A 144,179-nucleotide genomic window follows, 5' to 3' on the forward strand; every position below is an offset into this window, starting at 1 on the left:
CACCCTCCACTATCCCTCCCCTTCCCCGCTAGGCTCAACCCCTTCCACTCTATCTCCTCTCTTAGTTTGACCACTCTCTCTTCTGCCCCTCCCACAGGCTCCCTTCTTTCTCGTGCACTTACACACCCCCTCATACAGTCTCGCTCTCAAACACACACACCCCCTAACAAAGGCTCCCTTTCTCATGCACAGATTACCGATATCTCTCACATACCGCTGCATGGTTGCTCCCTTTCTCTCACACACACCCTTATATACAGGCTCCCTCTCTCACAAATAAGCAACCTCACTCTTTCATGTATACAAGCTCCCAATCTCACACACACACATTCCTTCACAATCTCCTCACAAAAGACTCCCTCTCTGGCATGCACACGCACACACACCCTCAACTCATGTTCTCTCTCAAACACCCACCCCCCATACACAAACTTGTCAAAACCTTTTTTAAATGCAGCTACACTAATAGTTTACACCATATTTTTTTTTTGTTCACTGTAAACCGATGCGATGTGCGAACGGTCATCGGTATAAAAGAAACGTTAAATAAATAAATAAATACATATTCTCTCAAATGAATTCCAGAGCTTGTGTTAAGAAAATATTTTTTTTACTCATTAGTTTTAAATGTTATCACCTAGTAACTTCATTGTGTGTCCTCCAGCCTTTACTATTTTGAAAGTGTAAAAAACTGATTAATATTTACTTGTTCCACTCCACTCATTTTATGGACCTCTACCATATCTCCACATCTTTTCAGTGCAATATATCTAGGATTGATGATAAAAACTTTGTATGACTGAAAAGGGATAATCAAGCTCATGCCTAGTCTAATGAGGCTGCTAATGTATTTGCAGTTTGGAGGTAGGTGGCCCCCAAAAGTTGCATTATATGCTTAAGTCTGGATTTTAAAAGACCTGTGTGCATAAAACCCAGGGTTTATGCATGTAGCTGGGCCTTGCGTGCGCTGTGTCAATTTTCAGAGGCCCAGGCACGAGTGTAAACCCTGATATGCACACAAGGGCCAGGCCTCTTCAAAGGGGTGGGACAGTGCCATTGTATGCTCTCCCACTGGCTGGCATGCGCAACTTTCTTCAGGGCAAGAGCAGAAGTAACAAACAAAAAAAAACAACCCCAAACTATAGCATTTAGGGGTTGGGGAGGAGGGAAGAGGAGAAGAGGGAGGGAGTTTAGGTAGGGGACGCAGGCATGTTCCCTCCCAGTCCGCTCAATTGGAGCAGACTAGGAGGGAACTGGGGAAGGCCCAAATGCATCGCTGCTCATAAACTGCAAAGGTTGACACCCCCCCCTTTTGTGCACGATTGTTATAAAAGCAGCGCATTCTTGCGCGCACGCCGGGAACTGCACGTGTATTTGAAAATCTACCCCTTATTGTCCAGTTCACTTTGATGGGAGAATACACTGTAAGATCAAGTGTCATGGACATCAGAAGGCAACAGCAGAACAATGCATTATCTTGTCATGCCAGATAATAAATTGCAAGATGATTAAAAAAAAAAAGTTACAGCAGTTTCCCCAATTCACTGCTGTTCAGGTCTCACAAAGCCTCTATGCCAGTTTTGAAAAGCAATTTTAATGCACTAGCCTTTCTGAATAGCTATTTGCCGCAGCCACCTTTCCAGCTTCAAATTTGGTGAATCAATCCTTGAATTAGTATTGGAGGTATGAGGATTTATAATAAAAACCTACATCACTAAGCAGAGAGAGAGTCAAACAAATTTCTGAACAGTTTATTTCTGGAACTTCTATAAGTTTGGCACAGTATTAGCAGATGTAGCCACATACAGGTTGTATAAAGATTTATTACACCAATCCTTACATTAACAGTTGAGTCAGTTTATATTTTATTAGCTGGTGGGTATCATTTAAAAAAAATGATTACATCTACACAGTGGGGAAAACACTTCCAGCTGTTTAAAGGAACGTTAAATCAATTGTCCTAGATCGTAAGCTGGGAGGTTTTATAACAGTCAGGAGAAGCAGTTCATCTAACATAGTGGTCTATGAACTATTGGGGTTTTCCCATTTTGCATTAGTACATCTGGACCTAAGATTGTAAGCTCCCATCAATTCTGCACCTCCTGAACATAAACACGTGGGTAAGGTGGTGGGGCAAGCACAGCTGTTGAGGAAATAAGAGGAAGAGGAAAACAGAATATTCAAAATGTCTGTAAATTGTACCTACAAATCATTTATTAAGAAATTGTGTGGCACGATCAAGCCATGGACTGTAAAAGCAAAATAGCTGTTGAGATAAGGAAGCACTGTAATTAAAAAGCATTACAATTTACATTGTACAAAAACACTTTCAAAAAGTGCTTATGAAATACAAATCTGGAACCAGCGTTACTGAATCTGTGGAACTAAATGAAGTGCTTTCTGCTAATGAGCCACATTCCAATATATTTCAAAGTTAAGATATTAGCTCCATTTGATTGTTAATATTTTAAAACTCATGGAAATAGAAAGTCATACTGGTGGTGGGGGTATGCTAGGCAGATCTGAGCAGAGGAGGAAACAGACAAGCATGAATGTCAAGCGGGAGATTCAATTGTGAATAGGAGAGCAATGAATGCTCTTTAATGGGTGGATACCATATTAAAATTGACTTGTAACATTCTTGTTTTCACATTTTGAAAAAGCAGCATCTTGTAAGAATTCTGGGCTTGGTTACCCTATCAGGCATGAACCTTAAGCCCTCTGCTGTGTGCTTCCAGCAAATATGGCTGATGTTAAACTGAAACAGACAACATTAAAAAAATAATAATAAAAACAAAACCTAACATTAAGACCTCGGGTACAGAACAATCTAAAACATACTAAAGACCTTTCAAAACACATTGAAATGTTTTCAGTGAACAATGCACTACCATGCTATCAGTCGATATAAATTAAATCCAACAGAACATGAAAATAAAAAAATAAAAAAAAATTAGATATGATGGCTTCCCTCACTTTCAATTAAAATGTTTAAATACATTGGGGTCCTGCTTTCTGTAAAGCCTTTACTTCAATTCAACTGTCTCCAAACATGCAAATTCTACTATAATTAATCCTCTTACAAAGAACCACAAATGTATTTAGTGTCAGGATTTGTTAATGCCCAATTCAACTTGGTAACCTTAATTTTATTATCAACTTAAAAAAAAAAATGGCACACTTTTCTGATTATGTGAAGAGCAAATTTAAAGTAGAGCATGCATTTTCCTGCTTTTAAAGTAAAGCAGGTTTTTACATTTTATTTGTATCATAATATTTAGTTTAAAGAATTTCCTTTTCAGATGCTGTTTATATTAGTCTATACTATTTTCCTCAATGCAAACAACTGACACTTGTTCTCAATGCAAATGTGACATTTCTATATCTCTCTGCTATGCACTATGCATGCAGTCATTCACCAACAGAGGGGGTTCAACTCATTTTGCTTTTCAGGCCTGGCTTTTGAGAGGATGTAAGCGTAAAACTCCCGGTTTCTGCACATAAATAGCCATTTGAAAATCCTTTCAGGGTCTGTTCCGCTCACGCTTTTTTGTGCGCACAATGTCGCAAGTGCTTTTACTCGCTTTGTAAGTAGGCATTTCTGTGGGGGTGGGGGAAAGGACAAAACACACATGCTTTCAATTTTCAGAAGTCTGCATATAATCTACATGCACACAGTCAGAGCCCGCTCCTGAGCAGGCCTGATGTGCGTGCGTGCAGCATGCCACACCCAGGATTTCTCAAAGTGGACTTGTGCACAGAAATCGGCTCTGAAAATTCAGGCTCAAGGTGGTGGGTAAAAAGTGCTAATGGTTGTAGAGGGGATACGGAGATTTAATTTGAACTAAAGATGCTAAATAAAAAAAAAAATACTGTTTACAGTTGAATAATGAAATAAAAAGTTTTGCTTTTTCAATGTACAAGTAAACGTTTCAGTGTTAGAACGTATGACTATAGCACAACAGAAAAAAAACCCAAGACGCAGAATCAAAAGAAAGGAACTCCAGTAGTAAAGAACCTCTCTGCATGCTTCTTTTGAGCAAAAGCAGAACACCAACCCCAACCTAAAGAGACTGCCAAATGGGTTGGGAGTCCAGACTGAAATGTACAGGCCATGTAGTCTCATCATTTGTTCACATTGCAAAATGTTTTCGGTAACAGGAAGGTTTCACCACAAAGGGCAAGTTATAAGTTGTGCTGATCATCAGCAGTGTTAGGGGTATGGAGGTCAGTCACAGGGAGTGCTGAGGAAGTCAGTCCCCGAGAGGTCTGCAGTGGGTGATGGTAGAGAGGACTCAAAGATGGGGGGGGGGGGGGGGGAGGCAGTTTAGAGAAAAGAGTGCTGCAGGTAGAGGTCTCACTAGGAGGCAGATCACAGGGAGTGCTCGATAGAACTAAGTGGGGTTCAGATTCTGTTTTTCCTCAGGGACTTGCCATAAAATGTTGAGCCTTGCAATTTCCTCCCTTTTGAAGCTATCATCTCTCATATTATTGGAGTTCAAATATATTTTAATAAGTGTTTCTTTACTTCCATGTATAAATATTTACAAAGTATAAAAATATATACTGTTACCAGAAATGTTAAACAATTACATTTTTACATGTACTCTGATTATAACTGGCCTGCAAAAATCTTATCTTGCTGCTCACAGACCCATCAATTATTTTTTGACTTTTCGGGGTAATGGACGTTAGTCAAATGATTCCATCCAAAAGCAAAAGGAATGCACCTCCAAAACCACAGCCATTACACTGAAAGTAGTTATGCTCTTTTATTAATTCCTCCAGTTTTCAGTTGGCTGTGTCATACAGTAAGTTTTATTAGGAGATAATTTGATATGAATTATTTCAAACAGAGTGAATTTAATGCTTTTGCATGCTAAAAATGGCAAAACCTGAAGTGGCACCAAATGTACCAAGAACAGTCTCTTACAGGTTTTATATTTGGACAAAAGTCAATAAAATAAGTGAAGCAAAACAACTCAACCTTACTATACAGATAGTACAGACTCGTCAGTAGCAGCACTTGGAAATAATTAGCACCTCTGGGAAAGACAGAAGAATGTGGCCATAGGTGGTGAGCAACAACCTTAAGCCATTTGCCTCAGTCAAATTGTTTCTCTCCCCAATGTTATTTCTTAGTGGCCAACTGCTGTCATTCCCAACATGCACTCAAAGATGCCTGAGTGTCGGATAAGACAGAAGTGCAAAACAGACCCCCAGCAAACAGACATAAGCCCATTGGAAATTAAGCAATACCAAAAGGGAAAATAAGTCACTCTCTGAAATGATCCTGTATTTCCACGTTAGGGTTCTGATGTACCTCAAACCCAGCCAATGGCATCACTGTCTCCTGAAATCTATATTCTAGGCTCTATACAGCAAATCAGACATGAAATACGTTTCCAAGTACACCAGAACAGACTGACACAGAAGCTTTAACTCTGAAGCTGGAAGAAAGTCTGGGGACTTTGAGTCTTCAATGTCATCTAAGCTCTTCAAACACTGATAAAATTAGGTAAAAAGGAAATCTTGCCAAATATACATATATTTTTCAAAGACAATTTTAACAGGGGATTTCCGTAGATAAACACATTTACAGACAGAAATTCATCCTTTAAAAGTTGCCCCAGACCAGGGAAAATGGATGGCAGCTGGTGGAAGTACACCTAGGGCTGCCATTTTGAAATGCCCACATCTGCTTCTTCCTCATTCTCATCACCTACTTTTGTGTCTGCAAATTATGCAGGCAAAAGCCCCACGCGGCCAATGAATTTCGAAAAGAAAAAAAAAAACCCTACAGCGAGCTCTTTTCAAAAGCTGCTTGCAGACCTTCAAGTACCAAACTAAGCGGGAGGGATGGAAATCACCCTCTTAAGAGATTGATAAACATGTTGGCTTATTTGAAATCTTTTTCTTTTCCTCCCTTCCACTGTATTACTGATTCTGTGCGTTAAAAGTGCTTCTAGCGTGGTTTCCAGACTTTTTTACATTTCTTTTGTGTTTCCAGTCACAAAAGTCCTTTGACATCAGTGAGGGCTCAGTGCCGGAGGGAGGTCATTGCATGAACGCCTGCTGTTTTGCCTATATATTCTGACACTTCCCTGTCACTCTGAAAATGCACTATTATCATGCTCACTCCTCACAAGTAGACATGGTCACTAAAATGACAGATGCTACCAAAAGCTCACAATGAAATGCCCCAAACAGAAACAGAAGTGCTCGTACACACTTGCTTGCATTGGCACTGCTTCCTGATCAGCCATGCGGGGCAAACACTCCTGAGAGAGACATTTGGGAAAATCTCCAGGAAGGGACAGAGAGAAGGTGAGTACAGATCCCAGGGCTTGGAAACAAAGCAGTAATAATTTAAATATATATATATATATATATATATATATATATATATATATATATATATAAATATGACTAACACATACACCAGCAGAAAACAATTTCTATTAATATATGAAGCACAACAAAAAAATGTGTAGATTGCTTTCTTTTTAAAGGGGAAAAACTCAGACTAGCAAATATTTAAAAATGCAAACATTCAGGACTTCATACTCTTGGAAAGGGCTTGGTCCACCATATGTTCTCCAGTTTGTCACATCTCCTTTAATGTTTGTAACTTATTCATGAGAACTGTACAACCAGGTTTGCAGGGCTATAGGTCTCTGTGCCTTTCTTCTGAATTTTATGATAGTAGACAAGCAAGAATCCTGGCTATTCATGGGCTCTACATAGGCAAAGTATATATCATCCTAATTTTTGCATTCTCCAGTGTCTAAGGCGGGTTTATCGCAATTAACCTAAAACTTGTTAGCAACAAATATTTGAATCTTCTACTATGAAGTAGGTAAATATGTTTAATAGCTGTTAACTATTAGATTCTATAAGCAGTAGGCATGTCCTGGCAACAGGGCTCTAAAAACACAGAATATGACAGATAAGGGTCACCATCCTTTATGCCCAAACTGTCTCCTGTTACATTCTGCTTACCCCATACCACCACTAAATTTAGAGGAAGATGCAAATATGCAAAAATAATGCTGCCTAGCCCTGGTCTTAAAAAAAAAACCAAACAAACCTTAAAAAGGAGACAAAAGAAAACCTGAACTATAAGCTGGAACACCTTGGAAGGCAGCCCTTCTGAATTTACAAAGCTCCTTATAAGAGAGAGTTTAAACTTCTCTAGAAATTTAAAAAAAAAAAAACAAAAAACCCAACACGAAGCAGCAAGCTACAGTGAGACAGGTGTACATGCCAAGTAAAGGAGTGGAACAGAGGAGAACAAAGTGTGTCATTTCCTTAGAAGCAAGGACAGATTTTCTTAACTCACCTAGTAAAGTGGCCAAAGAAAGAACTGCAAAGAAATATGATGGAGCTGGGGTGACAGGAAGGCATTACCAGACATCAGCAACTTCTGAAAGAACAATCCCCCAAGGCAATTTCGCCAAGCAGTACCAAAATGTGCAGAGAGTCATTTTTAACTGGTAAACTAAGAAGCTGGAATGTGAGAGTCATGGTGCAGGCAACACAAAGATCTCAATCCGATTCGCAGCTGGAGGCGTCTCACAGAAGGGCACTGGAAATCATAGGTTTGCCTGCCTAGAAGCTGCAGCACCACTTCAGGGAAAAAGGGACAGCATGCCGGAGAACAGAAGCACATCCCATCATGCACACAAAATGGCCGCCAGAAAGCTAGACACACAGGGCTAGCTGTTGGAGATCAGTTATGGCAACTGAAAATAACTCCACACAGAATCAGAGCATCAAATCTCGAATACTACTTACTATAGAACAGAAATTTTTTGAGAACACTGATTAATAAAGTATTTTCAAGAGAAATTTTTCAAATTTGAAAAGGAAATGGTATCAGGTTTTAACATGCTTGCAATTTTTTGATCTACAAGCTCTTGCCCACAATAGGCTTCAGCCAGTAGAATAAAGACAAGCACCTGAGCTTGTGTCATTACCTTTTCCAAAATAATTTTTCTTTAATCTTTATTTCAAAATCTGTATTCCTGATTATTGTAAAACTATTTTACTTATCTTTCTATTCTTTATAATCTGCTCCTTCCACACCATTTTTAGAGAGCTGAGCAGAGCCAGGAAAGGCCGATGAGCTAAGGAGTTTGTGAGGGTATCCCTGATGAAGGCATCGTTGGATGTCAAAACATTGCCACTGTTGGGAGAGCGTTTTTTTGAAGTAATGAGATACAGCAACATTCTTGCGAGACCTAAAAATAGAAAGTTAGGAACAGCAAACAAAACAGGCAACAGTATTTCTAAGGCATTGATGAGGGAAAAAAAAAATAAGTGTGTAGCTCAGTCCTGGAAAAAAAACAGTATTGACAACTGAAATCTAGAAGAGAAATAGGTCTTAAAAATATTCCTCTTTCCTTTAAAAACACAGTAATTTTCTGCTCTTGGGAACTAATTACTACATCTGACCCACTGTGTAAGGTGGTAAATACCACAGAAGGCAGCAGCAACAGTCTCCAGTGCGCCCCCTGCCACAGGACTCTAGAGCGGGGGTAGGCAAACTTTTTTTTTTCCTTGGGGCTGTATATTTGTGGCCATTGCCTGCTCCAGAGGCCTGCCTGCTCCAGAGGCCTGGAGGAAAGAGAAGATGCTTCCTCACCCCGCCAGCACCTGGAGCAGACAAGAACTCTCAACTCGCTATACAGACACAAACCAGAAATTTCCTCTGCCATATCCTCTCTCTCCCAGTTTTCTCTTGGGGGCGGGGCATGGGGGAGACACCCCCCCCCCCCAGTACCTGAAGAAGGCAAGAGCTTCCAGCCGATTCCATGCTCACAACAGTCACAAATTTCCACCTCTGCTGGCTACTTGGAAGAGCTGGGAGGATGCATTTGAGTACTGCCCTCCTCCATCTCTTGGCATGGGTAAAAGTGCATGCGCTGTAAACTGTGATACGTACTCGTAACTCGCATTAAACAAGGGTGCAGAGACATATCGATTGTACTTTTAAATCTCTATGCAGGTGCAAAGTACAAGGATTCTTTGCACTCACTGGCCCTCATTCTCAAAAGGAAAACGCTGCGAGGAGAGAGGAGGAATAGCCTAGTGGTTAGAGCAGTGTGCTACGACCCAGAAGAACCAGGGTTCAAGTCCCGCTGTCACTCCTTGTGACCTTGGGCAAGTCACTTTACCCTCCATTGCCTCAGGTACAAACTTAGATTGTAAGCCTTCTGAGGATAGGGAAATACCTGTATTCCAGTAGGGAAATACCTACTGAAATACAGTACCTGAATGTAAACCGATGTGATATCTCAAACTTAACAGTCCTCTGGGCACCCCAGCCATCAGCATTATTTCCCTCGTGATGTTTCTCTCCCCTCCCGCTTCCTTCCAATAAAAGGTTAATATTATCCTAGCAAGGAGAGGAGAATTTGCAGCAGAGGTTAGATCTGGCAGAAGAGCCCTGACCCTGGGGTGCAAGCAGCCAGGGCACCCAGGCAATACCTGGGCCTCCTTTAAGAGCTGCAGCGGGAGGAGAAAGTGAGCTGCCAAATCCCTCCACTTTACTCTCTTTATTGCTAAAAAGCTTCTAACACTATTCAAAGTACGCAGTGCTGTGCAAAAACATACTAGATTGTAAGCTCCATATAGGGCAAAAGAAACTTGGGGAATTTCAGTTAAGACAATGGTTAAAAATGAATTAGGCTGCAAGCAGGACAATCGTGGTCAAGATTTAAAAACAAACAGTCTCGAAAAGGTGTGTTTTTAGATGTGATTTAAATAAGGCAAAAAGAGGGAACATGACACCAGCTCAGGAAGTCTATTCCAAGCATATGCTGCAGCCAGGTGGAAAGCACAGAATTGCTGGCAGAGAAGAAGGGAATAGATAAGCGTGACTTGCCTGATGAGCGGAGTGCATGAGGAGCGGTGTAGAAAGCGAAGACAGGACAGGTAGTGAAGAGCTGCAGAGTGAAGGCTTTTGTAAGTAAGAGGAGCTTGAGCTGTATATAGGAACAGATAGAGCGCCAATGTAGTGACTAGTGAAAAAGGATTATATGGATGTAGCAACTTTGGTGAAAGATAAGTCATGCAGCTGAATTTTGGGTAGATTGTAGTGGAGGGAGATGGCTCACTAGGAGACCTCTTGGGAGCAGATTACAATAGTGTAGGCGAGAGGTGATGAGAGAGTAGATCAGACCTCTGGTAGTGTGTTCAGAAAAGAAGGGACGGATTTTGGAGATTTTAGAGAGAAAGAAACGGCACATTTTAGCAGGTTTTGGATATATATGGAGGAGGAGGAGGAGAGAAAGAGGGGAGTTGAAGACTCCAAGGTTATGGGCTGAGGGGACTCGGAGGATTACAGCATTTATGCACAGAAACAGAGAAGGAAGGAAGAGGGAACATGAACTAGGAGCTCTATATCTTGGCCATATTGAGTTTAAGGTGGTGGTGGGACATTCAGGCAGCAATATCAGACAAGCAGGCCGAGATCTTGGACTAGACTCCTGATGTAGAGAGGAAAATCTGGAAATCAGCAGCATAAAGATGGTATTGAAGCCATGAGAGGAAACTGCAGCACCAAGAGAATGTGTATACAGAAAGACGAGAAGAGGGCCAGGACAGAACCCTGAAGCATATCAATTGATAGTGGAAAGGCAGTAGAGGACAACTCACAAGAGAAAACACTAAATGAGTGATAGAGATAAGATAACCAAGAAAGGATATAGTTCTGAAATCCAAGTGAGGACACAGTATCAAGGAATATGTGGTGATCAGCAGTGTCAAAAGCAGCAGATAGCAAGTTCATGGAGAATAAGAGTTGAGTAAAACCTTTTGGTTTTAGCAATAAACAGGTCATTGAAGACCTTGGCAAGGGCTGTTTCTGTGGAATGTAGAGGACGAAAAACAGAAGATCAAGAATGGCCCTAGATGAAAAAGTCAAGACAGTGGCGGTGATTAGCACATTCAAGTAATTTGATAGCAAAGGGGGAAGATGGAGATTGCATGATAGTTGGAAAGACAGGTACAGTCCAGGGGCGGCATTTTTGAGGAGTGGTGTGGTCACAGCATGTTTGAAGGCAACAGGAACAGAAGCAATGGAAAGTGACAGACTGAGGATGTGAGATGGAAGGGATGACTGCAGTGGAAGAACTGGGGTCAGGGAACAAGTAGTGAGTTTAGAGGAGGAGAGAAGAATGGCAGTTTCCTCCACTGTGACTTCAGAAAAAGAGGACAGAGTAGCGGAGGCCTGGGGAAGTGTAGAGGAAAGAAATGGGGAAGAGGTGACCTGGTTGAGAACACTAATTTTGTGAATCTTGTTATGGAAGTAGATAGCCTGGGCAGAGTAGTGAAGGATGTTTGAGGAAGGAATGGAGTGTGGCAAAGAGATGGTGAGCATTTGATACAAGAGAGAGCTTGTTAGATGGACATAGTAGCCTTGTTTGGTAAGTGCAACAGCAGCCTGAAAGGAAGTCTACATGGGTATGGGATTTTAGCAAGAGTTATTTTGCACAGGAACACAGAAAGGAATTCTAGGGGTGAGCCAAGGCTGGGATTTGGTGTGCTTACAGGATAGGTACAGAGATGGGCAAGAGTGTCTAAAAGCAGAGGAAAATACAGTGTAAGAAGAAACTGCTTCGTCAACTGACAATGCAGTAATTGAAAGGAGAGATGAAACATTATTGGAGAGGATACAAGGGTTGACAGCATGGAGATTCCTAAGCTATTGGTGGAGACGGAACAAGGCTATGAGACTGTGGTTTACTGTCAAAGTTATCCAATGATGCTCTGAGATAGGAAGAATTGAGTTGGAGAAATCTGAGAGAAAGCTGTTGGAGGAAAGGACTAGGTCAAGGCACTGGCTATGCTTGTGAATAGGAACAGTACACATTGGAGTTGGAGATCAAATGAGGTGCTTAAGGAAAGGAGTTTTGAGGCATAAATCAGTGGGTTCATCGATATTCCTGATGACTTTACCCTCCCATAAGGGAAAAGGAAGAAGGATAAAGGAAGAAAGAAAGCCAGGAATCAAAGTCAGTGGGAAAGGAGGGGGATTTATCAGGGAGTCAGTGAATGACAGCTACCCAGAGAAGTACTATGGTGTTTCTAAAAGTGGCCAAGCCAGGTCACAGGTACCTGGCAGGATCCCAAAGGGTAGACAGATTCCATGTTGCTTATCTCAAGGATAAACAGTGAATTTCTGCAACTCTACCTTAATAATGGTTAATGGACATTTCCTCCAGGAACTTGTCCAAACTTTTTTTTTTTTTTTTTTTTTTTTACACGCAGTTACACCAAGACCTTTCACAACATCCTCTACAATGAATTCCAGAGCTTAATTATACATTGAGTAAAAAAAATATTTTCTCTAATTAGTTTTATATGTACAACTTAGTAACTTCATTGTGTGACATCCTAGTCTTGTATTTACTGAAAGAGTAAACTGCATTATGTTTACTCATTAAACTTATTTTATAGACCTCTATCATATCTTCCATCATCAGTCTTCTCCAAGCTGAAGAGTCCTAACCTCTTTAGCCTTTCTTCATAGGGAAATTGTTCCATCCCCTTTATCATTTTGGTCACCCTTCTCTGTACCTTTTCTAATTCTGCTATATCTTTGAGATATGGTGATAACTGCATAGAATATTCAAGATGGAGGTCTCACCATGGAGCGATATACAGGCATTATGATATTCCCTGATTTATTCTCCATTTGTTTCCTAATATTCAATAGCATTCTATTTGCTTTCTTGGCTGTTGCTGCACACTGTGCATAAGATTTCAACGTATCAACGAAGCCCAATCCTTTTCCTGAATGGTGACTCCAAATGTGGAACTTTGCATTATGTAGCTATAATTTGAGTTACTCTTCCTTAAGTAAATCACTTTGCATTTGTCTACATTAAATTTCGTTTGCCTTTTGAATGCCCAGTTTCCCAGTTTTGTAAGATCGTTTTGCAATTTCTCACAATCCGCTTGTGATTTAACAACTCTGAATAATTGTGTGCCATTGGAAAGAGAGTGGGATTGAGATGGAAGAAGGGGTTGAAGGCAGCAGTCCAAAACCAAAACTACCACCACCGGGGCCTACAGTGTGAAGTGTATGGAAGAAAAGAGCCAGGATTGGGACAGAAATCCTTGGCTGAAAGGAGAAGCAGGAAAATATATTGGAAGTGAGGTAGAGGTGTGAGGACAGCAACAAGGATGAGATGCTGTCAGGGATAATGGAGATGGCTGAATGAAAGGAAGAAAAAAAAAAAAAACCAAACTTTGAAACTTAAGAGCAGTGGCTAGTAGTGATGGCCAGCTTCTCAGAGAGCTTGGGATGGGAGCAGGTCAGTCCCAGATATGGACTGTGGTGACTTCCTCCGGAGATGACCACCGAGGTGACTGGGAGAAGTATTCAGATAGGTTTCAGCCTCTCCAGTACCACCTCAACCTTTGCTGCAACCTCTTCGCCCAGCCTAACACTTGCCCCAACTTGCATCCAAATATAAAAAAAAAAAAAATGTAATAAAATGTTCTCCTAGTGTCTATACCCTTTGTATTTGTGTTCCCATGTGTGTGTTAAGTGGGAAAAATGTTTTCCTGTGCAAGAAGAGACTGAAAGATGTTTTACTTCTCCTTTAGGGAGACATGAAGCTCTCCAGGCAAGTGAGCCTGCTGCAGTCAGACGCATGAGATTGGACTGCTCCATAGCTTGCACAGGGATTTTTCAGGAAGAAATCCAACTCTGAGTCAGAATGTCACCTGAGTAACCAAAAAAGGAGGTTTAAATGGGTGGAAGTGCTCACTTTGCCACCACCAGGGTAGCATAGGGGTGTTTTAACTGGCATCTGCTAGCTCCTACCTGACTTGAATCTGCTCCTAAATATCCAGGGAAAGGAAAAAAAAAAAAAACAGAATGGAAAGAAATATCAATTTATCAAAATGACACAAGGAAACATCTCTCTGCTTTTGAAAAACAAAAAAAACACAACATAAGTTCAGACAGAATATAGTTAATTGAATAAACCAATGCAAAAAGATCAGCGAACTCACCAAAACAAATATTTCATATCTGCCTTCTGAAAATATGTGGTTAAGTAAAAAAAAAAAAAAGTACCAATTTATCCAATGCACATTTTCTTATTTCTACAGTTTCTGTTTGAGGGTAAAAAGTCACAAGGCATAATTTTCAATTGAGTTAGTGATGCAGTAACAAGAAAATCAAAGAAATCAAGTCATTCTACTCAACTTCTGGAAGAACCTCCTTTCAGCTCTGCTGTTTAAGAACTTTTAAGATGCATGTGAAAACAAAACAGCTACCAATAACTCCAAAGCACTGAAGCATAGATCTCTATTGCTTTTTCTTCGTTTTCATCCAGTCACACATACAGATAGCTTGAACCTAAGACCACATACATGGGGGAAAACAGTCTTAAAATAAAAATGTTCACCACATTAGTTTGTTCTCAGCTGCTGCTATATAAACCATATTCGTCCAAAACGTGTGCTGGACTGCCTCGTGCATCGTCTTTCCCAGACTAGGTCCATGCCTTGCTCCCTAGGCTGATCAGAGGGCTTCAAAAAAAGGGGAAAATCGTACTTTGTTACTGGCTCTACTTGTCCAACGACTTCAAGTCTGGGAGCTTATCCCTCAGTTTTAAAGCCAGAGCACTGTGGTCCATGCCAATGCTTGCTAGTATTCCCCCGTCGTTACCATCTGAGCCGGTGTAGATAATCTCTTCTCCTCTCAGAGTTGTCATGTGTCCTCCCAGAGCATGCAGCAAAGCATTGCCTGCACATATATCCCACTTCTTGATGTATGTCGTATGCATATAGACATCAGCTTGTTCTTGCTTATCATCAGTAACATCTAGCAGAGACAAGACTTTATAGCCTGCAGGATAAGAAAGGTAAAGCTTGTATTACTTGTTCCAGAACAGGGCACAATAAAAGTTAAATAGATCATTTAAACAACAAGCCAATACCACTGTCAGCGATATTATAAAAAAAAAAAAAAAAAAATCAAAAGACTGTTTGCTGCACCAGCAATGGATAAAAGATTCTTGGATTTAATTCAAGAAGGGACAAAAATGTTAAGAGGGAAAGTATTTATATAATACAAATAAGCAGTTCAGCAGTTTAAGAACCTGAAGTTACAGTTACATGTGTGAAATACACCCCAGCACTCTCATATTATTGTTAAACTGTTGCCACAAATGTAACAAATTGGAAAGTGCATATTAGAAGCATGGCCCAAAGGCACATTTCTCTTCCTCACAAGTCAAAGTCAGCATGGGGGAATTGACAGTAAAAGTTGACAAGCAATTGTAGTTTTGTACCAATTCAAACCTCAATTACAATTCCTCTACAAATGAGAAATTACTATTTACGTGATACTTTTCTTTTCTTTAATGAAGACAGGTTAATCCACACCTGTGGGTTATGCACCTCTACCAGCAGATGGAGACTGAGCAGAGCTGACACCAGGGTATATATATATCCCTGCTCTGACATCAGCCTGCCAATATTCTCTACAAAAGCTGTGGACAAACAATACTTGATTATAACCCTTAACAGATAACCACTCTTGAGCATTCAGTAACAGGAAACATGAGCTCAGACAAGTGTGTAACATCACTAATCTGGGGAGTGAAATGACACTTACCAGTTATCCCCAGAATGCTGCCACTCAGGAGGACCATATAATCACCAACCGGCAGCCAAAGGCGGGAAGGTGGATTAATCTGTCTTCATTAAAGGAAATCATCAAGTAAGTAGTAATTTTTCAGCATTCAGACAGGTTAATCCACATGAGTACTTCTGAACAGGGCGGGAGGCTGCCCGCAGTCCAACCAACACCGCACGCGAAAAGGATGCATCCTCCTGGGCCTGCATATTCAGACAGTAATATCTAGAAAAAGTGTGTAAGGAAGACCATGTTGCTGTTTGGCAAATTTCAATGGGAGACTATTGAAGTTCCGCCCATGACATTGCCTGAGCCCTAGTGGAATGAGCCCTAACCTGCTTAGGTAATGGCTGCTCAGCATCCACCTATATGGTCGTGATAACTTCCTTAATCCAACGAGCTATTGTAGCCCGTGATGCTGGTTCACCCCGTTTATCCCCACCATGGAGTACGAACAGCCGATCAGTCTTCCTAAAACGTCTAGAAACCTCCAAATTCCTCAAGAGCCGTCACCTGAGAGTCCGCAACAGACTATATTCCTCCATATCTCTTTTCCTGTCCAAAACCACTTTTGGCATAAAAGACTGAATAGTTCACAGCTAGACAGATCCTGGAGTCACTTGAAGGAATAGTTCCTGGCAAGAAAGAGCCTGCAGTTCAGAAATTCTATGCACAGAACAAATTGCCATCAGAAAAACTAATCTTCAAGGAAAGTACCCTCAAGGAGAGGGTATACAGAGGCTGAAAGGTGGAACCCGCCAGGAAATCCAAAATCACAAGGGCACCGGCAATCACAATGGAGGCTGAAGATGCTTTACCCTCTCCAAAATCTGGGCCACATCCAGATGGGCCAATAAGGAACCACCATTCATCTGGCCCCGGAAACAGGCAATAGCCGCCACCTGTACCTTCAAGGAATTAAGGGCCATGCCTTTAATCAACCTATCCTGCAAAGTCCAAAATGAGTGGGATCTTAACCAAATGAGGATGAACCCCTCATTCCTCACACCAAGCCTCAAACACTCAAACTTGAACATAGGCCAAGGAGGTTGAGAACTTCCAAGCTCAAAGCAGGGTGGAAATCACCACAGTGGAATATCCCCGCTTCAGCAATGGAGCCCTTTCAATGTCCATACTGTAAGACAAAATAGAGTGATACTCCTGAAGAATAGGCCCCCGTGGCAACAGATCTCTTTGGCACAAAAACTGTACAGGTCAGCCAAACAAGAAATTCCACATATCTGCACACAACGGTCTTCTGGGCCAGTCAGGAGCCTCCAGAAGCACCGTCTCCAGGTATCTCTTGATCCTTCGAACTAGCCTATCCAACAAGAGCCACAAGGGGAAGGCAAACAGAAGCTTGCCCTTCGGCCACTCCTGCACTAAAGCATTGATGACTAGTCTTTGGATCTTGCCTGCAACTGAAAAAACCATGTACCTTCACACTGTGTGATGTCGCTAGCAAGTCCAGATATGGTAGGCCCCAGCAGCCCACAATGAACTAGAATGTTTCATCTGACATTTCCCATTTTCTTGGATCTAGACTCTGTCTGCTGAGAAAATTGGCTCTCATATTGTCTTTCCCCACAATGTAGGAGGCAAAGATCTCCTGGAGATGTACCTCTGCCCATACCATGAGCTGATCTATTTCCTGCGACACTTATTGACTCTTGGTGCCTCCCTGGCAATTGATATAAGCCACTGTCATCACATTGTCTGACATCACTTGGATCACTTGACCCTGCAAATGATCGGCAAACTGCAAGCATGTCAACCAAACACACATGCTTCCAGGCGACTGATGCTCCAGAGAGACTCCCTCTGCACTTCAGCACCCCTGCACCATCAACTCCTGACAGTGAGCCCGTCAACTTTGAAGGCTTGCATCAGTCGTGAGCACTAGCTATTCTGGAGCCTGCAAGGACACTCTCTCAGATGGTCTGCCTGCAACCACCATTTCAGTTGGGTGCCAATCTCTATCAGTAACTGAAGCTGTATCGAACAGTCGTGAGACTGTGGGCTCCATCGAGCAAGCAGAATACACTGAAGTGGATGCATATGCCCCTCTGCCATTGGAAGCACTTCAGGGTGGCCGCCATCAAACCAAGCACTTGCAAGTAAGACCATAGTTTTGGCTGGACTGATTCTATCAAGAGCCACACCTGAGTCATCTGCTTCTGAATACAGATATCTGGCAGTAACACCTTGCCTTGTTTCATGTTGAAACAAACACAGATACTCTAGCCTCTAGGATGGCTGTAAATTGCTCTTGATCAAGTTCACCACCCTCACCTAGCTCCTGTAGCAAGGAGATCACCTTGCGTGAGGCTGAAGACTCTTCCAAGCTCTTAGCCTGAATTAGCCAGTTGTCCAGGTACGGGTGGGCCAGAATGCTATCCTCTCTCAACGCTGCCACTACCACCACCACGACCTTGGAGAAGGTTCTGGGAGCAGTGGCCAAACCAAAGGGGAATGCTTGAAATTGATAACGTTGCCCGACTGTACTGCCATTATCACCAAGCACACTTAGTTCTATCGAGCACTCCCTGTGATCTGCCTCCTAGTGAGACCTCTACCTGCAGCACTCTTTTCTCTAAACCGCCCCCCCCCCCCCAATCTTTTCGAGTCCTCTCTACCATCACCCACTGCAGAACCAAGTCACTCACAAATGACGATAGACTCCCTTCAAGTCCAGGATGGGCTGAAAAGAACCCGCCATCTTGGGCACAATGAAATAAATGTAAATACAGCCTACATTTTCTTGTGATTTGGGTACTGGAACCACGGCTCGCAAGCTCAGGAGCCTCGACAACGTAGTCTCCCATGCATGCCTTTTTTGCAGGGAGCTGCAGGGAGACTCCAAGAAGACATTCTGAGGAATGCTGAGAAACTCCAAAGCATAGCCTTCCCTTTTCACCTCCATAACCCATCATCTGATGTGATCTTGACCCACCTCTGATAAAACAGAGATAGAAGACCTATCTCCTGTTCCAGAAGGTGGGTCAGTACACCTTCATTGAGGGGGTTGGGAGGCACCACCACCCGAGCCTACGCTCTGTCTGGGCTGCCTAGCCCGAAAGGACCTACCTAAAGATCTAGCCCTCTGCGAAGCGGCTTCTTTGAAGGGTTGAAAGCGCCTGAAATCCCTAGTACGGCTTCTTGTGCAGAACACACACAGGGCCTGCTTATCTTCTGGCAACTGAGGAACCTTTGCCTTGTCCCACTTATTGGCCATTTTTTCCCCAACTCACTCCCAAATAAGAGTGATCCTTTAAAGGGCAATTTCATAAGATTAGACTTAGAAACTGCACTGGCCAAATAATTCACTGGCCAGACATCAGCTGTGGCTGCAATCACCAAAGCCACCTCTCTGGCAGAAGTATGAACCAGGTCACAGCCCGCATCTGCCAAAAAGGCAGCAGCAGGTTCCATGACTACTCTGGAATTCAAACCAGTCTCATTAACCTCCTGAGATAAAAGCAAACCGGCACGAACCACCAGGGAGCAGCAAGAAGCTATTTGCAAACTCATTACCATTGCTTCAAAGGCCTGCTTAAGAATAGCCTCAATTCTCCTATCCTGAGCATCTTTTAATGCTGCTTCTCCTTGTACTAGAATAGCTGTCCATTTGGTGACGGAACACACCAGTGCATCTGCCTTTGGAAAATGCAAATGGTCCCTCGCCACTGGATCCAGGAGATACAGACCTTCCAAGACTTGTCCCCCTTTAAAATTGTTTTCCGGAGCACACCATTCAAGATCAATCAACTCTTGAATAGCATCCATAAGGAAAAACACAAGATGCTTTATATAAAGTAACCAAAACAGGATTTTTCTTTGGCTCGGTACTCCCAGCATCTTTAGTGCCAGAAAATGTTGTCGGCCAATTATTTCAATGAAAAAATTGCAACATTGTTCTATAATGCTCTAACCCCAGTGGAATTTCCCTATCCTCCAGGAAGTAAGGATCTCCTTCCTCATTTGTGCCATCCGGGTCCCCATCAGTGTGACCTGCAACAGGCCAAGATGCTTTCCGATGTTTACTTGTGGCACCAGCCCTACAGGGTTCTACAGTCTGATCCTGAACTTTTAGGTTTGGCCAGTTCTGACAAACATGCCTGTAGAAAGGACTGCAGACCCTGAAAAAAATTCCACCCAAGAGAAGGTGGAAGGATCCATACCAAAACCAGGGGTCATTGATCTGGCACCCACTGAGTTGCCTTCACCTGCGGATGAGCCAGTTAGAGAAGTTTCAAAACCAAGTGAAACTTTTGACAGGTTCCCCTCCTGCAACCTGCGGGGAAGGGCCAGGCTGAGCAAAGTCATTTCGAGCAACTTGCCCAGAGTCTCCAAGCAGTGCTGACAAAGGTTAGAGGGAACCTCTGGCTGTGATGCTCGAATATGACAAGCCTTGCAAATAGCATGGCACTTAGGCTTCTTTGCTACCGGTCGCATGGGGGGGCGAGGAATGTCCAGGGGCAGCATGTCAACACAAGCACGCCATTGTGTCCATCAGTGCATCTGTCCCTGACAAGCCCGAACAAGACACTCAAAAATTAGGATGCCCAGAAATAGGACATCTCTATCTATGCATATACATACAGGGCTTCCCGCTGGTATGACTTGAGATGCAGGAGGCAGGCAGGATTTAGGTTTACAGTCTTGGGCATAATGATGTGGTAAAAACTTAATATAATTTGGTTTAAAAAAGAAGGTTTAGAGAAGCTTCTGGAAGAAACGTTCATAAACCATTATTACGGTAGACTTGGGGGAAATCCACTGCTGATGTTCTTATAATATCAGCTGGGTTGATAAAACAAAGAACTTAACTGGACAGATTAGATGGGATTTATAGTCCTCATCTGCTGTCATATTCTGTGTTTTAAGTTTCCTATCTAAATGGACTATGCGTAGCTTGGACATATCACTCTCAAACCAGAAGGAAGAGACAGAAAATAGATGTTCATAGTACAGCAGCATTGAAACAATTATGTTAGGCCAGCAACAGTTGGGAGTCCTTAAATCAAGGGGAAAAACAAGGTTAAACAAGTTTACAACCCATCCACATAAAAAAAACCCCACTACATAAAACCAAAATAAAGCAAAAAACCCAAGAAACAAAAACAAGTTGTAGCTACTATTTATCAACATTTTAAATTAGCTTCAAGAAGATAGCAAGCACCGAAGGGAACATAGGGAAAGAGTGAGACCCAACATACCTGCTCCACCAGCTACAATTATTGCAGTGCCATTTCCAAATGCCAACTGAGCAACCTCCTTCACTTTTCCTTTATGAGAACGGGACACGATGAGCCTTGGAGTCTTACTGTAGGAGGCACGTGCTTTCACATTCGACCCACCATTCACCATGCCCCATGCTGTAAAACAGTTACACTTTATTATTTAGGAACAAGAGATTAAAACGGTCTAGACACATGAGGCATAGGTTACAATCCTGCTAATTTAAGTGTGGGAAAGGAAAGAAAGAAAATAGACATTAACCATACCACCAATGGCAATCCTGCTGTTAATGTTCACCCAAAGGAACTCATTTATGAAAGTTCAGCAGGTAAAGCAAGTTTGCTTACCTGTAAAAAGGATTCTCTATAGAAAGCCACAACATGCGAGTCACATCATCCTAATGTTGCTTATACTGATCCAGCTCTCAGTAAAGACTTTCAGGCTGATGCAATACAGATGCACTAAAAATGTGCATCCAAACTGGACACTTTTTTTTTTTTTTTTTTTAAAGTAGTGCACAATCACCTGTCCTGAGCACTCTATGCAATAAACAAATGAGCCGCTGCGCTAAAAAGGATGCCCTAGGGATAAAATTGTGCGTCCCTAGCGTATCCATGGCATTGGGTGCCCAGGAGAAATGGCTGTATGCGGGTTAGGGAAACAGACGCTCAGTTTTACGAGCATCTGTTTGTCTAATCTGCGCACAGCCATGGGTTAGGAAAATGGACGCTCGTTAATTGAGTGTCCATTTCCCTAACCAGACTGCCAACAAGACATTTATTTTTTAATGTTACTCCAACTTAATATCACCATGATATTAAGTCGGAGGAACTACAGAAAAGCAGAATTTTCTGCTTTTAAGTCTTGAGGAGCCCCTAAAGTTAAAGCCAGCTCTGGAGCTGGCATTAATTTTTGAAGCTAAAAATGTGCGCATTGGGTGCACTTTTTTTTTTTTTTTTTTTTTTTTTTTTTAAATACAGGGGTTAATAGCATGGCATGTACATGTGATGAACACCATTATCTACGCTCTGGTTTTGATGTGCTAATACCCTTACTGCATAAGGGGTTACGGATGTATGTTCAGAACGCACGTCCAATCATAGGTTAACCTGTGCACTAAGAGTACATGGTATTACATCGGCCTGTTTGAGCATGATTGTACATTGTCTTGTGAGTCCCTCATTCTCTTCCAGAGTTTAAACTTTAGCAAAGTAGGCAACTCTTCAAGGAGTTGGGTGGGTATTAAATATAGCTAATTCATTCTGTTGTCTGAGAATTCTATTTACAGGTAAGCAAACATGTTTTCTTTGTTGACAATTAGGCATGAGTTAGCCATAACGTGTGGGAAGTACCAAGTAGAGGGTTACTTAGTAGAGCAATAACTTAAGAACCTGGCTCCATCAAGGGAAGAGCAGGCTACGCAAAACTACTTGGCTGAAGTTTCTCTCTTCAGAACATGCTCTCCAAACAGCAGTGGGACATGATGGTGTGAACAGATGACTAAGCAGCAGTTTTGTAAATGTCTTCAATAGAAGGGGCCCTGAGATGAGCTGTTGATGTCATCATGGCTCTTACTTGATGAGCCTTGACAGAATCTAATCTATAAGCTAGTCAGCATATAAAATAGTGCACTATTTAGTCCACTAACCGACTAGACAGTTTGTTTGGCAACTGCCTTTCCTAACCTATTGGGATCAAAGGACACCAAAACCTGAGAAGCTTGACAGTTTGAGTCTTCTCTAGGTAATGAATCAGAGCTCTCTTACAATCTAAATAGAGAAGAAGCTATTCTCCTTTGTGCACATAAGGCTGTGGAATAAATGTAGCAAACACATTAACTTGATTATTGTGGAATGCAGCACTACTTTCAGAAAGAACTTGGGGTGAGTTTTTTAGAACCACCCTTTTATGAAAAACTGAAGTAATCACAAATATGAAACCGAAGCCTGTAGCTCGTGCCAAAATGATAGCCATAAGAAACCATACTTTCCAAGCTTCAAGTTTATCAACTCAAGAGATTCAAAAGGAGGATTATGAGTTGGGACCTCAATGTAGTCCTAGCTCAAGGCATCTGGAGGTTACTGACTGGAGGTTTTGATTGCCACAGTCCTTTCATGAATTTTGATATTAAGGAATGGAGAGAAATTGGAGGCCCTTCCACTGGCTGATATGCTACAATTGCTCTAAGATGAACTTTGACTGAAGAGGTGCTAAAGCCAGAGGTAAAAAGACATAACTGATACTGAAGCAAGTTCCTTGGGCCACAGGAAAGTATTCAGCTGGCTGTTCCTACACAGACAAGAACCTCTGATTTGAAACCATAGATCTTCTGATTGAAGGTTTTCTGCTAGAAATCAGAGTCTACTACATGTTCAACATCTATGCTGTGAGGGCCAGCAATAGTAGTATTGCATGACAGAGCATGCCTCTTTTCCATGTGATGAGAATCTGAGATTGAATTGACAGATGGACAAGGTATGAATACCACACTTGGCATGACCTAGCTGGGGCTATGAGGATTAATCCTTACCTTGTTGCAAAGGACCATCTAGACAAGTGGTCCCGAACCCTGTCCTGGGGGGCCCACCAGCCAGTCGAGTTTTCAGGATATCCACAGTGAATATGCATGAGAAAATTTGCATGTACTGCCTCCATAAAATGCAAATTCTCTCTCATGCATATTCATTGTGGATATCCTGAAAACTTGACTGGCTGGTGGGCCCCCCTAGGCAGGGTTTGGGACCACTGATCTAGACAGTGCTGGTGATTAGAAGAAACAGTGGGTATGTAGAGATTAGACCCAATACTCCAGTCTACACAAAATAATTGGGAGCTGATGTGTAGCTGCTCAGATGCATGGAGCAAAATTCTGACCATTCTGTTGTCTGAGGTTAACAGGTCAATCACCAGCCTTCCCCAGCGACTGAACAAGTTGTACATGACTCCTTTATCTAGGTTAACACTTGTGCGATTTTAACATTCTGTCAAGGCAATCCGCCAACATGTTCTAGATCCCTGGAAGGGAGGTCACCTGGCAATGAGCATTGTGAAGTCCTGCCCATGACCAGATTTGGAGGACCCTCTAGAAGATGGCATAGAGCCTGTACCTTCCTGCTTGTTTCTAAAAAGCATGGCCACTTTGTTGTCCAACTAGATCAAGATTTTCTACCCTTTAAAAAAAGATAGAGCCACTTTTGAACTAGATGATATGGAAAGCAAACAGCTGCTAAGAGGCGCATAGTTCGGAATGGCATATCTTTAAAGGATACTAACAAAGCAGAGGTTAGGGCATCCCAATAGAGAGGTTGCATTAAATGGTAAAATAGCCCATGTGCCTTTAATTAAGACGACAAGCAAAAAGATTCCAAATTACAATTATCAGCTGATAAGTATAAAAAATAAGATGGGAGAGTTAGAATGAATAGGACTGAATGATGAGATAGACAATTGGCATCTCAGAGACCAGGGTCCATCAAGCCCAGGATGCTGGGCTTGATGGATCCTTGATCTGACCCAGCATGGCAATTTCTTATGTTCGTCCTTATGGGAAACTGCAATACCAGGATACAAATTATATTGCAATGATAGGATGGATTAAAATTGGTGGAGGGATGGTGCTATATTTTAAGAAGGCAGAGAGTTAGACAGGATAAAAATTCCATGTGAGAATGGGAACAGAATAGCAGAGGAGGAATACTACCATCTATCTAGCCAGAATGAACAGAAAGATGATGAAATGCTAACAGAAATTAGGGAAGCTAACAAAATTAGCAATATAATAATAATGGGTGATTTCAATTATCCCATTATTGACTGGATAAATGTCACATCAGGACATGCTAAGGAGGTAAAGTTTCTAGGTGATTTATGGAGAGGGGGAACAATTTTAGACTTAATCCTTAGTGGAACTTATGGAGGCAACTGTGTTGGGGGTATTTGGTAATAGTGATCAAAACATGATCCAATCTGAGTTGATAACTGGAGAGAAGGCACTAAGTAAAAAAGTTATTGCGATAGCATTTAACTTTCAAAAAGTAGACTATGATAACATGAGAAAACTGAAACAAGCATGGGCATAGTTTAAAAATACAATCTTGGAAACCCAGATCAGATGTATTCCATATGTTAAAAAACATGGAAGAAAGGCCAAACAACTGCCGGTATGGTTAAAAGGTGAGCTAAGAGGCTATTCTAACCAAAAGAACGTCTTTCAAAAAATGGAAATAAGGGATCCAAATGAAGAAAACAGGAAACAGCATAAGCACCAGCAAGTTAGATTCAAAGCATTAATAAGGAAGGCAAAGAGAATTTGAAAACAACAATGCCTTGGAAGCACAAACTCATAAGAAAATCTTTTTTCAGGTACTTTTGAAGTAAAAAGATGTGAGGGCATCATTTGGCCAATTAGATAATCGAGGGGTAAAAGGGGTACTAAGGGAGGACAAGGCCATAGTGTAGAAATTAAATGAGTTCTTTGTTTCAGTCTAAGGCAGATACTCATACCAAAAGTGATATTTAAAGGTGATGATTCAAAGGAAGTGAAAAAAAAATTCAGTGATCTTGGAAAATGTAAATAAGGCAAATGGTCATACTAAGAAGCAGAAAAATATCTGGATCAGACTGTATACATCTTAAAGCACTGAAAGAATTAAAAAAAATGTATTGCAGACCTATTAGTAATCTGTAAACTATTATTACCTGAAGATTGCCAACATCTGTAAACTATTATTACCTGAAGATTGGCCAACATAATGCCAATTTTTAAAAAGCGTTCCAATGGATCTAGGAAGCTACAGACCTGTGAGCCCGATGTCACTACCTGGTGCGCACAAATGTACACCGGATTTTATAACATACGCACGCTGCCGCAAGCATGTTATAAAATCCAGGGTTGGCGCTCGCCGAGCCCTAGGGGAGCCCCGATGGCTTTCCCTGTTCCCTTCGAGGCCGCTCCAAAATCGGAGCGGCCTCGAAGGGAAATTCTTCCACTCCCCCCCCACCTTCCCCTATTTAACCCACCCCCACCTTATTTCAAGGAGTTACGCCTGCTTCTGGCGTATATTACGCACGTAACCCTTTGAAAATCTACCCCATTATGAAGAACAAAATTGCTAAACATATAGATTGGGGCAAAGCCAAGATGGATTTAGCCAAGGAAGACTTGCCTTACTAATCTACTATATTTTTTTTTATGGCATGAATAAACATGAGGATAAAGGTAAGCCAGTTCATATAGCATATCTGGATTTTCTAATAGTGTTTAACAAAGTACCGTATTTTTCGCTCCATAAGACACACCTGACCATAAGACGCACCTAGGATTTAGATCAGGAAAATTAAAAAAAAATAAAATAAAATAATGGTGTGCTAAACCGGCTCTGTTCCCGGGCATCTGTGCGTCTTATGGAGCAAATTAGGGGAGGGAATAAAATGTTTTTTGTCCACATTTCTTTTTCGGGTCTGGGGAGGGCTATTTCTGTCCACTCCCCGGATGAGAAAACTTATCATTCTCTTTGTTAGAAAAACAAACAAAAAAACCCCCATCCCAACCCTTTAAATTTAATGAACTAAACCCCCCCACAAGACTTGCCAACAGTCCCTGGTGGTCCAGCGGGGATCCGGGAGCGATCTCCTGCACTTGGGCCATCGGCTGCCAGTATTCAAAATGGCACCGATAGCCTTTACTATGTCACAGTGGCTACTGTTGCCATTGGTCGGCCCCTGTCACATGGTAGGAGCACAAGATGGCGCCGGCCGTCCTTTAACAATGGAGTACTGGAGAAATTGGCTTTTCTAAAAATAGCCAGCTAAAACATGCAGATTTCCACAGCACACAAACATTTAGCTAGACAGAGAGGAGGCGTCCATAGGTGCCAGAAAATGGTGGGATAAGTAAACATGAGACAGTTTTCAAGATCTACACATGGTGTTTTCCAGCAAATAGTTACCAGCAAAAAACAGGTGCAAAATCCACCAGTACTTAATTTTCAAAAGGGAAGCTTCTCACATAGTTCCCATTTGAACATTAGCTATATAAAAAAAGTAAACAGGTGCAAACTGCCCAGACACTGCAGCTAAGTTACTTGTCTGAAAATTACCTCCAAAAAAAAAAAAAAAAGGTAAATAAAGCATAGACAAAGGAAATTACATTAGTAATTTTTAAAATGTTTGTCTGACCCCAATTTTTTTTTTTTTTTTTTTTTTTTTTTTTTTTTTAACAGAAAACCCTGTTTGGCTGAACATTTTTAACTCAGGTGGTTATAAAATTCAACAGTGCACCTGGGGAGGGCACTGCAGCACAAGCTATTTCTGTGTTGCCAAGAAAACTCTTAGTTATAGGGGACACATTCAGAACAGACCGCATAAGCCTTTCCAACAAGATCATGCCCAGTCTAGGACTCAGTATCGTTCTCATCCGAAATGTTCATGGGCCATATAGTCTGCTGCCATGCTCTCTGTTTCTATGCCTTTCCCTTTATCAGTACATTATCTACTTGCCTTTTTCTCTGTGCCATTTCATTCTCTTCCTAATAAATCATATTTATACAAGATTCTTTTTTAAAACATGGAGATTAAAGGGACAATGGAAGAGATTTCCTTCTCTCAACTGTACACTTTAGATGTTCATGCTGTAATTATACATTATGTATTACAATGCGATGGTTGGATAGCATTCTGAGGCAAGTCAGTAGGACAGAGAAGTTACAAAATGTATTGTTATGAGTCAGAGTAATTTGTATGACTACAGACATGAGCAAGGTACGATTCAGCTGAATGAATTGGTCTGGTCAGTTCATAGTCAAGAAAATGTTGACTAGATAAAGCTAGTTATGATAGAAGGTTGTTTATGGGACACCTAAGCTGAAGAGGAGTCCTTAGGCTAGATGAGAAGAGCATTCTTGATGACCAGAGACTGTTTCAAGGGAAAGGGAACAGGCAGGTGATGAGGTGACATGGCATGAATGCCAAGGTGGTCCTTGATTATCGTGTAGAGAGAATGATTACCAGAGAGTGCAGTGGACGAGATGGAACATACTGAAAGAAAAGAGCAAGCCCATGAATATGTTTATAGGCTAGCAGAAGGAATGAACAGAATTTGACAAGCAAGTAATGAAGGGATAGCCCGTCTGGTGGAAAAGATGACTAGCAGGATAATTTTGCAGGAATTGGAAGGAATAGAATGAGAAACTGGGAAGACCAGCTAACAACCCCTCACACTAGTGCAAATGAATAGAAAGACATGTAATTGGCAAGCACTAAAAGAGAAAAGGAGTGAATTTTCCCCAATGCTGTGGGGCTTAGTGCCATACAGAAAGAATTACTCCTGGAAGAGTCCAAGATGTGCAGGGAAGTAGAATCAATGGAAGGAAATCTATGTCATGATCAAAAGAATGTACTTAGCAGCAAGGAGGACAAGAACCTTTGCTTGGAGGCACTCATAAGATAGTGAGGGCATATCTGTGACATGATAGTACATAAATTGGAAGAGAAAATGTAAATTTGGATGTCATTTGCAAAACTGATATGAACAGCTGAAAGAGGAAATAGGGGGTCACAAATTAATTATAGATAGCAAAGTGGTGGCCAACAACTGAACCTTGAAGAACACAGACAAGATAAAAATGTGTTCAACTATGCTTTTCTATTTCAAAGTGGAAATACATTTCAGAACATAAGATATAATCATTTACTATTTTATTGTAACACATAACAGATAAAGACAACCACATAATAAAACAAGATAGGCAATCACAAAATGTTAAATCAATACATTACATAAACTAACCCCATATCCAAACATAAGAACATGCCATTCTGGGTCAGACCAAGGGTCCATCAAGCCCAGCATCTTGTTTCCAACAGTGGCCAATCCAGGCCATAAGAACCTGGCAAGTACCCAAAAACTAAGTCTATTCCATGTTACTGTTGCTAGTAATAGCAGTGGCTATTTTCTAAGTCAACTTAATTAATAGCAGGTTATGGACTTCTCCAAGAACTTATCCAATCCTTTTTTAAACACAGCTACACTATCTGCACTGACCACATCCCCTGGCAACAAATTCCAGAGTTTAAATTGTGCGTTGAGTGAAGAAGAACTTTCTCCGATTAGTTTTAAATGTGCCACATGCTAACTTCATGGAGTGCTCCCTAGTCCTTCTATTATCCGAAAGAGTAAATAACCGATTCACAGTTACCCGTTCTAGACCTCTCATGATTTTAAACCCCCTAAGCCATCTCTTCTCCAAGCTGAAAAGTCCTAACCTCTTTAGTCTTTCCTCATTGGGGAGCTGTTCCATCCCCTTTATCATTTTGGTCGTCCCTCTCTGTACCTTCTCCATCGCAACTATATCTTTTTTGAGATGCGGCAACCAGAACTAAACACAGTATTCAAGGTGTGATCTCACCATGGAGCGATACAGAGGCATTATGACATTTTCCATTTTATTCACCATTCCCTAATAATTCAACATTCTGTTTGCTTTTTTTGACTGCCGCAGCACACTCAACCGATGATTTCAATGTGCTATCCACTATGATGCCTAGATCTCTTTCTTGGGTTGTAGCACCTAATATGGAACCTAACATTGTGTAATTATAGCATGGGTTATTTTTCACTATATGCATCACCTTGCACTTATCCACATTAAATTTCATCTGCCATTTGGATGCCCAATTTTCCAGTCTCAAAGGTCTTCCTGCAATTTATCACAATCTGCTTGGGATTTAACTACTCTGAATAATTTTGTATCATCTTCAAATTTGATTACCTCACTCGTATTTCTTTCCAGATTATTTATAAATATATTGAAAAGTATGGGTCCCAATACAGATCCCTGAGGCACTCCACTCAATCCTCTGTTTCCTGTCTTTTAGCAAGTTTGCAATCCACGAAAGGACATCACCACCTATCCCATGACTTTTTACTTTTCCTAGAAGCCTCTCATGAGGAACTTTGTCAAACACCTTCTGAAAATCCAAGTATACTATATCTACCGGTTCACCTTTATCCACATGTTTATTAACGCCTTCAAAAAAGTGAAGCAGATTTGCCTTGGGTAAAGCCATGCTGACTTTGTTCCATTAAAACATGTCTTTCTATATGTTCTGTGATTTTGATATTTAGAACACTTTCCACTATTTTTCCTGGCATTGAAGTCAGGCAAACTGGTCTGTACCCCTAGAGCCCTTTTTAAATATTGGGGTTACATCAGCCACCCTCCAGTCTTCAGGTACAATGGATAATTAATGATATGTTACAAATTTTTACTATTAGGTCTGAAATTCCATTAAGTTCCTTCAGAACCCTGGGGTGTATACCATCCGGTCCAGATGATTTACTACTCTTCAGTTTGTGAATCAGGCCTATTACATCTTCTCGGGTCACCATGATTTGATTCAGTCCATCTGAATCATTACCCATGAAAACCTTCTCTGGTACGAGCATCTCATCAACATCCTCTTCAGTAGACACCGAAGCAAAGAAATCATTTAATCTTTCCACAATGGCCTTATCTTCTCTAAGTGCCCCTTTAAACCCTCGGTCATCTAACAGTCCAACTGACTCCCTCACAGGCTTTCTGCTTTGGATATATTTTAAAAAGTTTTTATTGTGAGTTTTTGCCTCTATGGCCAACTTCCTTTCAAATTCTCTTAGCCGGTCTTATCAATGTCTTACATTTAACTTGCCAACGGTTATGCATTATCCTATTTTCTTCTGTTGGATCCTTCTTCCAATTTTTGAATGAAGATCTTTTGGATAAAATAGCTTCTTTTAACCATACTGGTAATAGTTTTGCCTTCCTTCTACATTTCTTAATGTATGGAATACATCTGGACTGTGCTTCTAGGATGGCATTTTTTAACAATGACCATGCCTCTTGCACACTTCTTACCTTTGTAGTTGCTCCTTTCAGTTTTTTTCTAACTATTTTTCTCATTTTATCAGTTTCTCTTTTGAAAGTTTAGCACAAGAGTTGAGAATTTGCTTACTGTCCCCCTTCCAGTCATTAATTCAAATTTGATCATATTATGATCACTATTGCCAAGCTGCCCCACCACTGTTACCTCTCTCACCAAATCCTGTGCTCCACTGAGAATTAGATCCAAAATTGCATTCTTTCTAGTCTGTTCCTGAACCAATTACTCCATAAAACTGTCAATTATTCCATCCAGGATCTCTCTCTCTAGCATGTACCGATGATACATTTACCCAGCCAATACTGGGGTAATTGAAATCTCCCATTATTACTGCCCTACCAATTTGGTTGGCTTCCCTAATCTCTTAGCATTTCACTGTCCATCTCACCATCTTGGCCAGGTGGACAGTACTATACTCCTATCACTATAGTCTTCCCCAACACAAGTGATTTCTACCCATAAAGATTTGATTGTGCATTTAGTCTCATGCAGGATGTTTATCCTGTTGGACTCTATGCCATCCCGGTCATAAAGCGCCACACCACCTCCGGGTGCTCCTCTGTCACTGCGATATAATTTGTACCCCGGTATAGCACTGTCCCATTGGTTATCCTCCTTCCACCATGTCTCAGACTCCAATTAAGTCTATATCATCTCCTAATAATTGAACCACCAACTATGACAGCCAACCTAACCCTTCCCTCCTGGGCAGTAGGCCTTTGAGAGACATCCTCGGTGAGAAAGGACAAGGCACCACCTGGAGAGCAGGTCCTTGCTACTGGATCCTTTCCTGCTGCACTAGGTTGATGCTCTCCAATCATGAGACCTCCTTCCTCCTTCTGTTAGTCAGCCAGAAAGAGTCCCTGCTCTCTTGATTAACACATGTTGGTACCTAATTAAACCAAATCACACTACCTAAGCACCTTTCCAAGGTGAGTAACTGAACTTTTCAACCTTTTTACTTAGGTATACACTGTTCCTAGCTTATTTCTAGCTTCTGGCTACCTTTTTTTTTTTTTTTTTTTTTTTAATATACAAACACTAACTTCTGTTTATTCGCTGCCTTACTGACAATTAAAAGCACAAACACACAACATACTAAATAACTGTTGTGACCGATCTGCAACGGCTTCGCCCCACCTACCTTACTCTTCTTGCGGCTCCTCCCACTCTCCTTGGACTACTGGCTGTCGTGGCGTCTGTCTGCCAACCTCTCCGGCATCCCCGGACCAGCTTTGGTGCTGCTTCCCGCCATGCATCTCCAAGGTACCATAGGGCACGCACGCCGCCCTCATCTTTATTTCCTCATTGGTGTGAACCTCAGGGGCATCCCCCTGAGATGACATCACACTGCCCGGATATTTAAGCCTACCTCTTTTGCTAGCTAATCGAGTTAGCAACACCTCGGATTACTACTGATGGGATTCGCTCTCCGTACCAAAGCTACTCTGCCACTCCAGCGTTCTCTGAAACTCTTACTGCTAACGGGGCACCCGCTCCTCAGGGGCCTCTTCTACTTCTTTCAGGTGCTATCAGGAAACCGGTACTTGCTCCTCAAGGGTCCATGTTCCCTGAGTCTCTACCTGCATCTACAATCGTTTCTTCTTGGAAGACTTCACTAACAGTATCCATCTGTGAGTACAACTACCATTTATTCCACAGTACTACTTCCCTGGAACCAGGTTCTCGCTCGAGGGCCTGCCCTCTGTTCCAGCACCAGAACTCTCGTCTAGTGGAACCTCTGTATGAGTACAATACCACAGAGTCTCCCTCTCTAAGGGATCAGGTACTCGCTCCCAGGGCCTGCTCTCCCTGTCTCGGAGCTTCACCTATTCTACCTGGGACTCGGTATAATTCTCACTGTGTACTCATAACTCTGTCTCTTTCCACTACAGCACAGCCAAGCAGAGAATCCACTGTTCCAGCATCCTGTGGGATACTTGCCCAGCCGGGCTCAACATCTACTACTCACTACTGCCACCTCTGGTGGTTTCCAAAACTGTTTAAATAAAGATTCAAATCTGTGTTTGTGTCTCCTCAGCTGAGCCTGACACCGACACCACAGTCCCTCACGGGACTGCCCCCCATGGGCGTGGTCAGCTGCCACAGTCCAAGGACCCACCCAAACACCAATAACAATAATATTCTCCAACAGTTAGCTTCGCCCCAATACTTTTAAGAAAAAAAACAAAAAAAAACTTTCCCAAGCAAAACCTTACTGATACCTTTCAGCCACCAGCAAGGTGATCCTCGCCTTTCAGTGCTCCCACTGGATTGTAAAATGCCGACTGCTGCTGCTACCACCATACATTGTGCCGTGAAATAGCAACATGGAGAATGCAGGCATTGATCCCACTACCTCTCTCATGCTAAGTGAGCACTCTACCATTTGAGCTATAATACATAATACCACAAGCAATAAAACCAAAAGATACAGGCTTAAACAATATGAACCAAAGTCTCAGTACACATCTCAAAATATTCTGCATGGGGCACATTTAAAACTAATCAGAGAGAGTTCTTTTTTACTCAACGCACAATTAAACTCTGGAATTTGTTGCCAGAGGATGTGGTTAGTGCAGTTAGTGTAGCTGTGTTTAAAAAAGGATTGGATAAGTTCTTGGAGGAGAAGTCCATTACCTGCTATTAAGTTCACTTAGAGAATAGCCACTGCCATTAGCAATGGTAACATGGAATAGACTTAGTTTTTGGGTACTTGTCAGGTTCTTATGGCCTGGATTGGCCACTGTTGGAAACAGGATGCTGGGCTTGATGGACTCTTGGTCTGAACCAGTATGGCATTTTCTTATGTTCTTTACCTGTAATGATGCTTATCTAAAGGAACTAAATTTTAAACCCACAGGATAACCATGAAGCAACAATTTATCAGATTAAAATTAACCGAGAACAAAACAAGAAACATCCAAGAGAGTGTGTCCAAGAGGCTAGGCTGGTAAGCAAATGTCAAAAATGCAACTAACAAATCCAGAAGGGAGGAAAAGCTATCAAATCTAGTTTTAGAAGGTGATTTAGCTAGTGGTGTGGGTTACGTTTAGCAGTTGTGTGATAGCTGGAAGAAGTCCACCCAAGTAGTAGAAAGTAAGGTGGTGTGAATTTGGTAGTAGCACGTTCAAGAACTTTAATGGTGGGAGAAGATAAACAAGAGGAGCTTTCAAGAATTTTAAACACCAGTATCACATTAGGAAACAGAACAGTTAACAAGCAAGCAAATATTTTGAATAATCTAGATAGTACAGAAAATTAGCAGACCTATTCATTTAGAGCAGAATTCAAATAGAAAAGAACCCCCATTCTAAAATTTAAGAACACACATGATGAACTGCAAATAAATCACAATAGAAACAGAAGATGAGAACAGATGAGGATTGCAAGGACCCATCTGGTTTGTCCATTCCTGAAACTATACAGCAAAGTCTACTCTAATTCAGGCTTTACCTTCACATTCTTGCATCTAAGTGAGTGGGCCCACAAATAGGTCTGATTTTCAAGGTATCCCTAAATGAATATGCAAATAAATTTGTATGCACACTACACTGTATGCAATTCTCATGCATATTCATTAGGGATATCCTGAAAACTTGTTTGCAGTCCTTGAGAACTGGAAGTTAATACCACTAATCTAAGTATCCTCTGTCTTTCGAGGCAGCGTAGGTAGAAGACTTTGGTCTTTGTTAAATAGCTGGGTTGAAGGGCTTGGGGGACTATAGTTAGGGTAGCTCGCTGGCAATATATAGTTAGGGTGGTAGGGTACTGCTTACTTCCTTTTGCTGGTTTTCCCGCAGTCCCAGCGGGCGACAGTCACAGATGAGCCATCAAGAGGTAGGCCCGGAGGCTGCGTTCCTGCCATTATTTTCATACTGCTGCATTTCACTGGAGGAGAGAGGGGTCAGAACTGACTAAGCGCTGTCCAGGTTAGCTCTCCTACTTTCCCCATTTGCTTTTGCTCCCATAGCCCCAAAGCTCCAGATCCTGCCTCCGGCCGGTGACATCCTGACAGTCAACTCATGAAGAGGCAGCCTGGAGGTGGGCCCTCGCCAAAGGGCCTGTCCCTTTGTATGGATCTGAGGTACTTTTGCTGACATTATACCATTCTTTTACGAGGGGGTCTTTGCAGTCTATGTTTGCATGAAGCTAACCATCTCTTTGTATCTTCCCAAAGAACTCTCCAATTTTTCTCCATTGCTGTGAGGCATTTATGCCCCAGGGCAGCAATCTATTAAACATTTCAATAGGTTGAAGTCATCCTGCTCCTCACAAAATTTTATCTATATAAACTCATGTACAGGATATACTGTAACAGCTCTCTGGTTGGAAGCAGTGTTATTCATATTTGAGTAGAGTTAACTATTCACTTCATAGGCTACCTCCTGTGGGGGTAGGTGTTTTAATAGGAATTCTTGGGTATAAAGGCTACATTTAAATCCAGATATAAGCAGGGTTGATAGAACTCTTACACATCATTTATTTTAATGCTCACTCAGTAAATAAGATTATTATAATTCTAATTTATATTCTGTCTTTTGTGACATTTCAAAGTGGACTATATTCAAGTACTGTAGATATTTCTCTGTTCCCAGAGGGCTTACTATCTTTGGGCCTTGATTTACTGAAGTGCCTGGTGCAGATGGTCTTATATTTATGCAGATGACATTCAGATTTTATTCCCTCTGAATCAGGATTATGAGATGTTCTCTTAACAGTTGCTTTAAGGAGGTGAATGACTACATGGCTAGAACAGGCCAAAACTAAATACTAATAAAACAGAGATTCTGTGGGTAAGTGCTGGTTCTCCACTAGGAAAAAAAAAAACACACTCCCAAAACAAAACAAAAAAAAAAGTCCAAAACAATACTTAAACTCCAATTGGTATTTGAGTCGGGAGTTCTTTGCATGCCAAGAGGTCATGGTAAGCTTTTGCCCCCCCCACCGGACTAGTTAGGTGACTTAACGTAGAAGTGACAACAGAAAAGGACCAAACATCCAGTCTTCCCAGCAAGCTTATAGTAGTATCTGCCACACCATACAAGTCACCCCTATGCTTAGTTTCCCGACCAAAGACAGGGCCCTTGTTGGTTGCTGTCTATTTCCCCCATTACCTCTTGCCGCTGAAGCAGACAGCAATCTTGGAGTTGCATCAAAAGTATCAGGTTTATTGGTTAAGGGTAGTAACAGCCACATCAGCAAGACCCCTGTGCTTGTTTTCCCAGACTGTAAAATTCAATGTTCTTGTCGGATGCTGTCTGAATCTAATTCCCCTTTTCCTCTTGCCCCCCTGCTATTGAAGCAGAGAGCAATGTTAGAGTTGCATCAACAGTACGAAAGCTTATTGGTTAAGTGTAGTAACCGCCACACCAGCAAGGTAATCCCATGCACTCTTTTCTTCATTTCTATCCTCTAGCCTTCAGGGATCCACAGTGCTTATCCCATGCTCCTTTGAAAATCTTCCACTGTTGCCTTCTCCATCTCCGCCGGAAGGGTATTCCAGGCATCCACCACCCTCTCCGTGAAGTATTCCTGACATTGGTTCTGAGTCGTCCTCCCTGGAGTTTCATTTTGTGACCCTGGTTCTACTGATTTCTTTGCAACTGTCGTTTAGTAATGAGGGCAAAAGTCTTGAGTAATCTCGACTACAACTCAGTTTATGTGGGCTGCCTAAGATGACACTGGAAAGATGGCAGTTGGTTGAGAATGCAGCAGCAAGACTGGCAGCTCTATCCCACTTCTCTATTGGTTTCCTTACACTGGTTCCCCATCAGGTGTCATCACATTTAAAATGCTCAGTCTTTTTTGTTCCGTTCAAAATTTAGGTCCATTCTACGTTAAGGAAAAAAAAAAAAAAAAAAAAAAAAAAGTCCCTCATCTTCAAGTAATACCCTTGTGCTCTAGTCAACCAGTAAACCTAGTTATTTCTCTCTTTAAAAAACAAAGATCTAGAACAGAGCCCTTTACAGGAGCCAATTCTCTTTGGAATTGCTTCCAAAAGAGAGAAGGGAAATTGGAAACTATCTGCTCTTTCAGTATATGCTCAAAATCTGGTTATTCTATCAGCTGTAATTCCTGAGGATTAGGAATTTAAATATCAGTTAATGACTTCAGGTTTTTTTTCAGAGTTTATATTATGTATGATTTTATTTTTTGTAGTTGCTTTTCCTATTTTTAATTGCTGTGTTGTATTTTGATTTTATGGAATTGATTTTGACCTGTGTTTGTAGTGTGTCTAATTTTTGTGCTGAAATTCAGCACAAAGTTTCTAGAGTTGCATGAACAAAAAAATAAAAAATAAATAAAAATTTGACTTCCCATGCAGTAAGCTAATATTATGCTATTGCATCTGGAGTTAAAATTGTGTGCAGAAACCAGGAGGTAAATGTGTGCTCAGATTTCTCCACAGACTGAGCACACATTTTGAACGCTGGTTTCTTGTCCCTCTTGGCGCTGTTCAAGTTTACCAGTGCTGGGGCTCCAGTTTCCCCTGGGGTCTCCAGAGGTACAGCCAGTGTTTGGTGGAGATGAGCTGGCACCATTGCGCTTGCTGCAGAAAAGGTACCTTTTCCATTTTATTATGAAGGGTTGAAGTACTATTTCTTATTTAGTACATTGTATTTGACCAAGGTTTGCTGAAATGTTTCTGGATGTTATCATTGGGTTTTGACAAGATAATTATTATAGATAGTCTGTATTATTGTTTTAATGTCTTTGTTTATTGTATCAGTTTTATTTTACGATAATTTTGTTTGGTTATGTTATTTGTATTTTATATTTTATCGAATTGTAACTCGACTAGAGCATCAGCATAATTCAAGATAAATTAGACTAACCAATTATGTTACTATTTTGGTATCCACCATCTTAGTTGAGAAGACTACCTAGTCAGGAAATATTTCCTTCACAAAAATAGTGGTAGGTACACCATCTATGACTGTTCCATATAACTCCTAGTTATTGACACAGGTGAGAGAAACTGAGGACCATAAATATTTTGTAAATTAGACTCCACAGAAAAACATCTGCAGTCCTTTAAGCTAACCCACACCATTATTTGCTACCTCATTTAAATTGGAGAAATTACTTACCTGATAATTTTGTTTTCCTTAGTGTAGGTAGATGGACTCAGGACAAATGGGGTTATGCTCCCCTGCCAGCAGATGGAGAATGAGTCAGATTTCAAAGCTGACGTCACTCTACATACACCCCTGCAGTGACCTCAGCTCTTCAGTATTCTCTTCAAAAGCCACTGTGGACATACTAGTGAAAAAACTTGATTAAAAATATGATTAAAAACAGATACCCACTGTACTCCAGTAAGAATATAGATGCCCTGATCTAGGACTGGATGATTACCCATAATCTCTTGGAATCAATATCTAATTCACAGGAGAATACTTGGCACTGTCTTGGGCAGCCGTGGGCAGTATGCAGAGTCCATCTGTCTACACTAAGGAAAACAAAATCATCAGGTAAGTATTTTCTCCATTTCCTAGCGTTTAGCCAGATGGACTCAGGGCCAATGGGATGTACAAAAGCTACTCCCGACTGGGGTGGGAGGCTGCCGGCGGGCGGGTTAACACCTCCCTTGCAAAAACCGCTTCCTCCCGGGCCTGTATGTCCAGGCAATAGAACCTGGAGAAGGTGTGAAAGTAGGTCCACGTCACCGCTTGGCAGATAAATCAATAGGAGACAGCAGCCTAGCTTCCGCCCATTAGACCACCTGAGCCCTAGTGGAATTAGCTTTCCTGCCTCCACATAGGCTCCCTTGACCACCTCCTTAATCCAGTGAGCTATGGTAGCACAGAAAGCTGGTTCGCCCTGCTTCCTTCCACTGTGAAAGACAAACAGGCGGTCCCCGTCTTTTGGACTGGTTCTGAAACTTCCAGATATCACACCAAAAGTCTGACATTCAAATGATGGAGGAGGCAAAACTCTTCCGCGTCCTTGCACTTAACTAGGGATGGCAGCGAAATGGACTGATTCAAATGGAACTCCAAGACTACCTTGGGCAAGAAGGATGGGATGTACGAAGCTGTTAACTGGCATCATCCGGAAGAACGGTTCCCGACACAATGTCTGCAGTTCAGAGATGCGACGTGCCGAGCATATAGCTACCAGGAACACAGTTTTCAAGATTAATAAAACACAAGGAAAGACTGCACAATGGCCAAAAGGAGGGCCCTGCCAAAAATTCCAATACCAGATTAAGATTCTACAAGGGAACCAGCCATCATAGGGGTGGCCGGAGATGCTTCACCTCTTTCAGAAAATAGGCCATGTCCGGGTGAGTAGACAGGTGGGTTCTGCTCACCTTGCCCCTGAAACAGAAGAAAGCCGCTACCTGGGTCAAACCTTTATTCAAGCTGTCCTGAAAAAATTCCAGAATTAGTGATATTTCAGCCACCCAAGGGGAGAGACCGTGTTTCTCACACAAGGCCTCAAATACTCTCCAGACCCACATATATGCTAGGAACATAGAGAACTTCCGAGCGCAGAGTAAGGTGTCAATTACTGCCACAGAATATCCTTGCTTCATCAGGTGAGCCCTCTCAAGAGCCAGACTGCAAGACAGAATAGAGTCGAAACCTCATGAAGGACTGGTCCCTACTGAGGCAGGCCCATGTGTGGTAGGATGCACAGGGGGTCTCCACCAGGAGTCTTTGCATGTCTGCATACCATGGGCACCTGAGCCATTCTAGAGCTACTAGTAGGACTAATCCCCTGTGGAGCTCGATTCTGAGAATGACCCTGCCCAGCAGGGGCCATGGAGAGAAAGCATATAGCAACTCTTTCAGCCAGGTCTGAATGACAGCGTCAATCCCCAGGGACCACTGATCTCTTCTGCAACTGAAGAACTAGGGAACCTTTGCATCGTGGGATGCAGCCAGCAAATCCCAGCGATCTATCAGCTGAAAGACTTTGGCAGACAACACCAACTCTCATGGATCCAGATTCTCCCTGCTTAGAAAGTCTGCTCTGATGTTGTCTTTTCCTGCGATGTGGGAGGCTGAGATCATCTGTAGATGTATTTCCGCCCATTCCATAAGGAGATCTATCTCCTCTGACACCTGCTGGCTCTTTGTTCCACCCTGGCGGTTGATGTAGCCTACTGTCATTGCACTGTACAACATTACATGGTCCACTTGACCCTGGAGTCTGTGGCTGTTGACAAGCCAATCTAACTACCCAGGCTTCTAGGCGGTTGATGTTCCAGTGGGCCTCTTCCTCAGTCCAACGTCTCTGGGCTGTCAGTTCCTGACAGTGAGCTCCCCAGCCCCGGAAGCTTGTGTCTGTTGTGAGAACCAGAGAGTTTGGGGAGGACAGGGGTACACTCCTACTCAGATGAGCTTCTTGCAGCCACCACTGGAGCCAAGAGCATACTTCCATTGATAAGTGGAGGTGAATCGAATAGTCTAAGACTGCGGGTTCCAACGTGACAGCAGTGAGTATTCAAGTGGTTGCATGTGTGCCCTTGCGCATGGCACTACTTCCAGGGTTGCTGCCAAACAGAGAACTTGGAGATAGCTCCACACTGTCAGGTATATAGTGCTCATTAACTGACGCATTTGGGACATCAACTTCCTTATCCGTGTGGTCAGAAGGAAGACATTGCTCTGCTTGGTTGTCGAACCAGACTCCCAGATATTCCAAGGACTGGGAGAGCTTGAGACTGCTTTTAGCCACGTTTATGACTCAGAGTTCCTGAAACAAGGGGGTCACCCCTGTTGGTCACCTGGAGACTCTTTCACTGACTTGGCCCAGATCAACCAGTCACCCAAGTATGGGTATACCAGGATTTCCTCATTTCTCAATTCAGCCGCTATGGCCACCATAATCTTGGAAAACGTTCTGGGGTGGTGGCTGGGCTAAAGGGCAGTGCCCAGAATTGATAATGGCAACCCAGTACCACAAAGCGTAGGAACCTGTGTTCTTGATGGATTGGGATAAGTAGGTAGGCTCGGGTAGGTCCATTGAGGATAATAACTCTCCCAATTGTATCGTCACAAAGCATAAGGTTTCCATGAGGAAATGCTTCACTCATAGATGTCTGTTGATGCTCTTGAGGTCCAGGATGGGGCAAAAGGCACCTTTCCTTCTTGGGTACAATGAAATAGATGGAATAATGCCCCATATTTTCCTGGAGCATAGGGCCTCTATACACCCCTTTCCTATCCCAACTATCTTGGTGTCTTTAAAATGTAAACTCTTCAGCCTCGATCCTGGTAGGCTGCTACTGCAAACTGGGCTTTGTGCTTCTGGCATTGTTATACTAGCAACACTGGAAGAACAAGCTACTAACATTGCACAAACTTTAGTAATCTACTAGAGTGCTGCCAGTGGCGATAGATGGCCTGGCATATGGGCAGGGCTTCCCCATACATTGCTGCAGGCAAGAATCCCCCACCATCTTTGACCCATCACCCTTCCAGCCCAGTGTATAGGACCTAGGGTGCTTCCAGAGGAGTCCCCTCAGCCTCCCGACAACATTAGTTGGCTTCAGGAGATACCCATGGTGCCCTTTCACTCCGTGTCATGGAAGGGACTCTACCTGCTGGTGGTTTATACTGTACATTGCCTCACACACCATCTCACCCAATGTTTAGCAGGAAATTTTTGGGAAGTAAGGGAGTACCCTCTAGGCACCATTCTTTTAATTAATTCCCAAGTTCATCAGGCACCTTGGCAAGAGCCTGGTGCACAATACAATGGCAAGTTTTAGGGCTGGTTCACAGGATCCTCCCCATCGTATCCCTTCTGTTGACAGGAAAAGACACTAGCACTACTGATAGAGGTGTCCCTGATTCACTCATTTTAAAAATGTCTCACATCACTGTTTTTGCATATTTTTTGCTGCACTCAACCCCTATCTTGCTCCAGGGACCCTGCCCAATCCGAAGATATTCTGATCAGATACTTAGCCCAATAAGGATGATCATAATGTAGGCATTGTACATAATATAACTAATTTCCTTTGCACAGGTTTCAGTTTTAATGTATTTTGCACCCCTTGTTCAACTATAAACCAGCATGATGTGATTGTATCATGAATGCCGGTATATAAAAACCTTAAATAAATAAATAAAAAATAAATAGAACAGCTTACTCCCATCAAAACACAGGTACAGGAGGATCATGCATCTTTTAAGTTTCAATATTTGCTTTACTTAACCACCACTGTTGCAAACTAACAAGCTATAAGAGATAAATGCCATTAGTAATTTATGTAAGCATTAGCAGCTAGGCAAGAAGAATTTTAATATATTCAGTAATCCTGGACTTCAGAATTTGATTTCTGTAGGCAAGATCCAGGATTAATACCTTATTAAAGCAAGGTCAGTCAGAATGAATTATATCGTAGGACATTCCAGAAGCAGATGATGGGGCTCCCAGGGAGCTGTGCTACTTGTAACATGCACATAAACTAAAAAGATTCCTTAAAATTATATTGCATTACTAGCCATGCTTCTCAGCACGTTAATATCTTTCATGTGCAGAAAGCATAAAACTGAACATAAGCACATAAGTTTACATTTCTGCATGCATTCAAAGATGTATAATCTTTTTTGAAATATTTAGTTTAAAACTAGAAGCATATCCATATTAACCACAATGTGTATTTAAGTGGACCTGCTCCAATCTACCTTCTGCAGAGGAATTACATTTCAGTCAGGTCTCTGACACTGTTCCCCACAGGAAGATCATAAATAACCAGAGTTAAGTTAAGATATTTGATATACCGCCGTTGTATGTACAATCTAGGCGGTTTACAATAAAAAGGACATAATATAAAACAATTAATAAAGCAGAAGCCAGGGGCTGGGAGGTGACAGGGCTAGGAACGGTGTTTGTAAGTAACAGACAGGGATGTGCATTCGTTCAATTTAAAATTTGATTTTATACATGCAAGTACAACTTACGTGCTTAAGAGGTAATTTTCAAAGGCAGTTATGCATGTAAAAGTAGCATATATCATAACATTTTCACAAGCCCATTTATGTGCACAAATCTTAGTTTTACTTGGGTAAATCCTTTTGAAAATTACCTCCATAACATTCAATTTTAGGCACATAAAATGGCATTCACATGCATAGTGTCTGGAAATGAATGGACTTTTGAAACCCAAGTCCTTAAAACGGACCACAAAATAAAAAAAAAAAAAAAAGATTTTTTTTTATGCACACAGGTAGTAGGAATTGAAGATTATTCTAAGGAGAACGGGGTTATCAGTGAAATGCCTCAGGGTCCTAGATCCCAGTTCTGATCAATGTTTTCTTTCATAAGAGCAAGTTTGCTTGCTGTAATTCAACCTGTTTATCTGCGGAAAATAGTTATTACCAAAGGGCTGGAAGGAAAATGAGAAGTTACGGTACTACTTACCTGATTTCCTTTTCTTTAGGATAGACAAATTAATCCAGAACCAGTGGATTATGCACCTCTATCAGCAGATGGAGATGGAGCAAAGCTCCTGCAGTGACATCAGCCTGCCAGTATTCTCTTTAAAAGCCAACTGTGGACAAACTAGCAAGAACTTGATCAATAACATAACCATTTCAGTACTCAGCCAACAGAAACAATGAGCTCAGACAAAAGATACATCAACATTAGTCTAGAGCCTGGACTAACTTACCAGTAACCCCTGGAACAACCATAGAATGATCATTTGGTAGCCAAGGGTGGGAAAATGGATTCATCTGACTATCCTAAAGAAAAGGAAATCATCAGGTACGTAGTAATTTCTCATTTTTTAGCATCTAGTCAGATGAATCCAGAACCAGTGGGATGTACCCAAGCTACTCCCAAATACGGTGGGAGGCTGCCCAAGGTCAAATCTCAGACTGGAGCCTTGCCTTTTAACTTTCAGAAAAAGACTTAAAACCTGGCTCTTTCACCAAGCATTCCCTGAACCACCAGACAATTACTAGTTGACCTTCATTCCTACCCAGTCTGGCACTCCGTTTCTCAAAGAAAAAATAAATGGACTCTGAGACGTTCAGGTTAAAGCACCGTTCTTAAGTTTTTAACTCTATGGTAAAAATACTTTTACCGGCCTTTCTTCTTTCTAGCTTGTTGCAAGCTTCCAAGTTCTCTCCCCCTGTTGATTGTAACTTTGACTTATTCCTACTTATTGTTATCTTTCGTTTACGTGAATTTGTTACTCTAGTTTTTTCCCTTTGTTAAACTGTAAACCGATCCGATATGGTAATTTACTATGAAGGTCGGTATAAAAAACTGTTAAATAAAATAAATAAATAAGGTCCTGTCAAAACCGTACATGCAAAGCTACATCCTCTCGGACCTGCACATCCAGGCAACAATACCTGGAAAAGGTGTGTAAGGAGGACCACATCGCAGCTCGGCAAATATCAGAGACAACAATCTAATTTCCACCCACAACAATGCCTGAGCTGTAGTGGATTGAGTCCTAACCTGACTAGACAACGATTATTCAACATCCATGTACATGTCATGACCACTACCTTAATCCAGAGAGGCTATTGTAGCCTGCAAAGCCAGCTTGCCCTGTTTACTATCACCGTGGAGGACAAAAAGACGATTCATCTTCAGGAAAGGTTTAGAAACATCCAGACACCTCAAGATATGTAACTTGACATCCAAGGGTCGCAACAGACAGGCAATATTCCTCTACATTTCTTTCCCTATCCAGACATGGCAGGGAAATGGACTGATGCAAGTGAAAATCTGAGATCGCTTTTGGCAAAAAGAAAGAACAGTACGCAGCTGTATTCCCCCTGGAATCACTCTGAGGAACGGCTCCCGGCAAGACAAGACCCGTAGCTCAGAAATTTGATGCAAAGGACAAATAGTCTACTAAGAAATCCAAACTAGATTAATATTCCACAAGGGAGGACAAAGATGTTAGACTCCTTTCAAGAAATGAGCCACATCTGGATGAGCTGACAAAGGACCACCATTCACCTGACCCCTGAAACAGGCAAGAGCCGCTACTTGCACTTAAGGAATTAAGAGCCAACCCTTTATTCAATCCATCCTGCAAAAATTCCAAAATGAGCGGGCTCTAAAACGCAGACCACCACCTCTCTCTCACCAAGCCTCAGACACTTGCCAAACCTGCACATAGGCTAAGGAAGAGGAGAACTTTCTTGCTCGTAGCAAGGTGGCAATCACTACAGTAGAATATCCACAATTCAGCAAGTGAGCCCTCTCAAGGGCCATACTATAAGACAAAATAGAGTCTGATCTTTGTGAAGAACAGGTCCCTGCCATAACAGAGTCCTGTGCACCGGAAACCGGAGGGTGGAGTCTACCAGGAACTTTCACAGATATGCATACCATGGTCTCCTGGGCCAATCTGGCACCACCAGAAACTCCATCCATCTGTGACACTCGACCCTCAGAACCATTGTGCTCAACAAGGGCCATGGAGGGAAAGTAGCTTGTCGTCCGGCTATTCCTGCATGAGATCAGATAGCCAAGGACTTTGGATCTCTCCTGTGACTGAAGATTCTAGGAACCTTAGCAATGCGAGGTCACCAACAGGTCTAGAAAATGGAAGGCCCCAGCTATCCACTATCAGCTGAAATGCCTCTTCTGACAACACTCATTCTCCTGGGTCCAGACTCTCCCTGCTGAGAAAGTTTGCTGTCAAATTGTCTTGTCCTGCAATGTGTGATGCAGAGATTTCCAGAAGATGCACTTCCGCTTATGCCATAAGTTGGAATATCTCCTGCAACACTTGTTGACTCTTGATTCCTCCCCTACAGACTTATGTCAGCCACTGTCACTGCACTGGCAACATTATCCAGACCACTTGACTCTGCAACTTGCTGCTGAACTGCAAGCAAGCCAACTGGACAACCCAGGCTTCCAGCCGATTGATGTTCTAGAGACTCTTCTGCACACCAGTGCACTTGTGCCGTCAGTTCCTTACAGTGAGATCCCCAACTCTGGAGGCTTGCATCTGTTGTGAGTACTAAAAAGTGCGGTGATTTTAGGGAAACTCCCTTTCTTAGATGATCTGCTTGTAACCACTGTAGTTGAGAGCAGACTTCCACTGGCAGGTGGGGCCAAATCGAAAAGTCCTGAGACTCTGGGCTCCGAGTCAGCAGGGAGCACTGAAGAGGATGCATATGTGCCCTCGCCATGGCACCTCTTCTAGGGTTGCTGCCATCGAACTGAGTACATGCAGATAGGACCACACTGTTTATTAACAGATTGACCTACACCATCAACTTCTGAATACGAACTTCCGGCCTGAAAACCCTACCCTGCTGTGTGTCAAACCGAACAACAAAATACTCTAGCGACTGAGAAGGCTGAAGACTACTCTTGGCCAGGTTCACCACCCAGCTGAGCTCCTGTAACAGGAAAACCACCTTGCTAGACACTACGCAGCTCTCTTCTAGAGACTTGGCCCGAATCAGCCAGTCGTCCAAATTCGGATGCACCAGTCTCCCATCCTTCCTCAACTCTGCCACCACTCCACAACCTTGGAAAACGTTCTGGGTGCGGGGGCCAGAACAAAAGGCAGCAGCTGAAACCAATAATGGCGTCCCAAAACCATGCACTGCAGAAGACATTGGTGTTCTAGTTGGATAGGAATATACAGGTATGCCTCCGTCAGGTCCAAGGAGGTTAGAAACTCCAACTGCATGGCCATTATCACTGAGCACAATGTTTCCATGGAAAAAGGAGTCACCCACAAATGACTCAGGTTCAGGATGGTAAAAAAGGAGCCCTTCCTTCTTGGGCACAACGAAATAAATGGAATATAGACTCGTATTTTCTTGAGATGTGGGCACTGGAACCACCGCCCTCAGACAGAGGTGACAATGTACACTACTGCCTGCTTCTTCTGCGGGGAGTGGCAGGAAGTGAGCATGAACACATCCCGAGGAACACTGCGAAACTCCATCGCATATTCCTCTCTTATTACCTCCAGGACCCACTGGTCCAATATGATTTCAATCCATGTCTGATTAAAAAAAAAAAAAAAAAAAAAAAAGGCATCCCCCCTCCCCTGTTCCCGGGAGTGAGTTGGCAAACCTTCATTGGAAGGTTTGCCAACTCACAGCCCTATCTGGACTGTCTGGGATGAAAGGACCGAGACCCATAGAAAGGTCGAGACCTCTAAAAGGTCACTCCTCTGTAGAGTCGAAGACGCTTGGATCCCCTGGCATGACCTCTCATGCCAAAGAAGCACAGCATCTGCTTCTTATTCTCCGGCAACTGAGGAACTGTGGATTTGCCCCACTTACTGGCCAGTTTCTCCAACTCGCTCCAAACAAGAGCGAGACCTTAAAGGGCAATTTTGTAACATTAGCCTTAGAGGTCGCATCAGCCAACCAATTTCTCAGCCATAACTGATGCTTGGCCACTATTACTGAAGCCACCCCTCTGGCTGAACATAAGAACATGCCATACTGGGTCAGACCAAGGGTCCACATCAAGCTCAGCATCCTGTTTCCAACAGTGGCCAATCCAGGCCATAAGAACCTGGCAAGTACCCAAAAACTAAGTCTATTCCATGTTACCGTTGCTAGTAATAGCAGTGGTTATTATCTAAGTCAACTTAATTAATAGCATGTAATGGAATTCTCGTCCAAGAACTTATCCAATCCTTTTTTAAACACAGCTATACCAACTGCACTAACCACATCCTCTGGCAACAAATTCCAGAGTTTAATTGTGCGTTGAGCGAAAAAGAACTTTCGCCGATTAGTTTTAAATGTGCCACATGCTAACTTCATGGCGTGCCCCCTAGTCTATTATCCGAAAGAGTAAAAAAATGATTCACATCTACCCGTTCTAGACCTCTCATGATTTTAAACACCTCTACCCCCTCAGCCATCTCTTCTCCAAGCTGAAAAGTCCTAACCTCTTTAGTCTTTCCTCATACGGGAGCTGTTCCATTCCCTTTATCATTTTGGTAGCCCTTCTCCGTACCTTCTCCATCGCAACTGTATCTTTTTTGAGATGCGGCGACCAGAATTGTACACAATATTCAAGGTGCGGTCTCACCATGGAGCGATACAGAGGCATTATGACATTTTCCATTTTACTCACCATTCCCTTTCTAATAATTCCCAACATTGTTTGCATTTTTGACTGCCGCAGCCCACTGAACCGATGATTTCAATGTGTTATCCACTATGACGCCTAGATCTCTTTCTTGGGTAGTAGCACCTAATATGGAACCTAACATTGTGTAACTATAGCATGGGTTATTTTTCCCTATATGCATCACCTTGCACCTATCCACATGAAATTTCATCTGCCATTTGGATGCCCAATTTTCCAGTCTCACAAGGTCTTCCTGCAATTTATCACAATCTGCTTGTGATTTAACTACTCTGAACAATTTTGTATCTGCAAATTTGATTACCTCACTCGTCGTATTTCTTTCCAGATCATTTATAAATATATTGAAAAGTAAGGGTCCCAGTACAGATTCCTGAGGCACTCCACTGTCCACTCCCTTCCACTAAGAAAATTGTCCATTTAATCCTAGTCTCTGTTTCCTGTCTTTTAGCCAGTTTGTAATCCACGAAAGGACATCGCCACCTATCCCATGACTAGTACCCACTTTCAACCTCCCTCCTTGAGTGGGATTCAAACTCATGGCCCTGGGTGTAGAAAGACTCTGCTGCCTCACTGCCTGCTGTGATTTGATCTGCTGAGGTGCAGATCAAATCACAGCCCGCATCTGCCAAAAAGGCAGTTGCTGACTCCATAACTGCCCTGGAATTCACTCCAAACTCATCAACCTCCTGAGAGAAGTAAACAAGAGCGAGCCACCAGGGAACAAGAAGATATTTGCAAAGTCACTGCCACTTCTTCAAATGCTTGCTTAAAGAAGGCTTCAATCTTTCTATCATGCACATCCTTCAAGGCCGCTCCTCCCTCCACAGGAATAGTCATGCCCTTGGACACAGCACAGACAAGTGCATTCACTTTCGGAAAACACAAACACTCTCTCACTGCTGGACCCAGGGGGTACAAACCTTCCAAAACCTGATCCCCTTTGAAATTAGCCTCCAGGGAGCCCCACTCAAGATCAATTTTTGAATGGCCTCCATAACAGGGAAAAAACCAAGAGGCTTTACGCAAAGAAACGAAAACGGGATTTTTCTTTGGCTCGGACATGGAATCTGATCCAGGTACTCCCAGCATTTTTAATGCCTGGGAAATCAGAGCCGGTAGCTCATCTCTATGTAAGACCCGCAACATAGTCCTATACTGAACCAGTCCCGGAGGAATTTCCCCATCCTCCAGAAAATCAGGATCGGCCTCATCATCTGTGCCATCCGGATTCCTATCGGGAGGACCAGATGCTGATCTAGGTGTACTTCGGCGCTTAACAGTAGTACCTGGCGAGTAAGAGGCCACCATCTGTGACTCTGACCTGACAGAATTGGACGGGGCTGAGGACTGTGCCTGAAGAAAGGATTGCAATCCTTGAAAAAAAATTCTACCCAAGAAAAGGCTGAAGGATCCATGCCAAAACCAGAAGACACCTGTGCTGTGCCCACTGAGCTACCCTTCCCCTGCTGACTAAAGTTAAGGGAGTTGCAAAGTCAGGCATCTCTCCTGACATGTCTTTACCAAGGCAGTCATCAGGCAGGGAAGAACCAGGCTTAGTAAAGTCAGAGGAAGATAATTCTCCCTGAGACTCTAAGCAGCGCTAGTACAAGTTAGGAGGACACACCATATGAGATGCCCAAATATGACAGGCAGCACACAGGGAAAGATGCTTAGGTTTCTTAGCCAAAGACGTCATCAGTCTGTCAGTACACTTAAGAGACTGAAGAATTGCATCCAGCTGAATTCACGCTGTAAAATATCTGCGCCCAAAATTTAGGCATCCCAAGGCTAGGAGTCGCAAAGCTAGGCGCACGACCGTCCTTAAAAACTTATGAGCATAATCAATGTGGCCCAAATTTTGCACACAGGAAAGCGCACGCCTAATATGAAAGCAGATATTCCCTGGACGCCCAACTAAGTTTCCAAAAACTGGGCGCACAAACTGGACGCACAGCCAGACTTACCTGCACTCACCGATGGTCCTGAAGAGGGCAGCCTAGAGTGCAGGAAAAGGCGCGTGAAAACACCACTGCGGCCTACCACACGGCACACAGAGAAAAGCCTAACTGTGGGGCCTAGTCCGCCAGGCTGCCCACGTCCCTTATTCTACCTCGGAGGCGGGAACGAACGTTGGAACGGTGCGCAGAGACCGGAGAAAGGGGAAACTTTACAAACAACCTTTCTACTCTTTTTTTTTTTTTAAAAAGCCTTACCTGAGCTCATCCTTTCCCAGCTGAATACAGAGACGGTCCAGCTGCAGGGGAAGAGGGCATATACAGTCACCACAATGCTCTGCTTCTTGCACCCGCTGCCTTTCAGCTATTAACAACTAAGTCCATGCCGGCTGAGAAAACCAACTACCAGACCAAGGTACTCTGAGGGCCCACGGAAATCACCTCAGGAATTCTCAGCTGGGGGGGGGGGGGGGGAAGGACCATTTGATATCATCGCAGGAGAGTGGGGTGAATTAAATTTCCTTTTATTACTCCTTCTAAAACTTGAAGCAATAATTCCTGGTAGGGAGATACACATCCACCATCTGCTGAAGACAGAGAATATGGGCAGGCTGATTTACTGCAGGAGTATATATATATATACTGTGATGTCAGCTTTGCTCCGTCTCCATCTCCTGGTAGAGGTGCATAACCCACTGGTTCTGGATTCATCTGACTAGACACTAAAAAAAATATGAACTTCTTGAAAATTAGACCCTCCACCAAGATCTAAGAAAGCTCAAGTAAAAAAAAAAAAAAAAAAAATAGTGTGGTCTGGAGTGAAGAAATACACCAGAGCGCATACATGAGGGAAAGTGAAATATTGGAATGTTAAACCCCACAGAAAGATACAGGAAATGAAAGGAGGTCAGCAGTCAGGTTAAGCAGAAGAATTGTTTGTAACAGAAGAGAGATCACTTTCGAAAGACAAGTAGGGAATTAGGGATATAGCAGCTGCTGAGAAAGTTGGGCGGGTGAGAATGATTAGCCTTTACAAAAATTTCAGGAAGGGACCAAACAAAAAAACTGGGCACTAGCTAAGAGGACAGCAGGAGCCACAGGCAGACTTTTCAGAATAAGAGACGACCTGTTGAAAGAGAAATGCATGCCTTTACAAACTGTATGTAAGTGTGTGCTCTTCACCAGAGAAAGAGAAACAAATGGCAGGTCTGTTTTTTTCTGCAGGATGAGCCAGACTAGGAAAACTTGAGAATCTAGTCCTCCCTGGGCTTCCTCACAGTGTTGAGACAGGCAGGTCTCCAGGTCGGGCTGTGCTGCTCTGATCTGGCAGGCCGCGCAAAGGGAGTGCCTGAGCTTCTTTGCTGCCGGGGCGGCCATCACCTCTGTGTGTTTGGTGTCTGGCGCGCACAGGTAATGTGCCTGGATATGCGTGTGCACGGCTATGTGCGCAGTTATGTGCGCATGGCTATGCGCTTGTAAAAGCGCATGTTGTGCACCCAAGAGGCCGGCCTGCCCCGTGCGTACCGACGGCCAAAGTGGGGGGAAGATAGTGCCGCCGGGGGTCGCAACGTGGCTGACTCACTGAGCCGAGAATGGGGCCTAGCCCATCTAAGGCTGCTCAACCCGTTCGGAGCCCCCCCCTTACTACCTCGCCGGGATCGAGACTGAGTCGATACGGCGTGCCAAGCAAGGAGGCCGGAGAAGACTCGCCAGAGTCCTCTGGATTTAAGATTTATTTTTTTTTTTTAAACTTACCTCCAGCTGTGGGGGGAGAGGGCTTCGGCCTTCACCGCCATGCTCAGCTTTGCACCCGCTGCCTTTCAGCCGCTTCAGCAGCGAAGTCCATGCCGGGAGCCGGCTACCGGACCAAGGCACCTCTGAGGGATCGGAAATCAGGAAATTTTGACTGGGGGAGGGACCCTTAGGTATCACCGCAGGAGAGCAGGGCTAAATCTTCTTAAGGTAAAATGCTTCTCTTCTTTTTGTAATCCCGCTAGCACCGTGCTAGCGAGGGGATAGTGTCCACATCTGCTAGGGAGACAGAGATACTGAGGAGCTGAGGTCGTGGCAGGGGTGTATCTTGGGTGACGTCAGCTTTGAAATTTGACACTGTCTCCCATCTGCTAGCAGAGGAGCACATAACCCACTGGTCCTGAGTCCATCTGGCTACACACTAGGAAAATAATTATGCTTAACACGCCTACTATAAATCAATGATCAGAGTTTATATGCTGATCCAACATTAACCAAAAAAACACATCCAGTTAGGCCATTAGTAGGGAGTAGGATTTAGCTTGGTGTTAGGGGTTTTCATTGCTTTGCTATTTTTTTTTTTGTGTTACAGTAAGCTGTACATCATTTTATGTTTATAACTTTTTTTTAATAATTGTTATCTGCTTTGGCCAGTCCTGTAGAACTAAAAAGGTGGGATAGAAATTTAGAGATTACTTACCTGATAATCTCGTTTTCCTTAGTGTATGCAGATGGACTCAGAACAAATGGGTATAGTGTGCTCGTGCTAGCAGTTGGAGACTGATCTGACGTCAGCACGGGGTACATATATCCCCGCAGGAAGTGCAGCTACTCAGTAATCTTCCTTGCAAAAGCTTTATGGATATATGTGTGACTGACTGATCGATTAAATGAACATGATTACCCTGACCGATTGATAGTAGCTGGAGACTGCCAGTGTTCTCAACCGGAAGGAGTCGACACCCGGCAGGGTGGATGCCCTATGTAAGAAAACATGGCTTACCGTGAGTCGGTGAATCCCCATGTATACTGGCAGCCGGGGGGGATGCTGAGTCCATCGGCATACACTAAGGAAAACGAGATTATCAGGTAAGTAATCTCTACATTTCCTAGCGTGTAGCAGATGGACTCAGAACAAATGGGATGTACAAAAGCTACTCCCGGACTGGGTGGGAGGCTGCCCGAGGTCCGTTTAGGATTGCCCTCGCAAATGCTGTGCCCTCCCTGGCCCAGACATCCAGACGGTAGAATCTGGAGAAGGTATGGAGGGAGGACCACGTTGCCGCTTTACATATCTCTGCCGGTGACAGCAACCTAGTTTCTGCCCAGGAGGCCGCCTGCGCTCTGGTAGAGTGAGCCTTGACCCGTAGAGGTGGTGGTTTTCCCGCTTCTACGTAGGCCGCCTTGATAACTTCTTTGATCCAGCGGGCAATGGTTGCCCGTGAGGCCGCTTCCCCTTGCTTCTTCCCGCTGTGAAGGACGGTGGTCCATCTTTCGTACTGCTTCTGACATTTCCAGGTATCTGGACAGCAGCCTGCCGATGTCGAGATGGCGCAGTATTCGACCTTCTTCAGACTTCTTCAAACCTTCCGTGGTTGGCAAGGATATGGTTTGGTTGAGGTGGAAATGTGAGACTACTTTGGGTAAGAAGGAAGGAACCGTGAGAAGATGGATAGCCTCTGGAGTGATTCTGAGAAACGGATCACGGCAGGACAGTGCTTGTAGCTCTGAGATGCGGCGTGCTGAGCATACGGCCAGCAGGAACACCATCTTCAAGGTTAACAAACGGAGGGACAGGCCTCGAAGGGGTCTGAAGGCGGGTCCCGCTAGAAATTCCAAAACTAGGTTGAGGTTCCACAGGGGCACTGGCCACTTCAGTGGCGGGCGAATGTGTTTGACTCCTTTCAGGAAACGTGAAACGTCTGGGTGTGTGGCAATGCTGCTGCCTTCACTCCTGGGACCATAGCAGGATAGCGCTGCCACCTGAACCTTGATGGAATTGAGGGACAGACCTTTCTGGAGGCCATCTTGCAGGAAATCCAAAGTGATAGGGATTTTAGCGGCATGTGGATTGGTGCTGTGAGTGTCGCACCAGGCTTCAAATACTCTCCAGATCCTTATATGTGTTAGTGATGTGGAGAACTTGCGTGCTCGGAGGAGTGTATCTATCACCGGCCCCGAGTATCCTCTCTTCTTCAGTCTAGGCCTCTCAATGGCCAGACCGTAAGAGAATTGAGCTGGATCCTCGTGGAGGATGGGACCTTGCAGCAGCAGGTCCCTGTGTGAAGGCAGGGGTAGTGGATTCCCTGCCAGTAGTCTTCTCATGTCTGCGTACCAGGGTCTTCTTGGCCAGTCCGGGGCCACTAGAGGAACTAGGCTTTTGTGCTGCTGAATCTTGTGTATAATGGCACCCAGCAGGGGCCATGGAGGAAAGGCATATAGCAGAATCCCCTGAGGCCATGGCTGTACTAGAGCGTCGATCCCGTGGGAGAGAGGATCTCGTCTGCGACTGAAGTATCTGGGTACTTGAGCGTTGGACCTGTCCGCTAGTAGGTCCATGCCCGGAGTCCCCCACTGATCCACAATCATCTGAAACGCTGTGGGCGACAGCTGCCATTCCCCCGGGTTTAGGCTTTCTCTGCTGAGGAAGTCTGCCGTGGTGTTGTCCTTCCCGGCGATGTGGACGGCGGAGATGTCCTGGAGATTCGCCTCTGCCCAAGCCATCAGGGGGGTTATTTCTAAGGATACCTGTCGCCTTCTGGTTCCACCCTGTCGGTTGATATATGCCACTGTGGTGGCGTTGTCTGACATCACTCTGATCGCCCTGTTTCGAAGTCTGTGGGCAAATCGCAGGCAGGCTAGCCTGACTGCCCGTGCCTCTAGTCGGTTGATGTTCCACTCCGACTCTTCTTTGTTCCACCGCCCTTGGGCGGTTAGTTCTTCGCAGTGTGCTCCCCATCCGTTCAGGCTGGCATCTGTAGTGAGCAGGGTCCAGGTTGGGGAGGACATTTTTGACCCCCGGCTCGTGTGGCCGGGCTGCAACCACCACCGTAGCTAATTCCGCACTCTGGCTGGTAGAGGTAGGTGTATGGTGTAGTTCGGTGATCGTGGGCTCCACCGAGATAGGAGGGCGCGTTGTAATGGTCTCATATGAGCCCACGCCCATGGTACCACCTCCAGAGTGGATGCCATGAGGCAGAGGACCTGTAGGTAATCCCAAGCTGTGGGCCAGGAGGCGCTCAGCAGGGCCTGCAGACGATTCCGGAGTTTTGATCTCCTCTTGGCGGTCAGGCTGACCTTGTCTTCCTGGGTGTCGAATCGAACTCCTAGGTATTCCAGCGACTGGGAAGGCTGTAGGGAACTCTTGTTTGTGTTGACTACCCATCCTAGGCTTTCTAGAAGAGATACAACTCTGTTGGATGCCTGGTGGCTCTCCTCCGGTGATTTTGCCCTGATCAGCCAATCGTCCAGGTAGGGATGGACGAGAATTCCTTCCTTCCTGAGTGACGCTGCCACTACCACTATGACCTTGGTAAAGGTCCGCAGCACGGTGGCTAACCCGAAGGGTAAAGCTCGGAACTGGAAGTGTTGGCTCAGGACTTTGAAGCGTAAGTAGCGCTGGTGATCCCGATGGATTGGGATATGCAAGTAGGCTTCTGACAGGTCCAGGGAAGTGAGAAACTCCCCTGGCTGTATTGCACTTTTGACTGACCGCAGAGTTTCCATGCGAAAGCTGGGGACCCGTAGGTGTCGGTTGACTGACTTGAGGTCCAGGACGGGCCTGAAAGTGCCCTTTTTCTTGGGTACTATGAAATAAATGGAATAATGCCCAGAATTTATCTCCCATGCAGGCACTGGGATTATGGCTTTTAGGGACAGGAGCCTCCGCAAGGTAACTTCCAGTGCCGCCCTCTTGAGGGGTGGACAAGGAGATTCCACAAACTTGTCCGGCAGGAGCCGAAGAAAGTCCAGGTAGTACCCGTCTCGGATGATGGCGAGGACCCACTGGTCCGAGGTGATCTCGACCCACCTGCGGTAGAAGAGGGTTAGCCTGCCCCCTATGGCTTCTACCCTCAGAAGGGTCGGCTGATTCCCATTGTGGGGTGCGGCCGGGACCCGAGCCGGTTCTCCTCTTGTTGTACTTAGTCCGAAAGGACTGGTTCCTGGCCTGAGAACGAGGTGCTTGGTAGTGAGCCCTGTAAGGGTTGAAGCGCTGAGAGTTTCTACCTCTGGATGGCCTAGGAAAAGGACGCTGGCTCCTCCTTGACCTGTCTTCTGGTAGACGGGGTAATGGAGAGGCGCCCCATCTATTAGCCAGTTTCTCGAGATCGCTGCCGAACAGGAGGGATCCCTTAAAGGGCATTCTTGTGAGGCGTGTCTTGGAGGAAGAGTCGGCCGACCAATTACGTAGCCAGAGCTGTCTCCTGGCTGCCACTGAGGATGACACTCCCTTGGCTGCCGTACGGACGAGGTCAGAGGCTGCGTCAGTGAGGAACGAGAGAGCTGATTCCATTTCTTCTCCCGGGGTGTTGTTCCTAGCTTGTGATAAACAGGAACGCGTCACCACGGTGCAGCAGGTTGCAATTCGTAGGGACATGGCTGCCACCTCAAAGGCTTGTTTCAGAATAGCGTCCATGCGCCGGTCATGTGCATCCTTGAGGACCACTCCCCCCTCCACCGGAATGGTGGTGCGCTTCACAATTGCGTTAACTATGGCATCTACCTTGGGGCACACGCCAGCAGCTCCCTGGTCGCCGGGTCCAGGGGGTACATGCCAGACAAGGCCCGACCCCCTTTGAATGAGGCCTCCGGCGCATTCCATTCCAGATCGATTAGCTGCTGTGCTGCTTGTAGGAGGGAAAAATGGTGAGCCATTTGGCGCAGGCCCTCCAGCAGGGGGTTCATTCTAGGTTCCCCTGGGGTGTCCTGGCCCGGGATAGCCAGTTCTGACAGGCATTGAGAGACCAGGCCTGGGAGATCCTCTTTCCGAAAGAAGCGTCTCATGGTCCGATATGGTTCTATCCCCGGGGGAAGTTCTTCCTCCTCGGGGGGGGGGGGGGCTCATCTTCCTCAGAGCAATCTGAATCCCCATAAGTGGGGCTTCCGGGTGGCGAGTGGCCGCGCCTAGGTCTTCAGGGTCCAGGGGCCGGGTCAGACTGCATTTTGACAAAGGCGTGAATCCCCTTGAATAATTCCACCCAGAAGAGCGAAGCAGTATCTGGCCTTAGGAGCACCAGGTCTCTCGGGTTCCCTGGCTGCTCACCGCGGCCTGCTAAGTCCGGGGTGTTCCCTGAGGAACTGGCAAGTGCGCTGGGACCGGTCCTGGCCTGGAACTCCCAGGGCATCCTCACATTGGGCACATAGGGAGTCTGCATCCTCGCTCAGTGTGGCTCTGAGGTTGCATGCCGAGCAGAGGCTTAGAGCTCTTATGCCTGATTCTGGAGGTGCCGGCTCTGCGGACGCATGGGCTCTCTTACGCTCCATCTCGTCTGTTATCTCCTCCCAGCTGAAGTATGCGCCTTGTAATATGCGCTTAACCACGTGCACCTGTCCACTTGCGCCCAGCAACGGGCGCCCATCAACATGAATCAAGGTGACTTCAATGTACGCCTCTATCGAATATGCGCCCAAGTATTTTTGGGCGCCCAACATATACGCCCGTCGCCTATGTGCTCAGTCTGGCCTGAGCGCTAGAGCGAGGCGACGAACCAGGGCAGATGGCGACTGCGAGCAGGCAGGAAAAATGGCGACCTCCTTGGCAGGCTGCCACGTAGGCAGACCCCGCTAATCCTCGCTTCCTCGGAGACCAGCAAGTAAAGATGAACGCCTTACCTTGTCTTCGGCGCTTCCCGGCTGCGACCCGGGCGGTCTCCGGCTGCGGGGGGAGAGGGTGATTACCGTCACCGACGCGCTCGAGGAAGTGCACCCGCTGCCTCTAGGCCGTGCCCGAACTCGTCTCGCTCGGGAGCCAAGTCCTCACCGGGACCGAGGCTGCCTCTATGCCGCGCCCGAGCCCTTCTCACTCGGGGGCTAGGTCCCTGCCGTGAGTCGGCCACCGGACCGAGGCTCTTACCTCCAAGGGACCACGGAAATCACCTCGGGAAACTCAACTGGGGGAGGGACTGAATGGTATCACCGCAGGAGTGCAGGGCTTGTCTTCAGGTAGGCTTCTTCTATGAATTTAGTAGTTAGAATTTGGAAAAACGCTCAGCGAGCGTGAGGTAGCTCCAAACTGCTTTGGAGATGGAAATTACTGAGTAGCTGCACTTCCTGCGGGGGTATATGTACCCCGTACTGACGTCAGATCTGTCTCCAACTGCTAGCACGAGCACACTATACCCATTTGTTCTGAGTCCATCTGCTACACGCCAGGAAATGTAAGATTAGATTAGAAGCAGAATACTTTTACTCTCAATAGATTTCTCTACTTAGCCATGTGTAAGACTGCAAAATTATATTTTAATTCTGAAAAAAAAAAAAAAAAAATAATTCTATACCCAGACATTCCCAGTTTTGAAACAAAAAGGTCATGCATATTATTCCAATCCCCGAAATACTCGGCTCGCTAGAACATTTTCAGTACACAGCAGGTACCTTGTTTGAGACTTGTGCAGCAGATGAGGGAAGCCTGCCACAAAGCAAAGCTGTGCTATGCTGTTCTGACCTTATCCCACTGCATGACTCACAGTAAGATCTACCCACAGACATTGTGCTAATGGGCTATAAATCAGCAGCAATCTGTCCGCCTACCCTGCACACATCACAGCAGGTACCACGTCCTTGGTTGTGCCCTGGATTCTCAGTCCCCCATCCCCCCCCAGTTAGAAGTGGATTGCTTGGGCTGGCCCTCCTGAGCAGCTGCTCAGCAGAAAACGCCAAGATTAATCATGCGTCTGGCTCCATCATGGAACACTTATCAGTCATTCAGGGAACTGATAGAGGTACAGGACTCTTGACACTACAAACACCTGAATCTGTGGCTATTTAACTTCAAATGTGCTCTCCCTGTTGGGTTCAATTAAAGCAACAATACTGCCAAAATCTACTCTTAGGCAATTTAGATGGGCAGCTTGAAGAAAAAAAAAAGAGCCAGACCAGGTAAAGAACATGAGAACTCCATGCCAGTAAGAAAAAAAAAAAAATCCAGTCTGTACACACCAAGAAACAAAATTCTAAAATCAGCAATCCTCCTCAGCACCCTGCTGTCACTATGTGCAATGGCCTCAGTCCAGGGGCTGAGAGCAGAGGTTTTCCAAACATGAAGGTTCATGTTCCTTGTTCTGAAGTGTGCTGGATGCAGGGATCTGGACCTTCTCAAGCTCAGTCAGGTTTCTTGACAGGCTTGAATTACTTTGCAGCAAAGTATCGCAGTGCTGTATTTTTTTTTTGCGTGTGTGTGTGTGGGGAGGGGGTTACATGGGTAAAGCAATCAGGCTCAGCTTTTTTTTTTTTTTAAGCATCTATAAGTGATGTTCATGTTTTCACTTTATTTTTTATTTTTATTTAGTTTTGTTTTTTTTAAGGAGTTCTGATAAAGAATTTGTTAAAAGTTCACATTTTAGTACTGAATGAAAAGGATTTTTTTTTTTAGGTTAAAAAGATAACCATATTAGAGTCTCCTTTTCAGATTCTGATTTCATATCATTGAAGCCTTTTCTGTTTGAAGAGTTCTGGGACCCTCCTACTCCCACCATTCCTGAATTTAAAGTGAGTGAGTCAGGGTGCCGCATAGCTAATCCTTTTGAAAAAGGCCATGCAGGCATCATGCCAACACTCGAGAGAGTACAGATGTGCGTTTTTGTTTTGACTCGTTTGCCGTTGGTGTGCACCAATATGAAATAGCATGAAAACAAAAACAAAAACGTTCGTGCCTGCACACCTTTACTACAGAGGGCTGGTTTACAAAACATTTTATTCTCAAGATCTAAATTGAAGACAAAATCACTTTACCCCGTGATCCAAACAAATATTCATCTTTATTTTATGAAAACGAAGATCAGAGAAGGGCAATAATTGCTAGCTATGACCACTTTTGAGTAAAACTAGATACTGTTTTTACTCATAGATCATATTAAAAATACAGTATAAAAGAAACTTAACACGCACACCCGGTTTAATGTGACAGGTTGAACCTGCCATGATCTCCTTCCTATCTGAATTAAAAGATGAAAGTGCCGCCCGCATGCCAGATCTGCTGTTCTGCTCCCTGACTCACCTCACAGCGCCACGCGTACTCAATCACTTTAACCCTGTGTGACGCTCGCACGTGTTGCGCTTCCGTGATTAAAATTGCGAAAACAGTGCAGGAATGGGAGAATCACATGGGTCAAACTTACTGACAAGCTCCAAGTCACAGGAGGAACACCTCCCACCACCGCCGTGACTTTGTGGCGGGGGGGGGGGGGGGGGGGGGGTGGGAACAGGGCTGCAAGGCACACCCTGAATTTGAAAAAAACACCGCAATGGAGCAGGAATACAGCAGGAACAACTGAAGAGCAGACTCAGGGGGAAGGAGACTGAAAATGAAGAGAAAGGCTAAGGGGGAAGGGTTATAAATCACAATAACCAACTCTTTACTGAAGAAAAATTTAAAAAAAGTTTAAAATAAAGAACCTGCGTACCAAACTCTTCCATTTTTTTTTTAGGGTTCACCCCTATTTACAAAAAAGTGTGTTACTGTTTTTAACACAACACACACACATTACTCATGAAGAGACCCACCGAAAACAATGGGGCCTGTGGTAAATAGTATTCGTTCATGCTTAACACCGCTTTGCGAATAAGGGTGTAAATACATGCATATTAAAACAGCGCTGTGTATCAAGGTGCCTACCTCGCCCAGTAAACCCCAGCAATGCAGCTGTGCTAAGAATAATGCTGTTGCCTTCTTTTTAACATAGCGGGGCATATGCAGAAGTAAACAATGTGCTAATAAGTTCATAAGCAATCACCACAGTATTTATGAACTTCTGGTAAATTCACCGCCACCTAAAAGGAGGCACATTTAACTGATATGTTACAAGGGAAAAGGTGATGTCCTGAGCTTTCTTATTATTTCCCCCCCCCGCGAAAGACAGAGCACACTGCCACCCCTTCCCCCACTGAAGCACATATACCCACGATAACCTTCAACCTTTTAACACGGATGAATACGCAGGCCTCGAAATACATGAAATCAAAACCACCAGGACTAAGGCCAAAAGATGAAACATTACATCCAAGGAACAAACTGGATGACAGCTGACGAGACTAAGCAGTTGAATATTTGCCCCTCTCTTATGATATAAGCTATAAGGCTATTGGGGGTGGGGGAGATTTTATGATAACTTGTGCATTAAAATTCTCTCTCTGTCTTACACTGGCAATTACCATACAACATACATACAAAGCTGCAGAAATCAAATTTGAAAGTTGGAAGAAAAATAAAAGCAGTGGCTTACCTGTGTAGCCCGAGAAGGGCTTGTGTATCACTCCTACCACTGGCTTGCCATCTACAGCCACGCATACCATCGTGGTGACATACTGTCGCAGATTCTCTGAAATTAAGGAACTTATGAAATCCTACAAATCTGTGTCAACATTTATATAAGTGCTTTACAATCAATTATTATACAGATACAAATCTCTTTCATACCAGCTGCACAGAAAATGGTGGCTCAGTGTTGAGCGTCCTCTTTCCTAACGCACACCCAGCCATGTCTCCTGGGTGCATGATACAATATTTAAATGAGGGGTCGTGTTAAAAGGAGGCACTAGGGACAATAGTGCACCCTTAGTTCCTCCTTGGCAGCCCAGGAGAGGTGGTTGTCAGTGGGTTAGGAAAACAGACGCTCAATTTTACAAGCGTCCATTTTCCTATCTCGCGCACACCCACGAATTAGGAAAATGGACGCTTGTTAATGGAGCCTCCTTTTCCTAACCTGACCACCAGCACTTTTTATTAAACTTTTTTTTTTTTTTTTTTTTTTAATATTAAACATTCTGGTTCCTCAGACAATGTCGCCATGGTATTAAGTCAAAGGATGTACAGAAAAAGCAGTATTTTCTGCGTTTCTGAACACATTTTTGGGCTGCTCAGAAATTAACTTTTGCTCTGGGCTGGTGTTAATTTCTGAGCGTACAAATGTGCAGATTGGGCACTTTTTTTTTTTTTTGTATTTGGGGCGTATAGTTAATAGCCTGATCAATATGCATTTGCATGTGATGAGCGCTATTATTTTGAGGTGGGGGGAATGTTGGACAGGCATTTTGGACGTGCTAAACCCCTTACGGTATAAGGGGTTGTAGACGCACGTCAAACAGTGTGCTCTGCTGAGTGCGGTTTACTGTATTGGCCTGTAAGAGAGTACATAGGCTAAGAGGAGACAAAGACAAGCAGGATCAGTGAGAGAAGCGGAATCTGAACCCATGCCAGAATTCTAGCCTTGCACAATAGTCTAGTAAGGTTCAAGTAGTGATGCGTCCCTTGCTGCACATCACTGCTTAAGGGGGGTGGAATGGAATGTAGGAATAAAAACCACAAATTTACTACTGTACATACAGCAAAATAGATTCTCTGACTTCAATGGAGAGGTGAACTATTTCAGAGAGACACGGAAGCGCAGAATTTCTAACTACTTGAAGTCGGAACTAAATTATCTGATTGCTAAGCTGGCACTGTTTACAAAGGCCGCTGATAACAGGAGTCTTGATTTAGCAAAAATAGCAGAAAGTACAAGCAAGTCTGTGCCTACATGCTGAGTCCTTCAAAAAGGGGCTCAGAAAGACAATTTACAAGCCAGGTGTGTATGTATAAAAACAGATCCAAACTTGTAAGCACGGCTCAGCTCTGCCTGGAGATGGGCCCTCTCCAATCACAAAAAAAGGATTTTTCAGACAGGTCAGCACTGTCAAAAAAGCTGGTCAGCTCTGTCTCATGTGGCTGCCTGATGGACAAACTAGGGGGGGGAGGGGAGGGGTCAAGAAGTCTGAGAAGGACCCAATCAGAATTGGACTCATGTCACTAAATTAGTATGTATTAAGCCTCTGAATATGCATCAACTGGCTTTTAAAATCCCTGGGGGGAAAAAGGGCTCAGGGTGGCAGCTCACCAGCGAAATGACAGAGACATTGCGTGGACCGAGCAGAGCCAGTGCCCTGAAGTGCTGAATGGAAGAGCTCTTCAGCCCTGCTATTGTATGCAGAGTCACACTTGCCAGATTCTTCCCAAGGAACTAGGCAAGTCCTCTGTCCTCCTTCAGAGCTGAGACCCACAGCTGCTTCAGAGACAGGGGTCGGGTTCAGCAGACTGTCACTTCCCTCACAATTCAGAAACCAGGGATCTTCAAAGTGGTGAGAAGGAATTAATTCCTGACGAATGGTCTAGGGGCTAGCACATTAAAACATTCCTAAAGTATGAGCAAGTTGCAGCCAAGGTAATGTGTCTTATTTATTCTTATCTGCTAAGCTAATTATCAGAAGTGTATTCTATGCTAAGGATTATTTACTAGAGATGTGCATTCGTTTGCAACGAAATAGGAAATAGAGACGATATTTCCTATTTCGTTGCGGTTCGCGGGGCTGCCGAAACGATAAGAAACCCCATGAAATTTCCACCCCGCGCCATTTTTTAAGATGGCGCCAGCCGTCCATTGCTCCTACCATGTGACAGGCCGGCCTATGGCACAGATAGCCCCTGTCACATGGTAAGGGCAAAGGGCCACTGGCACCATTTTGATTACTGGCAGCCGACAGCGGGAGATCACTCTCGGGACCCCCGCTGGACCACCAGGGACTTTCAGCAAGTTTTTTTTGGGGGGGGGGGGTTGTAATTAATTAAATTTGAAAGGTTGGGGTGGGTTTGGGATTTTCGTTCTGGGGCAACCAAAAGAAAAATCAGCTCGAACCGCGGGAAAATGAAATTTTCCACGACAGGCAAATAAAGGCTGAAACAAAAGGTTCGGTCGAATCACATCACTATTTACAAGTTTCTGGTCTAGCATAAGATGTTATTTTGTTCTCAGTGGCAAATCTGAAGAGTCTGACAAATAGACTAATTCTACGGAGAAAATACTTGGTCTTTCCTGAAATATTTGGATTGTGTAGATATAGGAGTTAAGAACCGTCTGTAGCACTGCCACCTGAGGTGGGGGGGGGGGGGGGACAGCGCAGTTGCTTACCTATAAAAGGTGTTCTCCTAGGACAGCAAGATATCACCCACATGTGAGGTCTAACATCTGAAGGAGTCTGGCATGAAAAACTTTTGTCAAATTTTCTAGAAGCTTTGCCCAGGCTGCTAGTGTTCACGCGAGGTTCCCCTTCAGTCTCATAACAGCAAAATAAGAGCGAAAAATAAAACAAACCAGAGGAGAACCCAGCTTCATGGGGAGGCGGGCGAGATTCGAGGGCTAACTTCCTGCAGTCCTTTGAAAACACCACCTGTTACAGATAAGCAACCGCACTTTCTCCTAGGACAAGCAGGATGGTAGTCCTCACAGGGGTGAATACCAAGCTCCAGCCTGCCCCATTTAACTGGGAAGACCAACAGCGGCCGAACAAGGTGCCAACGAGCACAACACAACTGCAGCGCAGGTAAAAAGAGGGGCCATCTGGGTCCCACAAGAAGCAAGAAGAGTTGGGTTCAGATCTGGAACAGACTGCGCAGGACAGACTGACCAAAGTCACTGTCCTGATGACCATCCCTCTCTAGGCAGTAATGAGACAAAAACGTGTGAAGAGAACTTCAGATTGCGGCCCGACAAATTTCGACGACGGGGACTGTACGCAAATGAGCCACAGACGTTGCCATAGCCTGTACAGAGTGAGCCTTTACTCTGCCAGCCAGCTGAAGGCCTGCCTGCGTGTAGCAGAAGGCAATGCAAGCTGCCAACCAGTTTGACAAGGTCTGTCTACCCACCGCCCCTCCCAGCCTCTTGGGGTCAAAAGACACGAAAAGCTTGGTAGACCGTCTGTGACCTACAGTGCGATCCAGGTAGAAAAGCCAAGGCCCTTTTATAGTCCAAGGCATGAAGTGCCCATTCCCCTGGGTGGGAATGAGACCTCAGAAAGAAATTCTGGATAGCTGCAAATGAAGGCTCAAGGTGCAGTAGCAAACAGCCAGGCCAGAAGTCACCTCTATCCCACAACTGTTTGTTTTTTTGCAAATTCATTTCACTTTCTACTTTAAAAAAAAACCAAAACAAACAGTAGTGACATTGTTCATTTATAGGTATGGATGCATTAGGATTTTGTAGAAATTGTTTTACCTACAGTCTAAATGTTTGAATTTACATATATTAGATTCTTCATAGGTTAAACATTTTATTGAGTAGATATGATCATCCATAAAATGATAGATCTGAATGTTTGAGATTTCAACATATCAATACAAAGGCGGCGGCATATGCAGGGTTAAAAGCAAACATACCTGTGTATTCTTGGGTAGCATCCAGTGGGTCAATCCAGATGGTAATACTTTCTGCAGACGCCTCCTGAGGTTGAGGTATTAACTTAATTATCTGATCAGGAATATTCCGGTCCCAGGAGATGGACTCCTGATCATCTGGGTCGAGATGTTCCTCTGTGTTTATCTATCAAAAATACAATTTATTTATATTTTTTTTTACAAAAAAAGGCATTAACTCTCTTGCCCCAGACTGAAATCTCTATTTGCTAAAACCAGCCTGGCAGCAAGTCAGCAGAATGAGATGAGAACAGTGCCTTTACTGTGTGCTAAGCCATGAAATAAGTGTTCCTTCAAATGCACCCAGCTGGTGGAGGAGAGAGGAGCCTGGCACTGCAGCCCATATCCAAAAAAAAAAATGCAAGTTTGTTTACTGTAAATAGTGTTCTCCATACACAGCAGGATGACTTCATCCAGCAGAACCAAAATGTACCTCTTCCCCCCCCCAGCTAGTAGTGATTTTGCTCTACTGAGAATGTGTGGAAATTCCTGAGCGGCCACTACTCTCGCAAGCCCCCTCAGTCGATTTTAGATTTAATGCTAGCTAGGTAGTCGACCCTCCAAGGGAGGTGGCTGCCAGATATTTACGGTAGCATGGCTAATTCATCCTGTTGTCTATGGAGAACAATGTTCACTTTAAGCAAACTTGCTATCTCTGTCAACAAGCAGTACTGAATTAGCCATGACATGTGAAGCAACTGGTTCAGAAACTGAAAAGAGAGGAGCTATTTTAGATCTAATTCTTAGTGGAACGCAGGATTTGGTGAGAGGCAACAGTGCTGATAAAAACATTTTTAATCAGACTTAATATTCCTTAGTAATATATACTCTATTTAGATTTTCCTAGATAAGGGAAAGTTTGAATTTTCAAGAGAGATTTTTAATTGAATGGCTATGCTCTGGACAATGAATCTTTGCAGCCTGAGGCCTGAATGTAGCACTCTCCGATTTTATTTTATCTTTTTTTTTTTTTTTTAGAAAGCAGTCTCTAGTAGCCATGGGTGTCCATGCAGCAAGATGGTTTTATTTTCTTTTGTTTTATTGTATATGCTTATATTATGACATGTACTATTTTTATTTTTTCATAGTATTAATTATTGATAATTTTTATTGTAAATGGTATATATATTTTATAAATAAAATGATCCAATTTGAATTAAGAACTGAAAGGGGGACAATAAGTAAATCTACACCTCTAGTACTGAACTTTGAAATGGGAGACTTTCAAAAAATGAGGAGGACAGAAAAAAACGGAAAGGTGCAGCTACAAAGGTTATGAGTGTACAAAAGACAGACATTCTTTAAAAATACCATCTTGGAAGCACAGTCAAATGCATTCCATCCATTAAGAAAGGTGGAAGGAAGGCCAAATGCCTGCCAGCTTGGTTAAAAGGTGAAGTAAGAGGCTATTTTAGAAAAAAAAAAAAAACACTTTCTTCAAAAATTGGAAAGAGGATCCATCTGCACAGGGAAAAGATTAAGCATCGTCAAGTTAAATGTAAAACACTGATAAGACAAGTTAAGAGAGAATGTGAAAAAAGTTGGCCATAGAGGCAAAACAAAATTCTTTTAAAATATATCCAAAGCAGGGGAGATAAGATGGCCACCATGTGAGAAGCTCTGTTTCATTTATTGGTTGTTTAATTTTTCCTCTAAATATGTCTCATACTAAATGAAAAAGCAAGCTAAGGGAGAATATCCCCCTTGTTGCAGCTACACAAACTATGGATTGAGGGCTTTTTTGCTACCACACAGACAACTATTCCAGGAGCGATGGCCACTGCAGGGTCCGATGTTGAGCAATAGTTTTTCACGCTTATTTTTTCTTTTTTGTGTGTATGTATTTCTGGCTTGGTTTTTTTGAGCGTTAACTTGCAACCTGATTATGGAACACAGGTTGTCAAATTTTAATCATTGGTTTCCAAGTTAAAATAATATATTCTTGAGCATTAGTTTGATATTTTGTGTTTTGACTTATGTTTTAAACTTTTAAAGACACTGGCACTTATCGGTAAGAAGAGAGCAGCACTTCTCAAACGCCCAACCCGCCACTGCTCGTGTTTCGTACACTTCTTCAGGGATGGCTTTTAAATTGTGCTGTTTGCAAGTGTCAGGACTCGTTTCCCAGCCGTTGCTGAACGTCGGCTTTACTGGAGCCTAGTAAGAGTCTAGCTGAGGCATTTTGTAATAGCTCTAGTGGTTTTAGTTACTTAGTAATAGGGAGTTACAGTCATCTAAGTTTGAAAATATTAATGTTTGTAAAACAGCGAGGAAGTCTTGCATTGTTAGCAATGGTTTCAGCCGGTATAGTATTCTCAGCTTGATTTGATTAGTTTTGATTATATGCTTTTTCATTGAAAAGTTCTCAATCTGTATTCCAAGGTCTCGAACTTGATCTGAGGGTGTAATGTTAAAATTTCCTAGGTCTAAGGTTGGCTGTTTGATTATTGTGGAATTTCTCCTTAACCACATTTCAGTTTTTTTGTGTTTAGAGTTAGCTTCAGCTGAAATAGTTTTTGTTGTATTGCCTTCATGTAGGTGGACAGGGTCAAATGGTATGTAGAATTGTATGGCATCTGCATATAGGAAGAAGTTAATTCCTAGTACCGCTAGTAGTATACATAGAGGTTGCATAAATATGTTGAATAGTGTAGCTGAGCGTGCAGATCCCCAGAGGATACCTGTATCGATTATGAAGGTGTTAGATAAGTGATTGTCTAATTTGACTTGGAATGATCTGCTAGGAAGAGAGAGAACCAAAACAATGACCTTTCCGTCTATTCCATTTTTTCTCAATTGATGACACAGCAGGGTGTGGTCTATAGTGTTGAAGGCTACTGGGAGATCAATTAGTACCAGGATATAGGATTCATCATTGTCAAATCCCTGTAGTATTGGGTCGGTTAAGGAAATGAGCAGGGTTTCTGTTGAGCGATCTTTTCTGAAACTGAATTGATTTAGGTAGAGAATACAGTCTTCTCAGCAACTTTCTAATTATACTAGCTCTTTAGTGATGAAAGGCAAGTTGCATATTAGTCGATAATTGTCCCAATCATCAATTCTGCCAGTTTTATTTTTTAGGATAGGTTTAATCACAGCTTGTTTTGCTCTATCTGGGACCAATCCTTCTGGTAGCGAGTAGTTTACCATATTTGTAATTGTTGGAGTTATTACGTTGTGTACTATTTTCAGGGATCTTGCGGGGATTGGGTCCAATTTTGGATGACAGGTTTAATTTTTGTAATTATTTGGTTCGTTTCGAGTTTGTTTTTTTTTTTACTTAAGTCTTTATTAGGTTTTCAGAAGCAACAAAATAAGCAGCACAACATATCACATCTGCACATTACATTAGAGACAAAGACTATGTCATGCACCCCCCCCCCCCCAGGATCCCTCCCCATCCCGCCCTACATCCATGTGCGCAATATAAAAATTACAGGGTCCAAAAGCCAGAGACAGTATCATTGAAAGAGGAGTGGCATTCCCAGAAAAGGAGACAGTAGCTAAACATGATCATGTAAACAAAACCTGCAGTTTCGAGTTTTGATATTGTGTCAAATGTGTTTCATTTTGCTTGCCCATGTTTTTCTTCTTGTTCTTTTGTTGGTAAGTCAGTGGAGAATTGTGTTTTCAGCCTATTGATTTTGTCTAGTAGCAATGTGGCATATTCATTGCAGGAGTTCTTTGTAAAGTTGTGGTCATTTGAGATTGATGTTGATGGGCCCTTGATTATGTTTTTGACTGTTTCGAATAGGAATTTTGAGCTAAATATTACCCCATGAATCTCTTTAGTGAAATCTTTTTTTGCTTTATTGATTTGTTTACAGTATTTTTCTAGGGATTCCTAGGGATTCCATGGATTGGCATTTCCGCCATTCTTTTCAGATTTTCTCAGGGTTTGTTTAGTGTGTCTTAGCTCTTCACTATACCAAGGCTTCTTTTGTTTAGATATTGCGTTCTTTTTGAACATTTTTTTCTGGACTGGGCATAAGATATATTATTTCATAGATATCCCAAGAGTCAAAAGCTGAAGTGGCATTATAAAATTTAAGATCAGTTATCTTATTTTTAGTAGTCTCTTCAAGTATTTTCATTTCTATCTTTTTTCTGTAAGTGAATGATTAATATAGGATACTTCTGCTTTTATTAGTTGGTGGTCAGACCAGGGTAGTATGCAGTGGGATGAATTGATTGTGCAGTTAATGTGATTGGTGAATATTATGTCAAGGATGTGTCCTGCTTTATGAGGTGGTTTGGTTTTAAACTGTGACCAGCCCATTGCTTCCATAGTATCTAGGAAGATTTCACTTGCTGTTTTAGGTATGCTGTTCACATGTAGGCTAAAGTCCTACAATTATAGTGGATTCAGGTGATGGAAATGCTTTTCTGAAAATTTCGATTAGGGGTGAGCAGTCTAATCGGAGTGTACCAGGTGGGCAATAGACAGTACCTATATTTGTGTTGATTTTAGTATTGCCACCTCATATGGGGGGTTAATCTCTACTTTCTAGGGTTTTAGTTCTTTTTTTTTAGGATTATTAATATATCCCCATCTTTATGTTTGTGTCTGGAGAAGTGAAAGATATAGTTGGGGGAGATCAATTTGATTTGAGAACATAATCACTGTCTTTTAGCCATGTTTCGGTAAAGCAGAAGAAAGTAGGTTTTTGTTCTTCTAGTAGATTTATCAATGAGATTTTCTTTGTCAATGATTGAACATTTAGTAATAAGAGTAGACATTAGGCAAGAATAGACTACAGGAGTTATTACTTATCTTGTAATAGATCAGTTTTGTGCTCTTTAGCAGCCTGTGCTGAGAGGTTAAGAACATCCCATACTGGGTCAGACCAAGGGTCCATCAAGCCCAGCATCCTGTTTCCAACAGTGGCCAATCTAGGCCATAAGAACCTGGCAAGTACCCAAAAACTAAGGTTCTATGAAGATTTCTATATATTCCTTGTCCTGTGATAGTTTCGATGAGGTATGTAGGCTTCATTGTTATAGCTGTTTGGAATGGGTAGTATTCACTTCAGGTTCCTTGAGGTAGATGAGGGTGTAGGTTAGCACTTCTGGAAGAAGGTGCAAGTTAGCATTGTATGCTCATAGAGAGAAAGGTGCAAGCTCCTCTTGTTGTGCTCCTTAGGCGCTTGTGCCATGAGGCGCTTGCAAACTGACATTGCAGCCGCGGGTTAGTAGATGGTGGGCAGAGCGGTCGTGTCAGCGCTAGGAGAGAGAGGTCTCACCTACTCCTTTCATGGGGGAAAGGGTGCTCCCTGCCCATCTGGCTCAATGCCCCCGATGCCTGTGGTTGACACGATGTTTGGGCCAGACAGCTCCCGCTTCTCACCAGCTCCTTGCCACTCTCCCCAGCTGCCCTCTCCAACACCTTTAGCATTGCAGCTGCGGATTAGGAGGTGTTGGTGGGTGGGCAGGCAATAGGTGGAGTGGTCGCATCAGCACCAGGTTGCAAAATCTTACCTCCTCTAATGTGGGAAGGGCGCTCCCTGCCTGTCTGACTCAATGCCCCCAGTGCCAGTTGTTGACTCCATGTTTGGGCCAGGCAACCCCCACTTCTCACCAGCTCCTTGCCACTCTCCCTGGCACCTTCTCTGCTGATGCCTTCGGCATTGCAGCTGCAGGTTAGTAGGTAGTAGTTACCACATCAAGCTAAGGCGGTGTGGCAAAGGTATGCCCAGTACTAAAAACAGCTTTAACTAAACCTGCTGTGATCACATCGGATGCTATCTGGAATGCACTGGTATCTTGAGGCCTCTATTTCTTCTTTAACTAATGTAACTTTGGACACTAATCATTGTGTACTGGCAACTGAAACATTGGTTTCATCTTGTGGGATAATGAGGAGATTATTTCTCTGATTTCCTTATTTGTATTAGTGTATTTGATACAGTGGATTAACTAGTAAACCAGCTAAAGCTTATTAGGAAAACCAGAAAGGCTGAAGATTTGCAGTCTCTGCATTTGCTCAGAAATAATGCACATTGAAGACAGTATACTGGACATTGGAATGTTTGAAGATTGACAATGACTTTTGGAGTGAGCTAAAATAGTTTACATTTGGAGTCTATCAACCATGGATGCAGCCATAGATACAGTCATTGATGTAGTCACTGATTTGTTCTTCTGGGTTATTTCTGACCAACCAATGCTGCTATATGGTACAGAATAGTTATGCTAATAATTGATTTTTATTTGGCTGGAGCTATTCTGGCACAAAACTATATATGAAAGAGAACTTGATTATTCTGGTACAAAACCATATTTGAGGAAAAGAGCTTCAATCTATAACCAATCAGAAAAGAACATTTGTCCTTGATGGTATTTGGGAAACTATAAAACAGGGTGCAACATTATCATCGATTTGGGGAGAGAAAGAGCGAGAGAGCGCGAGAGATCCAGAAGACATCACAGTGTTACCCTCCCCACTGTGAGTATCAATAGCAGAGCCAGCTACAACTTACATTGTAAGTATTTGATACAATATTAATTAAGTATAGAGATCTGGGAAATGTACTCTGCATTTGTTCCTTATTTCTCTGAAAAGATCCCGAGAGAGAGAGATATAATAGGATAAGGAATTATATACTTTATTGTATATTCTAAATGTATATTAAAGAAACATTAAAAAGATATAGCAAATCAAATTTTACCAATCTGCTTATTAAAAATTATTAAATTGGTGTCTGAATTATTCCTTATCAAACTAAAATAGTAACAATCTCATAGTGCAGAAATTGAAGTTTTGGATTCATGGGTTGCTGCAGTTGAGAAGATTCAACATGGCTTGGTTCACACTAAATCAGTTCACTCTAAGAAGTTCGAGAACTCTTTGAGAAATTTGTATTTGAGGGTTCTAAATTTTCCACTTATTAAATTGATTTCCCCTTTAGGTATCTTTAAGCATTATATTCGTCATGTTCTCAAAATCCCATTGGTTGCTATGCCTATCATCACTAAGGCATATTACTTGCCACAAAATGAGAAAGGAGCTATTGGACATAAACCTCAAAAATTACCCTTGGATTTGATGGACATTCTTGAATCACCACAAGACATTAAGATTTCAAAAAGAGGGACTTTGTTGGTATCTTTTGATTTTTTGAGTGACAAATATTGTTCTCAGATTTTTTTCTCTCTTAATAGATTGCTTTTGTTTTAATGGTCAGAAAATATGGACATACCCAATTGTTACCAGAGTAACTCAAGAGCACAGAAAAAGGTTTCTATCTATGAAATCTAAGGTTTTGTCATTGGGGGCGCAATTTATTTTGCGATATCCATGTACGTGTTTGGTGAAGCATCTTATTTTTAATTATATTTTTTTTTTAACCTTCTCAACTGCGTACATTCCTGGATTCACGTGCCTAGAGATTACCAATTAGATTTGATGGTGTGGATTATACTTCTCGTTCTTTCATATTTTCATTGTTCTTTTTGCTCCTTTTTTCCTTTGGTCTCCCCCTTTTCTTTATCTTGAGAAATGCGTAAAGGTAAATTTCCTTTTTTTTTTTTAATGCCGTTTGCTTTTTGTATTACTTAACATTGTACATATCTCATTTTCTGGTACAAGGTATTCTTGTGTTTATTTGAAAATGTATGAAAAAAATATATCCAAAGCAAGAAGTCTGCGAGGGAGTCTGTTGGACTGTAGATGATTGAGGGTTTAAAGGGCACTTAGGGAAGATAAGGCCATCACAGAAAAGAGTAAATGAATTATCTGCTTCAGTGTATACTAATGGAGATGTTGTGGAGATACCAGTTCTGCAGACAGTTTGAGGGTGATGATTCAGATGAACTGAACCAAATCATGGGGAACCTAGAAGATGTAGAAGGACAGATTATCAAACTGAAGAGCAGCAAAATCACCTAGACCAGATGGTATATGCCCAGAGGTTCTGAAAGAACTCAAAATGAAATTTCAGATCTATTACTAGTAATTTGTAAACTATCATTAAAATCGTCCATTGTACCGATGTAAATCTGTTATTTACTCTTTCGGATAGTAGAAAGACTAGCGGGCACTCCATGAAGTTAGCATGGGGCACATTTAAAATTAATCGGAGAAAGTTCTTTTTTACTCAACGCACAATTAAACTCTGGAATTTGTTGCCGGAGGATGTGGTTAGTGCAGTTAATATAGCTGTGTTTAAAAAAGGATTGGATAAGTTCTTGGAGGAGAAGTCCATTACCTGCTATTAAGTTCACTTAGAGAATAGCCACTGCCATTAGCAATGGTTACATGGAATAGACTTAGTTGTTGGGTACTTGCCAGGTTCTTATGGCCTGGATTGGCCACTGTTGGAAACAGGATGCTGGGCTTGATGGACCCTTGGTCTGACCCAGTATGGCATTTTCTTATGTTCTTACCTGAAGACTAGAAGGTGGCCAGCAACCAGTGAGCCTGACTTTGGTGCCAGGAAAAAAATCATGGTAACTATTCTAAAAAAAATCACAGTAGATGGACATGGTTTAATGGACACAGCCAGCATAGAATTACCCAAGGAAAGTCTTGCCTCACAAATCTTTTTTGAAAGGGTTAATAAACATGTGGATAAAGGTAAACTGGTAGATGTGGTGTATTTGAATTTTTAGAAGGCATTTGACAAAGTCCCCCTTGAGAGGCTTCTAAAAAAAATGAAAATGTAATGAGATAGGAGGCAATGTACATTTGTCGATTGCAAACTGGTTAAAAGACAGGAAACAAAGTAGGATTAAATGGTCAGTTCTCTCAGTAGAGAGAGGTAAACAGTGCAGTGCCTCAGGGATCTAGTACTTGGACTGGTGCTTTTCAATATATTTATAAATGATCTGGAGGAGAATGAGTGAGGTGATCAAATTTGCAGATGACAGTTATTCAGAGTAGTTAAACCACAGGAGGATCTTGTGAGACTGGAAGACTGGGCATTCAAATGGCAGATGAAATTTAATGGGGACAAATGCAAGGTGATGCATTCAGGGAAAAATAACCCACGATGTTAGAGTTACCACCTAGGAAAAAGATCTAGGTGTCAGTGGACAATAAATTGAAATAGTCGGCTGAGTGCTTCGGTGTTTAAAAAAAGCAAACAATTGGAGAAATTACTTACCTGATAATTTTGTTTTCCTTAGTGTAGACAGATGGATTCAGGACCAGTGGGTTATGTGCTCTTCTGCTGGCAGATTGGAGACTGAATCAAATTTCAAAGCCGACATCACCCTAGATATACCCCTGCTGTGACCTCAGCTCTTCAGTATTCTCTTCGAAAAGCCACTGTGGGAAATATATTTGCTTAATTAACTTGATTAAAACTGATTAAACTTGATTGAACTGATTTCAAAAACTGAAGACCGCCAGTGCACTCAACTAATTAAACGCCAACACCAGACAAACTGTGGGTGTCTTGAACTAGGAGTAGGCAACGGCTTACCTGTATTTGCTTAATCTCGAGGTTCGCTTTCGGAGGTCCTCCTTCTCTAGGGCAGCCGTGTCCAGGATGCTGAGTCCATCTGTCTACACTAAGGAAAACGAAATCATCAGAGTAGTAATTTCTCATTTCCTATCGTGTAGCCAGATGGACTCAGGATCAGTGGGATGTACAAAAGCTACTCCGGGACAGGGCGGGAGGCTGCCCGTGGCCCACTTAATACTGCCTTTGTGAAGGCTGCATCTTCTCAGGCTTGAACATCCAGGTGGTAGAACCTGGAGAAGGTGTGTAGGAAGGACCACGTCGCCATCTGACAGATCTCGGTGGGCGACAGTAGCTTGGTTTCTGCTCAAGATACTGCCTGGGCCCTAGTAGAATGAGCCTTAACCTGTAGGGGTAAGGGTTTTCCTGCCTCTATGTAGGCCGCCTTGATTACTTCCTTGATCCAGCGAGCTATGGTCACCCACGAGGCTGCTTCTCCTTGATTCCTCCTGCTGCGGAGAACGAACAATCTATCCGTTTTGCGCACCAGTGTCGATCTTTCCAGGTATCTGCCGATATTTAGATGGCGAAGAAAGCATGAGTCTTCAGAGTCCTTATGTTCATCCGGAGATGGTAGGGAGATGGCTTGGTTCAAATTAAACTCTGAAACCACTTTCAGTAGAAAGGAGGGGACAGTGCGCAGCTGTATGGTTCCAGGAGTGAACCTAAGAAACGGCTCCCGACAGGATAGTGCCTGTAGTTCGGAGATGCGACGAATTGAACATATTGCCACCGGGAATACAGTCTTCAATGTTAAGAGGTGTAATGACAGACCACGTGTAGGTCTGAAGGAAGCCCCACTAGGAAGTCTAATAACAGATTGAGGTTCCATAGGGACACCGGCCACTTTAGGGATTGCCGAAGTTGCTTAACCCCTTTTAGGAAACGGGTCAAATTCGGATGAGCTGATAGACTGATTCTGTTCACTTCGGCTCTGAAGCAGGAGATGGCTGCTATGTGGACCTTGAGGGAGTTGAGTGACAACCCCTTCTTCATACCGTCCTGTAGGAACTCCAGAATCATGGGGATCTTGGCCGTCCGTGGGAGTATCCCGCGATCCTCGCACCTGGCTTCGAATATTCTCCAGATCCGCATATACGCCAGAGATGTTGAGAACTTGCGCGCGGAGCAGGGTGTCAATCACGGCCTTTGAGTAACTGTGCTTCTTCAGGCAAGTCCTCTCAAGGGCCAGACCATAGGCGAAAAACGAAATGGATCTTTGTGAAGAATCAGGCCCTGCTGGAGAAGGTCCCTGCATGGAGGTAGGCACAGAAGGCTCCCCCGCAAGGAGTCTTTGCATGTCTGCGTACCATGGGTGTCTTGGCAAATCCAGAGCCACTAATAGAACTAGTCCCTTGTGGTGTTCTATCTTGTGGATGGACCTTGCCCAGTAGTGGCCATGTGGGGAAGGCGTACAGTAAGTCTTCCTCTGGCCAGGTCTGGACGAGAGCGTCAATCCCTTGGCTGTGTGGCTCTCGTCTGTGGCTGAAGAACCTGGGGACTTGGGCTCATGGCTGGGAGGCCCCAGCGATTTACTATCAGTTGGAAGATTATGGTCGACAGCATCCATTCCCCCAGGTCCAGGCTCTCTCTGCTGAGGAAGTTTGCTGAGACGTCTTTTCATGCGATGTGGTAGGCAGAGATCCCTTGTAGGGTTACCTCCGCCCATGCCATAACGGTCTATCTCCAGAGACTCCTGATTCCTCCCTGGCGGAGGAGGTAGGCAACGGTTGTAGCGTTGTCCAACATTACTCGAATCACTTTGCCTCGGAGTCTGTGGCTGAATCACAGGGACGCTAGTCTGACTGCTCAAGCTTCCAGGCGTTTTATGTTCCATCCCACCTCTTCCTTGCTCCATTGTCCCTGGGCCGTTAGTTCCTGACAATGGGCTCTCCACCCTCGTAGGCTCGCATCCGTAGTGCGCATGATCCAGTTTGTTGGGGTTAGGCTTACTCCTCTGCTTAGGTGGTCTTCCTGTAGCCACCACTGAAGCTGAGAACATACCTCCGCTGGGACAGTGGGTTCCAGCGTGACAGTAAGAACTGGAGTGGTCACATGTGAGCCGATGGCCATGGAACGACCTCCAGGGTTGATGCCATGAGCCCGAGGACTTGAAGATAGTCCCATACTTTGGGGTGTGCATTGGTCATCAATCGTCATAACTGTTCCAGCAGCTTTCTTCTCCTTGGGGGAGGGAGGAAGACTTTGTTCTGTTTAGTGTCAAACAGGCCCCTAGGTGCTCTAGAGACAGAGAGGGCCGCAGACTGCTCTTGACTGTTTTCACAACCTAACTGAGATCCTGCAGTAGGTTTTTGACTCTGCTGGTCACCTGCCGGTTCTCTTCCGAAGACTTTGTCCTGATCAGCCAGTCGTCTAAGTAAGGGTGTACCAAGATCCCTTCCTTCCTCAGTGTTGCTGCCATGACCACCATACAACAAGTCATATTGTATATATGTTATATGCTATAATTTTATTTTTCCATGTATCTGTTATAATTATTACCATGTTATAATTGTTATCATGTTATAATGTAAAATAGGGCAGAACTCGCCCTATTCTCTTAGTTACCTGGAAACCGATGTGATTTCTCGATTGAATGTCGGTATATAAAAGAAATAAATAAATAATTTTTTAGAATGTTCTGGCGGCGGTTGCTAGGCCAAAGGGTAGCATTCGAAACTGGTAATTGTGTCCCAGCACGGTAAAGCGTAGAAAACACTGGTGACCTTGATGGACTGGGATGTGAAGGTAGGCTTCGGAGAGGTCCAGGGAGGTTAGGAACTCTCCCGGTTGTACTGCCATTATTACAGAGCGGAGAGTTTCCATGCAGAAGTGTAGTACCCGCAGATGACGGTTAATGTTCTTCAGGTCCAAGATGGGTCGGAATGATCCTTCTTTCTTGGGAACTATAAAATAGATTGAATAATGCCCTGTATTTTTCTGGGGCGTAGGTACCGGAGTTATAGCCTTCAGACCGAGTAGTCTTGCCAGAGTGAATTCCACTACCAGTCTCTTGGTGTGGGAGTGGCAGGGTGATGAGATATAAATTTGTCCAGAGGGATGCTGCGAAACTCCAGAGAGAGTAACCTTCTCGAATGATGTTTAGTACCCATTTGTCCAATGTGATCTCGACCCCCTATTTCCTCTTCCTGTGGATGGGTCGGCCTATTCTCATTGGGGAACATGGTTGGAGCCTGCCCCTGGGCCTGTTCCTCTCTTGGTTTGTCGGTTCCGAAAGAGCTTTGGCCTTCCTGAGGGACGAGGTGCCTGGAATTGCGAGTTCCTGCAGGGACGAAAGCATTGAGAGCCTCTGCCTCTCTTCTGTCCTCCAGCAACAGAGGCACTGGAGATTCGCCCTACCTGCTTGCGAAGGCCTGCTTAAGAATGTATTCTAATAGTCTATCCTGAGTATCCATCAATGCAGCCCTCCTTCAATAGGAATGGTTGTTCGCTTCGAGATGGCACAGACCATGGCATTCACTTTTGGGAAACAGAGGCATTCCTTGATCGCTGGTTCCAGAGGGTACAGGGCTTCCAAGGCCCGACCTATTTTAAAGCTGGCCTCCGGGGCGTCCCACTCCAGGTCAATCAGTTCCTGGATGGCTTCCATCATAGGGAAGTAGCATGAGGCCTTACAAAGGGATACCAAGATGGGGGTCTTCTTTGGTTCCGCCATAGGGTCCGTGCCTGGGATACCCAGAGTCTGGGAAACAAGAGCTAGTAATTCATCCCTGTGGAAGAAGCAAAGCATGGTTCTGTATGCTTCCAGGCCTGGAGGGATTTCTCCTTCCTCCAGAGAGCCACCATCATCTGAGGTGTCCGGGTCCCTGTCAGGGAAATTCTTGGTTAGGCAAGGCATCCGAGCAAGGCCGAGAGGATCTCCTGCTTCTGGCAGGGGTTGAACTCTGTTCGCAGCCGGGGCTGATTGAGATTGAGCAAAGGCTTGTAGCCCCTGGAAAAATTCTAACCAGGAGAAGGTCCCTGGGTTCATACTAATCCCAGGGGGAGTCTGAGCAGGGGCCCCTGAGGTGCCCTCCTGTGGAGAAGCCATTTCAGAGTTCCATAGATCCGGGTTGCTATCATATGTCGTGGTTCCAGACCCATCCTCAGATAGTGAGGGACCAGGCTTTGGTCCCCCCTGGGCTTCTTTGCAATGTTGACATAGGCAGGACTCCAGTTCAGGCTGCGTGGCTCTGATGTGGCAGGCTGTGCAAAGAGTGCTTTCTGGGTTTCTGGCCGGTGCCATTGCCTCTGTATACAGGTGCACAGGTAATGTGCTGTAATATGCACGCAGTTATGCGCATGAGCAATATGCATGCAGTTGTGCGCGCAGCTATGTTAGAGGCGCACAATGTTGGGTGCATTGACCGTCCAGCCTGCCCCGAGCGTACCGACAGCCGAGAAGAGATGGCACAGACGCCCCCCACACGTAAGATGGCACCCCAGAGGGTCTCCACATGTCTGGATCCCTGCACCAGACCGGGGCCTAGCCCAATCAAGGCTGCTCAACCCGATCGGTGCTCCCTTCTCCCTCGCCGGATGAGGAAACTAAGTCTGTACGGCACTCCGGGCCCCCGAGACCTTGTTAAAGTTTCCTGCTTACCTGGTCTTGGCGCTTACCACCGCGTGCAGGAACAGTCTCCAGCTCTGATGCGCACCTGCTGCCTTTCAGCCGCTCTAAGGGCTAAGTCCATGTCGGGAGCCAGTTACCGGCCCAAGGCACACCTCTGAGGGATACCTGAGATCAACTCAGGAACTCTCAACTGGGGAAGGGACTCATAGGTATTACCGCAGGAGAGCAGGGCTCAATCCTCTTTAAGGTAAAAATTCTTCTTCTTTACTGTAATTTCCTGTGCTAGTATGTGGGGTAGTGTCCACATCTGCTAGGAGATGGAGAGATACTGAAGAGCTGAGGTCACTGCAGGGGTATATCTAGGGTGACGTCAGCTTTGAAATCTGACTCCATCTCCCATTTGCTAGCAGAAGAGCACATAACCCACTGGCCCCGAGTCCACCTGGCTACACGCTAGGTAAATTAGGAAGGGAATGGTGAATAAAATGGAGAATGTTATAATGCCTCTGTATTGCTCCATGGCGAGACCACACAGAGTATTGTGTTCATTTCTAGTCATCACATCTTAAAACAGATATTGATACACTGGAGAAGATACAGGGAAGGGCGACCAAATGATAAAGGGGATGGACTGGCTCTCTTATGAGGAAAGGCTAAAGAGGTTAAGGCTGTTCAGCTTGGAAAAGACAGCTAATAGGAGTTATGATGGAGGTCTTAAAATCATGAAAGGACTAGAATGGGTTACTGTATTATCTGAAAGGGTAAACAGCCAATTTACATAGGAATAGGGAGCATGCCATGAAGTCAGCAAGTAGCACATTTAAAACAAATCAAAATTCCTTTTCACTCAATGCATAATTAAGCTCTAGAATTCATTGCCAAAGGATGTGGTTAAGGTAGTTAGCTTATCTGGATCTAAAAAAGGTTTGTAGAAGTTCCTGAAGGAGAAGCCCATAAACTATTAGTCAAGTTGACTTAGGAAATAGCCACAACTTGTTACCAGCATTAGTAGCTAGGGATCTATTTAATATTTGGCTACTTGCCAGGTACTTGTATCCTGGATTGGCCACTACTAGAAACAGGATACCGGACTTGGACTCTGACCCAGTATGGCAACTTATGTTCTTATCATGGGAGTAACAGAGATCCTGAAAAGAAAGGCTTGGAAAGTACTCTTTATCCTTAGCCACCAAAGAGGTAAATAATTCCTTCACCAACTCAGCTACTTCGTCGAGGTGCTGACATGCCCTGCCCTAGTGTTTGTGGTAGAACATCCTCTGATACTAAAATGGAATCTTGCACGCAAAATTTGATTGGAGGCCGATTAGATCTAAAAGGTACCAGAAAGCAAATGGGATCTGTGGTCTCCAGATTTATTTTATTTAAAAAAACATTGTATATTGCTTTGAGCGAATCATAAAACAAAATAATACATACCAGCTAAAATATTACAGAATGATCAAGTTTCTGAACACAGATGTAGCCCTTGTTCCATTTATTTTGTAGATACAAGTGTTCTGGTAACTGGAGAGCGCAGGGGGAATCATTTCCCCTTCTGCCCCCATTACCATTCTCACCAGGCCAGCATACAGCTCTGCAGCACGATTTGTCAACAATGGCGCAGCCCATCCTGATGATTTAATGGCCAAAGGTGTTGAATGTCTGTGTTTCAGGGCTCAATGTGTTGAGAGCACAGATGCACCCGAGACTGTTTCTTGGACACTAGCTGTTCCAGGAGCTCCACAGAATGGTGCCTCCTTTTTTCAAGATGTGCTGCTTCTGCTTATTCAACCTCGAGGATTCAGCCTACTTTGCCTATCGGGGGGAGGGGGGGAGATATTTTTGAGGAGTTCCTACTCAGCTATGCTCTCGGGGAGGAAGAACATAAGAAATTGGCATGCTGGGTCAGACCAAGGGTCCATCAAGCCTAGCATCCTGTTTCCAACAGAGGCCAAACCAGGCCACAAGCACCTGGCAATTACCCAAACATTAAGAAGATCCCATGCTACTGATGCAATTAATAGCAGTGGCTATTTCCTAAGTAAACTTGATTAATAGCAGTTAATGGACTTCTCCTCCAAGAACTTATCCAAACCTTTTTTGAACCCAGCTACACTAACTGCACTAACCACATCCTCTGGCAACAAATTCCAGAGCTTAATTGTGCAGAGTGAAAAAGAATTTTCTCTGATTAGTCTTAAATGTGCTACTTACTAACTTCATGGAATGCCCCCTAGTCCTTCTATTATTTGATTCATATCTACGCGTTCAAGACCTCTCATGATCTTAAAGACCTCTATCATATCCCCCCTCAGCTGTCTCTTCTCCAAGCTGAACAGCCCTAACCTCTTCAGCCTTTTCTCATAGGGGAGCTGTTCCATCCCCTTTATTATTGTTGCTCTTCTCTGTACTTTCTCCATCACAACTATATCTTTTTTGAGATGTGGCGACCAGAATTGTACACCATATTCAAGGTGCAGTCTCACCATGGAGCTATACAGAGGCATTATGACATTTTCCATTTTATTAACCATTCCCTTCCTAATAATTCCTAACATTCTGTTTGCTTTTTTGACTGCTGCAGCACACTGAGCCAACGATTTTAAAGTATTATCCACTATGATGCCTAGATCTTTTTCCTGGGTGGTAGCTCCTATTATGGAACCTAACATGTAACTACAGCAAGGGTTATTTTTCCCTATATGCAACACTAGGTTGCATTGCGGGAAAAGGACAGATTGCAGCTTTTGAAAGATTTACACAGTTCCACCATTTGGCAGGAACCAGACTTAAGTATGCGGGGACATCCGTCCACATGCATGATAGCTGGCACAGCTCTTGTTCATCAGTAACAGATATTCTCCTACCAGAAATACAATCCTTGAAACCACTGACTTTTTTTTTTTATGGACATTGTGAATAAACAAAAAAATTTTAAAGTAGCACTAAAAAGTGCTCTTTAGGGGCTCCTGAGGCAGTGAGGCAACTTTTAAGAAAAATGTTATGAAGATTTCCAAAGAAAAATAAATTGAGATAGAGGCAAACATCCATGGAGGAAAAAAAAGACTGAGGGGGCTCATGAGGAAACGCCTGCACAATAATTCCTACACATGCTCAGTAGAGCTAACGCTTTACTTAGCTAGGAGAGAGAGATCTGTTCAGTGCCGCCGGATAATACTCCCCACATGTCGTGGCCAATTCAGCAGTTTGTTATTGGAGAATGAGAAATTACTACTTACTTGAACTTCCGTTTCTGTAGGACAGTCAGATGAAATCAGAATAAGTGGGTTTATGTTCCCCTATCAGCAGATGGACAGAGAAAACTGACACCACAGTATACAACCTCCTCTAGTGACATCAGCCATCCAGTATTCTCTTCAAAAGCAACTGTGGAAAGACTAGCAAAAAACTTGATTAAAAACAGATAACCATTTCAATACACATTGAACAGGCAAAATGAGCTCAGACAAATACTGCTAATCTAGGGACTGAACTAAGACTTATTAGTAACCCCTGTAACACAGTTGCACAAGAGGACTATAATGCAATCATTTGGCAGCCAAGGGAGGGAAGCTGGATTCATCTGAGAGTCCTGAAGAAAAGGAAATTATCAGATAAGTAGTAATGTCTCATTTCTTAGCGTCCAGTCAGATGAATCCAGAACAAGTGGGATGTACCCAAGCTACTCCCTGATAGGGCCGAAGGCTGCCCGCAGTTCAGAAAAATGCTGCATGTGCAGTGTCCTCCCGAGCCTGCACATCCAGATGATAATACCTGGAAAAAGTGTGCAAGGAGGACCGTGTCACAGATCTGCAAATGTCGATGAGGGACAACAATCTAACTTCTTCCCGTGACACTGCCTGAGCCCGAGTGGAATGAGCCCTAACCTGACTAGACAACAACTTCCCGGAATCCACTAACACAGCAGAGATTACCTCCTTAACCCAGTGAGCAATTGTAGTCCGCGAGGTTGGCTCTCCCTATCTAGTACTGCCATGAAGGACAGACGTCAGACTTCTGCAAGGGGTCCATAACCTTGAGATATCTGAAGTGTCTCGACATCCAAAAGTCACAACAAATGATTCAAGAGAAACTCAGTGACAACCTTCGGTAAAAAGGAAGGAACAGTATGCAGCAGTATCACCCCTGGAGTCACTGGAAAAATGGTTACTGGCAAGACAGGGCCTGCAGTTCAGAATCCCTACGCACAGAACAATTGCCACAAGAAATACCATCTTCAATGACAACAATCACAAGGAGAGAGTACATAGTGGCCTAAACATAGGGTCTGCTAAGAAGTCCAATACCAAATTAAGACCAACAAGAGCATCAGAAATCGCAAGGGAGGCTGAACATGTTCCACGCCTCTCAGAAAACAGGCCATATCAAGATGAGCAGACCAGGATCCACCATTCACCTGACCCCTAAAATAGGTGAGCGCTGCTACCTGTACCTTTAAGGAATTGAAAGCCAAGCCATCCTGCAAAAATTCCAAAATGAGCGGAATTTCGACCAAGGAAAGAAAAGTACCTTGATCCACACACCAGGCCTCCAACACTCACCAAACCTGCACACATGCCAAAGAAGAGGAGAACTTTCTTGCTCTTAGTAAGATGGAAATCACTGCTGCGGAATAGCCACATTTCAGCAAGCGAGCCCTTTCAAGGGCCAACCCATAAGATAAAAGAGTGATTCAGATCTTCATGAAGAACAGGTCCCTGTGTGCTGGAAGTCGAAGAGGCAAGTCCACCAGAAGCCTCTGCAGATCTGCATACCACGGTCTCCTGAGCCAATCCGAAGTGACCAAAAGCACCATCCCTCTGTGGCGCTCGATCCTTCAAATCAATCTGCCAACATGGGCCATGGAGGAAAGGTATACAGCAACTTGTCTTTCGACCACTCCTGCATTAGGGCATAGATCCCCAAGGACTCTTGACCCTTGGTACCTCCCTGAAGACTGATGTAGCTCCCCAACCAAGAAGACTCGCATCGGTTGTCAGTACCAGCCCGGAGGGATTAGGGAAACTCCCTACCTCAGATGTTCTGCCCAGCAGGAAAAGCCGAATTGACTATGCACCGAGACAGCAGGGAGCGCTGTAGAGGACGCATATGCACCCATGCCCACAGTACCACTTCCCTCCTCCCCCTCTTCTGGGCTGTCTGGGACAAAAGGACAGAGTCCTCTAAAAGGTCGCTCCTCTATAGGATCGAAAACGCCTGGACCCTCTAGCATGACCCCTCATATTAAAGGAGTGCTGCATCTGCTTATCGTCCAGCACATTTAACCCAGTGATTTGCCCCACTTACTGGCCAGTTTCTCCAACTCGCTCTCAAATAAAAAGAAGCCGTTAAAGGGCAACTTGATGGTTAGCCTTGGAAGTCGTATTGGCAGACCAACTTCTCAACCATAACTGGTGCCTGGTCTCTACTTTCAACATAATCCCTCTGGCAGAGATACGGACCAACTCACAGCCCGAATCAGCCAAGAATGCTGCGGCTGGTTCCATAACTGCCCTGGAATTCACCCCATAGTCATCAACCTCCTGGGAGAGAAACAAACAAAAGCGAGCCATGAGGGAACAAGAAGTGATCTGCAAGGACATTTCCACTGCTTCAAATGCCTGTTTAAGGAGTCTCAATCTTTCCAGCATGAGCATCCTTCAAGAGCACTCCTCCTTCCAGAGGAATAGTGGTCCACTTGTAGACTGCAATCACAAGTGCATCTACCATCGGAAACATAAGTGCCCTCTTACCACTGGATCAAAAGGATACAGGATCTCTCTTCAGCTCAGACACGAGGGACCATAAGCATGTCCAAGGTCTGAGAGATCAGAGCTGCCAGTCCATTTCTGTGAAAGAACCGTAACATAGTTCTATACGGTTCTAGACTGAGGAATTTCACCATCCTCGAGATGCAGAAGCAGTGTCATCATCCGTGCCATCCGGATCCCTATCAGGAGGATCTGCTATCTCTCTAGGAGCACTCCTGCACTCAAGAAAAGGTCCAGACAAGGTCCCTACCTGCTCCTCTCCTGTAGAGCAGTGGACAGAGTTGAGGACTGTGCCTGAAAAAGGGATGGCAACCCTTGTAAAAAGCAAAATATAGAAGTATCCAAGCCAGGAGACCCCTGGGGCACACACACAACTACCATCCCCAAGGTCAGGCGCTCCATCTTAACTGCCTTTACCCAAACCCACAGCTGGCTGGGAAGAACCATGCTTAATGAAATCAGAGGAAGAAAAAACGCCCTGAGCCTCCAAACAGTGCTGGCACAAATTAGCGGGCACTCCTTGCTGAGATGCCTTAATTTGACAGAGTGCAAAAGGAAAAATGCTTAGGCTTCTTAGGAATAGGTGCCATTATGGCCAATACCGTGTCTAGCTAGGTTTTGGTTTTGGTTTTTTTTGTTAAACATCCAAAACTTCTAGGCGTCCAACACTTGGGCGTCTGATATGTGGACATCTTGACAATTGGGCACCCAGAACGTGGGCGTCAATGCTAGGCGTCGCATACCTAGGCGCCTGTAGAGTAAGCGCCGCTCAAAGGACAGACACACAAAAAAACGTTTAACTTGGATGCACAAGGAAGCATAAGCCTGGACACACAAAGCCTGACTAGGTATCCAGAAAACTGGACACAGCTAGACGCACATGCCAAACTGACAATCCTGTAGCAGGCAGCCTAAGAAGCATGCAAAAATCCTTTGAGGCCTACCTCGCGACGTGCAACCAAGAAACCTCAGCGCGGGGTCTAGTCAACGGTGCCTGCTCAACCTGCCAGGCTGACCATGTCCCTCGATCTCCCACGAAGTGGGCCAAACGGCAGAACGGCACATAGAGGACAGAGACCAGGAAGAAAGAAGCCCTAACAGAACTCTCCTTCACCGTCTCTGCAACAATTTTTTTTTTTTTTAATTAAAAACACTTACCAGAGCTCAGCCTTATCTGGCTAAGTACAGCGACAGTTTCCGGCTGTGGGGGGAAAAATTATTTTCCGTCACTGTCGTGGTCGGCTTCCTGCACCTGCTGCCTTTCAGCTGCTTAAGCAGCTAAGTCCACGCCAGCTGAAAAACCAGCTACCGGACCGAGGCACACCTCTGAGGGACCTCAGAAATCACTTTAGGAATTCTCAACTGGGTGAGGAATCTTATAGTATCTCCGCAAGAGAGTGAGGCAAATTGTTTTTATCCCTTTCTCAAATTAAAGCAATCCCCAGTGGAGAGATGCATGTCCACCATCTGCTAGAGACAGAGAATACTGGCAGGCTGATGTGACTAAAAGGGGTTATATACTGTGACATCTGTTTACTCTATCTCCATCTGCTGGTAGGGGAGCATAAACCCACTTGCTCTGGATTAATCGGACTGGATGCTAAGAAACTACATTTTATTTCCTTCATACAAAACCTTCTTCAGAAAAAAAAAAAAAAAGTTCAGGGGATTCAGCTCAGTCACCATCCTCCTACTCAGGGCAAACTGTACTGCCAAGAGCAAGAGGCACCACTGTTTTCTAAGAAATGAAGTACAAGTAGGGAATAAAACCAGGCTTCCACATATTTGCACTACCCACCGGGATACACTATTGGTATCTTTAAATACAAAAAATGAGGTTTTCAAATTAAAGAATATAAAGATTTTTTATTGTTAAAATACAATACATAAACACCTCCTCATAATATTTTACATATACAATAGAATAAAATAGAACCCCCACCCCACCCCACCAAAGTGCTAACACCCAACTAGGACCTAGTTTCAATGAATCCACTTAGTCTTCTTCAGGGGGATACCCCATTAAAACCAAATCACCCCCACATCTTCAGCACTTCTCAACCAGTGTGTCGCGTGCTCCCGGTCTCTCCCGCTGCTCTCCCTTCCCTGCTGCCATTGCCGCCGGGCTAACACCACGTTCAAGCCCAATGGGAACGGCAGCGTTGTTAGAGGAAGCTGTGGCACCCGCGGGTGGCCTTTTCTTCTTCCAGCGCCTGCCCCGGAACAGGAAGTAATATGCAGTGCGCGGGAAGGAAAGAGAGCCGTGCTGCGTGGAAAAGTAGCGGTGGCAGCAGTATCGGCCCCCGAGCAGTAGCGTGGCCCGGAGCAATCGAAGTAGCCGGCAATTGGCAAATGAGACAGCAGTATAAGCTTCCCGCGGCCGATGGGATTCTTCTTTCTTGCCCTGCAGGGGCTGGAGGAGGCGGCTGCTGCAGCTACCATTTGTGCTCGGGGGTGGGTGGTGGTGAGGAAGTGAGAGAGAAGACAGCAAGCCTATAAGTGAGAGTGTGTGTGTGATTGAGAGAAACTGATCAGAGAGGTGATGTGTGTATATGTGAGAGACAATAAAAAAGTGACTGGTCAGGGAGGTGACTGGTGTGTGTGTGCGTGCGTAGGTGAGTGAATGAGAATGGATGTGAGAAAGCATGGGAGTAAGAAGCCTGGTGTTGTGGGGGTGTGTGTGAAAGAAAGCATGGGACTGAGAAGCCTGTATATGTGATAGAGAGCATGGGAGTGGGAAGCCTGTGTGTGTGTGCATGCATGAGAGAGAGACTGATTGGTAAGATGACGGTGTGTGAGAGAGAGAGACTGGGGTGTATGTGAAAGAAAGTGATTAAGGGAATGAGAAGCCTGTGCATGTGGGGAGAGTGAGCATGAGAATGAGAGAGAGAGACTAGTGCATGTGTGTGTAAGAGAGAGAAAGTGATTATGGGAATGAAGCCTGTGCATGTGGAGAGAGTGAGAAACCTGGGTGTGTGAGAAGCCTGTATATGTAAGGCATGAGAGAACCTGTTCAGGAAGGTGACTGGTGTGTGTGTGTGTGTGTGTGTGTGTGTGTGTGTGTGTGTGTGTGTGTGTGTCAAAGACTGGTTGGGAGATGATTGGTGTGCGAGAGAGAGAAACTGGTCATGGGGGTGTGACTGGTTGTGAGAGAGCGAGAACGAAACTGGTCATGGGTCCTAAGGAAGAGGACCATAAGTATAGAGCTTAGCCATTACTGCTGCTTCTCGTATGTGCTACGGCCTGCATGGAAGAGAGGAGTAGGAGAGCTGCTGGAGGGGGTAGGTAAAGGTGGCTTTTTAAGTTTATCTTTCTTGATTGACTGCCATTTTAATTATTTAATATTATGTGATGTGACTGCTTTTTTGAAATATTTTATTTGTGTTGGAGAATTTTTAATAGTTTTTATGAGTTTTTAATTGTTATATGTTATTCTGTTCATAGCCGTTTTGAAACATTTATTCTGCTTATTAGTATAGTTTTACAATTATTTCTGTCTGGGGATCTATAGCTGCTTGCTAGTTCTGTTTTCCTAATAGGATGTGTATTGATGTTTAGGGCCTGATTTAATATTTGTAGTGTTGCCTTTTCATAGATAGGATTGTTAAGGTTGAGTGCATTCCATAATACAGACGTAACTGTGTGCGGATTAGTTTATGTACATAACTGCAGATCCTGGGAGTATGTTAGGTCGGTTCTGTGTCTGTTACCGAGATGAAATATTTTACTAGCATGTAAGTGTTTGTATTAGTCTTATTTGTTGTGTTTTCTCAAGAGGACATGCATTGTTGGTAAACTGCTGTCTTTTCATAAGTAGGGCTATTGAGCCTGGTAGTAGAAGGAGTTTGAGTTGCTGTTACTGAGATGACACCAGATCATCTTTTTTGTAGGGTGAGTTGCATGGGAAATGTCGTAATTCTGCTTTACATCCATTATTGTGGATCGGGGGAGGGGGGGGGGGTTCCCGTGGATGCAAGCTGTACTTTTACATATATTTATTTTATTTAAAAAAATGTTTCTATACCGTCATTAAGTGATGTACCATCACAACGGTTTACAAATAGGCACATAAATAAGTTTGGTTTATAAATTATCTAGTAGGTGCCAATAAATTTTTCGGTTACATGTTTTAAATAATATAAGCTAAATAGAACGTGGAATGGAAATTCCATTTATATGATTAATAGAATATCCATACATGTGATATACTGTATTTCCTTAAATACTTAGTTATGAGAAAAAATAATAAAGTTATCATATATGTTATTTGGTGACTTAACTGTGTGTAGAAGTTCTTTTCTTGTTCATTAGTATTACACTCACCGTTCTAGCCCCGTGACGATCATGGGTTCAGTGTGTCATGCATGTGAGAACCATCTGTCAGGTGTGTCCCGACAGAAAAAAGGTTGAGAATAAGTAAAACACATAATACATTACATTTATCATATATACAACCAATTATTATTTTTCAATACAAATAAACAATGTTTTAATTAAACAAGGAAGTCCGGGAAATACGTGGTATGGACTTTGTTGAAATAGACGTGCATATGCGTACGTACGCCGAAACTAGGTGTGGTTGAGTAAGTTGGCCATTGGGAACTTAAGTTGAAGGTTATGAGCCAAATTTGGTAAGTTTCTTTAGAAGTATATTGTTCTTCGCGTTTATAAATATATGTTATATGCTTACATGAATTGGGAGGTTCAATATATGATATTTTTATTTTGTAGAACGTTCTTGATGCTTGTGAATCAAGTATGTGGTGAATTAGGGTTTTGTGTGTTTAAGATTGTGGCATTTTGTGTAAGCTTGTTGCAAATATAATGGTGGAATAATAGCCTGAAGAAGGATGTAGAGAAGTGAGTGTTTGATGTACTTTATGGTGGATTTATGAGATTTAATGTAACCGGCATTTGTACATGGTTTCATTTTATCTATACTTGTCCTTGGGCAGATTTGTAGTTATATACATGATACAGAAGTTATGCAAAATAGTGGATTTGTAACATCGTATTGTGGAAATACATTGGTGCTGGTGGCTGTTAGGAGTTCTTCGATAGTGTGGAGAGTGGTTCATTTTCATAGACTTATTGTCTGGTTGTGAAAAAGAGATAAGGGATATATTAAAGAGCACTAAATAGAATGTGGTTATTACATTGGCTGATATTAATAAAAGATTTTTGTAATAGGGATTGTTTAATTAAAACATTGCTTATTTGTATTGAAAAAGAATAATAATTGGTTGTATATATGATAAATGTAATGTATTATATGTCTTTACTTACTGCAGATATTGTATGTCTTATAGAAGATGTGGGGGTGATTTGGTTTTAATGGGGTATCCCCCTGAAGACGACAAAGTGGATTCATCGAAACTAGATCCTAGTTGGGTTATAGCACTTGGGGGGGGGGGGGGGGGTCTCTTTTATGCTATTGTATATGTAAAACATTGTGAGGAGGTGTTGATGTATTATATTTAACAATAAAAAATCTTTATATTCTTTAAGTTTGAAAACACCATTTTTTGTATTTAGAGATAACTGTTAGTTAATGGTACATTATTGGTAGCCATTAAACCCAGAACCTCACTAAATGTCAGGACTGCACCGGCAGGAGAATGCAATGCCTCAAGCTAAGCTTAGCAAGTTCCAGAGAAGTGTACTGCTGAAATCACCCCCTTCTCTCGAGAATCAGCTTCCGATTCTGAAAAACGGTGTTTGGAAGGCATTGTCCTGCATTAATCCTTAATGTTGTAATGTTGGACAACTAAACCTTAAGAAATGACATTCATTTTATTTAAAGTTATTTACTGATCACCTTCCAGATCAAATCTTCCAAAGCAAATTTACAACAGAATTAAAACAGACAAATCAAATAAATAAAATAATAAAACAATGATCATTAGCTCCTAAATCACTAATTGCCAATATCTTGAGCTATGTACACCAGTTCCATAATAACATATGAATTCTAATAGCTGAAAGCCACTGTCATAAGCCAAGTTTTCAGGTTCTTATGAAATTTCAAAACCTCTCTTTTAAACTCAGAGGGAGGGAATTCCACAAAACCAGAATCCCTGCTAAGAATGACTTGTTTTGCAATCGCTTTTGACGAAAGGCTTCGATGTTTAGTAGCTCAAGGATGTGCTTTTTTGTCGAGCATAAATTGATAGGCAGCTGCTGTCGTCATATTGATGCGAGGAAAGACTTGGAAGGATGGGGAGGGTGCGAGACATCTTTTACTCAAACAAAAAATAAAAGAAGACAGAAAAAAAATGCATACACAAATGTTACTACACATTATCTTTACAGGGTCTTGGAAGTTCCAAAAAAAAAAAAAAAAAAAAGGTTTCAGCACTGCAAATGAAAGTAAAACAAAAGCCTGCATTAAGCCTCACACCAATTTCTGACCCCATCCTGCAATTAGCTGGCCTCTCTTTTTTTATTTCAATTTTCATTATCTGCCTTCCTGTTTGCAAACGTGCTGGATGTTTTGGCGAGCTCCCCTACCCCACAGCCATGTGGGTTACCAACATGTTCCCACTGACATACAAGAACAAGAGGGGGGGTCACTGGCATACAAGAGACAATAAGCCTTAAAGCCACACTCTGGCCTATTCCTAATGTTACTATTGTCACACAAAAAAAGGTTGAACATAAGAAATTGCCATGCTGGGTCAGACCAAGGGTCCATCAAGCCCAGCATCCTGTTTCCAACAGAGGCCACAAGAACCTGGCAATTACCCAAGCACTAAGAAGATGCCTACCGACTAAGAACTCAAGAAAACCAAAAAACATTCAAAAAGGATCTAAAAACGTGGTTGTTCAAAAAAAGCATACCAACTCACCCAATGAACACCACAACTACATCGCCCTCCAATCCACCCTCAAGAATAAATGAAATTCATCACATCTATGTTTTTATAAATAAGAAGTGATACATAAAACTGAACTATAACCTTACACGTTATCCCCTTTGCTTAATAACAGTTTGTACCTTGAAACCCTTGTTTAACACCCCCTTATACCTGTAACCTTATATTTTGTAAACTGTTATGATGGTGTTATTTTGATGATTCCAAATGACGGTATATAAAACTCGTTAAATAAATCCCATGCCACTGATGCAATTAATAGCAGTGGCTATTCCCTAAGTAAATTTGATTAATAGCTGTTAATGGACTTCTCCAAGAACTTATACAAACCTTTTTTGAACCCAGCTACACCAACTGCACTAACCACATCCTCTGGCAACAAATTCCAGAGCTTTATTGTGCATGGAGTGAAAAAGAATTTTCTCCAATTAGTCTTAAATGTGCTACTTGCTAACTTCATGGAATGCCCCCTAGTCCTTCTATTATTCGAAAGTGTAAATAACCGATTCACATCTACTCATTCAAGACCACTCATGATCTTAAAGTCCTCTATCATATCCCCCCTCAGCCATCTCTTCAAGCTGAACAGCCCTAACCTCTTCAGCCTTTTCTCAAAGGGGAGCTGTTCAATCCCCCTTTATCATTTTGGTTGCCCTTCTCTGCACCTTCTCCATCGCAATTATATCTTTTTTTTTGAGATGCAGTGACCAGAATTGCACATAGTATTCAAGGTGCAGTCTCACCATGGAGCGATACAGAGGCATTATGACATTTTCTGTTCTATTAACCATTCCCTTCCTAATAATTCCTAACATTCTGTTTGCTTTTTTTGACTGCTGCAGCACGCTGAGCCGACAATTTTAAAGTATTATCCACTATGATGCCTAGATCTTTTTCCTGGGTGGTAGCTCCTAATATGGAACCTAACATCATGTAACTACAGCAAGGGTTATTTTTCCCTATATGTAACACCTTGCACTTGTCCACATTAAATTTCATCTGCCATTTGGATGCCAAATCTTCCAGTCTTGCAAGGTCCTCCTGTAATGTATCACCTGCCAAAGTTGCGGGCACAATAGGCTGAAGGGGCAACCCCTTTTGTCAGTGTTCCTTTTACCAATTCTTTTTCAGAGGAGACCAAAAGGCCTTTGGGATTTGCACATGCTCTCCGGGGCACGCCCCTTTCGCATGAAGTCCAGGAACCCCCCGGGTCCATCATGATTCAGGTCTACTCTACACCAAACCTCAACAGCCTATCAACGTTACAGCCTGCCCTCAAGCTGCGCCACTAGCACCCGCTGCTGTACAGAATTCTGTTTTCACATTTCTAGTGGTGTTTAGTGGAGCTCCTGGATCCTCCCATCCCATACTCTTAAAAACGACCCTGAAGTATTGTGGGGCCTGGAGCACCCCCTAGGCTCTGGGCAGGTTAATACCATTTTCCAAAACAGTACCCCAGGTACCACTAGAAACCAGGAACTTCTTCAAAAGTTATGTGGGGGTGAGGCAACCAGAAACCTGGGATTTATTATAAGGGAAAGGTGTCTGGGGGGTGACTTTTTGTGGAAAAAGAGACAGCATTGCTGCGCACCACTTCACATAACACCTGCCATTTTTTTTTTTAAACACACTCTGGACCACCTTGAGAGGTTGCAGGCTTCCAAGACCCCCATGGGGCAGGTGGGAGGCTCATTTTGGGCTACTGCAAGCCCTTTTTAAGCCATGGCAGCCCTGTGAAAAGGGGGCCTTCATTGCATGTTTTTTCACAGGCTCCTGCAATATTTTCTCTGAGTTTTTCTGCAAAAAATATCATTGAGGGGCACTTCTACAATATTTTTTAATGGGAAAGGAAAAACATTTGAGGGAATGCTCCACCTGCAATAAAATCTCACAGCATAGTAAATGATCCTCTTAGTTTTCATTCATACTGTCATTCAAAAAAAAAAGAGCAAAAACTGAAAGAGGTAGCCTTCAAGTGTGTTAACACTTCACCCACATGCCAATGCAATACCTATGCACTAAAAATGTGCATCTAAACTGGACGCACTTTTTTTTTTTTTTAATGCACAATCACCTCTCCTGGGTGCTCGATACAACAGGCAAATGAGCCACTGTGCTAAAAAGGACGCACTAGGGATAAATCATGCATCCCTAGCATGCCATGGCATCAGGCTCCTAGGAGATGTGGCTGTGTGCTCAGGTTATGAAAATGGACGCTCAATTTTATGAGCATTGGATTTCTAACCTGTGCACACCCACAGATTAGGAAAAAGGATGCTTGTTAATATGTGCATCATTTTCCTAACCTGACTGCCAGCAAGACTTTATTTTTATTTTTTTACATTACTCCTTTTTTCAGTTCTTCCAACTTAACAATATTAAGTCAGAGGAACTACAGAAAAGCAATACATTCTGTTTTTCAGTTAACTTTTGGGGCTCTTCAAGACAATGCCAGCTCCAGGGCTAGTGTTAATTTTTGAGGGTGAAAATGTGCACATCAGGTGCACATTTATTTTTTAAATAAGGGGGTTAACAGCTAATAGCATGATCAACATGGTATTTACATGTAATGAGTGCCATTAGCTACCTGCTGGTTTGGATGCAGGTTTTGGACATGCTAATCCCCTTATTGCATAAAGGGTTATGGACACACAGCCAAAACGTGCATCCAACTGCTGGTTAACCTGTGCGCTAGGTATTGCATCGGCCTGCCAGTCCAGATCTCATCTCCACTGCATGAATGGAGTCCTAGTTCTGAGAATTCAGGGAAGAATCTGTATTACAACCCCATGCAACGCAATGGGGACAAAACCAGGCCCAGATCAATCCGTTTAGCTGACGCGTGGCAAGGTGACACACCTCCTCCTCTCCTGTAAGTAAGCGCCCACATGACAGGCAAGCTTGAGCACAGCTGGCTTCTAAGTCTTACTCAACGTAGCACAAATATCCAAACTGAAGCCCCCATTGCAAGGTATCCAAGTCAGAAGTCAGCAGCAACGAGAATAAAACGCTTCCATAGCCCTGGACCCCCGAAACTAGCAAGATCCGAGACAGGACCGGAGTGGAAGCGCAAGGCCCGGGGGAGGGGGGTACCTTACCATGACTGTGGCGGCACAGGTTACGTGCGCTCACCTGTAGTTCGGGGAAGGCACTGCGGATCAGGTTGTACATCTTACGGTTGGACTGCTCGTCGCCCTGGGTCATCAGCTCCTTGGCCCCTTCCCGGGTCTTGCCCTTCGCCTTCTCGTTCAGCGCGTTGCTCTCGCGGACCCTCTTGACCTCCTCGCCGCCGCGGACGGCCGCCAGCAGGGAGACAGCGAGCAGCTCGCGCAGATCGACAGGGGGGAGGGGCGCAAGAGGGGCGGCCGGGGCCCGCTCGCCCAGCAGGAAGGCGGCGAGCCTGCCGCTCAAGGAGCCCGTGTACAGGTGGTAGAGCACCCCCAGCCCCAGCAGGCAGAAGACGCCGATGCCCAGCGGAGATAACCGGATGCCCATGGGCGGCATGGCAAGCGACTCTCGCCTTCTGGAACGCGGGAGGGGAGAATGGGACAGAACTCCGTCAACACAATGACATCGCGCTCCAGAGCGGGGAGAAGAACACCACGCCGGCTGCTGCTTCCACCGCCTTTTAATGAATCGCAGCGCGCAGCCAACCCGGGCTGCCGCGGCTCTGCACCACCCACCGCAGGCCGGAAGTGGGGGGGAGGGGAAGCTGTGCACATCCGGGTGACCGAGGATGTGACCCAGGATGGGCAATGCTAGCACACCGGGGGGCGAGCAGAGATGGCTTGTGAACCCATTCCACCGGCGACCAAAGAAAGAGGAGGATCGCGATGGGAAGGAGCTCTTTTTCCTACTTCTTCTCTATGACGGCCCTGCGTTATTCAAAACACCTAAGCTCGGATTTTAAAAAGGGCCATGCGCGGGTAAACTCCGGTAGGCGCAGAAGTACCGGCGGGATTTGTCCTGTCCCGGGAATTTAACTGTGCTCGAAGAGCACGTAAATAAAAAGACAAAAAAAAATTTAGAAAACGCATGGAGGGTTTAAGGGTCTGGGAGGAGAGTGGAAAAGTTAGGAGGGTAGGGAACTTGCGCACGGTTTCAAAAATCCCTTCCCCTGCACGCAGAAGAGCCCACTCACCCTGGCACGCGGAAATTAAAATCTGATACGCATGGGCGCGCAGGAACTGGATTTTATAACATGCCCGCGCCGCCGCAAGCATGTTATAAAATCGTCAAGTCCATGTGCGAGCGCCGGGAACTGTGCATAGGTCTTTAAATCAACCCCTTAGATATGTTGGTCTTTCAATGCACAGCCCAAACAAACACATTTTTATGTGAATGAGAACGTGTATGTGTGTATATGAATGGGAGCCTGCCTGGGGTGTGTGTGTGTGTGTGTGTGTGTGTGAAGAAAATTTGGGCTACCCCACTAATCCACGACATGCTCAGTGTGACTGGAATGCAAAAATTTTCAGGTATTGAGAGCAAGGGATATTTCCTTCCTCAGTGTGCTGCTGCAGTCAAAAAAACAAACAATCGGACCGATACAGTACAGTGTGCTCTGCCCTCCGGTGGAGCGCACTGTTAGCCCGGGTTTGGCTAGCTTTACCCCTTATACAGTAAGGGGTAATTGCGTGTCGAAAACGCGCGGCCAAACCCCCCCCCCCTCCCAAAAAAAAAACAAAAAAAAAACTAATATCGCCCGCAATATGCAAATGTGTGTTGATCGCCCTATTAGTTATTCCCGCGCGATCCAGAAAGCAAAATGTGCAGCGAAGCCGCACATTGTACTTTCAAAAATTAACGCCTGCCGGGAAAGTGTACAGAAAAGCAGAAAAAACTGCTTTTCTGTACACCGTCTTAATATCATAGCGATATTAAGTTGGAGGCCCCAAAATTAAAAAAAAAAATTTAAAATCGGCCCCAAGAGTAGGAAGATGGAAGACTGATGCTCAATTATGCCGGCGTCCGTTTTCCGAACCCATGGCTGTCAGCGGGTTTGAGAACCAACGCCGGCAAAATTGAGCATCGGCTGTCAAACCCTTTGTAAAAAGAGGTGCTAGGGATGCGCTAGTGTCCCTAGGGCCTCTTTTTATCACGGGCCCTCATTTGCATACTAAATCGCGCGCACAGGAGAGTGGCCTAAGCGGGCGCTCGCCTCGGAGCGCTGGCTCTCCCGTGGGTTTTACTGTATCGGCCTGAATGTTAGTAATTATTAGGAAGGGAATGGTGAATAAAACGGAAAATGTCATAATGCCTCTGTATCGCTCCATGGTGGAACTGCACCTTGAATACTGTGTACAATTCTGGTCACCGCATCTCAAAAAAGATATAGTTGTGATGGAGAAGGTACAGAAAAGGGCGACCAAAAAACGGGTAAATGGGAGGAACAGTTCCCCTATGAGGAAAGACTAAAGAGGTTAGATTGTTCAGCTTGGAGAAGAGAGGGCTGAGGGGGGATATGATAGAGGTGTTTAAAATCATGAGAGGTCTAGAACTGGTAAATGTGATTCAATTATTTACTCTTTCAGATAAGAACATAAGAACATGCCATACTGGGTCAGACCAAGGGTCCATCAAGCCCAGCATCCTGTTTCCAACAGTGGCCAATCCAGGCCATAAGAACCTGGCAAGTACCCAAAAACTAAGTCTATTCCATGTTACCATTGCTAATGGCAGTGGCTATTCTCTAACGGGCGGATTTTAAAAGCCCTGCTCGCGTAAATCCGCCCGGATTTACGCGAGCAGGGCCCTCGCGCGCAGGCGCGCCTATTATGTATAGGCCGCCAGTGCGAGCAGAGCCCTGGGACGCGCGTAAGTCCCGGGGGTTTTTGAAGGGGGCGTGTTGGGGGCGGGGCCGAACAACACTGTGTTTCGGAGGCGGGACCAGGGGCATTGCGCCGGCCCGGGGGCGTGGTCGAGGCCTCCGGACCAGCCCCTGGGTCGGATGACGGCGCGCGTAGATTTACGTCTGCTTCTCGCAGGCGTAAATCTAGGGACAAAGGTAAGGGGGGGGGTGGGTTAGGTAGGGGAAGGTGAGGGGAGGGCGAAAGAAAGTTCCCTCCGAGGCCGCTCCGATTTCGGAGCGGCCTCGGAGGGAACGGAGGCAGGCTGCTCGGCACGCGCAGGCTGCACAAAATCGGCAGCCTTGCGTGCGCTGATCCAGGATTTTATAAGATACGCGCGGCTATGCGCGTATCTTATAAAATCCTGCGTACTTTTGTTTGCGCCTGCTGCACGAACAAAAGTACGCGATTGCGCTTTTTTTAAAAATCTACCCCTAAGTGAACTTAATAGCAAGTTCTCCTCCAAGAACTTATCCAATCCTTTTTTAAACGCAGCTATACTAACTGCACTAACCACATCCTCTGGCAACAAATTCCAGAGTTTAATTGTGCGTTGAGTAAAAAAGAACTTTCTCCGATTAGTTTTAAATGTGCCCCATGCTAACTTCATGGAGTGCCCCCTAGTCTTTCTACTATCCGAAAGAGTAAATAACCGATTCACATCTACCCATTCTAGACCTCTCATAACTCCGCTATCCTATGGGTACACAGGTATAAGGAAAAGCATTCCCTACCTGCCATAAAAGGTAATATTGCCACAAACAGGAAAATCTTTATTACAATCAGATTGAAGAACCACATTTCTAGGGAAAACAGTACAGCAGAACTAATTTGAAGCACAATAACACTTGACTTCCTATTTCGCTGTTTTCCCCCACCCTAAACAACCCCTACCACTTTATTTTATGCTAAAACCTCCTGCTGATATCGCAAATTCAAAAGTGAATAGTCTATGCTGTATCTAGTAACTCATATGTAGATGGATAGTCTATGCTATATCTGATATCTCAAATATAGATAGATAGTCTATGTGATACCTGATATCTCAAATGTAAAAGTGAATAGTCTATGTTAATGTTTTTCCTGTCCTCCACCCTCCCTGCAGTAAACAATCCTACCCCTCACATCTATCAACCAACTACTATACTCCAACCCACACACGAATTAGCAACATGGGTTATCAACACATACAACATATTCCCACCATTACACACTTCTACACCTCATATAAAGTGATCCGAGACACCTACCAAAACATACATCACAGATCACTTATACCCATAATGACCTCTCCCTTTACACAACTGATAGGCTTAATGACCTTCTCTCTCCTACTTCTAAATGCTCAATCTATTGTAAAGAAAACTACCCTACTATATGACATACTTACTGACGAATCCCCTGACATATGTGCCATTACAGAATCTTGGTTAAAGGATACCGACACTGCATTACACAACCAACTCCCCACAGACCTATATAGCATCTTCTCCATTCCTAGACCCAAAAAGAAAGGGGGTGGACTTCTCCTTGCCGCCAAAAAGAGATTCAACTTCTCTCTCCAATCTACCCTCCCCCCACCCAAATTAGAGATAAGCATCTTTAAATCCAGCTCACTCCAACTCTGCTTAATTTACGCCCCGCCTGGCATCCTAGAAAAGAACCCCTCCCCCCTCATAGAATACATCTCTAAACATATAAACATTGCCAACCCAGCCATCATTCTCGGAGACTTCAATCTCCATGTCGACTGTGACCCCCCATCCCCAGCATGCAAAACCATACTAACAGCTATAAACTCCCTTGGATTCAAACAGATTGTGACTGACCCCACACACAAAGCGGGTCATACCCTTGACCTAATATTTACCAATACATTAATCCAAGCTGACCACCCCCTCTGTATGCCCATCCCCTGGTCAGATCACTACCGTATAGATAACTTGGTGCACTATACAAAAATCCCCACAATCCTCACAACCCACAAAAACAATCACATTCCGTAAACAGGCTAAAACTGAAGATATCATAGACGCCCTATCAGAGGAACTACCTAACCTTGACCTCTCAGATGCTAACTCCGCCACCTCTTCATGGTTCCAAATCACCACCAACATAGCAGATAGACTCTGCCCCTCTCAAACCAAAAAAATCAACCTAGAAAAGAATAACAAAAAACCATGGTATGTAAATGAACTTAAAACCATGAAACTGAACCTTCGTAAACTAGAGAAAACCTGGCGAAGGAACCATCTCCCTACTACACTATCTCAGTTTCGCACCCAATTAAACATCTACCGAAAAGCCACAGAAAAAGCAAAGAAAGATTTCTATGCCACAAGAATCCATCAGATCCAGTTCAACCCACAAGCCCTCTTCCAATATGTAAACAGCCTCATTACATCACAAGACAGATGCAACCCCAACAATGACGATGAAACAAAATGTGAGAATCTAGCATCTTATTTCCTTTCTAAAGTGGAATCCATTATGGCACGCTTTACAGCTCATTCTGGCTCCCCGAACTCACCCGCACCAAAAAACAACACAATTAAATACACTAATCAAAGCACACAATCACACCCACACACAAAAAACACAAACTACTCCCTATTGAACTTCGAAAACACATCTGCACTAGAAATTGAAACCACACTCAAGAAAATCAAACCTGCCTATCACCCCTCAGATAACCTGCCCACCAAAATACTGCTCTCAAGCCCTGCTACCACAGCCAAACACATCGCAAACATCCTGAACAAATCCATTACTCTAGGCCAAGTTCCAAAGCAACTCAAGCATGCCATTATCAAACCCACCCTCAAAAAACCTAATCTGGATCCTAATGAACTAGCCAATTATCGCCCAGTATCAAACCTCCCATTCCTCTCCAAAATACTGGAAAAGATTATCAACAAACAACTCACTGAATACATTGATGAACCCAACATACTCTCCACATCCCAATATGGTTTTCGCAAACACCATAGTACAGAAACATTACTCATCACCCTCTCAGAATCCATTCTTAAAGCCATGGACAACGGACAATCCCACATACTTGCACTATTAGATATCTCTGCGGCATTTGACACCGTCAACCACCTCACACTCATCAAACGCCTCATGGAAATTGGCATTGCTGGCACAGCTTTACTATGGTTCCAATCATACCTTTGTGACAGAAGCTACAGTGTAAAAATTGGTTGTAACAAATCCAACCCTGTCAAGCTATCTCAAGGAGTTCCTCAGGGTTCATCCCTCTCTTCTACACTCTTTAATATATACCTCCTCCCCCTCTGCCATCTCCTCTCTAAACTGGGTATCCAGCACTTCATATATGCCGATGATGTGCAGGTACTCATCCCTATTAATGATTCCATTGAAAATGCAATGAAGATCTGGAAATCTGCGCTGAGATAAATAAATTGCTTTCCGATAACTTCCTAGCACTCAACACTAACAAAACAGAGATACTCATTCTTTCCCCCCCTAACAACCCCTTAGGCAGTCTCTCCCCGACCCCATCACTACCCAATTACCCTCCCACCCCACAAGCCCGCAACCTTGGCATCATGATAGATAACCAATTCAACCTCAAAAAATTCATTTCAGCCACCATAAAAAGCGGATTCTTCAAACTCCACACATTGAAGAGAATCAAACCTCTCCTTCACACCTCTGACTTCCGCACAGTTCTACAAGCTATGATCCTATCCAAACTTGATTACTGCAACGCTATCCTCCTAGGATTACCAAAAAGTACTCTACAACCTCTACAGCTATTACAAAATGCTGTGGCACGTATCCTTACGAACACTCACCGTCATGACCACATCACACCCGTCCTTCAATCATTACACTGGCTCCCCGTAGCCTCTAGGATTATATATAAAGTACTCACGCTCATACACAAAGCCATTCATAACCAAGACATGCAATGGTTCCCAGAACATCTCCTGCTTCACACTCCGACAAGACCCACAAGAACATATCACCAGGCTAAACTCCAAATACCCTCTCCTAAACTCATGAAGCATACCACCTTTAGAGAGCGATCTTTCATCATCGCAGGAACCGCCCACTGGAACAAAATGCCTTCCCAACTACGCCAGGAACCCTGCCACAAAAAATTCAAGCACAATCTTAAAACATGGCTATTCAAACTAGCTTACCCTGACTAACGAACTAATGCTCCCCAAAGATACGCCTTGACCACCTGACTGATCCGCGACCTCTCCATTTGCCCTCCCTTCCCCCCCACCCCTGTAGGTATTCTCCTCTTCCTCCCATCCATCTTTTACTTCCCCCTGCTAATTTTCTTCACTGCCTTGTTTTAACTCCCTTGTTAAAACTAACATGTACATATGTATATAAATCCTGTATATAAGTCCTGTATTATCTCCTACCCCTGTTAACACTCCCCCTGTTAATGTTATCATTGTAAAGCCTGTTGCTAAGTTATGTTACATTGTGAACCGAGGTGATGTTTTGCAAACGTGCCTCGGTATATAAGAAACCTTAAATAAATAAAATAAATAATAAAGTTTTAAATAGATAATAGAAGGACTAGGGGGCACTCCATGAAGTTAGCATGTAGCACCTTTAAAACTAATTGGAGAACGTTCTTTTTCACTCAACGCACAATTCAACTGGAATTTGTTGCCAGGGGATGTGATTAGTGTAGCTGGGTTTGAAAAAGGTTTGGATAAGTAGCTTAAAAATATCTACTGCCATTACTAGCATCAGTAGCATGGGATAGTTTTGGGGGTTCTTGCCAGGTACTTATAGCCTGGATTGGCCACTGTTGGAAACAGGATGCTGGACTTGATGGACCCTTGGTCTGACCCAGTATGGCACATTCTTATTAGTTTTAATTATTGGGTGCCTGATGTATGTGCCATTTTGAAATATTTTATATCTGTTTGAAAATGTTTTAAATTTTATACGAGTGCTTAATTATTGGATGTTATTCTATTCAGCTTGTAAATATTCTTTTTGTTCATACAGTTTTGCTACAAAGAGTGATTTTATATTTTTGGAAATATAGTGGAATCAATTCTAAAGAACAAAATCACAGAACATATAGAAAGACATGGTTTAATGGAATACAGCCAGCATGGATTTACCCAAAGGAAGTCTTTCCTCAAAAATGTGCTACATTTTTTGTAGGAGTTAACAAACATGTGGATAAAGGTGATTTCCAGAAAGCATTTGACAAAGTTTTTCATGAGAGCCTTCTAAGAAAACTAAAAAGTCATGGGATAGGAGGAGATGTGCTTTCATGGACTGCAAACTGCTAAAAAGACAGGAAACAGAGAGAAGAATTAAATGGTGACTTTTCTCAGTGGAGAGCCTCAGGGATCAGTACTTGGACCGGTGCTTTTTAATTTATTTATAAACTAGCGGTATCCGGCCACACGTTGCAGTGGCAGAGTCAGGTTCTTTACCCTCCCTCCCCCTTCCCCTTGCTCATTTACCTCAGTCACTCATCCTCCTCCCCCTTGGTCACTCACCCCCTCCTTCCCTCCCCTGTCCCCACTCCCAACTCTCTCCCCTCACACTCACCTCTCCCTCATTCTCCCTCCCCTCACTGTCATCTCCCCCCGCCTACTGCCTACCCTTCAGATCAGAAAACCTTTGTCTTTCTATTTCTGTGGGAACACCCCCACCCCCCATCCCAACCCTTTAAATCAAATAACCCCCCACCCTCCTGCCCCCTCCCAAGACCTGGGAAATTAAAATTGTTGGTGCTACATGTGGTCTGTCCCTGGGCGTCTCTGCGCCTTATGTAGCCAAATAGGGGAGTGCCTAACCAAATTTGCACTTCCAAATTTGTTTTGTGGTCTGGGGAGGGCTATTTTGGTACGTTCCCAAGATCGTGCAAGTTTGTGGTCTGGGGAGGGCTATTTTGGTACGTTCCCGAGATCGTGCAAGTTTAGTGTATGTATTTGTGTGTGTGAACCTCCCCCTTCCCCCAAAAAACAACCCTATGAGAAAAGTTCTCTTAAGTTCTCTTAAACTAACCACCCCACACTCTCCTGCCCCCCTTCCCCCAGCCCTGCGAAAAACAGTAGCCCCCCCGCCCCTCCCCCAGAGTTGCTGAATGAATGAATGAAACCTGCCCCCCCTCGTGACCCCTCCCCAAGATGTTCGCAATAAATTCATCACAACCCTCCAGACCCCGCGAGACCTGATAAAAGTGTCAGCCGGTGAGGGGAGAGGTGAGTGTGTTCAGGAGCGGTCCGGGAGTGATGTACTGGTGTTGGTCCGTCAGCTGCGAGCACTGAAACGGGTTCAGACGGCCCTTTGCCCTTACTATGTCAGTGGGGTGGAGCAATGGCAGTGGTAGGTCCTCTGACATAGTAAAGGCAAAGGTCCGCTGGATGCCAGTCCTGAAAATGGCGCTGAGGGGCCCTCGCCCTTACTATGTCACATGGGCTAATGCCGCCATTGGTGTCCCCGAGTGGCATAGTAAGGGAAAGGGCCGTCGGCTCCATGTTGATTGCTGGCAGCCGACGGCCATAGTGCAGGAGACCGGTCCTGGCCCTCCGCTGGAGCCTCCCGGACGTCTGTCAGGTTTTGTGTGTGTTGTGAGGGTCTAGGAAGTAAATACATTTGGCATGTGTGTGGGGGGTGTGAGGAGGGTGGTTTTGTGTGTGTTGGGAGGCTCTGGGAAGTAAATCTGGGAAGTAAATCAATTTGGCATGTGTGAGGAGGGTGGTGGGTGTATCTGTAAAGGAAATAGTTATCTTCCGGCGAAAAAAGTGCGCGAATGTGTTAAAATGGAAGTGAAACATGGACCTGGACTAGCGAAATGATTAGTGTAGCGTGTGTTAGTGTAAGGTGTAACAGATGGCGCTTACGTCCAGCAGATGTCGCTGTTTTCTCAAAAAGATTTTTAAACCTATTTTACCTGTCACAGGTAAAATATCTGTAATGTAAGTACAGAAGAACCTTCCTGTATGCAAAATGAAGGTTGTGTCCAAATTTGAAAGCAATCGGTTCAGTGGTTTCTGAGATTAACGATTTTGACCAAACTATTTAACGTTTTTATTTATATAGATGATCTGGAAAAGGATTTGATGTGTGAGGTGATCAGATTTGCAGATAACACAAAATTATTCAGAGTATTAAATCGCATGCAGATTGTTGCAGTTGGACACTGCTGGAGAGATAGTGGATCCTTGTGCCGACCTACTCAAGGAGGCAGAGTAGGCCGGGAGGCGGAGCGGCAAGCCGGAGGAATTCACCCACGAACCAGGGACCCCCCGGGAGGAGCCCGTAGGGTCCCGGGTCCTCGGGACTTGGAAGTGAGACAGAAAGTCCAGAGGCTGAGATAGGCGTAGACCGGGACCAGAGTGAGGAGGAAGGAAAGGAAGTCCAAGGTACCCAGAAGGCAGGGGACCGGCTGCCGAGGGCCGGCTGAAGGCAGGGCAGCGGGCGGCAGTGGAGTCTGTAGCAAACCGGAGACTGAAGCAGGCTGTAGGCTGAAGAGGAGTCTGTAGCAAACCGGAGTCTGAAGCGGGCTGTCGGCTGAAGCGGAGTCGGAAGCAGGCCGGAGTCAGGGGCTGGCTTCAGGCTGAAGCGGAAGTCAGAAGCAAACCAGAGTCGGAGGCAGGCAGCAGGCTGAAGCGGAGTCAGAGGCAAACTGGAGTCAGAGGCAGGCAGAAGCGGAGTCAGAGGCAAACCGGAGTCAGAGGCAGGCAGCAGGCAAAAGCGGAGTCAGAGGCAAACTGGAGTCAGAGGCAGGCAGCAGGCAGAAGCGGAGTCAGAGGCAAACTGGAGTCAGAGGCAGGCAGCAGGCAGAAGCGGAGTCAGAGGCAAACCGGAGTCAGAGGCAGGCAGCAGGCAGAAGCGGAGTCAGAGGCAAACCAGAGTCGGAAGCAGACAACGTGAAGATCACCAGGAACGCAACTAAGAACAACTATGGAGTTGTGAACCTTGTTGCAAGGCGATGAGAGAGAGTTTGAGCGCCGGTTATATCGGGACTTGGGCGTGACGTCAGCAGCGCGGGCGGGACCAGGCTTCCGGGAGCTGGGCGCTCAAGAGGGACGTCCTTGCGCGCGCGGCTGACGAGAAGCAGGCACGTAATGGCGGCCGCCACGTGGAGAGAGAGAAGCCCCCGGGGCCCGGAGCAGGCGGAATGCGCTGATCCCTGAAGCGGAGGTAGGCAGGCTTGGGCCTTAACAGAAGGGAAGCGGTTGGGACCGCAACAGTACCCCCTCCTTTACGGCCCCTCTTGAGAGGACTGGGTTTCTCCGGGTGGTCACAGTGGAACTGTTGCAACAAGGATTTGTCCAGGATGTTGCGGCTGGGCTCCCAGGTGTTGTCCTCATCGCCGCAACCCTCCCATGCGAGTAAATACTCCCACCTCCGGTTGTAGAAGCGAACATCCAGGACCTCGCGTACCTGGTAAGTGGGATCATCGTTGATGGAAGTGGGTGAAGAACATAAGAAAATGCTATACTGGGTCAGACCAAGGGTCCATCAAGCCCAGCATCCTGTTTCCAACAGTGGCCAATCCAGGCCATAAGAACCTGGCAAGTACCCAAAAACTAAGTCTATTCCATGTAACCATAGCTAATGGCAGTGGCTATTCTCTAAGTGAACTTAATAGCAGGTAATGGACTTCTCCTCCAAGAACTTATCCAATCCTTTTTTAAACACAGCTATACTAACTGCACGAACCACATTCTCTGGCAACAAATTCCAGAGTTTAATTGTGCGTTGAGTAAAAAAGAACTTTCTCCGATTAGTTTTAAATGTGCCCCATGCTAACTTCATGGAGTGTCCCCTAGTCTTTCTACTATCCGAAAGAGTAAATAACCGATTCACATCTACCCGTTCTAGACCTCTCATGATTTTAAACACCTCTATCATATCCCCCCTCAGTCGTCTCTTCTCCAACCTGAAAAGTCCTAACCTCTTTAGTCTTTCTTCATAGGGGAGTTGTTCCATTCCCCTTATCATTTTGGTAGCCCTTCTCTGTACCTTCTCCATCGCAATTATATCTTTTTTGAGATGCGGCGACCAGAATTGTACACAGTATTCAAAGTGCGGTCTCACCATGGAGCGATACAGAGGCATTATGACATTTTCCGTTTTATTCATCATTCCTTTTCTAATAATTCCCAACATTCTGTTTGCTTTTTTGACTGCCGCAGCACACTGAACCGACGATTTCAATGTGTTATCCACTATGACACCTAGATCTCTTTCTTGGGTTGTAGCACCTAATATGGAACCCAACATTGTGTAATTATAGCATGGGTTATTTTTCCCTATATGCATCACCTTGCACTTATCCACATTAAATTTCATCTGCCATTTGGATGCCCAATTTTCCAGTCTCACAAGGTCTTCCTGCAATTTATCACAATCTGCTTGTGATTTAACTACTCTGAACAATTTTGTGTCATCTGCAAATTTGATTATCTCACTCGTCGTATTTCTTTCCAGATCATTTATAAATATATTGAACAGTAAGGGTCCCAATACAGATCCCTGAGGCACTCCGGAGGTTTTCGGTGAAAGCGAGCGAGGACTACCGGCTTTAGCAGGGACACGTGGAAAACATTGTGGACTCAGAGAGAGGATGGCAACCTCAGTCGATATGACACAGAGCCCACTCTCTCGGCGATCCGGAATGGTCCGCAGAACCTGGGCGCAAATCTTCATGAGGGGAGGCAGAGACGAATGTTTTTGGTGCTAAGCCAAACTCGGTCTCCTGGCTGATAGGTAGGAGCCGGTCGTCGGTGGCGATCAGCCGCCTGTTTGGCGGAAGAGGCTGAACGGATCAGTTTGTTCTGGGTTTTTTGCCACAAGGTCTGTAGCTGGCGAGCCGTTAACTGGGCGGCTGGAGAGGCGCTGGGAGTAGCGATGGGAAGCGGAGGTCTCAGCTGTTTCCCGTAGACTAGCTGGAACGGTGAGAGTCCGGTGGCAGCATGAGCCTGATTGTTATAGGCAAACTCGGCCCAGGGCAGTAGTTCTGACCAGTTGTCCTGTTTTTCATTAGTGAAGGCTCGAAGGTAGGTTTTCAGAGACCGGTTCATTTTTTCGGACTGTCCGTTACTCTGCGGGTGGAAAGCTGTGGAAAAGCTGAGCTTCACCTTGAAACATTTACAGTGGGCCCTCCAGTAGCGTGCGACAAACTGGGGCCCACGGTCAGAAACTATGTCTTGCGGGAGGCCGTGTAACCTGAAAATATGCTGGGTGAAGAGGAGAGCTAGTTCGGGTGCAGAGGGTAACTTAGTCAATGGAACAAGGTGCACCATCTTCGAGAAGCGGTCGACGGTAACCCAGATAACCGTTTGGCCGCGAGATGGGGGTAAGTCCACCATAAAGTCTGTAGCGAGATGGATCCAGGGCTCCGTGGGAACTGGCAGAGGCTGTAAGAGACCGCACGGGGGTCCAGGACTGGGCTTTTGGCGAGCGCAGGTGGGGCAGGAACTAACATAGATGCGAACATCCTGTCGCATGTTGAGCCACCAGTAAAAGCGGTTAAGGAGTTCCAAGGTTCTCTAGCGTCCTGCGTGCCCTCCAGTGAGGGAGTCATGAGCCCAGCGTAGTGTCTTTAAACGGTCTCGTCGGGGAACCACAGTCCTATCTTGGGAGAGGACCGTCAGGGCGGACAGGCGAACTTTACTAGGATCCAGAATGTACTGGGGAGGTTCTTGGTCTTCTTCGGACAAGGAAGTCCGTGAGAGAGCATCAGCTCGGAGATTCTTAGCCGCCGGCCGGTACTGTAAGACAAAATCAAAGTGGCTAAAGAACAGGGCCCAGCGGGCTTGGCGAGGGTTCAGTCGTTGAGCCTGGGACAAAAACTCTTTCTTGTGATCCGTATATACGGTGGTCATGTGCCTGGCCCCCTCGAGCCACTGTCTCCATTCTTCAAACACGAGTTTGATTGCCAACAGCTCTTTGTCGCCGATGGAATAATTTGTCTCGGCGGGGGAGAACTTCCTGGAGAAGTAAGAGCATGGCAAGAGTTGTCCGGACTCAGAGTGTTGACTGAGGACCGCCCCGACGGCTATGCTGGAGGCGTCGACCTCAATGATGAAAGGTCTGGCTGGATTGGGATGACGGAGACAGGTGTCTGTGAGAAACGCCTCTTTCAGGTCGGTGAAGGCTGCGACCACAGCGTCAGGCCAGTTCTTGGCGTCGGCTCCCTTGCGAGTCAGGGCAGTAAGGGGAGTGACCCAATGCAAGTACTGTGGAATAAAGTGTCTATAAAAGTTAGCGAAGCCCAAGAATCTCTGAAGGGCCTTGAGACCCTTGGGTTGAGGCCATCTAGTTTCGGGGTCCATCCGGAAGCCTGTGGAGGAGATGATGTACCCCAGGAAGGGCAGAGCCTCAGCTTCGAAAACACATTTTTCTAGCTTGGCGTAGAGGTGATTGTCTCGGAGGGCCTGCAGAACTTGTGTGACGTGGAGACGGTGACTATCCAGATCTCTGGAGAAGATGAGCACGTCGATATTCTTCTCATATCAAGTTCTGATTTGTTCCAATGAAAAAATTTGTTCCATGTAAACTGCCACACGGCAGTAGTTATTACCGTTTAACTGTGAACCGGAGTGATATGTATTGTATACAGGAACTCCCGGTATATAAATTCCATAAATAAATAAATAAATCAAGATAGACAATCACATGAGAGTGGAGCATGTCGCATAGGACCTCGTTCATGAGATTCTGGAAGACGGCGGGGGCGTTGCAGAGTCCAAAGGGCATTACTAGGTACTCGTAATGCCCATCCCTGGTATTAAAGGCCATCTTCCACTCATCCCCGGGGCGAATACGGACAACAAAATGGGGTCAGCTACAGGGCCAATCGGCATACCGGTTGGTGGAGCAGGAGAACCTTGGAATCACTCCTGCCCAGTTTCAGTGTTTAAGTTCAAGGGGTTTGTCAGTTCTGAAAATTTAGATCGCCAAAGGACGCACAGCTTTTTTTGACGGGGAAAGGGGCCTGCAACAAGAGTATGAGACTGTTTCTACTGTGTTGTTATTGAGAAGAACAACAAAAATTCAGTGTTAAAAAAAAGAGAACTGGCGAGGGGGGGGGGGGGGCAGCACAGTAATTGTTCTCACAGAGCAGCAAAAATGCTAGCTCTGGCCCTGTTCTTATAATTCCGTTTTGCTCTCTTTTCTTCTCTAATATAGTAAAGAGAACACTGTATTTGCAATGGAAGCGGACTACACGTGAAGCTGATTTGCCTGTATTAGATTCAGATAAGTTTATTGGCATGACGGACGTGTTACCACAGAGGAACTAGTTCTCATCAGTTTTTTTTTTTTGTAATTTAAGTTTTATTCAATTTTCACCGACCAGGCAACAAAGCATCATAACAAATATATTAGCACACAGCAAGAGAAAAGGAACCATGGTCAGACAAGTCAAGAAAAGAAATCCCCCCCTACCCCACCTCCCCCTCCCCGGCGGGGAGGTATCAGCGAAGCACAAGGATGCTAAATAGTTCATAGCGTCGAACGTAATCCTAGATGAAGAGTAGAATGGAGTTGCATCACACGGCAGTTCATGAGAGATCCCTCGATACACCACCGCTGCAAGAGAGCTGCTGGAAAACTGTTCATGGGTAGAAACCCTCCTGCAGTGCACACCACCTCCACAAGTGCCTCCGGAACAAAGGTACCTTCACCGAGAGGCAAAGTCTATAAAAGGTTGCCAAATCTTACGATAAGATGCCACTTTATTGTGTTTGGTAGCAGTCAAAGACGCCAGCTGCCGATAGACATGCAATAAGTCCACAATGGATTGAAGGCGCGGGATCTGAGATGATTTCCAATGTAAAGCAATCTTATTCCGTGTGGCAATAAACATTTGCATACAAAATCGTTGCATTGGTTTGTCAATAACGTCAGGGAAAAGGTGCAACAAGGCCGGTTCAGCATGGGCTTTGAAATTAATCCCCAGTACTGTAGACAGCCATGAAAAAACTTCCCCCCATAATGGGGCGATGAGAGGACATCCCCACCAAATATGCAAAAACGTACCCCTGGACCCACAATCTCTCCAGCATAAATCAGACACAGAGGGGGAAAAGCGATGCAGGCGCTCTGGGGTAAGATACCACCTATAAATAATTTTATAGCAATTTTCCTGCATGCGGGCCGAGATAGAGCAGCGCCTGGCGTTGTAAAATACTTCTTCCCAGGCATGTGTCCCCAGTTGCCGTCCCAGAACAGCCTCCCAATGAGCTTTAAACGAGCAGCGCCCTGGCAACGGGGGGGATAGTAACAGATACAATTTCGATATCGTGCCCTTGAGCTTGTCACTATACCGACAGTAAGTTTCCAAAACAGTCCGCCCATCCCGCAGAGACCCCTCCCTCTGCAAGCTAGAAATGTAATGGGTTACTTGTGCATGTGCTAGGAAATCATGATGGTCAAGATGATAAGTCTCAAATACCTGGTCCCTAGTAGAGAGTGCCCCTTGTGATAATAAGTGCCCAATGGTGGTGATCCCGCACTCCCGCCAGTGGTGGAACCTTAAAGATTGAAAGCCACTCGGAAATAGGGTATTATGCAGTAGAGAGGACTGATAAAAAAACTTAAAGTCCCCAAGAAGGCTCCGTCGATTATGGGCCCAAATAGTAAGAGTGACTTGTAACGCCCAGGGGATAACCTGCAAAGGCCGCCACGTGTATCGAGGTTGCCAAGGCATCGCAAATAAGGCCATCGGGCCCACCATTACTTGCTCCACCCTAACCCATTGTTTCGGAGTGGTCTGACGATGAAAATCAATAATCGCCCTTAATTGAGTGGCGCAGTAATATCTCGCAAGGTTGGGAACCCCCATGCCCCCCTATGACTTGTGAAGGTATAGTACCTGCCTAGCCAGTCGCGGTGGCCTCCGTCGCCAAATAAAATCAAAAACTTTCTTCTGCCAATTACGGAGAATAGGGGAAGGTATATACACCGGCAGAGACGAAAAAAGATAAAGAAGCTTGGGTAGAATGGACATTTTAACAATGGCAATCCTGCCCAACCATGAAAAACAACCCTTATTCCATCTACTCATATCAAGTGTAAGTTTGCGAACCAGTGGGGTGTAGTTCAACGCATACAGATCAGGTAAATTGGGGGTAATCTGGACTCCCAAATATTTTATAGAAGATTTAGCCCATCGGAAAGGGAACTTATCCCGCAGGAGCTGCACCGTAGTGTGATCAAGATTAATATTCAGCAGCTCTGATTTGTCGACGTTCACTTTTAGACCGGAAACCCTGCCAAAGGCCTTGAGTTCCTGCATCACGCCCTGTAAGGACCGCTCGGGGTCCGTGAGCGTCAATAAGACGTCGTCAGCAAACAGGGACAGGGTATATTGACTAGGGCCTAACTGTATCCCCTGGATATCTGGGGAGGCTCGGATTTTGGTGGTCAGGGGCTCCATATAAAGGGCAAACAATAGCGGGGACATCGGGCACCCCTGTCTAGTACCTCTTCCAATGTTGAACTCTACACCATACCCATTGTTGACCTTTACCTTGGCCTGAGGCTGATCATATAGCTTTTGAATCCACCTAATATAAAATGGGCCAAATGCGAATTTCTGTAGGGTATGGAATAAAAATGGCCAGTGTACTAGATCAAACGCTTTTTCAGCATCCAATGAAAGTAACACGGCCGGTATACGCTCTCTGCGCACCCACCATATGAGGTCAATGACTTTACGTATATTATCAGCCGCCATTCGCTGAGGGACAAATCCCCGGTAGGAACTGGTTGAGGCGGACAGCTAAGATGCGGGCAAGAATTTTTAAGTCTACGTTAATAAGTGATATAGGGCGGTATGAGCTGCATAATAAAGGATCCCGCCCGGGCTTAGCCAAAATAGTGACCCCTGCAGTATTGGATCGGGTTTCAATACTTCCCTCACCTCTAAGGCTGTTAAAATACTCAGTCAGTGGTCCTACTAGCGTACCTGCACACTTTTTATAGTAGGCACCGGAGAAGCCATCCAGGCCAGGCGATTTTCCCAATTTGAGGGTCTTAATCACTGAGGACACTTCTCCCTCAGTGATAGGCTCATCTAAGGCCTGGCTTTGGGCCTCTGTTAGTACCGGAAGGGACACACTACTCAGGTAAGCAGTAATATCCGGGTCATGAATATCGGCCTGGGCCGAATACAAGAGACTATAGAATTCCGAAAAAGCCTTCCGCAGATCTGTGGAGGATGTCAATACTTCCCCAGACTCCGTTTTAATTTTAGATATGTTGTTCTGAACCATTCTGGAGCGCAATTGCCGGGCCAAAAGGCGACCCGCTTTATCACCCCCCTCATAATACACCTGCTTGGTTAGGTCTAGAGCGTGTAAGATACTGGAGTTATTAAGTTGGGCTAGTCTATCTTTAACGGCCAGCAAGTTGCGATAGCAGCGGGAGGATTGAGTTCTCATATGCTCCCGGGTCAGCACCGTAAGCTGTTGTTGCAACTCCTGCCTATCCTGGGCCCTCTGCCTTTTACAGGCCACTGCTCTAGAGATCAAAAGACCCCTAGCGACCGCTTTAGAGCATTCCCACCGCGTACGCTCACTAGAAGAAGAGGGGTCATTGAGTTGAAAGTATTCCTGGATAGACTCGTTAAGTCCTTTAACAAAATCCTCATCCTGTAATAGGGATTCATTTAATTTCCAGTACCGGTCTCCAGTATCACCATTGCCCATGATAACTGTAAGCCTAATAGTGGCATGGTCGGACCATGAGATAGCTTCTAAGTCCACTGTGCGAACCTGATTGCACGACCCCCTATCCACTAAAAAATAGTCTATACGGGAATAGCTTTGGTGAGGTACTGAGAAGTAGGTGTACACCCGGGACTTGGGATTACGGTTCCGCCACACATCCACCAGCTGCCAGTCATCTACAATTCCCCTTAAAAAAGATCGATCGGAGGCTCTGGCTGGTAAAGCAGTTGCGGAACTGTCCAACTCTGGGCATAATGTGATATTGAAATCTCCGCCCATAATAACAGTACCTTCAGCGTGAAGGAGCAGAAGCTTCTGTATGGACTGCCAAAACGCACCCTGATCCGAATTGGCATAGATATTTAAGAAGGTGTAGACCACAGAGCCCATACGAATTTTTAGAAGCACAAACCTCCCAGTTGGATCAGCCTCATGATGGATATATTCGAACACCAAATGCTCAGAGATCAATATACCAGTGCCCGCATACTTGGCACGGGGGCTGCAGGATACTAGATAAACATGAGGGTATCCCCGGAACCGTACTAAATGGTTATGGCAACTTTTTAAGTGGGTCTCTTGAATGAATGCTAAGTCAGTTTTGTAAAGCTGTAATTCCTGGTTGAGCAGAAAACGCTTACGAAAAGAATTGAGACCCTTGACATTCAGAGATATTATACTAGCCATGAGAACCATTTCCCAGGCCGGACATAGCCCCGCCGGTACGCCCCACCTGGTCTGTGTGCTGTGAAGAAACAGAGACCCCCCAAGCTAAAGGTAGATAAGAAGTAATCCACCCTATGTGAATCGTACTACCCCCAATAGGAAACTCTACCCCAGGATACAAATTAAGCTGTCGCTGACACCCACCCCCTCCTCCCCCCCTACCGCTTTGATTCGCTTGTCCACGGCGAATCCCATATGGGGTACGCATAGAAATCAGCGCTTGTCACCCCCCCCATCCCACAGCTCCCCCCTGAGAACAGAACAAAAACCTCGTGAGGCTAACGCTGAGGATGAAAACACTATAAGCAGACATATGATACAAATATAATTGACTCAACATTAAACTGCTAGTAAACAGGCGCAGTATGAAAACAGATAAACAAATAAACATAGCGCGGGCACAACTAAATATGCTGAGTGGCCCATTCGTGCAACGGCTTTACAGCCAGGCAGAGCAGCAAAAGAAACTTTAGGGCAAAAAGTCAGCCTTTCTCCGCCGGGAGCTCCCCTTTCCAGGACTGCTGCCGTCGCAGACGTCCACGGCCCGGGCGCTGCCACCTCGGAGTCGGGTCCGCCATGCGCGCGCGTTGCACAGGAGGGGCGTGCTGAAATGGAATCTCCAGCCCAGCCTTTTGGAAGCTCTCGGCCGCTTCATCCAGAGACCGGACGCGGTAAGTGATACCCTTCCGTTGAAAAATGAGGGCAAAGGGGAAGCCCCATCGATAGCGAATCTCCTCGTTGCGTAGCGCCAGTGCCACTTCCCGAAGCTTAAATCGTTTTTGCAGGGTAACAGGCGCTAGGTCGTTGAATACAGAGATGAGATATCCCTGCCAACTCCACTGCTGTTTGGCTCGTGCGCTTTGGAGAACTTCCTCCTTGACCCGGAACTTGTGAAATTTTATGATTATGTCCCGTGGCTGATTGTCTCGTCGTGGGCCCAGGGCCCTGTGGGCCCGATCCAAATCTATCTCTCGATCCACCTGCTGGCCGCCATCATTGGAGGTCTCTTGAGCGAGTATAAACTTGCAAATGGCTGCCGCGGTTTTCATGCAGTCCTGATACTGCTCCGATTCCGGGACTCCCCGCAGCCGCAGGTTCGCTTTTCGCGAGCGGTTTTCAAGATCCTCAAGTTTATCTTGAACCGCCTCCATCTCCTGAGATATCTCCTTATTTTGGGCGGTAAGAGACTCGATAGATAAACTATGGGAGTCTGCCCTCATGTCAATGTCGTCCACTCTGCGCCCAAGTGCGTTCAGATCTTCCCGCATGTCGGCCATGGACGCTAGCAGCTCTGCTTTGTGAGCCTTAAGATCGGCTCGCAACTCCACGAACCAGGACCTCATTTCGGTCCTCGTAGGAAAATCCACCTGGGACCCCACAGGGTCAGGCGTCGCCGGCCTAGTTGCACTACTCTCGGCTTCCATGTTTTCGGCGGAATTGCCGCCCTCGTGTAGGTTAGCGGCCTGCGCCTCTTCGGTTTCCAACAGTTCCCCTGCACATTTGGAGAATGAAAACTGTTTTAAATCAACCGTACGCCGTTTCTCGGTCATCCCGATGTTGTCTCCTGCACACAAACCCCTATTGACCGGCGAAATGTTGAAACAAGCTGTGTTTTTAAGCCTCTATTTGCTAAAAAGGGAGCGGAGCACACGGGTCAGGCGGCCATCTTGCAGCGCTGCTCTCTAGCGCCCCTAGTTCTCATCAGTTTTAACTCCAGTCAGTGACACAAGCGCCTCCACTGCTGCAGCTGCCAGAATGGCATAGAACCACCCATTGGAGCTTGGCAGCATGTATTAGGTCACATGCTCCGATGCCCACATCACAGGCGTGTGAACATGACACTGCTACGGGTACACACTGTAACCGATTCCTTCCTCTCCATGTTTCTCAGAGGGACTGATGTAATAAGGTGCAAGAGGCTTTGTGCACAGTTTTTCTGGACACAGCTCGCTCCTGGTGTGAGAGAGTTTTGCACATAATAATGAGGCAATGTAATGTGTTTCTGCGTAATGCAGTTCAATTCAATCGGCTGCCTGAGGCAGGGATGATATGGTGCTTCCTCCTCCTCCCATCCCCCAGGTACTGTGCAATGCAAATCACCATGTGCGCTCCTTGGAGTTTTGTTAATGTTGGGACTCCTGACTGCGGGCTGCCGCCAGTCGGGTCCCCCAACTTCACTGGCAGACACCGGTGTCAGCCTCCGCTCCGATGCAGGCCGCTCAGGGGCCTTGCCACGGCGTCCTCCCCAAGAGGGAGACGCCACCGACTTCCTCCTGAGCCCTGCCTCCTTAGGCGCGCACAGCCAAGTCAGCTTCTTAAAGGGACCACGGCGGGAAACTTCGGCCCGGCCCCCAAAGTGGACGTCATCAGCTGGGGCTATTTAAGCCTACTCCAGGCACCCATTCCTTGCCTTGGCAGCAGGTCAGCTCTTTGGAGTAGCTAGTTGCTGCGTTCCTGCTTGTTCCAGCTTCTGTTCCTGTGTGTGGAAGATAGTGTTAGTAATATTTCTAGCAAGCTGGTATCACTGGCGTTGCTCCCGAGAACCTTACCTCCTGCCTCCCACCCTTCCTCATCATCTGTTCCCTGGAAAAATGGGAATAATGATAGGGGGTATGTGTATGGTGCACATTCTCTCACTCACATCCCCCATGCAGTCTGCCCTCTTTATTTCCCTCCTTCCCCTTCTTTTCCTCTCTCCCACCTTGCCAACACACACCTCTTCCTTTTTCCTTTCCTTTCCCACTCACATTCCTCTTTCCTTCCTTCCCTTCTCACCCACTTCCCTTTTCTTCTTTCACCTTCCATTTCCCTTATACTTTGTCTCACACACCACACCCCTTCTTTACTTCCCACATACTCTTCCCCTTTCCCTTCCTCCCCTCTCACTTACATCCCACATTCCCTTCCTCCTCTCTCACACACACCCCATTCAGGGCCAAAGCTTTTCTGCTGCCCCCTCCTTGTTCTGTTTATTTTTATTGCTTAACTTTTATTTTTTTTACAATCCTGGCCAGTGCAAGGGTATTAGACACTCTAGACTAATCTTTCAGCCTTGCATTCCAACCTCCCCTATGGCCCTCTCCACATATAAGAAAAGATTTTGCATTTATTACAGATTTTAAAGAAAAAAGGACATTCAAAGTATGGTTTGAGGTAACAATATCACTTACAACAACATTTATATGCACTGTTGAAATCCTGCAAAAAGGCACTTGGAACGCATATATTAGGCATGTTCTTACATGTGTTGAGTGTGGGCTTGGTCCTAAGAAAGCCATAAGTAAACTGAATTACAATTATAGTATAATAAATCTCCCATACCAAAAAAGCATGAACTGCCAGCACACAAACAGTAACAACTTTATTTATGAAAAGGCAACGCTGCAAATATTACCTAAGGCTTTAAAGCACCAATACACCTCATATTGGAAAAATAGTACAAGCCAGACTGTTATAGATCCCTACACAGAAACTACATGCCAGCAAAATACCTCACTTTGGTCACACACACCGACCCTCGCCAAATACAGAATAAAGAGACCATAAAATATGCACAGAAATGTGCAGACCAAAATTGAATTTTAAACCACAACAAACTAGACTCTATGCAGTACAACAATGGATAAACAGAAACATCCCCATTCCTCATAAAACATCAAACAAATCAAGAATTATAAAACAATAGTAAAACCATACTAATAAAAAATAAATATTTCAGAACAGCTGACAAATAGAGCATTCAATAATTTAAAAACTCATATACAAATTTTAAAAAATTGCCAATTGCCAATAAAATATTTTTGAACAGTGGACATACCAAATAACACCCAATTCAAACTAATAAGGATAAAAAAACTCCACTCTCCATACTTGGGAACTTTTCCTTTCCAGTCGCCCTGAGATTGTTGTGGATATGAAGAGGAGGAAAGGGGATGTACAAACGTTCTCTTCTCACTCCATATACTTGGTCAGTCTCTCATTTCAATATAATATGTACCTGTGAAACCAGGGTACAAATTATATCGAAATGATAGGCTACATCTAATCCAAGCTAACTTACATACCAACATCAACCTTAAACCTCATCAAATTACCCCAAACAAAATATCCTACCATCCACCATTCAACATAGAACTTTTACAAAAAACTCTTCAATCTGAATTAAACAACATCAATCTATCTAGCTCCGAGAACGCTACCTCATCATGGCTAAACATCACAAAACAAGTTGCAGACAACATCAATCCCATTATTACAAAGACTAAACAACAGCCCAAACACAACAACCAATGGTATAACGAAAATATAAGAACTGCCAAACGCATACTCCGAAAAAAAGAAAGAGAATGGAGAAAAAACAAAAATACTACCACACTATTGGAACAACTTAGCTCAATATAAAAATATCATCAACAATGCGAAAAAGGAATTCTTCTCCAACAAAATCTCCAAATTTCATCATAACCCCAGAATGTTATTCACAATAGTTCAGAAACTTACCAAAACCACCCAAGAATCTTCAAGCACCAAACATGGAAGCGATGACTTTGCTGATTTCTTCAACAACTAAATATCTCATCTAATCCAATCCAACATAACCAACAACAACCAGAACACCAAACTTAACAACAAGATAACCTCATCATGGTCAAACTTTGACACTGCCTCCACCATTGAAATTCAATCTATAATAAATAAAATGAACCCCGCCAGCCATCCATTAGACAACATCCCAATAACAACCCTCAAACCAATTGAACCTACCATATCAAAAACCATCACCAAAATTGTCAATTTATCACTGACCGAAGGCAACTACCCCAAATGCCTCAAATCTGCTGTCATCAAACCAATCCTTAAAAAGAACAACCTAGATCCAGAAATCCTTACCAACTACTGTCCCATATCAAACGTTTCATTCATAGCCAAAATCATTGAAAAAGTCGCACACACTCAACTAGATGACTACCTGGAGACAAACAGTATCCTACCTCCATCCCAATATGGTTTTAGAAAAAACCTAAACACGGAATCTCTCCTCATCTCCCTAAATGACATTATTATAGGAGGCTTTGACAAAGGTGAAAAATACTTTCTCATTCTTCTTGAGCTTTCAGCCACCTTCGACACAGTGAATCACAATATACTATTGGAGCGACTATCCCAAATTGGTTTAACTGGCAATAACTTACATTAGTTTTCTTCCTATTTATCTGATCGAACATACCAAGTATTAATCAACAACAACCTATCAAAAACAATCAACCTCAACACCGGAGTCCCTCAAGGATCAGCTTTATCAGCCACCCTTTTCAACATATACCTTCTCCCCATCTGACAACTACTAAAAGAATATGAAATCACACACTTCCTCTATGCTGATGACATTCAGCTCCTCATTCCCATACAAAATTCGATTGAAGACACCTACAAGAAAACTTCAGAACTACTTATCTCAATCAAACATCTCCTAAATTCCCTGAAACTCATAATCAACTTTGACAAAACTGAAATAATACTCATGGATAAAAAACCCAATCCAACTCCGCCACCCCTGACAATACTTGACAAACAAATGATAACTATTCTCCCTACCACCCACATCAGGAACCTCGAAGTTATCATTGATAAAGAACTTTCTTTCAAGAACCACATAGCAAATAAAACTAAAGAAGGATACCACAGATTCCTAACCCTAAGACACCTGAAACCATTTCTCAACCCCTACGATTTCAGAACTGTACTACAACTTCTTATCTTCTCCACCTTCAACTATTGCAACTCCTTACTAATTGGAATACCTTTTTCATCCCTCAAACCACTCCAAATACTGCAGAACTCAGCTGCCAGAGTCCTAACTGGAACAAAAAGAAGTGAACACATAACACCAATATTGACCTCACTTCACTGGCTCCCTATTACTGCACATATTGCTTACAAATCAATGACCATAATCCACAAAATCCTAAACAATGATCATCAAGGTCTTAACACCCTAAACATAATCCCTCAAAATCCTCCAAGAAACCTACGCTCTAATAACTCAGGTTACCTAAACATTCCCCCTATCAAAGATGCGCATCTGGCAACCACATGAGAAAGAACTTTTTCAATTGCCTCACCTAAAGTTTGGAACACCCTACATAAATTCCTGAGAACCCAACACAACCTAAAATCATTCAAAAAAGACCTAAAAACACTAATGTTCCACAAATTCTACATTGACCTTCAGACATCTGATCATCCCAACTCTCAACTGAACTCTCAGTTGTAAACCTCTTAATACATTCTCTTCACCCTAAACCTGCCTACCTGCCTCATCCAATCTAATAATGCTCTCTGGACTTGATATGCTTATTTCTGATATTGTTCAAATTGTTTTTACTGTTGCACAACTGCTAAGAAAATGTATAACGTTCACATTGCTTTTCTGTTACACAACTGCTAAGAAAAATGTATACTTTTGTAAACCGTTGTGATGGCTCTACCGAATGACGGTATATAAAACTCAACAAATAAATAAATAAATGGCACCATATATTAAAGAGAGCATTGAGTCAAAATGCAATGTTGAATCTTTATGGATGGAAATTCCAGGTGAAAATAGAAATAAAATAACAGTGAAATGCTAAATGAAATTAGGGAAGCTAACAAAATCAGCAGCTCAGTAATGGGTGATTTCTGTTACCTCAGAATTGACTGGGTGAATATCGCATTAGGACATCCCTACCTGGTGCGAAGGTGGCGGACCTCATGCGTCACCTAGATAGGATTTTAGACAGTGCTGGGGAGCAGCCAGCTGTTGTGGTACATGTGGGAACCAACGACATTGGAAAATGTGGGAAGGAGATTCTGGAAGCCAAATTTAGGCTCTTAGGTAGAAAGCTGAAATCCAGAACCTCCAGGGAAGCATTCTCTGAAGTGCTCCCTGTTCCATGCACAGGTCCCCAGAGGCAGGCAGAGCTCCGGAGTCTCAATGCATGGATGAGATGATGGTGCAAGGAAGAGGGATTCAGTTTTTTAAAGAACTGGGGAACATTTTGGGGAAGGGGGAGTTTTTTCCGAAGGGATGGGCTCCTCCTTAACCAGGGTGGAACCAAGCTGATGGTGCTATCCTTTAAAAAGGAGATAGAGCAGGTTTTAAACTAGGAAAAAGAGGAAAGCCGACAGTCACTCAGCAGCGCATGGTACAGAGGGAGGTATCTTCAAAGGATACTAATGACGCATTAGAATTAGGGCAACTCAACAGTGAAGTTCCAATAATAAGAAAAGTAGTCAAAGTGCCTGTAATTAAAATTCACCTGAGCTAAAAGATTCCAACGTATCCCAATCAATTAAAAAGCAGAATGAAAATACAAACAAAAAACACACTTTGAAATGTTTGTATGCTAATGCCAGAAGTCTAAGAAGTAAGATGGGAGAATTAGAATGTATAGCAGTGAATGATGACATAGACTTAATTGGCATCTCAGAGACATGGTGGAAGGAGGATAACCAATGGGACAGAGCTATCCCGGGGTACAAATTATATCCCAATGACTGAAAGAAACATCTGGGAGACGGGGTGGTGCTTTATGTCTGAGATGGCATAGAGTCCAACAGGATAAAGATCCTGAATGAGACTAAATACACAATTGAATATTTATGGGTAGAATTCCCCTGTGTGTTGGGGAAAAGTATAGTGATAGGAGTTTACTACCGTCCACCTGGCCAAGATGGTGAGATGGAAAGTGAAATGCTAAGATAAATTAGGGAAGCTAACCATATTGATAATGCAGTAATAATGGGATATTTCAATTACCCCAATATTGACTGGGTAAATGTAACATCAGGACATACTAGAAAGATACAATTTTTGGATGGAATAAATGACAGTTTTATGGAGCAAATGGTTCAGGAACCAATGAGAGAGGGAGCAATTTTAGACCTAATTCTTAGTGGAGCACAGGATTTGCTGAGAGAGGTAATGGTGGTAAGGCAGCTTGGCAATAGCAGTCATACTATGATCAAGTTTGAATTAATGACAGGAAGGGGGACAGTAAGTAAATCCATGGCTCTAGCGCTAAAATTTCAAAAGGGAAACTTTGATAAAATGAGAAAAATAGTAAGAAAAAAACTGAAAGGAGCAGCTACAAAGGTAAAAAGTGTGCAAGAGGCGTGGACATTGTTAAAAAATACCATCCTAGAAGCACAGTCCAGATGTATTCCACACATTAAGAAAGGTGGAAAGAAGGCAAACCGATTACCAGCATGGTTAAAAGGGGAGGTGAAAGAAGCTATTTTAGCCAAAAGACTTTCATACAAAAATTGGAAGAAGGATCCAACAGAAGAAAATAAGATAAAGCATAAGTGCTGGCAAGTTAAATGTAAGACATTGATAAGACAGGCTAAGAGAGAATTTGAAAAGAGTTGGCAGTAGAGGCAAAAACTCACAGTAAAAACATTTTTAAAAATATATCCGAAGCAGAAAGCCTGCGAGGGAGTCAGTTGGACTGTTAGATGATCGAGGGGTTAAAGGTGCACTTAGAGAAGATAAGGCCATCGCACCCAATAACTACACCTTCTATGGTGTAATTATTGGGCGCGATGCCAGCAGCGATCTTTAGAAAATGAAGCCCTATGTGATTTATAAGAAAATGAGGAAGACATGGGATTTTCAAGCTAACCCTGTAGTAGTTTACTGGAGCCCTTTTGCTGCTGTAATATTTGAACTACTATGCAGTTCTGTATATAATTATAATTCATTTTTTTTAGTATCTCTTTGTATTTAATTTTTCTATAAGTCTCCTATTTATTAATATAATTGCTTTTTGTCTTATTTATTTGGGTCATTATCGATTTGTAATTTGATGTTTAATTATGTTCATCTGCTCTGAGCATATTAATGAGAATGTGGTGTATAGGCAGAAATAAATAAATAGAATGCATAGGGATGATTTTAGCACAAGTGTGATAAATCAAGAAAATATACAAAACGGTGCATATCCACCAACATGATGCAAAATTAGTGGCTGCGGCTGCATATCGCAGCTGGGAAGGGAGACAAAGGTAGCTCTGTTGGCAGACTGGGGGGCAGGGAAGAAGAGGCAGAGGCAGCCACACATCAGAGCACAGGAGGAAGATGTGGAAACTGCACTGGCAGATAGGGACATGGGAGGGGGGAGGAGGTGGTGGCAGCAGTAGATTAAGGCCTGAAAGGTAGCAGCAGCTATAGGGGCAGATCAGGGATTGGGAGGGATAAAACAAGAACAAATGTGTAAAAATGCCTTTTTTTAAAAAATAATGAATTTACTAGAATTGCAACGTGATAAAATCAGGTCCCTGGCTATGCCTAAGAGAACTAAGAACAGTTTGTCCAAAATTACATTTTAATTGCATTTTAATTTCATTACATTTTACAAGCAAACTTTTTTAGTTCATTCAACAAGGAACCAATGGCTGCGGGGGAGGGGGGGGTGTGTTCCTTGCCTACAAAACCAATGCTCATGACATTTAGAAAGAGCACTGGCTTTGGACAATATGATTGATGAGAGAGTTTGATAAACAACTGTGGCAGATCAGTAAAGAGAAAAACACTAGCATGTCTGGCACTGAGGGCAAGGCACTTCCATAAAAATAATAAAATGCTGTATTCAAGTCTCCAGTGGCCTTGAAAAATTATACTGTTTACAAGCAAAGTGACGGCAGGTGTTTGGAAAGGAGTTAAGGGCAGAGGCCTTGCAGGAAAGGTTAAAAAAGAATACCTCTAAATCTTAGCAATCCAGAATGTGTGAATTTAGTAAGTGCTGTGAAAAAAATGCTACAGGTTAAAACAATAAAAAGAAGACATAAACCAGGAAGTTCTGCAAACTTTTGAAAATCAACTTTAATATAGCAGTAGGAAAATCTGATAAAAGAAAAAATGGTGACCCCTGTTCATTTACCTGATTTGGCTGAGAATTGCCCTGATCTTCCTGGCTAGTAATACAAGCAGGTTTTCACATAGCTGGGTTAAGAAGAGGCAAACCTTTGCACATGTTCAGACTGAAGGGATTAAAACGGCGCACAAGGCTGCTATGTTCAAATGCACGGGTGCTATTTTTACCACTCCCCTTTCGGTGCTGCCTACACCAATTTAACAGGTGCTAAATAAATGAGTGTCTTTAATGTGCAGCAGTTAATTTTCAAAGGGGAATGATGGAAAATGGTTTCCCCTTAAAAACTTATTGCAGCATGTGCTGGCTAAAAGGGTTTGTGTGCATTGCACATAGTGTGGAGGATTCAAAATTGCCACACACGCAAATATCAGCAATTTCACAACAATTATCACAATAGTCGACAGAACTTCCTTTAGGAGCAATGGATTTCCATATTACCCCTAAGCCCAGAATAAGAGCCTCCTGACTGCTCTGTTTATACTAATAATTTCTCCGCTATCTCTAGCCTTTCCTTCCTTCCAGCAGTCTATGCCTCCAAGTTTAATTTCCCTGTTAAATGTAACTTTGCTTTTTCACGTTCAACCTTTTGTTTTTGGTTACTGTTCTTGGTTCAGTTCCCCTATTCGATGTGAACCGACCTGATATGGTCTCTACCATGAAGGTCGGTATAGAAAAGTGTTAAATAAATATAAATAAATAAATAAATTTATTTATACGCTATTAAATGAGAAGGCGGACTAAGGGGGTGTGTGTAAACCATCTGGTAGGACAAGCACACTCAAAGGAACCCTTCCACTGTGAGTTGGTAGTACATTGCAGTTTCTGATGGTAAATGATGTAATCACTGGGTGCCATCTTGCCTTTCCAGGTAGCGTATACAAGGAGGGGTTCCCCACTGAACCCCTGCAATCCCAAACTGTCTTCCTCTTCTAGGAAGAAAAATGGGATAATCCACATGATTAATGATTATCCCATGGATTGGGAGGAGAGGCTGGATCAGCTGTAAAGCCACGGCTGACAACACCCACTCTCCTAGGTCCAGACTCTCCCTGCTTAGAAAGTCCGCTCCCTTATTGTCTTTTCCTGCAACGTGATAGGCTGAGATAATCTGCAGATGACCTTCCGCCCATACCATAAGCTGGTCTATTTCCTGCGACACTGGCAGGCTCTTGTTTCCTCCTTGGCAATTGATGTAGGCTAGCGGCGTCGCATTTTCCTGAGATGCAGAGAAATGCAATAGAAATAAGAAAGAAGTTATGCTGCTCCAGGTAGGTTAGAGAGTATCTAAACTAAAAGAATATGAATATAAATAAAAGCAAAACCAAAAAAAATGTAAAAGGTGTAAAATGTAAAAGGTGTAATGTAAAAGGTGAAGGAACCAGACACTAAAATAAAGATAACACAGTTTTATTTTCATTCTGCCTACAGAAGGGAAAATGAAATTGGTTCACAGAAAAAGAAAAATAAGAAATCACAACAATATGTAAATACTCTTTAACGCTTCAATTGACAACTCTTGACCAGTACTAACAGTCCATATACACATCCTGAGAATCTTTTGTTGAATCATCCGAAAGACATAAAGAAAAGACGGATTTAGGGAAAAGCATCAGAACTTAGAAGTGAAGTCCATAAATTCTTATCTGATATAGTTTATAATATTCTGGTGTTCCTGTAATACAAAACAAATAGGGTTCAAAAGGAAAAAGGGTGTGAATTTACAGGTACATTTTTTAATTGGATGGCCTACCTGAAGGTTTTGGGAAACAAAAAGGAAAAATTATGAGAAATACAAGTTACCTGCTAATTTTGTTAGGGTCTGTAAAAAAAAAAAAAAAAAGAAGTTATTATTTAGGGGTTTTTTACTGACAGCACCATTTTTCCTTCTGCATCAACCACTGGGAAATGGCAAGAAGGGAGGGACCGGATTAGAGAGCTCTTGCCTTAACTGAACCCTCCAACCAATGGCAAGACTACTATGAGGGAGCTGGGCACTAGGCCACTGCTCCATTTCCCCTCCACTTAAGGATGGCCCTGCATCTTGGGTACTAGTATCTTTCTTTCTAGGAAAAATGTTAGCATTTTTTATTTTCCTAATAGAGCTCAGCATTTATGCCTACCAGAGCTCTGGCTCTGGGTTTGAAAGGTTAAGTAAAACTCTGTGTGATGTTACATAAGATCACTTTTTTTTTTTCCTCTCCAGATAGTCCCTTGCAGAAGGTGGTAGTTTTTTTCTAGTGCATTGGACCGATCTTAGTAGTGATGCTGCCTCATGGTAGCCAATCTCTCGCCTCTTGTGTGGAAGATCTGTCAGGATACCTGCCTCTTTAGTCTCAAACAAAATAATTTAAAAACAAAAACTATACACTCTCACATTTCTTCTTCCGAGAAACTAGCATTGGCGGGTTCACTATAACAACTGGATTCCCTTTCCCAGCTAAGAAAACATAATTAGTATTTTTCTATCTATTTTATATTCTCCCTCTGATTTTCTTTACTCTTGAGATACAATTGGCTGTGAATTATGCAGGGCACTTTCACATTCAATATCCCTAACTGTATAATTCACACCCAAAACTGGAAACTAAATAACCCAACAGAACAGCAGGCTGAGAAATATATTATAGATACACAGGTTTTGTTTTTGATATATTGCCAAATGTTATTTTTCCTGTGTTAAAACCCTGATTGTGTATGTATTTGAGAACCAGGGAAGCCATGGTTCAAATCCTGTTGCTGCACCTTGTGAGTCTGGGTAAGTCACTTCACTCTCTATTGCCTCAGGTATTTAAAAGTTTTTATATACTGCCCCTCCCAAGTTCGGGGCAGGTTACAGTGTAACATACATAGCATTGAAACATACATAATAAAAGATAGAAGGTACACACTTAGGCTTAGTTTCATTGCGAGAGAGACCAATATGTAACATTACTATTTATACCAATATAAGAGGGGGCACTTTGGGGTAGGTTGGGGGGCAGTTTTACATACACAGTCAGAAGTACAAATAGCAAAGTTGACATCAATGAAGATTTTCTGTCATTTGGCTTGATGAAAGGTAAAAGAGTTGATTTGATAGCTTAATGCACTCTCTTCCTACCTTCAATCAAACCAGCTATAGAGTACATTGTACAAATCAATTCCTCTTACCTTTCATTGCTCCAAATGACAGAAAATTTTAGTGATGTCAACTTTGCTGTTCGTACCTCTGACTGTGTATGTAAAACTGCCCACCCAAATCTACCCCACCCGAGTTCAAAGTGCCCCTCTTACAGCAGTATAAATAGTAAAATTACATATCGGTCTCTCCCTCTCTCAATGGCATTTGCGATAAAAGCCTTTTCGGTCGGTAACAGAAAAAAGGTGTAGTTATTTCTGGCATTAAAATCTGCATGGTGTGTGTTACTCTATCGCATTTGATGTTAAGAGCTGTTCATTAACTCCGCCCAAACTCCTCCCACTTGCATGACTAATGTGACATTTGCATATTAGCATACGTTGTGCTATTTGCTGCAAAATGATAAATGACCCTGTAAGATTGAAAGGGGAAACAGTTCCCAAAGGGCTGAATGCAATCCACTTTGTAGTTCTCGAAAATCTGAATATAAATAAACATCTCATAACAATTGTCCAAATAGTGAAGCTTAACAGCCTGTTTTTCTTATTACATCTGGCATTATTGTATTCCTTCTTCAGGTTCACAGTCATTTACTCTCAGAACAATGTTTTTATCATTTGACTCTCCTAAATTTCATCACCAGCCTGCTCCTTCTCAAAGAAGTACAGGGTAGGTACAATTTGTTTCCTCCTACTACACTTGTCCAGTCCAAACAGTTGGGTTATGTGCCCCTACCGGCTGATGGAGGTAGAGCACATGCAGTCTTTTGCCGTGATGATATCACCACTCTGTATAGGTGTGTATAGGTGGCCAGCTTAGAGAAACTCTAGTATTCTTTTCCTTCAGCATATGGTAGGTGCAGCAGGAATGGTTTTTTTTTCTTCAGCCTTCTTCCCACATGAAGGACTTTAGGCACTGGCTAAAGTATTCTAGGACCAGGGTACCTAGTTATGGCCAGAGTAGTGAACCCCTCAGTGGGAGCACTGAGAGGAGAGGATTACCTTGCTGGTGGCTGAAAGGAATCAGTAAGTTTTGCTTGGGCATTTTTTTTTTTAATTATTGGGGAGAAGTAAACTGTTAGGGTATATTATTTAGTGTGTTTGTGTGTTTGTGCTTTAAATCAGGGGTCCCCAACCACCGGTCCGCGGACCAGAACCGGGCCGTTGGGGTTTTTTTGCCGGTCCGCGGCGCCGCCAAGCACCGGCAGGTGTGTCACATGCTCCCGGTCTCTCCCGCTGCTCCTCCTTCCCTGCTGCTGTTGCCGCCGGGCTAGCAGCACGTTCAAGCCCAGTGGGAATGGCAGTGGTGCAAGAAGAAGCTGTGGCACCTGTGGCTGGCCTTTCCTTCTTCCCGCGCCTGCCCCCCCCTCCCCCGTGACCCGGAACAGGAAGTGATACGCGGTGCGCGGGAAGGAGAAAGGCCGTGCCGCGTGTAAAAGTAGCAGCGGTGGCAGCAGCATCGGCCCCCGAGCAATCGAAGCAGCCGGTAATCGTGAAAGGAGACAGCAGCATGAGCTTCCCACAGCCGATGGGATTCTTCTTTCTTGGCCTGGCATGCAGGGGCTGGAGGAGGCTGCTGCAACTACCATTTGTGCTCGGGGGGGGGGAGGAAGTGAGTGAGAGAAAGAGAGAGAGAAGCAGCCAGCCTGCCTGCCTGCCTGTGTGTGATTGAGAGCATGTGTGTGATTGAGAGAAACTGGTCAGAGAGCTGATGTGTGTGTGTATATGTGACAGACAATGAAAGTGATTGCTCAGGGAGATGACTGATGTGTATGTGAGTGTGAGACATTAGTCAGGGAGGTGACTGATGTGTGTGAGAGAGAGAAAAAGCATGGAAGTGAGAAATCTGGGTATGTGAGAAAGCATGGGCGTAAGAAGCCTGGTGTTGGGGGGGGGGGGGGTGTGTGTGAAAGAAAGCATGGGAGTGAGAAGCCTGTGTGTGTGTATGCATGCATGAGAGAGAGAGACTGGTTGGTAAGGTGACAGGGTGTGTGTGAGAGAAAGAGACTGGTGAGTGTGAATGTGAGAGAAAGAATGTGATTCAGGGAATGAGAAGCCTGTGCACGTGGAGAGTGAGCATGGAAATGAGAGAGACTGGTGTGTGTATAACAGAGAGAAAGTGATTATGGGAATGAGAAGCCTGTGCATATGAAGAGAGTGAGCATGGGAGTGAGAAACCTGGGTGTGTATGAGACACAGCATGGGAGGGAGAAGCCTGTATATCTGAAAGAGAACATGGGAGTGGGAAGCCTGTGTGTGTATGCATGAGAGAGATCAGGTGACTGGTGTGTGTTTGTGTGTATGTGTGTGTGTGTGTGTGAGAGATGGAGAAAGAAAGTGATTATGGGAATGAGAAGCCTGTGCATGTGAAGAGTGAGCATGGGAGTGAGAAGCCTGTATATCTGAAAGAGAACATGGGAGTGGGAAGCCTTTGTGTGTGTGTGTGTGAGAGAGAGAGAAAGAAAGTGATTATGGGAATGAGAAGCCTGTGCATGTGGAGAGAACAAGCATGGGAGTGAGAGACTGGTGACTCTGTGTGTGTGTGTGTGAGAGAGAGACAGAGAAAGTGATTATGAGATTGAGAAGCCCATATATGTAAGTAGAACACGGGAGTGGGAAGCCTGTGTGTGTGTATGGCATGAGAGTAACTGTTCAGGAAGGTGACTGGTGTGTGTGTTTGGGAGATGATTGGTGTGTGAGAGACAGAAACTGGTCATGGGGGCATGACTGGTATGGTGTGTGTGTGAAAGACATGGGCACTAAGGAAGAGGACCATGAGTATAGAGCTTAGCTTCTACTGCTGCTTCTGGTGTGTGCCACGGCCTGCATAGAAGGGGAGTAGGAGAGCTGCTGGAGGGGGTAAGTAAAGGTGGATTTTTAGGTTTATTTTTCTTGATTGATTGCCATTTTAATTATGTGATGTCTGCTTTTTTTAAAATATTTTATTGGTGTTTGGAGAATGTTTAATAGTTTTTATGAGTTTTTAATTGTTGGATGTTATTCTGTTCATAGCTGATTTGAAACATTTATTCTGCTTATTAGAATAGTTTTACAATTATTTCTTTGTGGGGATCTATAGCTGCTTGCTAGTTCTGTTTTCCTAATACGAGGTGTATTGGGTTTTAGGACCTGATTTAATATTTGTAGTGTTGCCTTTTCATAGATAGGGTTGCTCCTGTTTGAGTGTATTCCATAATACAAGTGTAACTGTGTGCGGATTTGTTTATGTGCATTACTACAGATCCTGGGAGTATGTTAGGTCGGTTCTGTGTCTGTTACCGAGATGAGATATTTTACTAGCATGTAAGCATTTGTATCAGTCTTATTTGTTGTGTTTTCTCAAGAGGACATGCATTAGTGGTAAACTGCTGTCTTTTCATAAGTAGGGCTATTGAGCCTGGAAGAAGTAGAAGGAGTTTGAGTTGCTGTTACTGAGATGATACCAGAACCAGAATATCTTTTTTGTAGGGTGAGTTGTATGGGGAATGTCATAATTCTGCTTTATATCCATTATTGTGGGTCAGGGGGGTTCCCGTGGATGCAAACTGTACTTTTACATCTAGTCCCGTGACGATCATGGGTCAATGTGTCATGCATGTGAGAACCTATGGTGAGTTGAGTCACATTCACATTATAAATGTCATAATTAAATGATCAGTATGCACTAAAATCCAACCCCCTCCATAACCCTGCCCCCATATGACCAAAGCCCCGCCCCTGCCCCACCCCCACCCCGCCCTGCCGGGCCATGGAAAAATGGTCTTGCTTGAAGCCGGTCCCTGGTGCAAAAAAGGTTGGGGACCACTGCTTTAAATAGTCAGTAAGGCAGCTAATAAGCAGAAGTTAGTGTGTTTGTATTTCCCAACCCTCCCATCCCTCTCCCACACACACCATCTCATCCTTTAATTTATAGGCAGGTGCCACTTTCACACTAAAAAAAAAAAAAAGAAAAAAAGCCTTTTAACTTCATTTCATGAATTCCCCACACCTTATTGAGAGTTTGATCTTTCCCCTGTAGGCCACTAGCAGACATATAGTGAATACACTAATATATTTAAAGGACCATAATTAGACACATTCCTATACCCATAGCAACCTAAAACTTAACTAGCAACTGAACAAATTTGAGTTGAAGGCAGCACTTCAGCAGCAAGAGGGGGGCCTCCCAGTCTTTTGCATTGAGTGTCACATGTATGATTTTTTACCCGCTGGTGAGAAGTACGTGTGCATCTGATGCAAAGAACTCCTGTTTCTCAGAGAATGAGTCTGATCTCTGGAGGCTAGAGTGGCAGACCTGAAAGAGCTGAGGTAGATAGAGAGGTATATAGATGAGACCTTCAGGGACATTATAGCCAAGTCCAAAGTTCAGACTGGCAGCCCTGGTGCTGCCTTGGAGGAAGAAGGTCTCATGATCGGACAACATCAACCTGGTGCAGCAGGAAATGATTCTGTACCAAGGACCTGCTCTCCAGGTGGTGCATTGTCCTCTCATACCGAGGATGTGCCTCTCAGGGCTACTGCCCAGGAGGGAAGGATTAGGTCGGCCATCATAGTTGGTGATTCGATTATTAGGAATGTAGACAGCTGGGTGGCTGGTGGGCATGAGGATCGCCTGGTAACATGCCTACCTGGTGCGAAGGTGGCAGACCAAGATAGGATTTTAGACAGTGCTGGGGAGGACTCGGCTGTTGTGATACATGTGGGCACCAACGACATAGGAAAATGTGGGAGGGAGATTCTGGAAGCCAAATTTAGGATCTTACATAGAAAGCTGAAATCCAGAACCTCCAAGGTAGCATTCTCTGAAATGCTCCCTGTTCCACACGCAGGTCCCCAGACGCAGGCAAATCTCCGGAATCTCAATGCGTGGATGAGATAATGGAACAAGGAAAAGGGATTCAGTTTTGCAAGGAACTGGGAAACATTTTGAGGAAGGGGGAGTGTTTTCCGAAGGGATGGGCTCCACCTTAACCAGTGTGGAACCAGGCTGCTGGCGCTAACCTTTAAAAGGAGATAGAGCAGCTTTTAAACTAGAACAAAGGGGAAAGCTGACAGTCACTCAGTGCATGGTTTGGAGGGAGGTATCTTCAAAGGATACTAATGATGCATTAAAATTAGGGCATCTCAACAGTGAGATTCCAATAATAAGAAAAGTAGTCCAAGTGCCTGTAATTAAAAATTCACCTGACATAGACTTAATTGGCATCTCAGAGACATGGTGGAAGGATAACCAATGGGAAAGTGTTATACCGGGGTACAAATTATACAGCAATGACAGAAAGGAGCACCCGGGAGGTGGTGAAGTACTTTATATCCGGGATGGCATAGAGTCCAACAGGATAAACATCCGGCATGAGACTAAATGCACAATCGAATCTTTATGGGTAGAAATTTCTTGTGTGTTGGGGAAGAGTATAGTGATAGGAGTATACTACTGTCCACCTGGCCAAGATGGTAAGACGGACAGTGAAATGCTAAGAGAAATTAGGGAAGCTAATCAAATTGGTAGTACAGTAATAATGGGAGACTTCAATTACCCAATATAAATATATCAACTTGTCCGGTATACAATGACTAGATATTTGCCTATGACAATCATGGTGCATCAAGCAATTTGCAATTTTAATAGCGTAGACTAATGTCTTAATACGTTTGTTGCATTCAAACACAATTTTTATGAAAATTTAGGACCTTCATATCACCCGTGGTTAGCAAGTATACCACTTGTGCTTTCGCCGCTATGGGTCTTTTTTAATCATCGGTCTGTTAAATACTTCTCATTTGCTTTTTTGTTTTCCAATTTTTCTTTAAGTTTTTTTGAGATTATATTATAAAAATTATGGAGATTAGTACTTTCCTTAACTTGCGCGAACTGCGCTTTAGAGCCCAGAGTGAAGTCCTTGTCCACGTTTCACAAGCCATTGCCTCAAGGAAAGTACTAATCTCCATAAATTTTTATAATATAGTCTCAAAAAAACTTAATGAAAAATTGCATCACAAAAAAACAAATGAGAAGTGTTTAACTGACCTATGATTTAAAAAAGCCCATAACTGTTCACCCATTGAAAAAGAGAGATGACTCACATCAAGCTTGTGGGTCATGCTCAGTATGTTCAAATATGATAACCACCACCCAGATTCAGCTTAACAACCCTCTACTGTCTATCAAGTTGAGACAACACACTACATGCAAGTCAATGGGAGTAGTGTATATCATCATGTGCCCGTGTGAAATGACATTTGATGGAAAAACTACACGACAGTTGCGAACCAGAGTGATTGAACATCGCTCTAGTCTGTCTACAAAACGTCTGAATGCACCTATAGTAATGCATTGTCTTGAGAAGGGACATGTTTTCAATGAATTGAAAGTATGTATTTTGGAACAAATCTTACCACATTGGCGGGGAGGAGATATAAACAAGAAGTTAATATAGGCAGAACAAAAGTGGATACATTTCTTGGATACATTACATCCCAAAGGCTTAAATGTGGAGCTTGAATTAAATGTATTCATTTGAAGAAATAATGGTGTTCACATCACAGTGAGAAATGACGTTGCCCTGCATGCACAGACTTTGATTGGACGGTATCTGGTTATAAGCTGACGCTTGATGTAAAGATGGTCTCTGTTCCTTCTGTCTGAATACTTCAAGACGATGGTCTTCCTGTTGGAAGGTCTGGTTTTTTGTGCCAACACCAGATAAGTAATTTATTAGCAGTAAAAGATATGTTTTGATAATTTTTTTGTTATACAGGAACTTGAATGAATATGAATGGAGCGGTGCGAAATATTTACATTATTGAAAAACGGACCTTTAATACCTACAGCTCCTGATGAAGCAGTTTTCTGTGAAACATCGGCCGGTTGTCAAGCTCAGCTGAAGAAATAATATTTGATTTAAAACATTTGTGTATGAAGCGAGTTGACAGTGAGCTAAGTTTGATCACTGAGAGTGTTGAAGAAATAGAAACATGCATTTATTACCGTGACCACATATCAAAAGAAAGAACAATATTTTATAAAAAAAAAAAAAGACTGTGACAACAGATGATTAGAAGACCGGGCGGCCTCCTTTTGAATGTCAGGTGGGCACACTGTCAGGCTTGATGATGCGGCAAAAATCTAACAAAAAAATATAAATATTTAATAAAGCTTGCAGATATACTCCTGGTGAGTGGCACTTTAAGTTTAAAAATAGTCGCGTTGTATTTCCTTTTTGGATGATAGTTTTCGTAAGTGGAAATCAAGATAAGCTCTGTTTTTTTTGTGTTAAATAGTATTGAGTCATCTAATCACAGCCCTCCAGGTGAGAGGGACCGAGCGGGATGTATGGTTCCTTAATAGTGTATTCTATACATGGACAGTGACATGTGGTGACCATTCTGTGGGGGGGGGGGGGGCATACAAGCCTTCTCAGTGTACTTTGCCTTAGATCAACGGGGTGAACCTGGTGTCTTGGGGCAGACCTCCAACCCTCCAATGGAGGCAGATCCTTGTTTAGGACTGGGTCTGGCTCTTTTTACCATTATTTTTGGCTTGGGAATTTTTTTTTTTTTGGTGGGGGGAATAGAGGGAGGGAGATCAGAGGGGAAGTCAGCCCTACTGATTATGTTTGATCCAGTTAAGTGGGAAGGTGGATTCAAGGAGCTGCCAGCCTCTTAGTTATGTTTGATTCAGGCAAGTGGTAGGGGAGATTGGATGACTGGCTGTCTGCAAAATAGCTATCTTTATATTTGAGGAGGTGGGAGAGGACTAAGAAACATAGAAACATGATGACAGAAAAAGACTGTGCATCCACCCTATTAATTTAGCTTTACAATTCCCATCATTCCCTCAGATATCACCTGCTTATCCCATATTTTCTTGAAATCAGATATTGCTGTTGTCTCCTCTACCTGCACTGGGGGCTTTTCCATGCATCCACTACCTGCTCTGTAAAGAAATATTTCCTAAGATTATTCCTGAGTCTTCCCCATGACCCCTTGTTCTAGAGCCTCCTTTCTTTTGAAAGAGGCCCGCCTTCTATGCATGGAAACTTTTGACATATTTAAATATCTCTATCATATCTCCCCCATCTTGCCTTTCCTCTAGGACAGCGGTTCTCAACCAGTGTGTCGCCAAGCACCAACAGATGTGTCACGGCTCCCGGTGTCCCATTGCTCTGCTTGTGCTTCCCTTCTCCCCAGGGGCGGGGCCGAAGAATGAGGAGACACTGCACACCACCGCCGGAGACCAGGCCGGCGGGGCTGAAGAATGGAGAGACCCTGCGCACTGCCGGAAGCCAGGCAGGCGGCGGTTGGAGAGATGTTGCATGCCGCTGGTCAGGCCAGCAGCTGATAAGTGGAGACCTGGCTTATTGGACCAAACAATGAGAAGAGGCTCCATGTGAGCTTTGTGTGTGTGTGTGGTTGTAAGTGACAGAGCATGTGTGTGATTGAGAGACAGAGACTGGTCAAGGAGGTGACTGGTGTCTATGTGAGAGAGACAGAGACTGGTCAGGGAGGTGACTGGTGTGTGTGTGGGAGAGACAGAGACTGGTCAGGGAGGTGACTGGTGTGTGTGTGTGAGAGAGAGATACTAGTTAGGGAGGTTACTGGTCTGTGTGAGACAGAAACTGGTTGTGACTGGTTGTGGGCCCTAAGGAAGAGGACTGTGAGGACAAAGCATCAGCAGCCACTGCTGCTTCTGGTGAGTGCTATTGGCCTGCAAGGGAAAGGAGTAGGAGAGTTGCTGGACAGGGTGTGGTCTTCAGAATTGTATACAGTATTCCAAATGAGTTCTGACCAGGGACCGACCGTCGGCCCCTATGATATAGTGAGGGCAAAGGTAGCGCTGGCGCCATTTTGAATACTGGCAATACGGCCGGAGTGCAGGAGGTCGCTCCCGGACCCCCGCTGGACTTTTGGCAAGTCTTGTGGGGGTCATTAGGCCCCCCCAAGCTGGCCAAAAGTCCCTGGGGGTCCAGCGGGGGTCCAGGAGCGATCTCCTGCACGCGGGCCGAATTGCCAATATTCAAAATGGCGCCAGCTCTACCTTTGCCCTGTCACATGGTAAGGGCTAAGGGCCATCGGCGCCATTTTTTTTAGCGCAGCTGATAGCGTGGGAATGGGAGATCGCTGCCTGCGGCCCCCCCTGGACCACCAGGTATGTGTAAAAAGTTTTTGGGGGGTGTCAGGAGAGTGGGGGAGACTAAGGGGGTAATTTTAAAGGGTCGGGTGGGGGGTTTTTTTATCGGGCCATCGGCGCCATTTATATTAGTGGCAGCCAACATGGTGCCGATGGACCGAGAGCGGGAGATCGCGCCGGGACCCCCCCAACTGGACCACCAGGTAATTTAAAACATGTTGGGGGGGTTCGGGAGGGTGGGGGATTTGTTTTAAAGGGTCGGGGTGGGTTTTAGGGTTGTTTTGGTGTGCCGGTTTTCCCCCCTCCCCCTCCCCCGATTTACGATTTTTCACGATAAATCGGGGGAATTTCTATTGTATCGCGACTCTAACGATTTTTGATGATTTAAAATATATCTGACGATTTTTTTAAATCGTCAAAAAACGATTCATATCCCTAGCGCTCATATATTTGTATGCACCGTACATTCATGCACGCCCATGCCAATGTGAGGACTCGACATCCTGCTCTTCTAGTGCGTGCAAAATGGCTGGCAGGGGCACGTCCCTGATGGTGGAGAAAGAAAGAATCTTATTTCTGATCAGAGGCTGGAGAACTAACTATCCTCACTTGAGGAGGGCCTGGCAGGAGGTGCAGGTCCGATTCAATGAGAGAGCTTCCCACTGCCATAGAGTAAGTTGGGGGTGGGTGTTGGAATGAGTGGGGTGAAGGAAGGGGGCAAAGGGGAGTGTACTTATTAAAATTACCATGCACAAAGAAAATGAGACTGTTTTCTATTTTGGTTAAACTTACAAATCTTCCAATGGTCAAGGAGGAACAACCAGCTGGCAAGCCAAGGATGTGTGGCAGAGTCAGCATCATCAGCGTTGGAATGAAGATTGGCAGCACCGTCACCAGCTACACATACAGCTGTGATGTCCAACTACATGGACATGCAACACATATAGAAAAGCACATTACTAAGATTTCCATTGCAATCTTCTCATTATTTCTTCACAGCTCCTGGCCCCAGAGAGGCACTCAGGGCTGTGTAGCAACTTATTTTGGTTATATTTTTGTAAATGTTTTTTTTTACACATTGTAACTATAATATGGCTGACAGAGGAAAGATTAAAGACACACAGGGGGTAGGTGTAGTGCACATATGGATCATTAATAACACATGGTGAAGGAGGAACTGCTGAGGGACAGAACACCTTGTACTTTAGCAGCCCTGTACCTTTTTCTACTATTAGACAGAATGCCTACTCTGCACTGCAGTACTATACAGACTGTGAAGATGTATAGGGGACAGGCATAGGCCGCAATATATCTGCAAATCGCAGACTCTTCAAATATCACAGCACATACATAGTAAATTGTAGAAACAGAGTACTCATTGTTACCTATCAATTTACCATTCATTCACATCCACATGCTCACATTGCTTAGGACATGAAAAGCAAAATAGTTTTTCTTACCTCACCAGTTTTATAGAGCTTCAGGTTGCCCCCAGCCTTGAAAATAGGCTATGTTGTCCCTGGTATGTAATACAGGTCCCCTCTACCTCTCAAAAGGCTTCAACATGCAAAGCTGTAGAATACTGTCTGGCTACAAGATATTTAGCTGAGCTAGTATAGTGGGAAGAGATTCAAGTGACGTAGAAATGTGAGCAGCTACAATACATCGACGATTATTGAAGTCACATAGGCATGTGAGAAGCAGACAAGTCATGTTTGAAAGCTAGTGTCTGGCATGGATCTTTTTACAGAAAAAACACTGGAAAGTCCAAATCAAAGATACAAACTCTCAATACAAATATCCCTGAACTGATAAAGATTATTAACATGACTCCCTAGGCATAAATTTGCAAACCATTCTTACCTAAACATTTTATTCTTGTTCCTATAGCAGCAGCATACAAAACTCCAGTATGTGCATATATTTATAAACACTGCAGCATCTGGATTGTAAGGCCAGAGAAAAGGTCAACTCAACCATGGCCAGGTGCTAATCAACCCACTCCCCCACACGGTAAGGCACCTAAGTGTAAAGGTTCACAATGATCAAGCTTAACCTTCCAAACACTCCCCTTGATTGCTTAAACAGCCTCAGTACAGGTATTGTACACATAATAGCCCTAGTGAATACTGTAGGATCTGGATTGCAAGGTCAGAGAGAAGGTCAACTCAATCATAGCCAGGTGCTAATCACCCACTCCCCCATACAGTAAGGCAGTCAGATCCTCCACAATGTTAAAGAGTGGATGGAGCTTAACCCAAATAGTAATTAACTCTTGTAGGTAATGAATTTTCTGTATTTGTGCCGAAATGAAACAGCAAACACATGTGTGCCAGCAATCTCAATTGCAATGCACAGAAATCAACCAGCACGCACATGTCGGCTATCAAATCTAATTGCTATACTCATAAATTGACCTGCATGCACATCTTGTCCATTATTGTTAATTGGCAGCGTGCACAAATCAGCCAGTGCGCACATGTTCCGCATCAATTTTAATAGCCAGCGCGCTTAGCTATTATGCATGCAGATAGTATCCACTTGTGCATGTAATTTACGCAGGGAGGGGTGCAAATTATGCTGCCTACAAAAGGATCTATTGGCCCAATCACTGTCCACCTTTACCGTATCTCAGGCACATGGAGCTCTGATTCGCAAGTCCAACTTCTTCCCAACTGAGGTGGACATGCTTGTTGAGCATATCATGCGATACCAGAATCTGCTGTATGGTCCCCAGTCTAAGAAGGTAGGTGCCTACAGGAAGGAGCAGATCTGGAAGAAGATCAGGCATGCTGTCAACTCAGTGTTCTAACACAACCATAGCATTGGGAAACTGATATACAGTGGAGGGGCCTGAAGAGACTTGTAAAGCATAAGCAGGCCAGGAGGATTGCAGAGGAAGAAGGCACCCACATCAGCTTCATTCCCTCTGAGCAGCTGATACTCAGCACCTTAACTGAGGCAGCTGTGGGTAGAGTGGGCCAGCTGGACACCATGCAACATCTATGAGAGGAAGGTGAGCATTGTATTTTGCTTTTTAAAAGTAGGCTATACTGATATCCATCAGGAACTTCTTAATAAGCAAGCCTTCTTAAAGTTACTGCCATAGCAGATGTGTTTATGTACAGTATGCAAAGCATTATTGGTAACTTCTCTACCTATCTGTAAGTGCACAATATAGAGTACAGCTGTTTCTGTTAAGCTCTTTAATGAACACAGGGGACAGTTTTTTTTTCAATCAATATTCAAAAATTGTAGGAATGCATGATCTACACATATATGTACAAAGGCAGCATGCACCTTATGTCTGCTGTGGCTTTGTTCATATAAGCTAGGTCAAACTGTGCAGTGGTCTTTCATGTGTGTATGAAGAAATGCTGTCAGTATTTATAATGGCCTAATAAAGTGATGGAAGCTATTCCTTCCATCACCCCTTCCATAACTACTCCCCCTTCCATCCATGACCCCCTACCCCTTCCATCCATGACCCCCTTCCATCACCACCTCTCCCTTCCATCCATGACCTCCTATTAGCCCCCTCCTTCCTTCCTTGCCCTTACTATGTCACAGGGGCTATCGGCGCCATTTTGAATACAGGCAGCCGACAGCCCGAGTGCAGGAGATGGCTCGAGGACCCCCATTGGACCACCAGGGACTTTTGGCAAGTCTTGGGGGGGGTCAGGAGGCAAACCCCCACGAATACATTGTATTCGTGGGGGTTTGCCATACTTTTCGTGACCCCCACGAATACAACGAATATGGCATATATGTTGCGGATTGCCAATACATTGCAAACGAATGCACACCCCTAGTAGTCACCTTGATGTGTACTGGTAAGGCATGGCCCCTTTGGGTGGTAGGTTGCAGTTCAGGCTCTAACATTTGGCAGAGGTACAGAATGGTTTCCTTATTAAATCTGAACCTGTGCATTACTTCCTCCTCAGACAGATCCAGAAAATGTATCCGAGTCCTATAAACTCTAAAAGGTACCTCCTCAGCATTCTTTGTCTCCTCTCTCTTTCTCTTCTGAGCTGTCTAGATCTGAATACCCATGCAGCTATTAAAATCATGTTGTAAAACAGAAAATCTTAATATCCCACTCAATAGCTGTTCCTTGTATTTCTCACCTCCTGTTGCAATCTCTTCCCATTAGACAAAAATCAACAGTGAATACCTAAACACTTTACAGTTTCCCAGTTACCACCAGTAAGTCCCACAAGCTCTCCCTCCCACCTTCTGCTTTGCTCCTGAATCCAGTGACCCAGAGCGAGGAGCCCAAGAAACAGGAAACACCCGAGGAAACCTGAAAGTAAGTGGTCGCTCGCGCACACAGGCACGCAGTAGTAAATATACGTGCATGAAATTGGCTGAACGCACCGGGTCATATGCAAATAGGTCATACTCGCGTAAGTCTGGTATATGCCCCTGACATGCCCCTTTTTTATGCTTGTGAGTTTGTGCGTGCACGCACACATACATACACAAATACTGCTATGCGAAATTCCATTTGTGTGCACCGGCCCAACGTAAGTGCGTAGATGCCGATTTTTACGCGCGCAGTTCTTTTAAAATCCGCCCGTATATGAGGGGGCAGGGCCACATCAGGACTGCCCTGCGGGTGTGGAGGAAGGGTCTCCACTGTCACTGATCTAAATGACACGCAGCAAAGTGGGGGCAGGCCCAGATGCAGTCTGACAACAGAGGCAATGCTCTGGTACCCCACCCATCAAAATTTGGTATTGGAGGCAGTTGCCTACATTGCCTATGCCTAAATCTGGGCCTGTGAACACTATATCCATCTCCACAGATCTTCTATTGCATGTTTACTTCATCTCACTTTTTTTCCCTTCAGCTTATATTTGCACTGTGCTTTTTTCCTGGGGCTTGTTTGTTGTGTTCTCTGCCTTCACATTGTATGATCCAGTTATGAGCAATTTAAATCCTGTCAAATATTGGCTTACTTGGACTGAACTAACTTTCATAAAGTAAAAGGAGAAAGCAAGGCATAAACACCTCAATCGGGAGATTCTTTGTATGAGAAAACAGCAATAAATCCACTGATCTTATCAGAAATAGAGTTAAAATGTAACAAATGCAAACTGCATGGGAGACGTATTGTAGGATTTTGCTCCTGTAAAAAATATTTAAATGAATCTCAGAAAATGTTCTCTGCTGTTTACCAGAAGATACACTGTAATCAGGGTGGTTGAACAAACTAATCATAGTAACTCTCACAACCTAGAAAAAATCAAAAGTATTCCAATATTTATTTTAGCAATACATTAAATAGAGCAGTATTTAAACATTCATAAAATAAATGCAAGTTTTCTCTTTTCCTTTTTTCTCTCTCTCGCCTCCCTCAAACCTGACTCTCCCACCTCTGCTGCCAGGGCTGAACTAAGACATTTTGGTGCCCAGGGCAGGCTAGTAATTCAGTACCCCCTCCCCCAAAAAACACTCCAAACTTGCTGGCAAAAATTGAACTAGAAACTGCAATAAGCCCGACTGTATTAAGCAGGGCAACAATGGAAAAACAGAAACATTATTCCTTACAAAGCATCAAGCAGTAAAATCAAAAGACATAAATTATTCATAATATTAAAACCATACTAATAAAAAGAATGTCTTCTGATGAATAGAATATCCAATAATTAAAAACTCATACATTTGTTCTAATATTTAAAAAAAACACATTCAAATATTGTAAAACAGCATCCCAAAATGAAAATTAGTAAAGATAAAAAAAAATCTCCTGCTCTCCATAACTAGAATCTTTTGATTTCCAGTCACTCTGAGATTGTGGATTGGGGGAGGGGGGAGCTGCACAAACTTTATTCTCTCTCTCACACATGCTTACAGATATTCATTTTTACATACATTCCCACCCATGCTCTCACACGCACATTCCCTCTCCCCCTCACATACATGTGTTCTCAAACACATTCTCTCCCACACACACAGCTCACTCACTCTCTCATATACCTGTAGACTTTGACATACACATGCAGGCTCACTCCCTCTCTCATATATGCACAAAGGCTCTCAAACAGACTTGCTTACTCTCTGATATACAAATGCAGGCTTTCATACAAACATGCAGATCTTGCTCTCTTATACCAATGGAAAAGCCAGAACAGATTTTTAGGGTGGGCCCAAGGTTAACATGGATGGGCAATAGGAATGCAGGTCTGAAGCTTATTGATAAATAATGCCTTAGCGTGCACCTGACAATGGATTTCTAAGTAGTCTGCAACAGCCTCTATATGTATCATGAGTGAAACTTTAAAATATTTCAACTCTTATTTCAAGCACTTACCAACATTCCAAGTTCCTTATTAATATGCATTAATTTATTTTATATTTATTGTAGTTTATAAATACACAAGTAGAATATCATATAAAAAGCAAACAAAGAAAATATAACACATCAGATCCAATCATGTAATAAAACAGGATTCATAAAAGTATTCATGGATATTTTTCTCCAGAACGGCAGAGATCATCAGAACTACAATAAAATAGCAAGAATCATAAGAATCATAAGAATAGATGCAGAGTAGAATTAGGACAGCTCACAATGCAATCGAACATGCAAAAAAAATATACATATACATATATATGCAAAAAAAAATACATGTGTGTATATATATATATTCAAATTCTGGTGTCACCTCAGCAAAACAAACTCCCTATACTAGCACATATTTTGTGAAGTAACACAAACCCCTGGAAAAAGACACCTAAAACCTTGCCATACCATACAATCTCAGCAATAACTATCAGGACTCAAACTTATCTATGAAAATGCAGTAATACAAATATTAATCTAAGCCCTGGAACACTAATATACCACCTATTGGTCAAAGAGAACAACCTGGACTGCTCCAAATCTCTAGAGAACCTTCACCTCAGTCACTCACACAGGCAGAACACAAACTAACCTTTAATACAGAAATATAGGGGAACTACAAATTAGAAATTGAAATGTGCAGACAAAACCAAAATAGAAAGCCTAAGAAACCAGACTCTGAACAGAGGAACTTTAAAGGAAGAGCAAAATAAAAAAAAACAAACAAACCCCAAAACGAAAAGACATTCATATTCCCAAAGATGGTATTTCACAATCACTAAAAACTCTAAATATATATATTTACCTTTGTCTGATCTTATTTTTTTAATCAGTTGGTTCCAGTCTCTTTTTTTTCCACTTTCCCTTTGTCAGTCTTTTCCTAATTCTTTTATCAGGGTTTCTCTTCTCTTTCAATTTCTTCTCTCTCTTCCAATCATCTTTCCTTCCTCCCTCCCTCACACATGCTCACACTAGCTCTCTCACAAGCTGTCCCATACAAACCCACAAGCTCTCACTCACATGCTCTCCCCCACATACAAGCTCACTCACATGCTATCCCTCACACACATACACACAAGCTCTCACATGCTTTCCCACACACAAGCTCTCACTGTTTAATGCATGCAAGCTCATATGCTCTCCCCGTACACACACAAGCTCTCACATGCTGTCTCATACACACAAGCTTGCACTCTCACATACTCTCCCATATACACACAAGCTATCATTCAATGCTGTCTCACACATAAAGCTCTCGCTCACATGCTGTCCCACACACAAGCTCTTATATGCTCTCCTACACACATATATAAGCTCTCACATGCTCTCCTACACAAAAGCTCTCACATACTCTCCTACACACAAGCACTCTCTCTCATACACACACACAAGCTCACATGCTCTCTCACAATCAAGAGATGCTCTCCGACAAACACTCCCACTGTCTCATACACACACTTCTAGGTGATCTTTGATTTTCTTCACTTAGGCCACGTAGCCTCCTAGAGTCTTCAGCTGCTGGTGGGTTGAGCTCTGCTGCAGTCCTGTAGTCTCCTGAAATCTTCAGATCTTAAACACTAATATTCCTCCTATTAGCAAACAAGACTGGCTGATATAGATCCCTACACAGAAACTACACATTAACAGAATACCT

At 44.0% G+C, this 144,179-nt stretch overlaps 1 protein-coding gene across 1 annotated transcript; it reads right to left on the minus strand.

Annotated features, from left to right (window-relative positions):
• Nucleotides 1-12,244: 12,244 nt before the first annotated feature.
• Nucleotides 12,245-95,442, minus strand: IMPAD1 (inositol monophosphatase domain containing 1). The gene is made up of 5 exons (XM_029591316.1): nucleotides 94,860-95,442; nucleotides 65,009-65,171; nucleotides 61,044-61,139; nucleotides 20,884-21,042; nucleotides 12,245-14,872 (listed from the first exon to the last, which is right to left on the minus strand). The coding sequence occupies exons 1-5, from the start codon at nucleotides 95,229-95,231 to the stop codon at nucleotides 14,592-14,594; spliced, it is 1,071 nt and encodes a 356-aa protein (XP_029447176.1). The 5' UTR covers nucleotides 95,232-95,442; the 3' UTR covers nucleotides 12,245-14,591.
• Nucleotides 95,443-144,179: the final 48,737 nt, after the last annotated feature.

The sequence above is a fragment of the Rhinatrema bivittatum genome, chromosome 2 (genome assembly GCF_901001135.1).
Source record: "Rhinatrema bivittatum chromosome 2, aRhiBiv1.1, whole genome shotgun sequence".
Classification (NCBI taxonomy): domain Eukaryota; kingdom Metazoa; phylum Chordata; class Amphibia; order Gymnophiona; family Rhinatrematidae; genus Rhinatrema; species Rhinatrema bivittatum.

Coding starts and splice junctions, on each gene's coding strand:
- IMPAD1 (XM_029591316.1), bottom strand. CDS start 95,231: ATGCCGCCCATGGGCATCCGGTTATCTCCGCTGGGCATCGGCGTCTTC. Junction 61,140..65,008: donor TGCTACCCAAGAATACACAG/GTATGTTTGCTT, acceptor CCTTAATTTCAG/AGAATCTGCGACAGTATGTC. Junction 21,043..61,043: donor GCCCTTCTCGGGCTACACAG/GTAAGCCACTGC, acceptor ACTGTTTTACAG/CATGGGGCATGGTGAATGGT.